Here is a 118,620-nt window from a genome sequence, read left to right on the forward strand (position 1 = left end):
TCCCAGCATGGTAGCACACGCCTGTAACCCCAGCTACTCGGGAAGCTGAGGCCTGTAATCCCAGCTACTCGGGAAGCTAAGGCAGGAGAATCATTTTAACCTAGGAGGCAGAGGATGCAGTGAGCCGAGATCACGCCATTGCACTCCAGCCTGGGCAACAAGAGCAAAATTCCAACTCAAGAAAAAAAAAAGAAAAAAGAAAGAAGCATAGATAGATAGATAGATAGATAGATAGATAGATAGATAGATGATAGATAGATAGAGATAGGCATAGGCATAGATAGATAGAGAGAGAGGGAGAGAGAGAGACATGGCTAATGTAAGTGAAAGGTTCCAGGTGTTCATCATACTCTTCTTTCAACTCATTCATAGATTTGAAACTTTTTGAAATTAAAATTGAAGTAGGAGAATGCTCTGGCTTCAGCTCAAACCATTTAAGTCAAAATCTCTAGGGGTGGGCCCAAGTTTCTTTTATAGTATTTCTCCAGAAGTGTTTACTGTGCATCCAGGGTTTAGAACTACTGGCCTACCTGATTCATGATGATGTCTGGGCCCTCAGAACCTGCCTCAGCCCCCAAGGACCCTGAAAATAAGTCTCTTAATGGTCACAGGGGCATCTAAGTCTCCAGCAGGCCCTTGCAGCCCTGATTCAGTAGCCCAGGCTGAGGAGGAGAGAGTAAAGAGTTTTCATAGAAGTGTCTGCTTAGCATAGGAAGCCTGACGGCTTTTAGGTCCTTCTGGCTTCCTCCTGCCAGGCCTCTCCCTTCTCAGAGGCCCCTCTGAGACAACCCTTATTCTGCCCCTTCAGGCTGCCTCTGAAAACCTCAGGCCTCTCTTCCTCCTCCCGTGTTCATAAGGCCTCCAGCAAGGGACCTTGCATGGCACACCCTCAATAAATGAATGCCAGGTGAGCCGAGGTGGGCTCACTCACACTGTGCCTCTCACTGTCACCCTCAGGGGGGAGGAGGAAAAGCCCATATCAAACATGGGCAAAGGGTTTTACTTTGTCCAAAAAAAAAAAAAAAAAAAAGCAGAAGCTGAAGGTCAAAGAAGCAAAGAGAGTGGGAAGGAAGAGAGTCTTTTACAAAGTACAGAGTCATGGCACCTCACACTGGACCCTTGCTAGGTGTAGGTGCTGTGGCAGCACTGAATCTGTGTTATCTCATAAAATCAACAGCCTAGCCTTATGGGGTGGGTCATACTGTCATTGTCACTTCACACCATGTGTCCCCAGCATCACACAGCTGGAACCTCAGCAGTCTGGGACCAAAGCCCACACCTCTAGCCATGGTGCTAAACTGCCTACGTAAGACTTAGGGAGGAGAAGGAAAGCAAGAGCCAATATTGATGAGGCACCTACTAAGATGATCTTGTTGAATTCTCTCTGCAGCCCTGTGAAGTCAATCTTATCTTCTTTGATGAAGCTGAGCAAATGGACTCTGAGATAAAGTAATTCCATTCCATCGTGTTGAACAAGCCTAAAAGGTATTACGATCTGCATTGTCTTCTGTATGAATGGCAATCTTTGGAGTTGTGCAACCCAGGATCAAGAGTGACTTGCCCAGGGCTATGCTGCCAGTAAGGGATGGTCTCTGGATTTGGAAGCGAGGTCTCTCAGACTTTGGCCTCCCTGGAAAAGCCCTGCTGTCCCCTCACCCCCACCACCTCAAGTGTTCTGTTACCAGACATCTCTCTGCAGAGATCAGAACCTCCCTTCTGCAGGGAGAAGTGAGTTTTCCACTGTGCTGCCCTCAAGGAGGCGTCAGAACCCTGAGCTCTTCTAGACAGACCTCAGCTGTTGAACATGTGAAGAACATGCCTTTCCGCAGATGATGAGGTGGGGTGTAGGGGATGAGAAAGCAGAGGCAGAAAAGTATGAGGCATGCCCCCCACAACTCAGCAGACTGTGGGGTAGTGGCACTCATAGCTAGGATGACCAGCTCATCCCAGTTTTCTCAGGACTTTCCTCATTTTAGCACTGAAAGTCCCACATCCTGGGACAACCTTCAATCCCAGTCAAGGGAGATGGTTAATGTCTTGGACAGCTTGAGCCACCATAACGAAATCCCATAGATGGAATAAAACAACAGACAAATTTCTTTCTCACAGTTTTCCAATATCAAGGTGCCGGCCAATTTGGTTTCTGTTGAATGCTCTCTCCCTGGCTTGTAGAAAGCATCTTCATAGCATGTGCTCATGTGGCCTTTCCCTGGTGTGTGCACATGGAGAATGAGTAAGAAAAAGAGGGAGAACAAGAGACAGGGAGAAAGAGAGAGTGCCCTCACAAGAATGCTCCCCGACGTCTCTTCTTAAAGGACATTAATCTTGTCATGGGGGCCCCACCCTCATGACTTCATCTAACCCTAAATACCTCCAAAAGACTATCTCCAGATACAGCTACATTGGGGTTTCAACATTTGGATTTTGGGTAAACACAGTTCAGTCCACAGCAATTGAATACCCTACTTGCAGCCAAATCCCTCTTCTCAACCCCTGGTCCCTGAGATGCCCAAGGGGAGAAGGCTATCTATTCTTCCAGAAACCCACTCAGCCACAACAGCTAGTAGATGAATACCTCACACTGGAGTTTCTGGTTTTTGCCTAAGGCCTAAGGAACTCTAAGTGGTGCCTGGCTTTCGTATCCAAGGCACAGTCTCCTAAGAGTGGGCTGGGTAGGGAGGGTGACCCTCAGAACTCCTAGTTGCTATGGATAAGGTTCTGAGAGACTCCACATCTGTACGCAAAGTCACACCCAAATGCTTCTTTTGTGGGCCTTTCCAGATGCCCCAGTCAAGAGGGAGAAAAGGCAAGGAGGCTGTGCATAGACCAGGACTAGAATCCTGGCTAACACTCACGGCCTGTATAACTTCCCCGTGCCTCAGCTTTCTTTCCTGTAAAATGGGGATGCATTATAAGGGTTAGAATAAAATGAGTTTCAAGTGTTTGGCACCTAGTAATTGTTTAGTAAATTGTAATATCTTTATTTCTCTCCTGCCTACCTTGCATTCCCTCCATTCCCCCTCCCCTACCTTTCCCATTTTTTCATTCATTCAACAAGTATTTATTGAATAACTACTATGCTGTAGTCACTGGGGATGCAGGAGTAAATAAAACAGTTTCTCCCTCCAAGAAACTTACATCATGGCCTGAAAAATCTAAAGGAAAAATAGATATGAAAATAAATATGAAAGTGACATTATGTGATGGTTAACTTTAGGTGTCAACTTGACTGGGCTAAGGGATGCCCAGATCTTTGGTAAAACAGGCTTTGTGGGTATGTCTGTGAGGGTGTTCTGGAAGAGATTAGCATTTGAATTGGTAGCCTAAGTAAAGAAGATCCGACCTCACCAATCTGGGCAGGTATCACCCAATCCCTTGAGAGCCTGGATAGAGCAAAAAGGTGGAGGAAGAGCAATTTCCCTCCTCTCCCTGAGCTGGGACATCCATCTTCTCCTTCCTTTGAACATTAGAGCTCTTGGTCCTTGGGCCTTCAGACTCCAAAACTTACACCACCATCCTTCCTTCCCCCTGGTTTGTAGGCCCTTGGCCTCAGACCTACTGCATTTACCAGTGAATTATTATTTACCAGTGAATTATACCACTGGCTTCCCTGCGTCTCCAGCTTACAGACAGCAGATTGTGGAACTTCTCAGCCTCCAAATTGTGTGAGCCAATTCCCATGATAAATTTCCTCTTATATATACAGATGGTCCCCAACTTTCAATGGACCAGCTTACAATTTTTCAGCTTTACAATGAGTTTATAGGGGTGTAACCCCATCGTAAATCAAGGAGCATCTGGACTTACAATGGTTCAATTTTTGATTTTTCAACTTTACAAGAGGTTTATCAGGATATTAAATACATTTTGACTTACAATATTTTTGACTTACAATGGGTTTACTAGAATGTAGGCCTATTGTAAGCCAAGGAACATCTGCATCTAAATATATCCTATTGGTTCTGCTTCTCTGGAGGACCCTGACTAATACAGACTGTGATAGCAGTGGGAATGGAGGCCAGAGGAGGCAGGAGAGTGGATGAATCTGCACTGCAGCTTCATCTGCAGAAAAATGCAAAGGGATGAAAGGGATGGAAAAAGATGGAAGCCAAGGGAGAAAGAGATCAGAAACATAAATTTGGGAACCATCAGAGTCAAGATAGCCTTTAAAGCCAGAAGTAGATAAGATCAATGAAGGAGCAATGGTAGGCAGAAAGAACCTCTGAGGTCTGCAGGGCTCCAACCTTCAGAGGTTGAGGAGACAAGAAAGGACCCCTAAAAAGGGGTCACAGCTAGTGACACGACATTGAGGGAGAGGGCATCCTAGAAGTCCACACTGCAGAAGATCTGAGGGGAAATGGGAAGACAGGTCTGGAGAGAGCAGTGTGGACAGTTCCCCTACAGTGGAGTATGTGCCTGGGAGTCGGCACTATCTGATCTTTGATATTTGGGGCAAGGAGAAGCCCCAAATGGCATGGCCATGTTTGGGGTTTCTTTTATCTCTGGGTCTCCCCAACACACAGTAGGTTCTCTATCAAAATCTACTGAGTTGGCATCAGTTAGATGTCCTGTTTATGGCTGAGGCAAAGGCTGGAGATTTCCCCTGCCTCTCAGGTCCTCGCTGCAGGCCTCTGACACTCCAGGGATAGCTGGCAAGCCCACAAGGCCTCCCCGAGAGTTCTTCTCTCTCAGGAAATATCAGCACATGTGTCCAGCAGGGCCTTTGATGGCTTCACACAAGAGGAGAGTCATGTGTGCATTCCTGGCTCTCTGGACAAGAAATAAATGTTCAGGCGGAGAGGGATAACTTGGCTGAAGTGGAGGAGGGAATTGAAATCACTGAACAAAATAACAGCAACACCAATAACAACCATTTATTGATCTCCTGTTCTGTAGCAGACACTAGGCCAAATGCAGGGCATTTGTTGACATTGTCTTTCATCTCAGTCCAGTTCAGTCCATCTCCAGTTACCTGGTGAGGGAGGGGCTGCAAACCCCACCCTACAATGAGTTACCCTGCTGCCTGAGGCCACATACACAGTAGCTCTGAGGCTGGTGTTCCTCAACCACTGTGTGAAGATTTATCATTGAAGAAAGGAGAGATGGAGGTAGGAATAGCAAAAGCTAAAGACAAAGCTACCCCCAGCAGCAGCATCTCCTTCCATGACTTCAACTCCACTGACACCAGGCTGACCTGGGCTTTCCCTTTGCCTTTCCCACCATCACCTTTGCTAGCTGGTGGGACTTTCAGGCCAATGGGTTACATGTTTAGAAACAAAATTGGGTAGTGGGCTGGGGCCAGCAACCACAGAACCTTCCTCCTCCTTGCCATTGTCATTAAGTAGGCAGAGATTTCCTGACCCTGTCAGTAGCCCCGTATTAGTCCGTTTTCATGCTGCCAATAAAGACATACCCACGACTGGGTAATTTATAAAGAAAATGAGGTTTAATGGACTCACAGTTCCACGTGGCTGGGGAGGCCTCACAGTCATGGCAGAAGGCGAGAGGCACGTCTTACGTGACAGCAGGCAAGAGAGGAAGAGAGTCAAGTGAAAAGGGTTTCCCCTTATAAAATCATCAGATCTCATGAGACTTATTCACTACCATGGAACAGTATCGGGGAAACAGCCCCCATGATTCAATTATTTCCCACCGAATCCCTCCCACAACACATGGGAATTATGGGAGCTACAATTCAAGATGAGATTTGGGTGGGGACACAGCCAAACCACATCAAGCCCCTCAGCCAACATTTTCATGGTGGCAGCTGCTCATGAAGTGTAATCTAAAAGGACATAAAAAACATTCATACACACATACACAAACACACACATACATATACACACACAAACATTCATCACACACTCAAAAAATCTCTCCCACTGGCTCACCTCAGCACCTGAAATTCTGCCAATTTAAGGTCCTGTGGAGACCAGAGTAGTTGTTATGTTTATCAATACGTGTACACTCACTGCACTTCAGGGAAGCTGGAGTTTAAAGGCTGGAGGACTAGGACCAAAGAAAGAACAGTTGCGCTGGTGGAGAGAAAAGGAAGTGAGACAAGCTGAGCCTTGCCAGAGAAAAGGCAGCCAGGATAGTGCAGAAGAGGGAAAGGTGGAGGCTCCCAAAGGGATGGAAGCCAAGCATGGAAGAGGAAAAGAGTCAGGTCTTTTTCTGCTCTCCTAAGAGTTCTGGTTTGGTACCGTGGTTGGGAGTGTGAGATCAAACAACCAGGCCGGGCGCAGTGGTTCATGCCTGTAGTCCCACCAGGCAGGTCACCTGAGGTCAGGAGTTCAAGTCCAGCCTGGCCAACATGGTGAAACCCCATCTCTACTAAAAATACAAAAATTAGCCAGGTATAGTGGTGGGCACCTGTAATCCCAGCTACTTGGGAAGCTGAGGCAGGAGAATTGCTTGAACCCAGGAAGTGGAGGTTGCAGTGAGCCAAGATCACACCATTGCACCCAGCCTGGGTGACAAGAGCAAAACTCCATCTCAAAAAAAAGAAAAAAAAGAAATCAAACAACCAGGTCCCAAATCCCAGTGGTGTCACTTGCTAATTACGTGGCTTAGGAAATTACTCAATCCTCCTATCTGCATCCTTAAAATGGGAAGAACGACAGTACACATCTTGAAGGGTGATCTTGAGGCTTCAGTGAGGTAATCCATGCAAGGAGCTTAGCACAGTTCCCAGAATTGAATAAACACACAGTAAATGTTTAATATTATTATTAATATTTAACTGAAGTCTGCAGCCTGTTTCCACCATCAGCTCCTCCAGCCATGAGTTGGAGTCTGCCAAGGATTTTAGAGTTCACTGATTCTCTGGATGTGAATCATTGTAAACAGATAGATTGGTGTCTTCTGTTTGGAAACAATATCTCCCCTTCTTCCAATGGGAGAACATCTGGTGACTTCCCAGGAGATAAAAGGGTGGAGTACAAGAAAGGCCAGAAACCTGGTTCTCCCTGAGGGAGCAGAATGAGAGGAATAGGTCCCAGTGGCATATGCTGCTTTCCTTGACCTTGGCACCTGTTCCAAGCTGGCAGAGTGCAGAGGAAGGAGCACTGGGGACACAGAAATTGGTGTAACTCCTACAGACAGCAATGTGCTCATAGCTCAAAATTTTAAACGCATGTCCCCTTGACCCTAAATTTTGGTTGCTAGGATTTTTTTTTTTTTACAGACATGCCCCACATGCAAAATGATGTAAATGCAAAGTTATTCACTGCAGGATTTGTTATGACACAGAGACAGGGGAAAAAATCTAAATGTTCACACTTTACTGAATATATTATTGTCCATCCATACAATGGAATATTATGCAACAGTGGAAAACTATGAAGAAATGTCTATAAACTGATTACGAAAAGATCTCCAAGATCCATTGTTAAGTAAAACGGCAGGGTCCAGAAGAATGTAGAAAAAGTGAGAAAAAGTAATATGTATTCAATATGCACAGACTATATATTCAATATGTATAGAATAACACCAAAAGAAAACTCAAGAGATGATAATATTGGTCTCTGAAGAAGGGATCCAAGAAGCCAAAAGACAAGATAGTCACTGACTTTTCTTTCATATAGTTTGAATTTTAAAATGCTGAAGACAACTAAATTTTGTTTATAAGCACGGGACTTGGAGTCAGACAGACCCAGGTTCAAAACCCAGATCCACTGGCTATGTGATGTTGGGCAGGTCACTTCGGATCACTTTAATCTCTTTGAGCTTTGTTTCCCATTTGTAAAGCAAGGATGAGAATAATACCTATATCACAGTGTGGTTGTGAGCATTCACTGAGATGGTATTTTTAAAAATATCCTACGTGGAGACAGGCATGGTGGCTCACACCTATAATCTCAGTGACTCAAGAGGCTGAGGCAGGAGGATAGCTTAAGCCCAGGAGCTCGAGGTTGCAGTGAGCCAAGATCACACCACTGCACTCCAACATGGGCAACAGAGTGAGGCTGCTAAAATAGAAAACAAAACAAAATGGGGAGGTAGCTGCAGCAAAGATGACTTTTAATAAATTTTTGATGAATCTGCATTTATTCCCTTCTATATGCCCAGGAGAGCATTATAAGGTAAGGTTCAGGATTGCCAGTAGACGGAATAAAGAGAAATGAAAGTAAATATCTATCTTACAAGGAGTGGAGGGTGGCAGGTCCCTCGGTGCATGTGTGCTGAGGAATTCGCATCACTCACATGTGCTGAAGAGTCCATCCAGCTCACCGTTTATAATGCCAGGGTTTGCAGGGGGCAGTCCCCATCACCAGGTCATTGGATCCTCACTGAGGACCCTATGACATGAACAAGCTGGAGACTCCTGGCGCCATTTTACAGATAAGCTCTCCCAGGGAGCTGCATGATGGGCCTAATGTTATTAATCAAACAGACATGAGTGGAGAGGCAGTAGGTCAGTGTGAAGTGAGCATAGGTTCTGGGAAGAAAACAAGTTCTGGCTGGCCATTTAACTGTGCTGAGCCTCAGCTCCTGCAGCCACAAAAGGGAGATCATAACACCGACTGCAAAATGTTGTGTGAATCAGAGCTTCAGGCACTGTGACCAAGACATGGGAAAGCTCAGTCAATGGAAGCTATGATTATTTGTGTGGGATTATGATTGGAGGAAGGCAGTGTGGCTGTGTGCCCCCAAAAGTGCCTTAACCGCTCAAAAAAAGAATCTCTGCCATGAAGGAGCTCATAGTCTAATAAGGGAAAGAGACAGATCATCTCTATTCAATAAAGTTCCCCCTAAATAAAAATATGGTTTACATCAGTTAGAATGACGATCATCAAAAAGTCAGGAAATAACAGGTGCTGGAGAGGATGTGGAGAAATAGGAACACTTTTACACTGTTGGTGGGACTGTAAACTAGTTCAACCATTGTAGAAGACAATGTGGCGATTCCTCAAGAATCTAGAACTAGAAATACCATTTGACCCAGCCATCCCATTACTGGGTATATACCCAAAGGATTATAAATCATGCTGCTATAAAGACACATGCACACATATGTTTATTGCAGCACTATTCACAATAGCAAAGACTTTGAACCAACCCAAATGTCCATCAGTGATAGACTGGATTAAGAAAATGTGGCACATATACACCATGGAATACTATGCAGCCATAAAAAAGGATGAGTCCATGTCCTTTGCAGGGACATGGATGAAGCTGGAAACCATCATTCTCAGCAAACTATCACAAGGACAGAAAACCAAACACCGCATATTCTCACTCATAGGTGGGAATTGAACAATGAGAACACTTGGACACAGGAAGGGGAACATCACACACCGGGGCCTGTCATGGGGTGGGGAGCGGGGAGGGATAGCATTAGGAGATATACCTAATGTAAATGATGAGTTAATGGGTGCAGCACACCAACATGGCACATGTATACATATGTAACAAACCTGCACGTTGTGCACATGTACCCTAGAACTTAAAAGTATAATAAAAAAAAAAAGAAAATATAGTTCAAAAAAATATGGTTTACACAAGTGTATTCCTGTATATCATGGTCTCATTATAGGTGTAGCGCCAGGTGTTCCCATCAGCCATGATTAAAAATATCAAGAGGTGGGTGTCAAGGAGTGGAAGGGTGGGAAGGCCGGACGCAAAACAGAGAAGTTTGCAAAGATCCCTGCAACGATAAAGGAAGACGGGGAGGAGTCAAATGAGGCCTCCAAGGAGCTTCCTTTGCGAGGCATTGGTGAGGAGGGAGTGCAGTGAGCTGTGTATGAGAGGCTGAAGCAGGGACCTGGGCCTAGTGCACCACAGCAAGCATCTTAGGGAGGGGGCTGACAACTGCAGCCCCAGGTGTGCTGATAACATCACATGCAAGTCCTACTTTCCTACTCTATTTTTCTTGTGAACCTTAATTATTCCAGAGACTGAATCAACAAACAACCCTGAATCATAAAGTCAAAAGGCCTTCACAAAACAATGCTGATAATAGCACATTGTGAACTTACTCTGTTGGGAATGAGATCCTTCAGAACAACCCAGGAGCAGGGTACCATTTTCATCCCACCCTTCTGCAGATGAGGAAGCAGACTCAGAAAGATTCATTCATGTCTGAGGTCACACAGCCAGCCAGAGGCGAAGCCAGGATTCAAGCCAGGTCTGTCTGATGAAAACACTCCTGCTCTTCCTCACTTCACTGTAGGTTTTGAACATACTTTTTTGCTGCTGTGAAGCAAAATAAATGCAGACGTGGCAGCAGTAGTATATGAATCTATGCATGTGATAAAACGTCATAGAATTATGTACAAGGCATACTAAAAAAAATGAGTACTTGCAAAAACTGGGGAAATCCGAGGAAGATCTACGATCTAGTTAATTGCATTGTGCCAGTGTTTGTTTTCTGGTTTTGATAATGCACTGTAATTAGTCAGATGCCACCTTTAGGGCAAACTGGGAGATGAGTCTACAGAAGCTCTCTTTTTGCAATTTCTTGTAAGTCTATGCTTTTTTCAAAGTAGAAATCTGGAAAAAATACATGTAGAAATCTCCTGTTGAAAATACAAACAGGGCCAGAGTAGGACCAAGGAGACTCAACAGCTCCTGGTAAGTAAAGAACAGCACCAGGGCATTACCAGGGCAGTAGGAGCCCTCATTCCAAACGTTAAGAATTACAAAATGATACAGCTGCCCCCTTACTTACAGGACTCTCGTATAGCTTTATTTTAGGGTAACCCAAGTTTTCCAGATTCACCTGGCTACAGGGGGGCTCACGTTTACAGATATCACTCATGTTTCACCAATCTTTCCCCTCCTTGCTATGACAGAGCTTCCAGCCCACCCCAAACCTCACCCACCCAGTCATTGCTGGGGCCCTCTGGAGGTGTTTCACACAAGCCTACTGGCCAGATGCTGTAGTCTGCTGCTCATCTGCTACCCTGTCTGCAGGTACCCTCTGTGCCCAGAAATTCCAGGGTGTTGCATCAGCAGGGCCGCTGTGCCAGGCACAGAGGTGACTAGGGTCTATGCCCAAGAATGGCCTCTGGATCTTAGCAAACCCCAACCCAATTCCACTGGACTCCCCTGGCCTGAAGCTTCTCTGCATTCCACATAGAAAGTGGGTAGATGCCCGCTGAAAGTCAACCTTGATTGCCTGGCACCAAAGCAGGGCAGCACGTGTCCAACAGAGCGCTCGTGAAAACTGCTCCCAAATCCTCCACTCTGAGGTTTAGAGATGTGTGCAAGGTTTTGAAACACAAATGCAGTCACAGTAAGAGCTAACATTTACTGAGCATTTAATATGTGCCAGACCAAGCAATTCACATGGGTAAACTTGTCTAATTCTGATAGATAGGTAAGCTGCTGCCACAAAGAGACCCATCAATAATAACCCAGTGGCTGAAAGAAGATAGAAATGCAGTTCTCTCTCACATAATCTGAGGGAGTCCCCCTGGTCAGCAGCAGCTTTGCTTCAGGCAGAGTCCATGGCCCAGGTTCTTTCCATCTTGTTTCTCTGCCATCCCCCAAAATGTCCTCAGCCTCATGGTGGCAGCTGGGTCATTGCCATGCCTGTTTGCAGACCAGGAGGAGAGAGGCAGCAGGCACGAGGCATGCTGATCGCCCCACATCACTGGGCCTGTGACTCTCATACACCACTCCACTCACATTCTGCTAATGAGAACATTCTGCAGGTGAGAACTTAGTTACACAGGCTCACCTAACTGTAGGGAGCCTGGGGAGATGGGGATATGTGTGCCCGAGCAATTCTTTTACAGTGAAAGAAGAGAAAATGTGTTCTGGTGGACCATTGTCCCTCCACCACACTTCCTCACAGGTATGATCAAAGATGTTGAGAATGGTTAAGTGCTTGCCCTAGGTAAAAACTATCTGATCTGATAAATTAATTTTAACCAGTGAAGTAGAGCTGGACCCATTTCAGATAAAATATGCGTTTTGTGTGTTTTAATAGGGATCTAATGGAGATGCAAAACTTAACCCAGAAGCATAGCTCTAGCGGGAGATACGGGGTCAGGGGTTGGGCAGGGCTTTTTGAGTGGCATCATAGTCCAGGCTTTAGAACGGGGAGTCTTGAATGAGTCCAGGTCCTTCACATGGGAAAACCACTAAAAATCTCAGCCCTCAGCTCTCTCTGAGACAGAATCCAGGGTGATAATGGATGTGGCACAGCTAGCGAGCTGCAGGGGGCTGTCACATGTGGGGGGGTTATTTTTGATCTAAGGGAATCTGCACATCCCACCACCAAAACTGCCCTTTGGGAAGGTAACAGGTGACCCCGTCCAAGGTCTGGGCTGAGGATGAACAAGTTTCCAAAGGTGAGCTGCAAGGAGCTTGACAGGAGTGTGTGTGTGTACCTGTGTGCATGTTTGTGTCCGTGTGCACACATTTGTGTGCATGTGTGTATATATGTGCAAACGCACACGAGCAGCTTCAGCCAGCTGAGCAGCCAGTCATTTATTCATATGGATGACTTGATTTTTTATTGAGTTAGCAAGTACTTATTCCTTTCCAACTTGGACGCGGCAGAATGGCTCCTGCAAAGAAGGGTGGCGAGAAGAAAAAGGGCCATTCTGCCATCAACGAAGTGGTAACCCGAGAATACACCATCAACATTCACAAGCGCATCCATGGAGTGGGCTTCAAGAAGCGTGCACCTTGGGCACTCAAAGAGATTCGGAAATTTGCCATGAAGGAGATGGGAACTCCAGATGTGCGCATTGACACCAGGCTGAACAAAGCTGTCTGGGCCAAAGGAATGAGGAATGTCCCATACCGAATCCGTGTGTGGCTGTCCAGAAAACGTAATGAGGATGAAGATTCACCAAATAAGCTATATACTTTGGTTACCTATGTACCTGTTACCACTTTCAAAAATCTACAGACAGTCAGTGTGGATGAGAACTAATCGCTGATCGTCAGATAGATCAAATAAAGTTATAAAATTGCAAAAAAAAAAAAAAAGTACTTATTCAACACAGTTTTGCAAAGGCCTGCAGTAAAATGGAAGCTATACAGGAACCCTATAAGTTTTTACAACCCTGCATTCTTCAAATATTGGAATAATATAAAAGATAAGTAAGGAGTAAGAGGAAGGAAGAGCAAACACTAGAGAAGGAGGAGCCATGGGAAAGTGGGTTAGAGGAGAAGGAGGAGGGTTGGTTGTCCTTCTGGTTTCCAAGCACCAGTGGGTCCATTCACCAATGAATACAAACAACCTATCGTACAAATTATTAAACTACATCATCTGTCCTAGTCTGAGCTAATATTCACTACAATGGCTCATGTTGCTGAGTGCTTACTAAGCTCCAGGCACTACACTAAGTGTTTTATATATTCTATCTCATTTAACCCTGACTACCCTGAGGACTGGCACTATTATTGTGGCTCTGTTGTTAGCCTATTTTATGGGTGCAGAAATGAAGGCAGACAGATGTTAAGCAACTCACTCAAGGTTACACAGCTAGTAAACTGCAGACTCAGGCCTGTCTGATTCCTAACCTAACCACCATGTCTAACACTTGTTGGTCATAGGCCTCAGTCTCCTCGTTTGTGAAATGGAACCACTACATCCAGCTCTGCTTGCCCTATGGGCTGTTGCAAGGATCCACTGAGAAGTGATTGCCAAGGTGCATCGTGAACTTACGAAACCTAATGTAAAAGAATCAAACCACATTGCTCCAAGTTTTGCTAAGATGACTCTACCTTAGAATCATCTAGAGAATAAAACAGTTACTAGCAACCAAGATTAAATTAAGCCTCCTCTGTTTGGAAACAACTTTAGAGGAAGGATGTTGTTGATTTGCCTGGCAGAGAATGGTTCCCAGCCTAAGAGCTCACAGTTGTTTTTATCCCAACCGCCTTATCAGAATAGTTAGGAATCAATAATGTAGTGGCATGCTCTAAGGACTCTCAAGAAGTCCTATGGCGAGCCCCACATGCAGAAAAACTAAAAACCCCTGGTCAATAATCAGCACCAACTTGCCAGCCATTGACTGGGTCACTGTGGAAGTGGATCCTCCAGCCCCAGTCAAACCTTCAGATGACTGCTGCCTCATGGAGTCCCTGAACCAGGAACTGCTCCTGACTCCTTGAGCCACAGACACAGTGAGAGATTATAAATGACTACTGTGTGAGGCCACTAAGTTGGAGGGGTTGGTAATTTGCAATACAGCAATAGATAATTCATACAGCACCTAAGATACCTTATGAATTAAGCACAAGGTTATTGGATATTAATCAAAATTCTAGTTTTCAAGCAACAGAAACTATTCTGGTACATGTAAGCCAAAGGGGAATTTTCAGGGAGGGCGTCAGGTCTCACCAAATCCAAGAAAAGACTGAAGACTCGAGTGTAGGATCCTCTGGCAACAGAACTCCAGCTCCAGTTCAGGGAGAGGAACAGCCAGGTTTCCACATCTCCATGGCTCCAGAGAGCCACTAATCATTCCACACATCTTGATTTAGTCCGTTCAGACTGCCATAAAGAATACCAAAGACTGGGTGGCTCAAACAACAAACATTTGGTTCTCATAGTTCTGGAGGATGGGAAGTCCAAGATCAAGGTTCTGACAGATATGGTGGCAGGTGAGGGCCCTTTTCCTGGTTCTCAGACCACCTTCTTCTCATTGTATGCTCATGTGGTAAAAAGCAGAGAGAAAGGAAGCAAGCTCTCCTGTGTCTCTTCTTATAAGGGCACTAATGCCATTCATGAGGGCTCCACCTTCATGACCTAATTACCTCCCAAAGGCCCTACTTCCAAATAGCATCTTATTGAGGGTTAGGATTTGAACGTATGAATTTTGGGGGCACACAAACATTCAATCCATAGCACAACCTCAGTGTACTCACTGAGGATTCAGTGTCTGGAGTGATAGAGACATGGATCATGTTCCAGCTCCCTGGCTGCACCAAGGGTGAGAGAAAGCATCTGCCCCTTGGTATTATTTCCCTGTGAGTCAAATCCCACTAGGGAAAGATGATTCTTGAAAGCAAGTCATGGTGCTCTTAGAGAAGGGGATGGGATGCTCTGCAGCCAACATCAATAAATGTCCAGCCCAGTGGTCATTACATGGTGTTACAAAGAAGAAGGCCTTGAATAATATTGAACCAGGCTACGTGTAGGCTGTGGGCTTTATAGTCATTAATCCTCACAATAATCTTAAAAGGAGGATGATATTATCCCCATCATCCAGACAAAGAGGCAGAACCTCAGACACATTAAGTGACTTGCCAGAATCCACGGGGAAAGTGATGAAGCTGGCTTCTAAGTTCAAGTCTGTGGGATTCCAGAGTCCTTACTTGTCCCACATAACCAGGCCTCAAGGGAATGGAACCACATTCTTGCTTTGATGAAGTCAAATAAATTAAAAAGAGTTTATTAAGGGAAAGAGACAGAGACTGAAGTAAAGGATTCATCTGATCTTCTCCCAAGGAAGAATGCGCCTGAGTCATATCTGACTGGCTTGACCCATAAAGAAGAGGGTAGTCACAGGCAGAAAGGAAAGACAACACAGGCACACAGAGACAGGTGGTCTCCAGAACTCAAAACTTCCCAAGGGCTTACACCCTGTGTACTGAACATGGTCCGCTTCTGCCACCTAGCCACAGATGGTCTCCTCAGCCACAGCACAAGAAGCCCAACTGTGGTGAAAGCCTGTGGGTGGGTATGCAGCGAGCACAAGCCACATGTAAAGGCTTTCCTGGTAGATTTCCAAGATGACCAATGCCACTGAGTCCTCTTCTCTGTCATGTGCCTTCTTCATATTTATCTGAGATTCCCAGGGAAAGGATGGCCAGCTCCTCCCTTAGATTAGGGAGGGTGGGCCCCTCCCCACCCCCATCTATACTCTCTGCCCCACTAAAGAACTTTTCTATAATCCCATCTTCACCCTACTCAGCATTTGCCAAATATTATTCTTCATTTTCTAATTGTGTCTTTTCTAGTTTGTTTGGAAATGAAATCTGGTTTCACCTGAAGGTTGAGAGCTAATATGAAGCATATTCCTGTCCTTGGGCTAATATCTTTATGACATCGTGACACTAACCAGCTAGAACTGACTTAGCTTTTTGTTGGCCAGAACATCTCTGCCAACAAGAAACTAGCACAGGCTGGATTAAAGTCAGCATGAGAAAGATTACCTGAAGATAAGAAAATAAATGAAGGCCCACCATGCTTCTAAGCACATAGTAAATAGTCAAATATGTGCAGAGGAGATGCATAAACATATCTGTGTAAGGCTTTCAAAAGGATCAGGAAGACAGGTCTCACAAAAAAAGGCATTTCCAGGCTTTGTATTTTACAGACCAATATTTTTGTGTTTCGTTTTTTAATTTGGGGAGAGGAAAATCCACACAGGATTATTATCTTTTTACTTTACCAAGTAGAGACATTTTAATAAAGCTATCATCGCTTTACCATCTTTTCATAAGATAATAGGCCTGTTAACACAAGCAAAGTAAGAAGTATAATCACAGAATAAAGGACAGTCTTTCCAGGGAAAAATCATTGGCACACTGGATATGGGTCTTTGTTTTACACTATATAGTCCCTCTCTGGCTAGTTTAAGCACAAACAATATATTATGGAGCCCAGATAGATAGTTCACAAATCGCTGGAAAGGCTGTAGGGATACACTCCAAGTTGAATTCCATATTAACACCCCAAACTATGCCACGTAACTTGCCACTGAGGGAGCTGCTGCCACAGCTGCCGACCACTCTAGCTCCTCAAAATGAGCACCACCTTCGTGCCCTGTTCAGCTCCCTCCATTATTCCAAATTATCCCTCCATATTCCATATCAAAGTTCTGCATGAGTCCCAGCTGATTGGCTGAACCTAAGCATATCTAGATGCCCATCTGCCAAGGAGTCTGCGAAACGTAGTTTTAGTTTTCAGCCTCTGCAGTACAGGGAGGCACAGGGGCTGGAGAAGGTATGGAGTGAACCAATTTGCCACTGTTGGTGAGCTTTTTGTCAGACCATAGCACTTCTAAAACATGTCAAGGTCTAAGCCTGGGTTACAGAATCACATTTGGGTGTACTGGCATGAGAGCCATCCTAAGGAATGTGTGCAGTCATGCTTTATTGAGAAGACTCTGAAGGTCAGTGGTCTTACACAGGCACTTTATCAAGGTTCTGACAGATATGGTGTCTAGTGAGGGCCCTCTTCCTGGTTCTCAGACCACCATCTTCTCATTGTGTGTGCCCATGTGATAAATAGCAGACAGAAAGGAAGCAAGCTCTCCTGTGTCTCTTCTTATAAGGGTGCTAATGCCATTCATCAGGGCTCCACCTTCATGACCTAATTACCTCCTAAAGGCCCCACTTCCTAATACCATCTTATTGAGAGTTAGGATTTTAACTTATGAATTTTGGGGGCATACAAACATTCAATCCATAGCACATCCTCAGTCTACTCTCTGCCATAACCTTGATATGGCACCTACTGAGTGAATGGCTGTTCTTAAGAAGGGAATTTGCTGCCTGAGGCTACAGCATGACCACACTCTGACTGTAGTAGACATCTGTCATATTTGTGGCTTCTCATCAACTTTTGAGTAGCTTTCCCATATTTGGGGATATTATGTAATAAGTCCCATCTCCCTGATATTGAAGTCAGAGTTCGAGTCAGAGTTCAGAGCTTTCAGGTGTCTTTGCAGCTAGGACTCAGGCATGTGGTCTGAGCTCTCACAACCCAAGGCCTCCACTAGAGATTTGATTCAGAAGTGAGTAGCATAAAGAGCAGGCAGTGCATGGAGCTTCTGTTTTTGCTGGCTTGGAAGGCAGCAGAGGCCTTAGCTTTCAGAAGTGGTGGTGAGGGGCTGGGTACAATGGCTCACGCCTGTAATCCCAGCACTTTGGGAGGCCGAGGGGGGCCGATCACGAGGTCAAGACAGCGAGACCATCCTGGCCAACATGGTGAAACCGCTTCTCTACTAAAAATACAAAAAGAAATTAGCCGGGTGGTGGCGGGCGCCTGTAGTCCCAGCTACTCAGGAGGCTGAGGTAGGAGAATGGCGTGAACCCGGGAGGCGGAGCTCGCAGTGAGCCGAGATCGCACCACTGCACTCCAGCCTGGGTGACAGAGCAAGAATCCATCTCAAAAAAAAAAAAAAAAAAAGTGGTGGTGAAGTCTGGTTCCTGACTCAGAAGTAGCATCAGTGGTGGTGGCAAGAGTGGCTGCAATAAAGTCAAGTTCCTGGTGTCCAGTGCTCAGTAGCAGCAGCCATAGTAATACCAGTTTCCCTCCATGATCTAGTCCTACAGCACAATTTAGGGCATTGTTCTTGGAAACTTTACCCCAAATCTATTTCTCCGCCCTCCAAATGATTGTTTGTCCTTCAGTTTCCTTTATTAAATCCCATCTGCCTCAACTAGCCAGAGTGAATCCTGTTGTCAGCAACCAACAACCCACTTGACGTGCTAGATAAGCCAGGAACACTGACCCTGAATCTACTGCCTCTACACCAGGCTGCAGTGTGAGCCATTTCTGCAACAGAGAGTATCGGCCTGAACCTCATCTCCCATTGCCTTCTTGAGTCAGGTACAAAGAAGGATGGGAGGAAAGTGTCCTTCCTTCTGACTCCCAGCTTCCCAGGAGCTCCTATGGAACAAGAATGTTCTTCTTCATTGGATTTTTATCACCAACAATTTGTGCAGGGCTTAGCACAGAGTAGGTATTCAGCAAATGTTTGATGAATTAATAAATAAGTGAATGGTCAAGTACACTACAAAGTTATACCCAGCTGGATTCCTAACCCAGATCTGTGCTATCCATTAACAGTACCCACTAGCCACACATGGCCACTAAACAACTGAAATGTGGCTAGTGCAATTGAGGAATTGAATTTTTATTTTATTTCAGTGAACTAAAATTTAAAAACTGATACCTAATTCCATTTTTGGAAAACTTTTGGCTCAATTTGTGTATGTAAATGTACATTTTAGCTATAAATTATATAAAAGCTGAATACAGATGAAATCTTTCCAATGAAAAATTAGCATACAAATTGAGATGTGGTGTAAGTGCAAAGTATACACCAGATACTTAATATTAAAAAGAATGTAAAATATACTATTAATGTTATATTGATTACATGTGGAAATAATATTCTGAATATATTAGGTTAAATGAAGCATTAAAGTTGACTTCACCTATTTCTATTTACAATTTTTGATGTGGCTACTAGAAAGTGTAAAATTATATATGTGGCTTTCATTGAATTTCTGTTAGCACAGATCTGAACATTAGCATAAATATTGCTCAGTGGTCAAAGGGGATGCCAAGGACACATATTTCCTCTGAGCACTAAAGGCTCCAACCCCACAGACCTAGGCCCAACCTTACCCTTTCATTTCCCCAACGCCTTTTCCCAGACTCCAAATCCAGCAGGAGGAAGTGCAGACATGGGCCTCTGCAACATGTGAAAGAGCAGAAATCACAAATGCGGTGTTTTTTGGCAGGCGATTTAGGCAACTCTTCATCAGAGAAAGGGCTGGAAGTAAGGCCACAAGCAGTGATCAATTGTTCTATTTGAAGGCAATTCAAAAAGAAAAAAAAAAATCCCCAAGTGAACGTTCCTTGGGTGACCAGTGTGCAACCTCTGCACAAGTCTATGAAATCAAAGCCCCTGGGACAGCCTCTAATACGGTAGCTTCATTCCAAGGAAGAGTTTAAAGCCCAAAGAAGAGCTGTTCTAGTTAGTGTGAGTCAGGACTAAATGTTAAGTCTCGTGATGCTCACTGGGGCACACCATCTCTCAGCATTAGGTGCCAATACATAACATGCCAAATGGGTTTGATGTGAGAAAGGAAGGGTCTGCCTTATAGGAATCACTCGGCCTGCATCTACCCCAGGATTTCCAAGCCTTCCTTTGCCAGCACTGGAAACCCATTTTGAGAAATTGGAGTTGGGGCCAGAAAGCATTCTATCCCCATCACAAAAATCTCTGTGGCTTCTATTTGCAACTCCAGAAGACGTGAAACTCTTAAAATGATTTTTTTCCAGGGTAGGAAGGAACACAATGATGTCTTTGGCTAAACAGTGCCGGGCTACTGCACAGTTCAATCCTGAGCTAAGTGAAGGGGGAAAAGGCCGGGGCACTAATCTGGCATGACTGGCAGCACCCGGTGGGGTAAGGAGGACAGATGAGAAGGGTAGGAGAGGACTGGTGGGGATAGGGGAACAGGGAAGGGATGGAAGGGCCTGCTTCTGAAGGCTTGCATCTAACAGAAAAGGAAGGGAACCTCCCTGACTTACCATGCGGGACCCAGATAATTTTCATACTGGAAGCACAATCTATAAAATGCTTCCCTCCAACCCATCCCCATAGGTACAATTTTACCAAATAAAATAATTCATACTCACATCCAAATTTGCCAATCTGAGCAAAATATAGTTAGTAACAAAGGCAGGCAATTTTCATATTTTATCATTCATCGTAGAAAAAAAGCTTTAATAATTTTTAATTAAATACAGAAGAAAATTGTGTTGCCAGAGAGATTGTTTGCCTGCCTTTGAACAAATTAACACCACCTGTTTGCAAACAAAAGAATTTCCAGAATGGAGTCAAACCCTTTATTCTCTGTTCAGGACCCAGCCCATTCATGTCTTTTGTATACAGTATCTAACACATAGTAGGTACTGAATAAATATCTGCTGACTGAATGGGGTGCCTCTTTTATCCCTATCCTTTATTTCCTGACCCTAAACTGGATCTTAATCCATGGGGAAAATATCCCCACCCATCCATTCCTAGAGTAGCCCTGTCTCTTTCAACAGTCTTTGATACATAACATTGGTTTAGAGACATATGCCTGAAGGGAAAAGAGGGAGGGTTTCAGGCAGAGAAAGAAACACACAAAGACAGGGCACAGAGACTAGGCAGAAACAAAAAGATCTAAGACAGAGAGAGAGAGAGTAACTGAAACACAGGTGCAGAGAGGGAACAACTGTGGGAGACAGGGACAGAAAAACCAAGTCAGAGAAACTTAAAACGCACACCATTGGAGATAAAGAGATAAAAGGGCTGGACCAGAATGATCATCTTGAAGTTTCTACTCAGCTTTAATGCTTTATGATAGAGAAAATGGCAGAGAGAGAGGAAGACACGGCCTGAGCAGGAGGATAAAGAGACAAAGGAAGTTAGTAGAGGCAGAGGCACACAGCCAGGCGTGCCTAGCCGGGAAGCCTCGTCCTACCCCGGCCTCACACCCACGGGGCTGGGCTCCCATGCCCACTCTCGGCTCCTACCTTAAGTCCAGCCACCCTCTTCCCCCACCCGCACCTAAAGATCTCCAAACCACTCAGCAAATCAAATCCTCACTCCCCAACATCCTCCGTGATGCATTCTCGCTGCTCCAGCCCGCACTCAGCTCTTCCCCTCTCAGCTCCTAAAGCCACACCCACATCCCCTAACCACAGGGCAGGGCTGTTTTCGAGTTTCCTCTTGGCTCCTGTGAGCACATCTTGACTCCTGCAAAAGAACTGTGTGCTTGTCAGGGCTCCAGACCCTACCTCCTATATTCCAGTATTCTTCATGACACCAGCCCAATGCCCGGTCTTCCTAAGTGCTCAGTGAATACTTCAGGACCCGACCGGCCCTAAAGTGCACGCGGGGACCGTGGCCGTCCCCTGGTCAGTTTGGCAGGCTGGCCACGCTGAGGCCATCTCCTGGGCTCCCGCGCCCTCTGCCGGCCAGGAGGGGACCCACACGAGGGACAGCTCGCGGCGGGAAGGGCGCGCCTGCTGCTGGGAGGCTGGCGAGGACGCTCCGGCCTCGCGGGCGGCCCTGGCACCATCCGAGGGTTTTGGGAAGGGTAGTGGGCACAGCCAGGAACAGCTGCTGTGTCCCTCTTAGGCGCAGGGGAACAACCCCTCTCGCCCCCACACCTCCTCCAGCCCTGCCCGCTGGGCGCTCAGAGCTTCTCGTCCAGCTCCAGGCCCTGGTTATCCCGGGCGCCCCCGCGCTCGAGGCCTGGGCTGCCGCCGTGTGTCCCACCCAGGTAGTTCTGGATGGCGGAGGCGCAGTCTAGCCGCTCCATGACGGTCATGAGGTAGTGCAGCTCCTGCAGGCTGCCGTTCTGCTCCTCAAACAACTCCAGGATGGCCGCTGCGGGACTGCGCTGGCAGGACAGGAACCTGGCCCGAGGTAGAGGAGGAGGAGAAGGGGGTAGGAGCAGGGAGCGGCTCCTCCCCTGCTGCAGGCTCCCTGGGCTGCGCAGCGCAAAGTCCGTCCCTCCCCCATCCTGTAGCTTTTGTCCCTGTCCTGCTCTTGCCTGCCTTCCAGGGCACAGGAGGTGGGAAGCCCCAGGGCTTTAAAACTTGAGATTGTCCTGGCTTGGAGGCCAACTCTGACCCCTACTCCTCTCTAGGCTTCAGTTTCCTCTTATTAAGATGAGGGCTTAGATAAGAGGACCTCTAAGTTTGCTACAGCTCTGATGTTCTGTAATTGCCTTCTCTACCTCCCCCACTCCAAATACACCCCTAGCCTCCCCCTAGTCTCCCCCTAGCCTCCTAATTCCCTCCGTCCTCCCTCTCTCCTAGGCCACAACATCCTGCTCACTACTAAGGAAACAGTTGCCGTAAACCATGGCTTTTTATCACGACCCTCCCGTCCACTAAAACCTTCCAGAGTCTCTCACCTCCTAACCACCCCATGCTCCATGAGCCTTTCTGGCTCATCCAGCACCTGGCCTTTCCCTCTCTTTATGCTTTCTCTCCTTTCTCCCATCCTGAACCCCCTTAGCTCAGGCCTCTCTCTTTCTCGCCTTGCACACACTACACCCACAGCCACCTCTGCTACTCCTCAAAACAAAATGGCTGATCTCTTCCCCATCACTTCCTCCCTGAAGCCCTTTCTAGTTCAACCCTCCCAGGTGGAAGAGAACTTTTGCACCCCTCAGTTCAGACTTCTGGTCATAACGCCCACAGTTCATTATTCTTGCTTCAGCTGTTTTCTGTTTCTCTTCAATGTGTTATATACAATACTGAATTCTTACAGGAAGGCACAAGGAACACTTGCCTTTATTTTTCAAGCTCTCTGAACCCTTTACTAGTGTGTGTGCTCCTAGGCGCTGGGACCATGCCTCATTCATCTTGTATCACAGTGCTTAGCACAGTTTCCAGGGCATAATAGGTGCTTGATAAATGTTTAAATGAACGATTTAAAAATCCACCCTGTAGTTGCAGACCAGCCTGGCCAACCTGGTGAAACCCTATCTGTACTAAAAATAAAAAATTAGCTGGACATGGTGGCGCGTGCCTGTAATCCCAGCTACTCGGGAGGCTGAGGCAGGAGAATTACTTGAACCCGGGAGACGGAGGTTGCAGTGAGCCAAGATTGCGCCATTGCACTCCAGCCTGGGCGACAGAGCAAGACTCCGTCTGAAATAATGATAATAATAATAAATAAAAATCCACCCTGTTTTCAGGGTCCAGTTCTAGCCCCATCACCAGGATAAAGTCTTCCCTGACTGCTGCACTCATAGTGTAGTTTCTGGAGCTTAGCTCAGTATTCTCCTGCTTTCTGAGTTCCTTGACAGGGATCATGACTGCACTGTCACCATTATTGATAACATTTATTGAATTAACAAGTGTCAGGCACCCAGCTACATGCTTTACAAATATTATCCTATAATCTGTCTTTCTCCTCCTCAGGACATAGCATGGCAAGCACTCAACATGTACCAAATAACTTCCATGTTAATGGATTCACTGTTAAATGTTAATTGAGCACCTACTATGCACCAGGCATCATTCTAGGTACTGATGATACAGTGATTAATAGAGCTGCCCTTTTATGGGAAATAGGGTGGAGAGTAGCCGTTCTCTGACTTTTAAGTCACTCCCTTGCCTGTGATCCAGTCTGCAGAGTGTCCTGAGGAACCCATTCCAGCCCACCCTCCTCTACCATCCACAGACCTCACCCCTCTTCCTACCGGATCTTCATGCCGCAAAGCCCCAGGTGGGAGGCCAGTCTGCGCCAGTCATTGCCTGTGATGCTGTTTGGCTCCAACAACATCCGCAGCTGCTCAAAGAGCTCTGGGGGCAGCCTGAGGCAGGGAAAAGGGTGTTCTTGGAAGAAAGGGACAGACAGACCCACTCTGGTTCTCCCATATATACCCTAAATGCTGTAGTCACCCTGTGGGTGCCAGGGTAGGAACCCAACATCCCCCAGGCAGCAGCCCAAGCAACCCCCATCTCACCTATTACATGGGGGTGGCTGGGAAACAGGTGGTGGCGCTGCCCAGGATTCCTCCTCTGATGCCTGGAATCTGAGGATTTCCATATACTTGGTCTCCAAGCCCTGAGTCAACATGGGGTAGGGAACACACTTAGGGGTCACAAGGCATCCCCCTGAGTAAGAAGCTGCAGTCCTACCTCCATTTCTCATGTCTCTCCTTCAGTCTGTCACTCAGAGCCACCTTACCAGGAGATACAACCCTGCTCCACCCAGCACCGTCTACCCACTGTCTCCCTGTGACTTCAGAACCCCACCTTCAGCCTTATGTTTGCCCACTGAGCTCTTTGGGAACTGGGACATGAAGACCAAACAGAGTGCAGCCTGAGCCACCAGGGGAAGTCCTGGGTGGGGCCGTGGTGCAGTGGGAGGTCATCCAACCATAGAGACACTGATCTCAGCCATATGTGTCCCTTCCTCCATTCCAACCTTCCCTTCCTCTTCTCCAAGTGACAACAGGGTATCTGCCTGCCCTCCAGTAAGGTGCCACTATGATTCCCCAAAGACTCTCAACTCTGATTTCTTCGCATCTTCCCTTGGTGCAGCAGGAGAGGAGAGATACCTAACTCCCATCCTGCCTACTCAAGACCCTCTTCCTGGTCACTTCCCACACTGAAAATACAAAACATCAACTCTCAAATCCCACACTGAAGATACCAAACATCATCTCTCAAATGTAGACAATCAGCCTAGAAAGAAACCATATCAACTTGATGCCCCAGTTCTCTGAGTTGGGGGAAGGGGTTAAACTAGGGTTTGGTTCTTTTAGCTTCCTGCTGGATTCATCCACCGATAGACAAGGAGAGTCAGGGATGAGGGTAACTTGGAGCCCAGATGATCTGAGCCCCTCAAAGAGCTGGTATGGGGGCTCTATGGAAAATGCCATCTTTACCTATGTGATTAAGACCATAGTTACTGGGCACCAGACCCTGCACCCACTTTGCCTAGGATTTCCCCCAGGCCCTGCCCTTCCTCTGCCCCTCAGCTCCAACTCACATCCTGGAAGGTGTGCATGGTGACAATGATCTCATTGGTTAGTGCTGAACAGTCCTCATTCTCATTGGCTATAAAGAGAAGGTGACAGCGTGGCCAGTGAGTGAGGAAACAGCCTGGGGTAAGAGCAGGAGAAGGTAAGGGACTCTATAGTAAGACTTGGGAAATCTGAGGAAGCTCAGGTCCAACACTCCATTTTTCTCTCTGCAAAGATCTGTGTGGCTCCTGGCCTTTCAGGGAAGGTCTATGTGCATGGCTGCATGGGGGTCTGCAGAGCTCCAGGGTTACTGGGAGGGAAGGAGAGGAGACGGGAGGGGAAAAGAGAGGGGAGGAGGTGCACACAGGGCTCCCGGACTACCTGCTTTTCTCCGGAAGCAGAAGGAGCGGAAGGGGCACTTTCCATGCCAGATGTGGAGATGGGGCACCAGCTGGCAACTGCTGTCATCCACATTCTCCCAACCTGGTGAGTAGGCAGACAGCAGAGGGCCTCAGAGAGTGGGGCCTTAAACAAGTATTGAAGGGGGCTGTGGGGAGGCATGAGGACAGAACAAAGGCAGGAGCATCTCAAGGGGATGGGAATCCCCAGAGCCTGGGCAGGGATCCCAAGAGGGCCCTTGCACTAGAAAAGCCTTCCATCCTTTCCTGCTTCTGTGGGGTATAACCCCTCTCCTTCCCACCTCCCACCTGCCATCACCCTGTCCTAGGAGTGAGTGGCAAGGGCTCAGTAGACAGCAGAGTGGTCAAAGCGCTGGGGGCTCCATGAGGCTACTACTGGCCCAGAGGTCACAAACAGACTTGGGACCTGGTGTGGTGGCTCACGCCTGTAATCCCAACACTTTCAGAGGCCGAGACAGGCAGATTACTTGAGGTCAGGAGTTCAAGACCAGCCTGGACAACATGATGAAACCCTGTCTCTACTAAAAATACAAAAAAATTAGCCAGGCATGGTGGTGGGCACCTGTAATTGCAGCTAATCAGGAGACTGAGGCAGGAGAATAACTTGAACCCAGGAGGCGGAGGTTGCTGTGAGCCAAAATCAAGCTACTGCACTCCAGCCTGGGCAACAGAGCAAAACTCCATCTCGGGGGAAAAAAAAAAAGAGAGAGAGAGAGACTTGGGATCCCCAGATCTCCAGATGTCCAGGGGAGGCCCAGAACCCTTCATTCCTTTGGGGCTCCTGATCATCCTATCCCACAGGCCACCGCCTCCCTCACCCTCTGAGATGTACGTGAGCTTCAGGCACTGGTCGCCCCTGGCTCCATTGAAGTCGAAGAGCTGGCAGGGCCCACGCAGGCGCCCACCATGGGGCTGCTCGTTGGTCAGTGCCCACTGCAGGGCGCAGGGCGTGTTGTTGAGGAAGTAGATACGCAGCTGCAGGTGGGACTGTCCTGGCACCAGCGGTGAGCAGAATACGGCCAGCTGCAGCCATTTGCGGGCTTCGCGCCCCACAGGTGCCTCCAGCACACAGGTGTAGAGGCTGCAGAGGGAGCCAGTGGCAGGCACTAATGTGCAGGGAAGGCTAAGACACCAGCACACTGCCACCAGCCTCCTGCCACCTGAGGGGCCTCTGTGGGGCCTTCAAGGAGGTTCAGAGAACACTTGAGGGGAGCACTTAGGGAGGAACTGGTAGGTAGGGGATGAAAAGTGAGCACGTCACAGTGACTGGTGACTGAATGGGGAAGAGAGCTGGCAGGGGAGAGACGGAAAGTGGGCTCAGGGCGACCATGCTTGGGAGGGCACCCGCACATGGCCCTATTCCTGTCAATGGGTGGCAAGGAGGCTAGGAGGCAGACGACCTAGGACTCTAGAAAGACAAAGAGATGAAGGACAGAGATGGAATGGAGTCTTAGAGAACTGGTGCTAAGTTTGGGGACAGTCCTGAAAGGGGCACAGAGTAGAGAGAGATAATTTGAAAGACAGAGAGAGCTGGGGAAGACAGGTCCCTCCTAGATGGAGAGATGGTGCTGAGTCAGACACTTCCAGACAGAGACAGCAGTGGGATTTGCAGTCGTGGACATGATTGGTGTGAGAAAAACTGCTACAGACATTAGGACAGAGGGGCCAGAAAAGGTCACCAGGATAAAGGATTTGCAGACCATCTTCTGTACAGAGAGATGAAGATAAGGCAGACAGAGAAAGTGGGCAGGAAAGACAGTCCCCAGAAAGATGGGTGTGGGAAGACAGGCCAATGGCATGTGCCTACCTGAAGTGGGAGAGGTGGATCCGACATTCATCCCGGGAGGCGTGGGCCCCCGGCCGCCCCAGGGGCCTCCATACCTTGGCATCGAGCAGAGTAGTGTTGCTGCTGTAGGTGCGAGCATGGCTGGGCTGCTCGGCACAGTGTTTGAAAGTGAGAGTGCAAGGCTTCAGGAAGGAGGCCCCATGGGGGCCACATGCCACCACAGGGCTTACCAGCCCCTGGGCTCGGGACAGCGATGGGGCGTCCGACAGGTCCCACACCAGGATCAAAGACACCCGCTCCTGGCGGCCCACAGCCACAGCACCTGGCAGGGAGAGGGAGAGCTGAGATGGGCCTGGTAGGCAGGCACACCCCTGCCCCTGAAAGAGGCCAGGCCAGAGAGAAAGGAGATGGGGCAGGAGCCCAGGAGAGACATCCCCAGCAGGGCACACAGGGAGGTGGTATGAACAAGAGTAAGATGACTGTGGAGCTGACTTGTAGTGTAACCCTAAGCAAGAGACTTCCCTTTCCACCCAGGCTGCTGCTAGCCCATAGTGTGCCTTGTGTGAATTTGCAAATGGTGCTCTTCCCTCCCTTTACTGGAGAATTGTCACAGCATACTGATTCATTAGAACAAGGCACTTTACTTCCACCTGCCAGGAAGTTGTCCTAAAAGATATGTAACATGTCCATCCCTGAAGTCAATAAGGCTATACTCAAAATATAAACAATTATCAGAAGTAAAAGGTGTCTATGAACATTGCTTCCTCAGATGTGGTGACCTAACATACAGTCTGAACAACCGTATGCAGAGAAGAGAGCCAGGAGCTGTTACCTGGTGGGATGAGCAAGGAGATGCCTGTATCCTGGAGCATCAGGCAACCACCGCGGTGATCCACCTCTCGAGCCGAAAACACCAACAGTTTGTGCATCAACTGGCGGACCGTGGTCTGGCCTTGAGTGGGTGTGTGTAGCTCCTGGTAGAAGGCAACCATCTCTGGCAGTGTGGCTGGCAGGTGCTGCCTTGAGACCTCGTTTTCTGGTTGGGGGGTAGGCTGGGACACTGGTTCCTCTTGACCATTCAGTGTCCAGCAGGCCCCCAGCAGCCTTCTAGGGCAGTGCCATCGAAGGCACTGGGCCAGAAGGAGGACACTTGCCACCGGGACCCCCACCAGCAGTAGGAACTGGGAGGGTTGGAATGAACTCTCCTGGGGGCACATTCGCCTGGTCACTCAATGCTGCTGGCTCTCCTTCACCCCTGTGCCAACCAAAGCCAAAGGCCTGGTGGGGAAGAAGGGGTCAGTGTCAGGGTAAGCCCTTTTAAGTTGTGGAGGTCAAGGCTTGGCTTACACATAGCTGCAAGTTGTCTTCAGCTTCATTCCAGCGCACACTGCACACTTTAGTCACACCAATTCTTTTAACCTGTCTCTCTTACTCGAGAACCTACCCTGGCTCCCTGTGACCTAATACATCAAGGTAAACTGCTCTGAAGCAGAGTGAGCTTGGGTTTACAGTTAGAGAACATGAGTTCAAATGCCACCTTGGTCACTGTGGCTGGGTAAACTTATCACATTGATGTAAGGCAGGAGAGCCCCAAAATTGGGGCTTAGCTTGGGAGGGTTTGTGGCCTCACCTAGGCAAGAATTCAAGGGTGAGCCAGTGGTGTTAGACAGCAACTTTCACTGAAGTGGCAGAGTATAGCAGCAGCAGAGGTATGCTCCTTACAGAGCAGAGCTAACCCTAGGCAGTGTGCCCAGGGTAGCAGCTCTGGGGCATTTCTGCCATCATATTTATGTCCACTTTTAATTACATGCAGTAAGGGGTGGGTTATTCAGAAATTTCTAGAAAAAGGAGTGGTAGCTTCAGGTCACTGCCATGGAAAGCGGCAGTAACTTCCAGGCATTGCCATGGCAGTGGTAAACTGTCATGGCACTGGTGGGCATGTCTTATGGAGAGGTGCTTTTGGTGCCTCTTTCCTGTTTCAGCCAGTTTTCCATCTGGCCTGGAATCAAATCCCACCTCCTGCCTCAATATTGCTTAATGTACCTCAGTTTCCTCATCTGTCCAAATATCTACCTTGATCTACAAGTGCTGATACAAAAAAATCTATAAGTGGAAAAAGCAAGTCGCAGAGAGACAAAATATTCTGAGCTCATTAATGTGAAAAACAAAACTGCATATAAATAGATACATATTTATGGGTGCATATATGGAAATGTAAAGGTATAGAGAAAGGTCTGGAGCAGTGGTGTACAATAAAAATGTAATGTGAACTACACATGTAATTTTAAATTTCCTGATAGCCACATTAAAAAGAAGAAACAGGAGAAATTAATATTTTATTTAACCCAATATATTCAAAATGTTATTTCAACAGGTAATCAATATAAAATTATGAGATATTTTTACTTTCTTCTTTCATACCCAGTCTTTGAAATCCATGTGTAATTTATATGAACAGAACAGCTCACTTGGGACTGGCTGTATTTCAAGTGCCCAGTAGCCACGTGTACCAATGAGTCCGGTCTTAGACTGTGCAGGTCTAGAAGGACACACCCCCAAACTATTCCCATGAGTCACAACAAATTGAGAAGGTGGAAGGTGTGAACAAAAACTTTGTATTTTTTAAAATCCTTTTCTCTGTACTTTGAATTTTTCACATCAAGCATGTAGTTTGTATTAACTTTGTAATTCTTTTCTGAAGCTATTAAAAGTGGGGAAAAAGTGCCTCTTTGGGTAATGGTGAGGATGGCATAAGGTCATGTGAAAAGTATTTGTAGATGAGAAAGCAATGTCCAAATGTATGTGTTTCTTTATGCCCCTCCTTCTGCCAGAAAGGCCTAAAGGTAGCTCACAGGGATAGGCAACATATAACAAGAGTAACAAAAGCTAAAAGTAGAAGGAAAAAAAAAAAAAAAATGAAGAAGAAGACAAAAAACAAAGATGCGGGCCTACAGTGAAGCTGGAATGAGGCAGGGCAAAAGCATACACTCACCTCCTGCTCACCTGGCTACCCAGCCAGGCCACAGGCTGAGACTTCCCAGAAGCTCTTCCTGAGGCCCTCCAGAACCCACCTCCGCCTCCTCCTACTTCCCCTCTTCCAGCCCCTACAATTTCCAACACCCCTGCCCTGTAGCCTGCCCAGGCTCCCCACACCTGCTTAATTCTAGCCTCTGGCTTTTGCTCATGCTGTTTTCTGTTTCTCCACTCACTTGCTCTCCCCACTTGTTTCCTCTCCCTACGTGGACCCTCCCATTCAATAGTGCCTCCCGCTGGCGCACCGGCCTTTGACAGCCTCCAGCTCGCGAAATCTCTCTCCACAGCCATCCCACCATACTGAGTCACTCTTGATTATGTGCTGTCATGTGTGATTTTTCCCACTCAAATGAACATTTTCTAAGCACCGGCTGTGTATTGGACACTGTGGGAAGTTCAATCCTGCCAAAGATGACGTCTTATTCGGCTCTCAAGGAGCTTCTGCGGGAATGGAATTCATTGGCTTGGTAGCTGAGTTCTGTGAGGCACAACGTCCTCCTTCAGAGCCCTGGGAGGCCCCTCTGGTTGACTCACTAGAGGCTGCACCGGAAGAGCTTCCAGTATCCAGTCCTCCCCATGCCCTTCACTCGCACTACCCACCTGGAACTGAGGCTTGGCCCACCTTCTTCCTTCCAACCTCAGGACCCATGAAAACTGAAGCCCCTTCCTAGTGCCTCTTAGACCAGGGCAGAACTTCAATCCTCAGGATTGAAGACTGGGGCAGTACCTTTTTCTCCCATGTCCTCACTGAAAGCGTGAATAAGAAGCGGGGGTTGGCATTGTTCTCTTTGCCTAAAGAGCCAACCCGGCAGACAATGCACCAGCCTTTTTCAACCACGCGTCCTGGAGGGCACACAAGTGAATCAGTGAATTGGCAGTGCCCCAAAGCTGATGGGAAGGGGGTTGGAGCAGCAGGCTACCCTTGATGTCCCATTATTCCTTTTGGTTCTTTCACATTAGTAATAATTATAATTCCAACTGTAATAACAATAGCTAACATTCGCAGAGCTTTACTCAATGCCACTGTGTTAAAGCACTCTCCATGGCTTGTCTCCTCTCACCCTCACAGCAGCCTTAGGAGCAAGGTGTTATTTTTATCTCCATTTCACAGATAAGGAATCCGAGCTTTCTCCCCACAGTGAGGATGGATAGGGAACTACTAAACAAGTGAAGACAGGCAGGAAGGAGGAGCAAAGACGAACAAGGACTTCCAGAGACACCCCCTTTCTCTGTCCACCCCTTCTTTTCCCCAAGTATCTTCCTTTCCTTCTCTAGAAGAAATAAAGTTGCAAGAGAAAGAAGCAAAAATGAAGTAAAGACAAATAGAAGGACCTAAAGTTACATCCTCAGTTATGTGGTAATACCCACCCCACTACACCACACCCCCACCTACCAAGGTACCAGTGGCAGGGGATGGAATAGTTAAAGGGATGAAAGGAGAGGCCCCAGCTCGCTTACACAGCAGTAACCTTCCTGGGGCCACCAAAGACCAGAGTCCAGATCCTCAGTGAGATGCACCTCACTGGGTGGTGCAGCAGAGTCCCCTGGCTCAACCTCCGACCCTGGAGAAGTTGGCACGCACCACTCCCAAAGCCCCACTGGGCCTCTCATGGAAAGCCCACTCCTTTACCTGGCCTGAAGCAGGATAACTCCTCTAGGGCCAGCCCCAGGTCTCCCAGGCTGACGACTCTTCCAGGCTGCCCTGGCCCTCACTCCATCCTCCCTCTGGCCCCAGAATGGGGAAAGGTCCGGAGTCTTGCTGAATGGCAACTATAGCACTGCAGCCATTCAAGTGTGACTTGGAGCTTCCCAACCCCATGCCTGGACTCCTCATTACCCACTCCTCCAGTTTGTCTTGCCCCAGACCCCAGATCACCCTGGGTAGCAGGTCCCCGAAACGAGAGTCCTTTAGAATGCTGCCATCACCTGTCCCTAGGCAGTTGCATCCTCCAGCACAAAGATCCAAACTCCTGCTGCAAAGTTCTGCTCATACCCTTTAAGAAAACTCTCAACCCTTCCTCCATCTCACTGGTTCTCCCTGTGCCTCCCCAACACCTGATAGATGTCCAGTTACTGCAGAACATAACAAGTACTGGGATGGATGGTCCAAACACAAGTCATGAACGGCATTTGTTAGTATAGTAGACATTTCCACAGGACACAGAATCATCCCAGTTGTCCTCATACCCATTGGCCAAGTCCCATTTTCCTCCCCTCCTCCAGCAGAGGGTCCCTACACTCCAGCAGGCAGGCTGACCTGGCCTGGCTCCTCCACGGAGCTCCAGGTAACCCCATCACAATGCCCATCCCCTCTCCAGCTGCCCCAAGGGGATGCTCACCTTACCGTCTAGGAGCTCTTAGAGGCTGCTGGCTGGTCCAGTTCCTTCTCTGAGAAACAAGGGTCAGCCAGACTCAGTCGGCAGGCAAGTGGAGGTGGGCGGGGAATCCAGGCAGGAGTGGCCTGGCATTTCCTGGCAGAGTCCTGCCTCCCAGCTGCCTAAAGAGGGGTGAGGGAGAGTGTCCCTGTTTATTGGCGAAGTCCAGCCCAGGTAAGGGATTAGCTGAGGATCCCAGAAGTCAGTGAACTTTCCAGTCTAGGTCTGGAAGGAAGGAGGGAGGGAGGGAGGGAGACAACCTGGGTGTAGGTGCTGCACCTTGAAACCCCTCCTTACAGTGCCCTCTGCTGGTGAGTGGCTGTCTCCAGCCAGAGGCTATTATTAAAATAGCAGATAGGAGGAGGAGGGAACCTTCATCTGAGTTTCTTAAACTATAATGTGCACAACAGTCACCTGGGAGATCTTGTTAAAATGCAGGCTCTGATTCTGTAGGTCTAGTATGGGACCTGAGATTCTGCAGCTCAAAGAAGCTCCCAGCTGATGCCAATGCAACCGGTCCAAGGAGCTTAGAGAGCATCTAGTTCCACCCGCTCCCCACACAGAGAAGACAGTGGAGCCACTGAGAGGGTTAATGACTCACCAGTTGCTGGTGGACCTGAGATGTACCCATATCTTTCCTTACACAAGGTGCTTTCTACTTCCCCCACCCAAAGTTGGCAGAGACACTGCCGCTTGGGAGACAGCTGAACTTTGGGGCCATTTGCCATTCCGAGTTCTTAGAAACTCTGCCTAGGAGCGGTGGCACCACAGGAATGAAAACTCCTTGTGGAGAGGAACTTTTCCCATGTTTTCTGCTGTCTCCTCAGCTCCTGGTACAGCCTGATAGATAGAAGGTGTTCAATAAAGATGTCTTGAATGAATGAGTGAAGCAGTTGAGAGGGAAGAGGATGCATTTTGGATCCAAGTGGCCAACACTGAGCCCAGGTGAGCCACACGTTGGCTATGTAATATTGAGCAAGCTACTTAACTCCTCTGAGCCTCAATTCCCTTGTCTGTCAAATGCAGATAAGAATATCTACCTTGTGTGAGACAATAATTGTCATTATTGAGCTAATAAATGTCAAATGCCCACCACAGAGTGGGTGGTAAATAGATGGTAACCGTTATCACCAGGGTCTGGCCTCCTGCAGTTGAGGAGGCATGGTGAATGCCCCCCAGGCCCCTAGTTATCATCTCCCACAGAAAATAAGTAACTTCCTTTGCTTTTGGCTCAGTTAATAATTCTCTAGCCTCTTGTCTCTGACTGCAACGCCCTCCCCTTTGCTTCCTTCCCTGGTGGAGGTGAGAGGGCAGAATAAACCTCCCAGGGGAGCCCAGTACCCCAAAGTGCAGAGATGTAGCAAATGAATGGCTAGAGAGCGGGCAACCTGGGAAGCAGACCTCATGCCTAAAGACAAGCCAGGAAGGGGTGCTCAGAACTTTGATAGGGAAAGAAGGGAGTGGGGTAGGGGTGTTTGTTGAACAAAGCTCTGTCTGAGTCACACAGGAGGCTGGACTTTGCCAACAGACAGGGACACTCTCCCCTACCCCTCTTTAGGGCGGCTGGGAGGTAGGACTTTCTGCCAGGAAGCGCTAAGTCACTCCTCCTTGACTCCCCACCCACCTCCACTTGTCAGCTGCCTTCTTCTCTGAGTCATAAAGTCCTAGGGGTTTGTGAAAGATCTGTCAAGCTAGGGTTCTAAGCCAGGAAGGTCATGCCAACCAGGAGGCTATATCCAGGGGCTGTGTTCATGGATTATGAACTCACTTCCCAAGCTGGTGCTTGCCACTCTTGGGGACAATCCCAATTATAAGGAGGCCCTGGAGAAATTTGAAGGCTCCTACCACTCACTCCCATGGCCACAGAGCTGGTTCATGGGATGCAGAGACCACAGGCATCAACAGCATTATAACTGGGGGCTGAGCTGTCACAGGAGGGCCAGTGTCAAACCATCACCACAAGCCCTCAAACATTCCATCAAGGGGTAGCCTCCAGAGGCCAGGCACCAAGGAGGGTCTGGCAGACCAGGGGGACTCCTCCTGAGAGGAACTCTTTGGGGCCATGAAACAGCAACTTGGACTTCCCAGCCAGTGTCACCACCCTTCTCATCTGAGAAAGGCAGATCAGCTGGGAGCACCATTCCACCATCCTCCCAGCCCCACCCTCCTCCCAGCCCCACCCTCCTCTGCCTTCCACACATCGTATGTCATCAGGCCCCCTGCCTGGGAGGTGTGCTGCCAGAGATAAGGGGAGCACAGGCCTAGGAACCAGGAGGCACTGGGAGAGGCAGGTGTCAGGAGAAAACAGGATGGGGGCAGGGAGGGGCAGGGAGGGGCAGGGAGGGGGCCTCCACCACTGGACAGAAATGTAGAAAAACAGGAAGGCAGAAGATGAGCAAATTGACAATGAGGAGCACAGAAAGACAAGTAGAAATATGCACAGGTGGGCATGCTGCTCAGCTCTGTCCCAGAACCTCCAGGACCAGTGTCCCTGACCCTTGACAGAAAAGGATGGATTAGGGCCGGGCGCAGTGGCTCAGGCCTGTAATCCCAGCACTTTGGGAGGCCAAGGCAGGTGGATCACCTGAGGTCAGGAGTTCAAGACCAGCCTGACCAACATGGCAAAACCCCATCTCTACTAAAAATACAAAATTAGCCAGGCATGGTGGTGCACGCCTGTAATCCCAGCTACTAGGGAGGCTGAGACAGGAGAATCACTTGAACTTGGGAGGCAGAGGTTGCATTGAGCCTAGATTGCACCACTGCACTCCAGCCTGGACAGCAAGAGTGAAACTCGGTATCAAAAGAAAAAAAAAAAGGATGGATTAGATAAGTCAGTCCAGAACACTGAAAATAATCAGATTGTTTTCTCTCCTTCAAATCTGGTTAATCATGGGGGGAGGCTGAAATATCATGAACAAATGAGAAGAATGATATTGGTGGGGCCTTGGTGGGGCCTTGGCTGGAGGAGGGTCTGTACACTGTCCCACATGCAAATGACACGCAAAGCAACATGCCACCTTGGCAGCTTTTTAATCAAAGACCAGGCAGTCGTTTCCTTGAAAAGACAGGCCACAAGAAACCTGGACGCTTGTGCTTACATCCTGACACTCTGGAAATGGAAAGGTGGAGCAGGAAGCTCATCCCCCATGGCTCCAGGTGTAGAAGAGAGCTAAAGGTTCAGAAAAAGGAATCCACAGTGTCAACAGGCCAAGTTTGAATTTGGGCAGGATATCAGCCTGGGTGGGCCCCATGAGTGTGCCAGTCTGATATGGTGAGATAAGCCTGGGACAGATGGGCTGCCGCATTCGTGACTAGAAAAGAGTCCCCAGGAATCTCTGGCTCCTGCCTTCAGATTGTGATCTTTCCAGGTTGGTAGATCAGCTTAGGTAGAACAGTTCTCGGTGAGGGCCAGCTACATGCCTGGCTAAGCGCTGCCCACTGTGGGAGGCAGAAAAGCTGATCACCCGGGACCTGATCTCCAGGACTCAGAAGCACTTGGAGGAAGGCCTATTCACTCAGAAGCAGTTACCAGTGCTGGGCAGTGTCCTCCAAGTGCCAGAGGAGTGCTGTGGAGAAAAGAAGTCCATGGAAGCCAGGAGATGGGCAAGGTGGGGCCTGGGGTTGGAGAGAGCTCAGAGGTACAGGACTGGAGCTGGGCCAGGGAGAGAGGAAGGACCTCTGTGAGTAGACCTCCTCTGAGGGGCTCAGGCCAGGAAATGAGTCAGGTTAGGAGGCAGAGACAGACGAGGAGCCGCAGGGGAAGGCTCATCACTAGCATGTTCTCTGCCTCCCCAGATTTTGCTTCCTCAAGGTGAATGCGGCTTCAAGGGGCCATCTTTGTGCTCCTGCCCCACCTGGGGCCCATCCTGGTCTGGCTGTTCACTCGTGATCACATGTCTGGTTGGTGTGAGGGCCCGAGGATGCTGTCCTGGTGCCCATTCTACAAAGTCTTATTGCTTGTACAGACAGCCATCTACTCTGTTGTGGGGTGAGTACCTGTTTCTCACACATGGCCCTGGTACCCAATGGGGTGGGAACAAGTCCTCTATATCTGAATTACTCCCATATATTGTCCTCCAAAGGCAGACACTTTGTCTTGACTCTTATGGTGGGTCCTCCAGAAAGTAAGAAACCCTCTATGCCTGCCTGGGGTTCCAGTTAGCCCTTCTTCCACCCTCTCTAAGTCTCCCCAGCCCCTCCCCCACCTCACTGTGCCCAGCTCCTCCCACTAACTCCCTCCCTGGCCTGTACATGATGCCTAGGCCCATTTGCCCCCATTTCAGCCCACAAGGGTATCCAAGAGTCCTTATGCCAGACAGCCTCCTCCATTTGCCATGGAACCTCCTCCCATTAAATGTTTTTGCCACCATCTCTCCACAGCTACGCCTCCTACCTGGTGTGGAACGATCTGGGAGGGGGCTTGGGGTGGCCCCTGGCCCTGCCTCTTGGCCTCTATGCTGTTCAGCTCACCATCAGCTGGACTGTCCTGGTTGTCTTTTTCACAGTCCACAACCCTGGTCTGGTAAGGCACACAGTGCTCAGTAGCAGAAGTAATGTGCAAGAGGGTGAAACCACCTGGCTCCAGAAGCACATAATTCAGCAGAGCAATTGAGTGCAGGCAGGTAATGGGTGGGCAGACTTCTCTGTACTCCCATGGTGTGCACAGAGCCCCAGGGACTGAGCTCGTTGCTGGGCTGGGTACTGTAGAAAGGTGGAGGTGCTGGTTCTCGGGCAACCAGCTGACCCCCAGCCTCTATGCCCAGGCCCTGCTGCACCTGCTGCTGCTGTTTGGGCTGGTGGTGAGCACAGCACTGATCTGGCATCCCATCAACAAACTGGCTGCCCTGCTACTGCTGCCCTACCTAGCCTGGCTCACTGTGACTTCAGCCCTCACCTACCACCTGTGGAGGGACAGCCTTTATCCAGTGCACCAGCCTCAGCCCACGGAGAAGAGTGACTGAGGCCCTAGGGCACGGGAGAGGAGGGACGGCCAGGATGGGGAGGAAGAGTCTGCAAGCAGGGCTGTGGAGTTAGGGTTCACCCCAGTGGGACCACCCTCCTGGGTCCCCTGGTGCCGTTTTTCCTTAGAAATCAGAGAAATGGGAAAGAGGGGGGAAACTGATTTTACACTTAAATAATAAAATCCTATTAGTAAATCTGAAGGTATGATGTGAAGTATGTATTTGAATGCATAATATGATGCCTAGGGCGGCAGAGTGGGATAGAAGCTTCTGGACCTCTGTGTGAGTGTGTGCGTGTGAATGAATGTGTGAAGGCCCATGGGGAAGGGGCGGGCACACCAGCTCGCCTCCACTCACATGCCTCCCTACCTGGCATAAAGATTTAGCACTCAGATGTTTAATTACCTGAAAAACAAAAGGCTTTTAAAAAGTGACAAAAAAGCCAAAACAGAAAAATACACCTTAAAAAAAGGGTACTGGGGGCCAGGCATGGTGGCTCACACCTGTAATCCCAGCACTTTGGGAGGCCGAGGCGGGTGGATCATGAGGTCAGGAGTTCGAGACCAGCCTGGCCAACATGGTGAAACCCTGTCTCCAAAAATACAAAAATTAGCTGGGTGCAGTGGTGCGCACCTGTAGTCCCAGCTACTCGGGAAGCTGAGGCAGGAGAATCACTTGAACCCAGGGAAGTGGAGGTTGCAGTGGGCTGAGATCATGCCACTGCACTCCAGCCTGGGTGACAGAGTGAGACTCTATCTCAAAAAAAAAAAGGGGGATACTAATTATACATGTTAAGGTTATATAGTATATATTATACATTAATTTATATACCAGATTATGATGCAATATCTATTTATAACATATACTATGGTTGTATGATATATATGTTATGCATCTCTGATAAATAAGATTATAGACCTTTTTTGCTTTCATACATTCCTATGCTTTCCTTATTTTACATCAATTAATTACTATTAGAATAAGGCAAAGACGATTGAAAAAAAGAGACTAAGCCTCAGGGTGCTGACAAGTGAATTCATAGGAGCTTCTTGTTTAGCCTTCTGTCTTGCTTCTCTTTTTCTAAACCTTCTTAGTGGCTTTTTAATTTTTGTCTCCTCCCTTCTCTGATTTTCTTCTGTCCTTGTTTCAAAGCCCTGATGGTGGCAAGGAGTGACCGCCCCTGAGTAAGCCTCCTCAAATCTTTAACAAGGTCAGCTGGAAGGCCCAGACACCTTGCAGTAGGGGGTCTCCACCTGCTGCATGATGGGATCACCAGAAGTGTTTAAAAATCCTCATCAGCCTCTGCAGGGAGGAGGCCTGGGCATCAATGTTTTTAACACTTCCCAAGACCTCCTCAGGTGCAGCCAAAGCTGTACCACAGCTGTTTGGAGCTTTTTAAAAAAATGCGTATTCCTCGGACCCCACTCATAACCCATAAATGAGAACGTTGCAGGTAGGCTCCTGGCATCTTTAGATTTAAAACCTCCTGAGCACTTCTGTCAGCTGCTAGCTAGTTTGAGTGCTTTGGGCACAGATCATTTATCAGGGCCCATTTAGCCTTGACAATCTGAGGTTTTGTGAGCTGAGTTTTAGAGCTGAAACAAACTGTGTGCTCTCAGGTGAGAAGCCAGCAAGGCGGCATAATTTGAGAAGGGGAGTGGGTCTTTCCAGAGCTCACCCAAGAGAGGGAGTCTGCAGCCTCCCCTCCTCCACCAAGGGCATGCTAAGCCCCGTGGGTCAGGTCACAGGCACCCCAGGAGGACACACACAGTGTCCCACCCACCTTTGTATCTCCAGACCCAGGGCAGAGCAGAGCACAGAGTAGGTGCTTGTACGTTTTTATTTGTTGATTAATTGAATAAATAAATGAACACATTGTCATACTTTAAAAACAAATGCTGACCAGCACCCTGCTGCCACCCCTACCCCCACCCCTACTCTGGAACAACTGAAAAAAGAATGGAAAGGCTTTAATCACTTTGGAAACTCCTGGTTCTAATGTGCAGCCAAACTGAGACGCACTGCTGCAGGGCATTGCTTCTCAAAGTGTGCCCCAGAGACCTCCTGAGACACTTGTTGGGACTCCAGACCCATGAAATCAGATCATCTTGGGGAGCGAGAGCAATAGGGTATGGTGATTTGCAGTTCTGGCCATGGAGTCAGACCAACCTGGGGTTGGATACTGACTCTGTTATCTATTAACTGGTAACCTGGTGCAACTTTTAGCTACAAATACTGATGCACAGAGGATAGGCTTGGAACCCACAATATATGGGTTCTTACCCAGCTCTACTACCATTGTGTGATCTTGGCAAGTGGGCACCCCAGACGTTATCTTCCATTATTATGATCATCTCATAATAATATATGCATTGTAATATTTGCTACCAATTTTATTCATTACCAGCTAATTCTAGAAGTTAGGTGGAACCTCCAAGAAGATGTATGATGCCTAGGGTATTACTTTGACCTCCCCAAGGCAAGCTGGAGCCACTAACCCACGCCTCTAGCTTAGGACTTAGCCCTAGAAGAAAGCTTAATTTGGGCAGTGTCCCAAGCCCTGAGCTGGCATGACTGCCTGATACAGCATGAGCCAAGCTAAAGAGATTTTTGGCCATGTGCAGAAACTCAGCATGAAAGGGCAGAATCCCAACTCCAAACTCTTATCCTCTGACTCCAAAGTTGTCCTTAAAATCCTCCTCTGCCCCAGCTCCTTGGTTCCTGGGTGAGGGGAGCCTCTAATCGCACAGTCTCCAACCTCCCTGGGACTCTTGTCTTTCCCCTTACCCCACTTCCCAGTTCAGAGCCCAGCCTAGTGGACACCTGCCTTTGGCCCTCCTCGCTTGTTACTTAAGAGCTGTGCCTAAATAGACTTGGAGCTGCCTCTTCTCTTTGCAAGTGTATCCCAAGCTTCCACCATTCAAATTATGTGCACATTTTTGTTCTGAGGCAGTATTTTTCCATTTGCCTCTGATTTGGTGAGTCGGAGACAGACAAGATCATAAGGCTCTGCAGATCTCCCATCCAGCAGCTGGAGAGGCACTGGGTAAAATAGCAGACCCAGGAGGTGGCATATCTCATTCTATTGTATCCTAGTTCATCCTTTCCTCTTCTAAACCTTCACTCTTCCTCACTTTGCCAATTTCTGCAGAATGGAAACACAGGGAGGCTAGGTGAGATGGCAGACTGGTAGATGTATGTCCAGTGGACAAAGGTTGGTCAGCTGGGCTAGGAACAGGGCAGAGTGCAGGATGTATTTATTCTGCACATCTCTGGCCCCTCCTACCTACAGGCAGGTAGAGCTGCTGCGTAGGAGATGCCTGGAGGCCCCTGAATGTTGTCAGTCCTGGGCCAGGGCTCCAAAATCTCTTTTCTTTTGTGAATGGCCACTATCTGCTCTGTCTCTTGGGGTTCCCCTGTACCCCAAGCCCAGTTTCAGAGTCTTCCCAGAGGTCCCATTTCTTGTAGTTCCAGAAAACAAGCACACAATCCTTTTAAGGATTTTACTGCTGATTCTCATTAGCAGCTTACAGGGTATTCAGTCCAAAGCCCAACTTTGCTGAGAACTCCCTCAGATCTCGACCTTCCTCTTGTATCCTCAAGTAGAGCCCAACAAAACATTTACCTGCCTCCCAGACTCCTTCTCCCCCCACCCCCAAATGTCGAGGACACTCCATACATTTAGGCTCTTCTTCTGGTATGGAAGCCAGGGGAAGCCATCCCTGGTCACACCAGGGCCTTGATCATGTTCATCAGGGCCTCATTTGTCCCTTTCCAAGGTCGCCCAGCCCACACAGGGATTATCCACTAAGAGAAGCACCAGAAAATCCCCCTAGTGCCCACTTACACCTACTCCAACACATTTCTCATTTTAAGGGCTGAAATTCCCCTCTCAAGTTGATTGTAGTTTGTCACCTCTTCCCAGTAGGTTCTTTGGCCTTGCAAACAACCCTTCAAAGAGGAATACTATTAGTCACCTTAATGTACATGATCCTTATCAGATCACTTTCTTCAAAGACTGAAAGTGCCAGCCGTGGGAGCCGGGAGGTGCCAGGAGTAGCCACTGGAATGGAAACCATGGTGACCAAGACTAAAGTCCCAGGAGTCACCATTTTACCCAGGGTGGTGTGTCCCACATGGCAAAGCAAGCATTGTGTCCTGTACAGAAGACTGTAAACTCTGTCCTGCCCTGTGATTCTGGTGCCTTCTCCAATCCCAGCCTCAGACTCTGGGAGACCCTTGGCCCTCTCCCCTCTTCACTGGCCAAGGCTGCTAAAAGCCCTGGACACCTCGCGTTTATATCAACAGAGCAGTTGCTAGAGGAAGCAGCCTCCTGCCCTCCAGAGGGGTGTCTGGTGCCTGAGGCCTGTTGTTTGTGTACCTTGTCTCAGTAGTGACCAGAGGGGCAGGCACGCCTGGGCTGCGTCTCTGGGGCAACGTACTGTTGGGGTCCCAGCTGTCCCTGCACATAAAGCACCGACTCCATCAATGCACCCCTGAGGTATCCTCTTTCAGGGAGTGAGAATTTAAACCTTCCTTTGGTGAGGCTTCTATTTTCCACCAGCCCCGCTCCTGGCCTCTTTGCTCCCTTCCCAATGAGGGCAGCTCCACATCCAGCCAAGATCCAAGGAACAACCATGCCTGACCCTGTCCTCTCCTTCTCAGCCACCTCCTAGAATCTCTGAATGTTTTCTGAAATGACCGTGGGAAACAGGACAGGGAGAGGCATGCTGCAGCGTATCCCAGGCCTAACCCAGCTCCTTTCAGCCACTGCCATCCCAACAGAAGGGGGCAAGGGCCTGCAGAGACAGGCTGGGAGGATTCCAATTTTGGTTTCCATCCCCAGATACTAGCTGTCTGGTGTCTCTTTACCTGTACCCCCAACACACAGATACACACACACACAACCCTCACGTACCAATTACTTCCTAGAGTCTGTTCTTCCTGCAAGAACTCCTTCTCAGCCTCTTCAACTCCCACTGGTCTCTGTCCTTCCCTTCTCCCAGAGCTGGGCCTTATGGGTGCTGGCAGCAGTTGAGACTGAATGGTGAAGGAGGTAAAACATGACTCTGGAAGCACATGGCTCTGCCCTCTCTAGCTGCATCACCTTGGGCAAGTCACTTAACCTCTCTGGTCTCAATTTCCTCACCAGAAAAATTAGGATAATAATAGTACCTACCCCAAACATCCTTGTGAGGAATAAATGAGTTAACCTACATAATATTTTAGAGCAATGTCAGGCCAGCAGCAAGGACTGTGTTAATGTCAGCTCTCCTTGTTACTAAATTCCAGGGAATATGACACAGTAGGAGAAGCATGGAACTTGGGAGCTGACAGATATGGGTTCACATCCCAGCACCCCACTGACTCCATGTGTGACCTTGAATGAAATACCTTACTGCCTAGTATCCTCCTGTGCAGGAGGGGGACTACTAATAGAACCTTACCCAACAGGGTTAACATTGGGTGTGGGGTGTGCCAGCCCTGACGAGTATAGAGGCAGCTGTAGGGAGAGGAGTCAAGCTCCTGGCATCTGATCCCCCAGATTAGTTGCTGCACTCTGGGATGAGCAGAGTAAACTGGTCTGACTTGGAAAGAAGAGCCAGAGACCAGCCAGGAATTCAGGCCCCCAGGAGGTGCCATAAATAGCCAGAGCAGATCAGACGGCCTCCAGGGATGGCAGGCTGGGAGACGGGGAAGGCTCAAAGGAGCAGTGAAAAAGGAAGCTGTCAGTCATCAGTCTGGGGGCAGACCCAGGGCCCTCTCCCAAAGGTCAAAGGGAAAACTGTCTATAAGTAAGATAGAAGAAAGGGGTCAACTCTTAAGGACCAGCCTGAGACCACCTGCGCACCATTCACTCTGAGTTGTTGGGAGAGGCAGGAAATTCTCACCATGCTGTTCACCTGTGGTCTTCACAAGCCCACTCTGTGCCCTATTTTCTGCCCTTTGACCATTTGGAAATAGAAATTAATAGCACAGCCTGTGTCACAGACGGGAAAACGGAGGCTCAGAGATGTCAAGTGATTTGTCCAAGATCACACAGTGAATCAGGGGCTAAGACGGGGATATGAACATAGAATATTTTTTGCCTCCTAATCCAGGGTTATACATGACAGCCAAAATAGAAGGCCCTGTCCTCAGGGAGGAAGTCTTTCTTGCAGGGGAACAGTGAACTGGAAGGATCCATCCTCCTTGCTTTCCTCCCCAAGACATTTTACGCTTCCTCTGTTGATCCAGGCATATCACCATAGCTGGGCCTGGGAAGTGTGAGAGGGATGCACATTTATAATGCTTCAGAGATGTTTCATCAAAGGTAGCTGTGCGCAGCCCTGGGAATACGCTGAACTTGAACTTGGGCTCTGAAGACCTGAACTCAAAGCCCATGTGATCTTATACAAATCACTTCACCTTTCTCAGCCACAAGTCCCTAACTTGCAAAATGAGGCCCATAATTCACATCCATGTGAGACTGGTTTAAGGACCAAATGAGATAATGCATGCTTGAATGCTTGATTAATGCCCCAAATATGATAAAAGCTGGGAGCCCCCGGTGAGGCAGCACCTTATTTATCTCTGTACTCTTGGTATTTACCACAGCACGTGGAACATAAGAACCTCTGATAAATGTTGACTGAACAAGAAAATGAAGTAAACTCTTTACATTTAAATGTGGTATGTTTGTGTGATAACAACATTCTTTGCAGTTTATCAGCTGCCACTGTCTTTTTATTGTGGACACAGGCACTATTATCTCTACTCTGTGCTTTATTCCCCCGGAAAAATGTTTGAAAAAATAAGAACCGGATAAAAATGCTTTCAGTGGCCGGGCGCGGTGGCTCATGCCACCCAGCACTTTGGGAGGCCGAGGCAGGCGGACCACGAGGTCAGGAGATGGAGACCATCCTGGCCAACACGGTGAAACCCTGTCTCTACTAAAATTACAAAAATTAGCCAGGCATGGTGGCACGTGCCAGTAGTCCCAGCTACTTTGGAGGCTGAGGCAGGAGAATCGGTTGAACTCAGGAGGCGGAGGTTGCAGTGAGCCAAGATCATGCCCCTGCACTCCAGTCTGGCGACAGAGTGAGACTCCATCTCAAAAAAAAAATTATAATAATAATCCTTTTAGTAGTAAATCCAAAAGGTAGGGGACCATATAATTTATTGTCCACAGCAGGACACCTTTGGGAGTAAAGGGGTGCTAATTAGTAATTATGTCTGGACAACAGGAAGAAACCATGACTGGCAAACCAAAATGCTGGGCATCACACTAACAGAGCACTCTGCCGCTCAGACTCTCTGGAGGAGGGAGCCCTAAATCTTCCAAGCCATCTTGACTCCTCTTCTCTAGTCAGACCCTCCAAAGGGTGCCCTACCCTCTCATCCCCACCAGCCAAACCCATTTGGAGCTGTTTTCAGATCCGTTCCCCAGTGTTCTTAGGTTCCTCATTTTCAACCTACAAGTGACCCTGACCCCTTCCTTCTGCTTCCCTGAGAATGGCCTAGAGTGTTTGCACTGCTCCAAACACAAAGACTTTTGCCCCTGCTAAGTACCCATCATGCGAGCTGCAAAAATCATCCAGCCATCCTCTGCTGCTATTCTGGCTCAGGGTCTTTTCTAGGGGCCGCCATCATCTCTCTCTGGCCTCAGCAGGCTTCTCACTGGTCCCCTGCCTCTGCTCTTCCCAAGTGCTCAGACCACCTGTCTCATCTGTTCAGAGACAATGGCTTCCCACCTCACTCTGAGAAAAAGCAAGGTACTTATGACAGCCCATAAGGCCCCAGCCCCTTTTACCCTTGTTATCTCTCTGGCTTAATCTCTTAGAACTCTCCAGTCACCCAGATGTATGTCCTCACTAGTTCCTCAAACACCCCAGGAATGCTCCCTTCTCAGAGCCTTTGCTCACATTGTTCCCTTCCTTGGAACGCTTTCCTCTTAGATAACCAAATGATTAGTTCCCTTGCCTCCTTCACATCTTCTTCAACTGTCTCCTTTTCAAAGTCCTTCACCCTGGCCATCCTATAAGGATGTAACCCCACCTCTTAGCACTTCCTGTTTCCATTTCCTGTCTTTTCTCCTTGGCACTTATCAACACCAAATAGACCATGTATTTTACTTACGTTATTTGTTGTTCAGTCCCTCAAGCTCCACAAATCGTCACAGCAGGGATTTTCATTTGCTTTGTTCTTTTGCCATATTCCCAGTACCTGAAACAGCACCTAGCATAGAGTAGATGCTCAATAAATATTTGTTAAGAAGAATAAAAGACTGACTGTGAAAGCACATAGCACGGAGGTTGAATATTTGGCCTGAAGTACAAAGGCCTGCATTTTAATCCCGGCTCTGCACACTTCTGTGAGTCTGAGTTTACCTGTAACTTGGGATAATACACAACGCCTCCCACGGCTGTGGCAAGCATACATCTGATTTCATTGAAACCCCTAAACCCACTGCCTGGCCTATTTCGAAATCTCTGAGCTAAGTAAATGGCAGCTATTGTTACTCAGGGAGGCTCCTGATCGATTTGACATTACATTATGGCTTCGTAACAGGCAAATCAGCACCCACCGCTTTTGAGTCACAACTCACACACTTACTCCCCAAATTGTCAGTTTTGATCCCACCTCTTCCTGGACCCCTCCTTTCCTGAACCCACATTCCCCCAAAGCAAATGGCCTGGGTCTTTTTGCAGTCATCCCCTTTCAACACACATCTCCTCCTGCTTAAATCTCAGAAGGCCACCCTCCTAAATCTCAAGATGCCTGCCTTGGGGCCACTTCCACACTCTCCCCCAGTGGAGCTAGGGAATTTGGGTGGGAAACAAAGGGGAGAACATAAGGTGAGCTGAGAGGGAGAGGGAGAGGAGAGCAGGCCAAGCCATACCCACCTGCCAGGTTCCTGTCTTTGCCTACTGATAAATAGGGGACACTAATGGCCAGATTTTCCATTCCCCCACCCCAGCACCCGCCGTCACTCAATTATAAAAAGATAGAGAGAGCCTGGAGGAGGGGCAGGAGGCCTTGGCTATAAAGCCTGTGGCTAAGTGGGGAAAGCACGAAGCCTGCTGGGTCCTTTTCCCGTCATCCCCAGCCAGATTTAGCTGCTGACAGCTGCTTGGGACTCTGCTGCCAGGGCCTGGCCCAGATCTGCCTGCCTCTCCTCTCTCTCAGTGACTCCTGAGCCACAGACCCTCCATGGCCCAGAAGGAAGAGGCTGCTGCGGCCACTGAGGCTGCCTCCCAGAATGGGGAGGATCTGGAGAACCTGGATGACCCTGAGAAGCTGAAAGAGCTGATTGAGCTGCCGCCCTTTGAGATTGTCACAGGGTAAGCCTCAGATGTGGGCCAGGGTTCTGCTCCCTAGAAGAGTGCAGGCTTGGGGTAGGCTGTGGAAATTCAGGATGGTTACATTAGGTGTCAGGGCCAGCTACAACCCTGCAGCAGTGAGAGTGCACCAGTGGGCCCGGCAGGGGTGGTAGGGGACCCAGCGGCAAATTCTCATGGCTTCTCAGGGTGACACCTTGGGCTGTCTAATCAGGGAGAGGTAGGAGGAGCTCCTTGGAGGCAAGAGCCCAGGGAATAAAACCACCCTTCAGGCCTCCTGGTATTGGGACAGCCACCTGCCTCTCTGGGTAGAAGCTTAGTCCCAGGGAGTTTGGTGAGGACAGAAGATGAAACTGGCACATCTATATGTGGCTCCGGTCAAAGCACCCCTTCCCCTCAACTTCTCTGTTCCTGAGTGGGTCTCTCCGCTAGCCATAGGCCTCTAGCCCTTTCTTTAGAGCTTCTTCCTGGAGTAGATGCTCCCAAGACAGGAAAAATAGATCCATCCTTTCCCAAGACTCAGAAGCAGCTTTTTTCTTATTAAATCTTTTGAGTCTCCTCAGGGGCTGTCCCACAGAGAAACAGAGAAATTACATGCAGATAACGCAGCCCAGGAGCTTATGGACACAGGAGCTGTTCTAGCATGCTCAGGCATTGCCTGGAGGAACTGGGACCCAATGAAAAGGGTCTACAGACTGCAAGGAGGGGGCTGTGTGCAGGGTACCTCTGTCTTATCCAGATTATGCCATCTCCAGGAATAAAACTAAGTAGTCTTCTTCCTCTTCCCTTTCTATTCCTGTAGTGGAAGACCCTTCTAAATCCTGAGCAAAGAATAAAAAGAGAATCTATGAGGCCATATTTCCTCCCTGAACCAAACGTTTCCTTCATGGGGTCTCCAGGAATGCCCACAGGCAGGGTGGGTGCGAGACTAAGAGAAATTTCAGGAAGAAAGGAGGCATGATGCTTTCAAGGGGGAAAGGAAGCCCTGAGTGGCAATTTGGACTTGATATTTCAAGCTTGACAAGTGATTTTCCCGTCAGCCACAGTTTTTGCACTTATAACATGAAGATCTATAGTAGTAAGGTCCCTTCCAGCTCAGATGTTTTCTGATTTCCAAGAGAACCTAAGGGAAAATGCACCCTATTTCCTGAGGCAAGAGTAGCCCCTGAATTTCCATTTGCCCATGCCTACCCAACTAATCTCGCCCTCATCCTAGGATTAAGGGAGCAGCTGGGCACAGATTAATATAGACACAGGGAAAGCCTAAGGCAGCCTGGCCGGGAGAGTCCTCAATTCCAGTGGCTTTCTTATGGAAGGAGAGCCTTTTTCTAACACCTCAGCATCTGGTATACGCTATCCTTAGTCATACACACACGCGTGTGCACACTACACTCTGTGTGGCATTCCAACACAGAGGCAGGGTAGGTCAAGAACAGAATTAGACTATGTTTGTTCAGCTGAACTTGCTTTGGGGGTCCCAGAGTAATGGATCCTGAAGGGTTAAGTCCACTGATACAACTTACATTTGTCCAGGGCTTTATAATCACAACATAGTTTCATGAACATGAGACCATTCAACACTCAGCACAAAGGTAGGAGAGGGAGATATATTATTGCCACTTTACAGAGGGGGAAACCGAGACTCAGAGAGATTGAATGGTATGTCCAAAACCACAGAACTGGTAGGTGGCACATCTTCTTACTCCCAGCAAAGTATCCTTTCTACTGGTCTCTTATTCATTCTGGATCCTAGGTTTCCCAGAGCTCCACGTTATCTCCATCTGGGAGGTAGTGAGGACCCAAGGCTCAGAAAAAGAGGCACAGAAGGGGCAACGTTCTGAGCATTCTGTGAACAGTTCAGGTGGGAGGCAGTGCCCTGAGTGTTTCCTGGCCACAAGTAACAGCTGTAAAGAGCTGTCTCCTGGGCCCCTCTGGGTAAACAGATGGCTTAAAATAGCCCAGAGGTGCAGTTGGGTCTGTACAGGGAGAGGGTGAGGGAATAGCTTTCCTCTCTTTCCCTCTTGAGATGCATTCCCCCCAGGACTTCCTCCTGGAGTCAAGGGGGTCAGCAAAGCAGCTCCTTTTCTAGCCTGGTCTCCTATAGGGAAGATCTTTAGTGCTCCTTATATTTGGGCCAAAAACTAGCAGAAGAGCAGGTGGCTTTTCCGGAAACAGTCCGACATGAGGAGGGTAGCTGGTAGGAAGGAGAGATGCCCAGCTCATAGCGATTCTGGTTGAATAGGGCATTCAGGATAGAAAGCGGAACTGAGCACATTAACAAAATAACATGGTAGAATGTTCTGGAAAAGGGCCTAAGCCTGCCGTAGAGTGCTGAAGCCAGCTCCTGTTGGTTCACAAGTCTCTTCCCAACTCTGCATTCAGTGATATCACCTCAGGAGCTTGAAATCTCTGTAATGGGAGTACTTACCTTATGGAAATCAGCAAACTTTAGAAATCGGGGATTCTTCCTTCTATCAGAGAGCTGAGTGTTACACTTATCAGCACACCATTGAAAACCAGAAACCTCTGAAAGTGAGAGGAAGAGCAGTGGGAAAGGGATCAGGTTTGGTAATGCTTAAGACGGAGCTCTGAAGGATACAATTTGAGGCCTGGAGAAGGCATCATATGTATCATACATCAATTTCCTTTTTCTTTTTTGGAGATGGGGTCTTGCTTCTTGCTCTGTTGCCCAGGTTGGAGTGCAGTGGTGCAGGTGCAATCACAGCTCACTGTTGTCGCAACCTCCCGGGCTCAGGTGATCCTCCTGCCTCAGCCTCCTGAGTAGCTAAGACTACAGGTGCATGCCACCACGCCCAGCTAATCTTTGTATTTTTATAGAGATGGGTTCTGACTGTGTTGCCCAGGCTGCTCTCAAACTCCTGGCTTCAAGCAATCCTCATGCCTCAGCCTCCCAAAGTGCTGGGACTACAGGCGTGGGCCACTGTGCCCAGACTAGCTTTGAGTGTCTACTGTTGTCCAAAACCTTAGAAGTTGGATTACTCACTCTTTCAGGTGAGGAAACTAAACCTCAGAGGGATTAAGTCATACGGCCAAAGCTTGTTGATGGAGTAGGATGTGAACCCCAGGACTGTCTGACTCCAAATCATCACACTGCATCCAAAAAACCAGAGAGGATTCTTTTTATATTTACTGAATAAGAGTTGTTCATTTACTGCCTGTTTCCCCTGTTAGTATTTAACCTCTATGAGGACAGCACTTTGTCTTTTTCACTGCTTTATCCTTAGCACCTAGCTCCTGATAGGTACTCAATATGTATTTGTTGAATAAATGAATGACCTAATGAATAAAAACCTTTTGGGTGGTTCTTAGGATCTCTGTCAGACAAGATAGGGAATGAACTGGGGGAGGGTTTCTTGAGGACAGCAGCTCAGGGTGTATGACGATCCAGCAGCACTAGGCTTAGGTAAGAATTTCCCTGGCTCATGCCAGCTTCTGGACACAGCACGTTTTAGCGGAGCTCTGGGGCACGAGAGCTGGTTGTCTCCCCAGCTTTCCAACCCAGTGAGAAGTGACTGTGGCTTTTTTGCCTGGCAGCACCCTTGATGTGAGCTTGGCTTTGTCTCTAGTTATGTTGTGTATGTTTTTACAGAAAGCAGAACCTCCTATCCCAGGGATTATTATGGAACAAAGATAAACGACACACACAGTGATTCTTCTTCCAACCACTTCTTTAGCTACCAGTAGTTTACTCTAGCCATGTAAGGAACACAGAGAGGCAGTGTCCAGAGGAGAAGGGTGAGATAAGGAGTGAGGGGACTTCGACACCAGTTAACACCAGCCACAGCCCTTTATCCTCACCCTGGCCTCTGGAGCACACTGGGTGGTGTGTCATCAAGAAGAGAAGGCGGCCCACTGACTCTGGCCAACCTGCCTTCCACAGAGGGTTGGGGGCAGGTCAAAGCTCAGGTGTGAAGACCATGCCTACCAGGGAAAACAGGCAAGTTCAGGGCTTCCCTTGGGCAAAATCCCATCCAGTCCCACAATCTGGAGTTCCCTTCTCAGCTCTAGGGAGTCAGGCTGCTAGAACCCTCTGCTCCTGCTCTTACTACTCTTTCTGATTATGCCCACTCCTTGGTATCTGAAAAGTGGTCTGAAAGCAGAAGGCCAATGAAACCAGCAATCCTCCCTCTTTCACGCCAGTCATCAAAAGGTCTAGTGAGGGAAAGCTGAAACAAGTCAACACATGATTACCTATGAGTAGATTTTTCCACTCATGGATTATTCTGGAGCAAATATTTAATCTCAGTCCAGCTTCAACTGCCCTCTGGGTTGCTTCCTTTCACAGTATAGATTTATGCTTAGAAAATTCAAACGTTTTGAACGTGAACCTGAGAAAAATATATTACATTTACCCACATCCCTTCTCCCTCCATCAAGCAGATTATCTTCCCAATTTTTTTTCTAGATATTTGGACTCTCTGTTTCCTCCCAAGTGAATTGAAATGCCCAGTAGCCTGGGTCTAAGCAGATGAAGGGTGACTGGCCTTGTTTGCAGAAAGTATGAGGAAATGGTGCTTAACAAGGTGCTATCAGAGGCTGGGGAGAGGGAATAGAAATCAGGCTGTAGGTTTCTATGCATGAGGAAGTGACTGGATCAGGGAAAGAAATCTACTACCAGCATCTCTCTCCTGACCACCACACACCACCACCACCCCACCACCACCACACACAGACACACACACACACCCCTTTACCAGTAAAATATTTTCTGGGTTAAATGTAAAGGGCTATAGTTAAATATGATACTTAGGCCTATCATGCTACTTAAAAAAAACTGCTGGTGATGATTTAACAAGTTAGGTGTCATTATTTCCTTCCTTCCACTAGTGGGCATAATAGTGTTAATTTATTCTGTGAGTCTACAAAATTGCCCAAGATGGCCATGTTGTCTAGCTCCCTGGAGAAATTCCAGACCTCTACTACCTCTGTTCTCCTCGTTTCCCCCCAGGACCTAGCTATTTCGGTCTGTGAGAGGCCTAAAGAATCTCATCTGACCTTTTTGCTCCTTCTAGAAGACCAAGAAACCCACTCACAAATCAAGCAAGTTTAGTCTCTGAGCAAGCCCAAGGGAACGACTAGGAACCAAACCTTCCCTGCCTTTCCTTTGCTCCTTGAAATCACTTCTTTTCCTGAGGCATCTAGTCCAGAAGGCCCTGCTGAGGGACAGAGTAGATTCTAGGGCTGCTGGCCAGAGGGGTTGGAAACCGGTATTTATAGAGAGATGACCTTTCTTCCTCTCCCTTGGGTTTCAGGTTTCTTTGGGTCTTCTCCTCTTGCCTAGGGAAGAGGAGGAGGGGAAAATGTCAGAGCTTAAGAAGGGCAGAAAGAAACAGTCACCTCACAACCACCAAAGCCAATTTGCAATTGCATGCTGGGCCAAATTCACACTGGCCTAAATTCATACTTCCAGCTGAGCTATAGGGAGCTCCAGAAGGAAAAGAGGGACCACACGGCAGCTACTGTTTAAGCTTCCAAGCTATTTGAGTAGCCATGAATATTTGCCAGGGTTCCACCTGATAATCCATCATATAGGTGGCCCTGGATTAGACTTGGGGAGGGGGGCAAAAGGCCTTGAAGAGCAAGTTTGGGCAGGAAAGGTAAGCTCTGTGCTTCTCCAAAGCAAAAAGCCACTCCAGGAAGTGAAGGGACCATTTGGCAACTGGTAAAGTTGAGGAGTGGTCTGGTGGGGTGAGTACCTTTAGGGAGCACTCACTATAAGTGAACACCTAACAGGGACTGAGAAGACGAGCAGGGAAACATCAGGCGATCCATTCTCCTAAAATGTTAAGTAAACAATAAACACTTCCAACTAGGGACAGAGGGGCTTAGAGAGCTAAGTATAGTACCTGAAGGAATCCTGGGGCTGGGTTCTCAAACACATCCATCTCCACAGTGGAAAATGAACCTGACAGCAAGGGACATGGAAACTTGGGTGGATACATTTTGGTGATGGGTGGGGGTGAGGGAATTCTTCAGGGAAATAAGTCAAGTTTACTCATATCTTTGGCATCTGCTGCTCATCCCTAGGCAGCCAAGGCCCTGGGATACCAGGGATTCCCCTGCAGCCCAGGGAGTCCGTTGACTTCTTTGGGGAAAGAGAAGAGGTGGAGACAGGCAATAGTAGAATTAATGGTGCCATAGGTATCTCTTGGGGCAGCCAGAGAGATTACATTTTTAAAAAGGAAAACATTGAATCTTTCTAGCTGGTACTCATCTCCTCCTCTCTTGACATTTTTCATCTCTCCTATTAAAACTTCATTTTCTTTGGACTTCAAACTTGAACAAATCTTGCCTATTTTAGAAAAACACACACATACACATAAAAGTAAAAACAATCTTCAACTCTGATATCTTCTCTGGCCCCTCTCTTTTTTCTTCTCCTTGTTATTACCAAAATTTTCAAAATTCCTGGACTTTTCCTGCTTTCATTTCCTAACCATCCATCTCCTCCTCAAAGGCACCCATATAATTCATCACCAAGTCTAGTGTCCTAAGACACCTACTAGACTTGTTCAATTTGAGGCTTTTCCTCAGCTTCACACTATCTGCATATTGCCATGACCGTAATCTTGCATGGACATCACTTTTATTGTTTTCCTTCTCAAGAACCTGTAACAATTCTCTACTGCCTCCCCAATCAAGGCTAAACTTTCGAGAACCTTCATAATACTTCCTCTACTGTACCTATCCAATTTTAGCAGTCTTATAATGTTCTCAGCTGTTTTATTTACATCTTCTCTGTCCAGCTGCAATCTAGTTGCTAAATTATAAGCATCTGGAGGGCAGAGACCAAGTCCTTTAAGATTTGGAGGTGATTCAATACTAAATACAGGCTTAATTATCCCAAGATACCCTTGAGTAGTCTGTCCTCACAGATTAAAATTCTTGGACACTTACCATGTGACAATCCCTTTACCTGAAAGTAAACAGACTTGAGAAGTAGTCACTTGAGAAGGAGAGCATGTTATTGCAAGTTTTAGGCCATTTCATGCCAAGATGCAATTTACATGAGTTACAAGGGAGAGAAAAGAAAGCATAAAATGCTCTGCAAAATCTTTGTTTTGTTCTGTCATGAGAAATTTTATATGCTTGCTACTTACCTGGCCACTTATTGGAATCATCCAGAGAGCTTTTTAAAAATACTGATGCTTGGACCACCTCTCCACATGTTCTGATTTAATTGGTCTGGCATGATGCCCAGGCATTGACATTCTCAGTCTTCTAGGTGATTCTAAAGTATAGGCAAGTTAAAGATTCAATGATTTAGAAACGTAGGGGTATGTTGTGCTGGAAGAGTGATGGTGGAGACAATGTCCCAGTAGAGTGACCAAAATGCACACCTCAATCCAAATTCTCCTCTCCTTCAGATAAACCCTTCTGAATTTTTTAATGCTTTTTTTTTTTTTGTCACTGATGTTACCACAGACAAGACCTATTTATATTAAGAGTGAATGCATTTCTGAAATACTGATCTGGAAGAGCTACCTACTCTAGGCTGGTTCTAGAAACAAGAACTCATCATTCTTTCCTGTCCTTTTGTCTCCTTGACCTACAGAGAACGGCTGCCTGCCAACTTCTTTAAATTCCAGTTCCGGAATGTGGAGTACAGTTCCGGGAGGAACAAGACCTTCCTCTGCTATGTGGTTGAAGCACAGGGCAAGGGGGGCCAAGTGCAGGCATCTCGGGGATACCTAGAGGATGAGCATGCGGCTGCCCATGCAGAGGAAGCTTTCTTCAACACCATCCTGCCAGCCTTCGACCCAGCCCTGCGATACAATGTCACCTGGTATGTGTCCTCCAGCCCCTGTGCAGCGTGTGCTGACCGCATTATCAAAACCCTTAGCAAGACCAAGAACCTGCGTCTGCTCATTCTGGTGGGTCGACTCTTCATGTGGGAGGAGCCGGAGATCCAGGATGCTCTGAAGAAGCTGAAGGAGGCTGGCTGTAAACTGCGCATCATGAAGCCCCAGGACTTCGAATACGTCTGGCAGAATTTTGTGGAGCAAGAAGAGGGTGAATCCAAGGCCTTTCAGCCCTGGGAGGACATTCAGGAGAACTTCCTATACTATGAGGAGAAGTTGGCAGACATCCTGAAGTAGGGCAACTGGGCTTTGCCTCACGTGAGTTTTCCTGGTGCCATGGCACCATAACGTTATCATGTTAACTCCAGTAGAAGGTGTGAGGTCAGGTAGAATGTGTGATATGACTGATTTTCCTTTGGAAGGGTTTCATTTCTCTGCTTTTGACTGGTTGCAAAAATAGTTTAGAACATGCCTCTTTCCTCTGAATCCCTCTCTGAACTTTTCCCTCCCACACTTTTGTATCAAAGTGACTTTCCCCTAACTTAGAATACTCAAGGTTGACAGGAATCCTAAAACTTTCATGAGGCAAGATGACCTTCTTCGGTAAGATTTAGATGGTGCAAGCACCTGCTACTGAACCACAGCAGAGAAGACACTGAAATCCTGAGTATGCCCCTGTGTACATGTCAGGGATTACTAATTCTAGACACCTTCTAGATGCCCTGCTCCCATATCCACTGGCAATCTTACCATTCCATTTTTCTCTAATGAATGTTTTTTAGTCCTTCAGGGCCAATTTTTTCACTTATGGTAATTTTTAAATTCCCCAAATGGACTGGTATTTAACTTTTTTTAAGCCAGACCTGCTTTCATGTTTTCAAACAAATGGCTTACACTTTGAAGGAGACCAATAATTGCTGTGTGAAAATATAATACGGGAACATTTTCCTTATGTTGAGAAGACCTCAGTAGAATTCATGAAGGATGTCAAATGCAGGAATGGGGATAATATAGCAACAAGCTAGTCCATGCAGGAATATTTAAAGAGTTAAAAAGACATGTGTAAATCAGGCAGCAGCTCAGAAGTAACCTCTTACAGATATCAAGAGGTGATAGGAGAAAGATTAGCTATTTAAGCAAATAATTAGGACACAATTAAGGCCAATTTGGCCTCTTGCTGAGGGTAAATTAAACTCTAACAGAAACAGGCCAATTACCCTCAGGAAAGAGGGCTAAAGGATCCTTTACTATCTTTTTTGCATTTAGTCTAATCGAGTTTGCGCCTACAGAAATGCTATGACTAAGCCCCCTTTGCAAGGCCCCAGTTACTGATCAAAATCTTCCAGTAATAGAGGAGGGGTACTCACGACACTCTTACCCAACTTTAATCCTGCAACAACTCACATATTACTAAAACATGAGAACAACAAGCTTCCATGAAGATAATTTACTTCTGGTCTTTCTCACTCCTAACACCCTTAAGAGAAGATGTTGCTTCATAGACACGCTTAGGAAATATCAATGTTTCAGAGCTTGATGTTGGCAGGTGTTTTCTATTAGACATGCACATGGGCACCTGATCATTCTCAAGCTGAGCATTTGCCAACCCATGAAGATACAACTTTCAGCCATTTCTTTTAAAAAGCAGGACCCAGTCACTGAAGTCAGTGAGCCTATGATAGGGTATACTGTGTGGTACTCTGCTCATATAAAATAAGACACTTGATAGTGGTGAACAGTAGTCAAAACAGATTTCTGAGGTTGCCCTCTGAGAATATAAAATTTAACTTTTAAAATCTCTTGAAGATTTTGTTAGTGTATGTACTATCACTGTAATTATAAACCCAACATAGATCCTACAGACTAACTGGCAGCTTAAAATTTAACCCCAGTATACTTTCCTTTCAAACATCTTTCAGAGTCAAGGGCCCAGGTGCCTAATTAGCAAGTCCTTACGGCTTTTTTTTTTTTTTTTCTTCAGTGATTTCAAATATAACTGTATTATCTGGACCCATTAACATGCTTCCCTTCCCCTGTCTTCTATTTGAATTGCTCATGTTTGTGAAGGAAAAGGTTAAGATATACCAAGTTAAAAAAAACAAAACTGGCATGAGATAAGAGCTGTAATCTAAAAGCCCAAAAGAACAACCCTGCTTAATTAAAATAATCTTGAGAAATGAGCATTTGTTAAATAAAGTGTCTTATTTTACATACTTCTTATTTCATCTTTTGTTTTTTTTAAAAAAATGACAAAATAGTATTTAATCCTATATTTAGTCAAAAGACCAGAGTTAAACCAGATCTCTTCTGGGGCTTTTTCTGTGTAAACCACATCAAAACATGAACAAAAGACTGGCTTCTGATTTAGTCAATCCTGGTACATTTACCCAATCCTGGAAAGGAAACTATGGAGGAGAAATCCAGGGACTTGTTGGGAAGTGCACACAGAAACCTTAGTTCAAAAAGAAACTAGTCATTGTTGGGGGCCAGCAGGGCTCTCAGTAACACATTTTCTTTGTTTTACCAAGGTCTTCCTGCTGCCACCAAGAGACAGCAATGACATGTACAGCCATCTGGGACATGCCTGTCTTCCTAATACCATTTGGAGCTGGACAACATTTGACACCAACCAATCATACTGGACAAGGCCCTTAGAGGACTTGAAATATACTTCTCACGCTGTAGTTTATTTAGGCTGTGCCTGTCTCTCTAATGCTGCTCTTGGGAAGGACGAAAGTGACCTGCAAAGAGAGAAATGCAACCATACATGGGCTCCAGTCAACTATGGGACTGAAGGTCCTAATTGCTCACCCAAGGGGGCTGCTTAACACAAACAGCCTCAGACCCAAGGTTTAGATTTCTGAAATATGCATTTTATGTTAAGTTGGGTATTTTTTTTAAAAAAGAAAAACAGCAACATTAATAAAAGAAGTGGTGTGTTTTTCCCGTGGCCAGATGTTTAAGAAACTTGAACTTCTGGAAGTTGCCACAGACAAGTGAGCTAGTCCCAGACACAGGGACACTCCAGGCTATGAACCAAACCATGGTTAAACCAGGACTTGCCTAGACAATGCAGAATAACTCTCCCATACAGACTTCTTACGAAAATCAAATGAGGGCCTTTCCCTTCTCTGAAGGCAAGTAATAGGGCAGAAGATGGAACAAAAAGCATGAGAAATCTAAGGTAGCCACATCCCAAATGCCAGTTAATAAGCAACTAGCTTCTTTATTAAAGAGGAGCGGGTGAAAAATAGTAGTTTAATGTTCAGATATACAATCATTTAAAAGTATTCAATACATGGTATTTGATGGTAATGGCAGAATGATGTCAAGTCTCTTTTTTTTTTTTTTTTAAAGGTTTGAGTCCTATGTGGAAGCAAAAAGTCACAGGTGAATTTCCAGGTGTTTGCCAAACTCTAACTAGGTTTCCAGGAATAATGTATTCACTCTGATTACCAGGACATGCCTCCTTTCCCCAGGCTTCAAGTGTGATAAGTCGTCGGAATTTGACCCAAGACTACTATTGGCAAATGACAAAGTGCTTTATCACATTCCTGCCAAGTCCCAGAATTCCACTTACAGCCAATCCTGGATGAGACTAGGTTTTGTTTAAAGAATCAAGGCTCAAACGCCAAGAAAAAAAAAATAATAATAAGAACCATAATCTCTTTAAAAGTAAAGGAAGCCTAGAAAATCCATGTTTTGACTTGTGTTAAGGTTTACAGATGGTACTCAATTTACAATGATTTGTCTTGCAATTTTTTGACTTTACAACGGTGCAAAAGCCATACACATTCAGTACACCCTTCAACTGAACTCAACTTAAGATGGAGTTACCCAGCCATAGACCTAACATAAGTTGAGGAGCATCTGTGATTGCAGAGTTAAGCAAAATATTTTAAATTTCTTTAAGTTTCTTATCCCCCACTCTCATTTTCAATTTTGTGTATTTAGACAATCTCTCCTTCCTTTTTCCCTTCAACTTTATGTGGACAAAAGCAATGCTTCAAGAAAAGCTTCAATCTAAAAGTTTGATAATGAACTTGACCCTCCACTGCCCCTACCCCAACAACATGAAGAACTTGTCTGTTCCACCTAGAAATACAAAAGTGAAATACTTTTTTGAAACTGTTGCCTCTTATCAGGCTGATATGTGATAAGAACACCGTCTAAAGTACAAAGATTATATTTAACCAGTACTTTCCTGGTGTTTTAACCAGCCCCTTCTAAAATACAGTTGTTCTTTCATACTCGGGAAAGCAGCAAGTCCTGTGACAGATCCAAAGTCACTCTAGGGAGAAAATCAATAGCAAGTCTGGCTGTTTTAACTCTCAACACCACTGCAAGGGAAAACAAGAAAATGTCTAGTTTCCCGAATAGCTCTCATACTGAACCATTGGCTAAATCCATGAACTTTATTTTCCTACCATGACCACAATAGAGGACTAGTCCTTGCAGCTTCGGAAGAAAAGAGGACTAATATTTAGACCCCAGCTGGCTGCACATCCAAATCTTCTATGGAGGTTAAAAACACAAAAGTGGCCATCCCACTCCACCACCCATTTTTTTTTTTTTTAATTGAGATAGGGTCTTGCTCTGTTGCCCACACTGGGGTACAGTGGCACAATCACCGCTCAATGCAACTTCAACCTCCCGGGCTCAAGCCATCCTCCCGCCTCAACCTCTAGAGTAGCTGGAACTACAGGCCTGCACCACCACACCCAGCTAATTTTTAATTTCTTTTTTTTTGTAGAGACAGGGTCTCGCTATGTTACCCAGGTTGGTCTCAAACTCCTGGGCTCAAATCATCCTCCAGTCTCAGCCTCTCAAAGTGCTGAGAGGACAGGTGTGAGAATTTTTTGAGAGGAAGTGGCCTTTATTTTTTTAAAGAAGACTCATAAGGATTTTTGAGAATCACTGATTTATTGGGTCACTACTCTGTGCTAAGTACTCTGCCAGGCATTTAACATATATTATTTCACTTGTTCTCATGATTAAATTCAGGCAGGTTCAATCACAGAAACCATGCAGTGGACAAAAGAGAGAAAAAGTTCACCATGAGGAGAGTCTAAAAACCTGCCTTTTGACTTGTCTATTTTTATCTCTTATTTCTCACTTTGCTTCTCCTCCCACTTGGACCCTTTGTCTGACTGTTTGAAATTAAGTTGCAGGTGAACCCTCCATTACCCATGCCCAGAACAAACAGACATAAGCACAGAACCTCACTAACTCCCCAAATTTTTATTTTTCCATTTTTATCACCACAAATTTCTTGGTAACAATGTAGAATTTAATTTTGTAATTAAAACAAAAACTCTCCCCTAGGAGGAATCTGATGACATAAGGATAACACCAAGTTATGTGCACAAACGACAAAAAATGCCAAACTAACTGGAATGATCATCCATACTGAAATTTCTCTTAAAAAGCAGAGAAGGAGAACCAATGCTGCCACCTAGTGGCCAGCCAAACAAATCATGTAGCATACTGGAGAAAAAGGTCATAGTCCGGACAATCTGGTTTCCCTGCCTATTATCAAGCCACCTACTCCTTACTTTTCCGCAAAAAAACACAACAGCATATCTTAAGCGACCCCTCCTCCACAGTCATAGTCCAAATACTTGAATACAGCAACCAAAGTCTGTCTTGTTAAACACACTACTTCTCATGAAACTTTCCTCTGCCTATTTTAACGTAGGTTTGCCCAGTCTTATGGCCCAGTAGAGATGACACAGGAGAACACGGAAACATCCAAAATGTTCACTGGTTCAGAGTGTGTACACAGTAATTTTGATGTCTGTTGCCTCAAATACCTCCTCGATCATCGCAGATACATTTTCCCATTGCAGACGATCAAGACCACATCCAATCCTGAAAAAGACAAAATATCTCCATTGATGGTAATGAAAGTATCTAGGAAACTGCTCCTCTCTTTTAAGCTATATCCACTCAAAGCATAAAAACAAATAATCTAGTCTGACACCCTTATGGACAACCATGGTAGGACTTTGGAAGTCAATTCTTGTTGTGAGTCACCGAAGACCATTCCTAGACAGCTCTAACATCCAAAAACTATCACTTCTGTTTGCCTAATAAGATACTACTTTCCAACTATTTCATGCTACATTTAGAAATGTATAACTGTCATGACATGAGAGACTCATTATCCCTCTATGACTACTGACTAAAATTGGCTGTGGATGGATGGGGAAAGGTTGGTATTTTAAAAATGCACGTATGGTAACAGAATGTTAACGAAAATAAGAAGAGGAATGAGGTACAGGATTTGCAAAAAAGAAAGTCAAGATGGAATGCTGGGAAATGGTGAGATGGTTGCAATCCAGGAGTAAGGTCTTTGCAACACCCTGGTAAGAATAAACTCAGTCCATAAAACTCTACTACTTGGCACCTTCCAAGATGTTACTCTAGTGATCCTCAACACGCCTAGGGAAAAAAGAGACCTAAAATTGGTAATTTCATGTCATAATGTGATAACTAAGTCCATAAGGAATTGTGATTTGAAAAAAAATAGTTTCTGATATGTATGTACACCATAAATATGTCAAAGACCAGTGTAAAATAAGGGACATTCGAGGCCATATTCAAAGTAAAGCGGGGCTCAAGATAAAACTGCATGTATGCTCAGCATTGACTCAAAACTACCAGGGTGACAGGAAGAAAAGAGGTGAGGCCCATTTCCTGAAAAGAAAGCAAAGGGACTACTGAACCCTCAATGTCATTCCCTAGATTCCCAATAGCTAAGGTCTAAGAAGCTACATCAGGGACAGATCCTTTGGCTATTACCCATACTGACCAAAACAAGCACGCGGTATAAAAGGGAATGATAATTTACAACTTTCTTGACACAAAGTAATAGGTCTGGGAGATGGGACGTGGTCCAAGAGAGAAACCACCATTGCTCAGTCTTGATTCTTTAGCTTACATTGCTTCAGGAATAAAGGCCAAGCTTCAAGCAGAGGGTGCTGAGAATTCAACAAATATGGCTGAATGACAATGGTCGCTCTCTGCTAAGCAGGCTGAGGCAGATGTATATTTCAAGGTAATTGCCCTGATTCATTCAACTCAAGCTAGAAAATGGCTGTGCCTTGGCCTAAGGCCAGACAACTGGTTCACTGGTGGTTTTACAAAATTTTGACTTTTGTCTACCTTTAAATCTTAAGTTGTTGGTCGTTGGGTAAGACAGTAAACCCCACCAATCAATTAAATCTCCATTTAGGGCCATGGATTTCCTTGCCTGGGCATGGAGAGGTCGGTGACTCCATTCTTCAGACAATGAGACTTCATTGCCTCTAAACTCTTCTGTAAGTTTTCATAAGTTGGCTTGTGCGAAGCCCTTTTCTTTGTAATCTGAACACAAAGGATTCAAACTTTCATCATCCCAAAATGATAGCCAAAGAAAAGTCATCACATTCCCCCAACATCCTGATAATTAAAAGAGTAAGCACATTTTTATAGAATTAGTCTAGAGCAAGGATGACAAATGTCATATTGCCCTTTCCACACTGTTATGGGAGACCTTCAAGAAAATCCACTAAATAGAGGCTGAGAAACCCAGACTCTGCCACGCAGCAATCTTTCCTTTTCCTAGGAAACCCATGAGATTAGCAGGTGATGCCTATTGTCAATATTTTTAAGCAAGGTAAGTGAAGTCTCTGTGCCACTTCCAAGAGATAAGCTGCATATCTGTAACAGGGAAGAAAGCATACCACCTGAAAATTCCCTGCTAAAAGCCTCTACTTATTTAGAAACTGTGCTTGCTTGCTTTTTTTCTCTCTATATAAAACAACAGAAAAAACTGGTAGGGTCCCAAAGTAAAACCACTGGAAGCCACATAAGCTTTAAGGACAGAATTCAAAGGGGCTAGGACATCTCCCCACTCAGTTTGTCATCCAGATCAGGCCTGTAGTGGGTTAGCTGTAAGTTACCCACCACCACCACTAAGGAAGCCACACCCTTTCAGGGACCAAATGCCATCCTGGACTGTTGAAGAACCCCACATTCAGGCAGTAGTTAGGAGAGGAGCTAGGTATTATTTGGGACTGCACTTATTATTTTTTGTTTTTATTCACCCCCTTGCTATCAGTGTGATATTTGACATGGAATAAGAGAAAAGCTCCTTTGGGAAATCTGTCTCGAGACATTATTGTTTTATCTCACTCTGCCTAGGAAATATAGTATGGCAGGCATTCCTAACTTTTGCAAGTCTTAGAACAGGCCTATGGTAAATGACACACGACTTTCCCACAGAGCTGGGATGCAGCCTCACATTTCTTTCCAACCCAGTGCTCCAAGTAGCCGCCATCACTGGACTGGAGTTGTCATAAGATAGGAAGCTTTTTGACATTCTTAGTTGTCTAGAATAGAACATCATGATCAACACAAATGCAGTGCAGCCCATCTGTTCATAAATCCTTAAAATGTATTAAGAATTGGCCCTGAAAAAAAAAGGAATTGGCCCCATCTTACCAAGTAATATATATATCGCCCATCTCTCTTCAGAACAGCCACTTCTCCAGATTTCTTTTCTAAGAAAAAGTTATTTAATAGTAGAAATGAAAAAGAAAACCAAACACTGATCTCTAAAGATTTTAAAATCTTTACAGATCTGAGTTTACCTCAGAACTAGAAATAATTTTCAACACTAAAGAAGGGAATAGGGAAGACCTATTGTCTCCCACAAACGCTTTGCTTTTTATCAGCATTCCCAAATACTATATTCCTTAACTTACAGCTTTCTTACAGTCATGTTTCCTCACAAGCCATCTTTTGTCCCGCTACTACTTTTAAATATACCCTCATTTGTCCACAAACTTTCTCTATTGCCTTGAAATTGTTTTATAGTGTGTAGTTTACTTGCCAAATGTGTATTTACTCAATAATTATCTTTTTACATACAAAGAGCTGTATAAGGCATTATGAAGAATACAGATATATAAAAAAGGAATTAATTATTACAGAGTTTTCAATCCAGAGAAGATATCATCATTACAAATAACTATAATACAAAGCAGTAAGAATTGCTTTTGTCTAAGGCTAAGAATCACTGGGGACACTGATTTTGTTAAGCCTGGAACGTGGTCTGAGAAACTGCTTCAGAAGATTTACATAGGACTCTAGTGCACATTTCTGGTTTAAAGTGGCCCGTAGAAAGTGATGGGAGGGGTCTGTAAGGAAGAAGATGTTTCTAAATTCCTCTTTGAAGAAAAAGCAGAATATTGGTAAGTAAAGGATCTTGAATGCCAACCTATAGACTAAGCATCTCAGAGTTATTTCAAGTTTCAGAGAAGTACAGTAATATTGTCAAGAAAGTTTTATGATACAAGAGGAAGAGATTAAAAACCTTCACAGGAGTTGGGTTTTGATATGGTAAAGGTCCAAACTAGAGGCCATTCTTGGGGAGGAAAATCTAAAAACATTTGGTTCTTAGGAATCTCCTCTTTACACGCATATTTTATTAAAGTGTAACAGATTAAAAGGCGCTCTAGCCAGGGCAAACCAGGTAAGTGGTTTCCAAAACTCACGTTGATTTAAAAGTTCTTGCACCCCTCCAAATTTCTTCTTAAAGAGGACAGCTATCCCAGCGCCCATGCGACAATCCTCACTGATACAGTGGGCTAAAGAGTCTGTTTTCGGGCATGCAAAAAGGTCTCCTTTCACATAAGTGATCTAAAAAATGTGCAAAGGAAAAGACAATGTTTTATTAGATACAGTAAAATACTAAGCTACTTTTCTGTATTTTGTGTTTCCCACGACACCTCTCCCGGCACCCCTTCCTGCCATCTGATTTAAAGCCAAACTAATTACAGCATGTGTAAAAGGAAAGTAATGGATGATCCCTGCCTAGAATTTTGAGCCTTTTTTAAGTAAATCAGCTAGAGAGAAAAAAAGATAATTCAATGATTAATTTAATTAAAAAGTGTTTATGCTTTTGACCTCCATCATTACGAATTTCAGTTCACCAATAAGTGAATAGTTGTTACGCACTCTGCTTCCTTCTGGATCTTCATTAAGGCTGCTGGCCATGATACTGAGTCGCTATTTCCAGAATTTAAGTGTTTCTTCAGCTATAAGAAGGGAAAAGGAAGTAAAAATGCTTAGGCAGCCTTAGTATATAATATTCTGATTGCCCTGTACACCCACTTAATAGGATTTTTTCCCCAACGTTTATCGATGAATGTGAGTTTGTTCGGCCCCTGGGACGTAATACAAAACTCTTCTGGGGCAAAAAAGAGGAAGAATACTAAGGTTCGGTCGGAGGCTGCCTCGACCCGCTCTCCTTTCGCGCTTTCCTGGCGCGCCCCACTCCGTCAGCGGAAGCAATGCCCATTCCCAAGACACGCCTCCTCCTTTCTCCAGGGCCACTCCCGAGCAAGGCCGATTTAGGACGGTCTCCTTTTCTCTGCACGAAGCAAAAGTATTTCCCCAATGGGTTTGGCTTAGAAGAAAACAGAAGGGACTTGGCCACAGTCCCGTTAAGCCGCAACCATTGAGTGTACAGGGTACTGGCGTGCTGAGCCCCAGGCGTGGGGAAAGGAAGGCGGCCTCTCAAGGAACGTTCACCCCCCACTTTTTTGGGGGGTGCGTGGGAGAAGGAAAGAGTCTATTGAAGCCTCCCATTCTCTGTATCCTACCCTAGGGCGGGTCAGCGAGGACGCAGAGTCTGTCCTGGGGTCCTATGGGAAGGTGCGGGGAGGCTCGCTCAAAGCCCCAACGTACCCAAGTCACCCTTCACCTGGAAAGGAGTCGGTTGTTTGGAGGTCCCCGCCCCCGCGGGGAAGGGCTCCGGATCCGACCCTGGTAGGTGGGGAGCAGCGGACCAGCCCAAACGCGGAGCCAATCCCGCCAAAGCCCTTAATTGCACGCATCTAAGATGGCCGCCCCCGCCCGGTAGCGGGGCGGAAACAAGCCCTTCTAGCTTGCTAGCCGAGCCCACACTCTTTGGCGAAGGCCGCCGAACTTCCGGCAGTAAATTCCGTGGTTTCCCGCCGCCGCCCGCGCATGCGTAACGAAACTGCCCCAACGAGTCGGGAAAAGTGGCGCTTGCGCATTAGCCGCAGGGGGGGTGTCCCAGTGGCCACTTGGAAAGGGGTGGGCAGCTGGCAAAGGGGCTAGTTAGCGCCTGCGTAGTACTAAGCTCAAGGCAGCGCTTTGAGTTGAAGGGGCTGGCGCGTCTGGAAGGCGCCTGCGTATTCCTTCGACTGGGGGTGGTGTCAAATCGGGAAGGTGGGCGTGGCTGCAGGGAACGCCTGCGCGTTGCTCCTCCAAAGGGGTGGGGCGATCCCAGAACTGGAGTTAGTGGGCGTGGTCTCAGAGGCGCCTGCGCGGAGGCGGTTGGAGGGAGGCCCGATTCCCCTTTGTTCGGGTTCGCCATTTTGCTAGGCAGCGGCAGTGGCGGCGGCAGCGGCGGCTGGAGCCTCTGATTGGGTTTCGGAGTCCGGTACTGGAGCCAATCAGCGCGGGCAGCGAACCGGGGGAGCGAGGCACGGTGAGTGTGAGGAGCCAATATCCAGCGGCCCAGAGCCGGCCCCAGCGCCCCGATTGGCGGGTCTCGCTGACCACTCAGGAGAGGCCCAGGCGCCCGTCGAGCCCGGGGAGTCGAGCTGAGCCTAGCCGAGCCGGGCGGCCAGCGGCCCCGGCCTGGGGCCTGCGAGCGCCTCGGGGCACTCCCGGCCGAGGCCTGCAGGGGCCGCCCCGCGCGGGGATGGCGCCCCGGGGAGCAGGCACCTCGGGGCTCCGACCCTCGCAGGGTGCCAGGGTCAGTTGGGAATGCGTCCCCGTTCCCTGACTCTTAGGCCCAGGTTCTCAGGCCCCAGGCCTGGGGCCACGAATGGCCCTACACTAGGGGACACATGCGCGCCCTGGGCCTCGGCGATTTCCTCCTGGTCGTTCTGGCCGCAAACTTAAACCTGCTCTTGCACTCTCCACTCTTCACTCTCCGCCCTTGGGACAGGAAGCCTCCCCGGGGCCCGCGCCCCCCGCCCCCCGCTCCCCGCTCCCAGCGAGCCGGGTCTGTCTATCTGCAGCCCCTCTAGGTCGGGAGGGAGGCCTGGGGAGGGTGCGCGCCGCGGCCGCGGGGTCCCGAGTGCGGCTGGCAACGGGGCTGGCCCGCCCTAGCCTCGGAGCCCTACGGTCCCGCCCCCGCTGTCTTCCTGGTGGGGAGAGGGGGCCGTTAGTTTGCCCACTCCCCCAGCTCCGCCGCGCCCCTCCTCCCAGCCCGCTCCGCCCGGGTCTCCGGCCCGGCGCCGTTACCACCCCTTTTGGCTCGTCATTTCCTCTCTTCCCCGCCCCGTTCGCAGTGGCAGGACCGCACACCTCCGTCTTGGAGCCCAACCAAGCGGTCTCCCTTTCTTGTCCGGGCTGTAAGACCAGTCCATTCGGTGCCTGGAACCTCACTCTTAGAAGATTGATACCCTTGCGCATTCTTCTTCCCGGAGGCTGCACAACTTGCTGTTCATATTACTAATCTTATCCACTGCTCATTTTGTGAAATCTCCCTCCCTTGGGAATGTAGTACAGTTTTGGGTTTTTTTTTTTCCTTCGTTTTTGTTTTCGCCTTTCTATGTTACTTTGTGTCAGGCTTGACCCAGTCCACTCATCTCTTGGTTTATGTTTTTCTGATACACTTTCAAATCCTGTGTTAACGTTTTCTCAGCAGATGTTTAGAAACTAACAGTGTTGTGGGGTTTTCCTTAGGGCGAGAGGTTGCTGTTGGCAACCAATTATCCAGCAGTTAGTATATGCCAGGTATAATCCGTGTGTTAGGGAGGGAGTATGTAGAGGTCAGTAAGAACTGTGCCTACCTGATGGAAATTGACAGGTGAACAGGTAGTTAATACTTAACGGTTAATGCTATAAAGGGGCCAAGTTCTGTGCTGTGAAGTATCCATACGTGAGCTAGCCTCCGTGAAAGGCTTATCACCGCCGCACTTTTGACTGGCCTTGAAGAATGATGGTAATTCTTCCACAGGAAAGATGGAAGAGCATTGCTCGAAGAGAAGAAAAGCATGTGCGGAGGAATCAAATTACACTGAGGCAGGAAGATGGGATAGGGAAGAGGGCAGTAGTAGTGATAGTTTAGGGGGGAAAGCCCAGTTGGTAAAATACTTGTATGTCTTGCTAAGGAATATTTTGGAAACAGTTACTATTTTGTGTGGAGGTTCAAGTAGAAGGGATCTAGAGCTATATTTTTTCCTAAGATTGAAAAAACGAGTTTCTGACTTGTTTATGGGTTCTGCCCCGTGACAGTGGCTGAGTTCTTTGGGGAGGAAGAGGAGATTTTTGTCTTAGGACTCTGAAAATTATTTTTACTCATGTGAATCATCTAGTGCATTCCCTGGCACATAAAGGTCTTAAGTATCTGGTGCCCATTTCTAAATTCACATTTAATGTTATACAACTAGTAGGTTTCAGAAAACTCGTATTCCAGTGCTCTTGCATTACTAAAACTTCGGGGACAGGTTTTATTTTCACTTTTTAGGATGAGGTTTTCATTGTTGCTTAAGTCATTTTCTTAATTCATTTGATTGTCACGTTATCCGCATTAGCAGATGAGATGATAGAGCTTAAATAGTCTAAAAAACATGTATATTTGCCTTTAGAACGTTTTTTTGTTTGTTTGTTTTTGGATACAGGGCTTTCCTTTGTCGTCCAGGCTGCAGTACAGTGGCGCAATCATAGCTCACTAACCTAGAACTCCTGGGCTCAAGCCATCCTCCCGTCTTGGTCTCCCAAAACGTTGGGATTACAGGCATGAGCCACTGCGTCCTGACCTGAAATAGATGTTTTAACCTTAGTATTTAAAAATAGGTATGTTCTGGTCACTTCAAAATCACTAAATACTTTTGCTTGGCATCTTTCTAAAAGGCATTATAATCTGGTAACTTTTTTGCTAAATACCTTTCAAGCTTCCACCAGTCTGCAGAAGAATTTCTTTGTCTGACATTTCGAAAGAAAGTAGTGTGGTGCCAAGCTTTTCGTCCCGTTTAGTCCACTGTTCACATGCTGAAATATTTCTGTTCTTGTTTTTATGCTCTCTTGATTTGTAGTACTTCACCTTCCTCCACATCATCACATGTGGAGAAAGCTAAATCTTTCTCACACTTAAGACCAGTTCATCCTGCAGGCCTCTGATAGCAAAGAAAAAAAAAGTTCAAATAGTTCCTTTTTTTTTTTAAGCCTTGTTGATTTATCCCCAGCTGGAACAAATCTCTGTCCTCCAAATTCCCATATCACTTTATCTCTTAGGATTCCAGTATAGGTTTTTACTCCATTACTAAACTTAAAGACTCTTTAAAGTTAGAATCTTCGTCAGAGATTTCTTTTTATTTTTAAAACCTTCAGAACAGTGTCTGGCACATGGTATATAATTAGTGGAGAGAAGTGCATTAGAAAGCTCCAATCCAGAAATCTGTAGGATGATGGGGAAGCTGGACAGCCCTTTGTTGTAGTCTAGTCTTTCATCAAACGTGTTTCAGGACCCACTTGTTGAGTTGTGGAAGAAATTGAGTGAGCCAATGCTGGGAATTTTTAAATAATAGAATAGAAAATATTTGCCAGGCATGATGATGGCTCACGACTGTAATCCCAGCACTTTGGGAGGCCGAAGTGGGAGAATCCTTTGAGCTCAGGAGTTTGAGACCAGCCTGGGTAGCATAGGGAGACCACCTCTCTTAAAAGAAAAAAAAGAATAGAAAATACCAAAGTGCATCTTGTGTTGTATAAGGGTAAATACTGTTTCATGAAACTTTCATTTCAGTTATGTGCTTATACATGTGTGCACTGAGTTGTGATAATGAAATGTGTTTCTTACTAAGGGTTGTGGTCAAAAAAGTTAAAAAGCTACTGTTCTAGGCTTTGCCTGGTAGTGATTATCAACTGTGATAATCCTATGGCTTTTCATATGCTTACACTAGTTGGGTTTCTGAAGGTTTTAGCTTTGGAGTGTGTGTAGGTCCACATAGCATGGATTCCTAGTAAGTGGTTGGCTAAATCTCAGCTTTTGCACCTTGGAATAGTGGGTTAAAGAGAATTGCACTGAGAAGAGAATGCACTAGGAAGAGAATTTTCATGCTAGCCAGAATAAACACTCTTATTTGTTTCTCTGTCTTTGAGGAAAAACCATTCAAAACTTTGTGTTAAGAGCAAGAGCTAGACAGACTAAATCTGGCTTAGTTTGTCATAATCTTGGGCAAAGAGGCACTTTGGGAAAGACTATCGAATTGTATTGCAGTCTTGCTAACTGAAGCTTACAGTAGTAGGAACATACGACTTTACTGAAACCAGTTGCTTATAACATTAACTATTAACAGTATCAATATCATGATACAGGCTAAATCACTCTGTCATTAATGTGAGAGAGAATTGCTGCTAGATTTGAAGCTGCTCTTCAAATCTTGATACTCTTCAAAGTATAGATTTAAATATTGCTAAATTGGTTCATTTGTATTACCAGAATAAACTAGTTAAGAAGAAAATCTGTACGTTACATATATTAGTCATTATCATGTGCTTCAAGTTATATTTTAGTCTTGTAAAGATGTAAACTTCTGGATATTAGTCAAGGAAAAAATATCATATAAGAAGGAAATTTGGAGTTGGGGAGGCGTTGAAACCTAAAAGACATTCCTTTCATGATCCTTATTTTTTAAAATCAATTTATTGAGAGATACTTTAGATACAAAGTATAATAATTTTAAGTGTGTATTTTGATAAGTTTTGACAAATTTGTACACCTGTGCAACCGCTACCACAATGAAGATATAAAACATTTTCATCACCCTACAATGTTCTAAGGCTCCATGCCAGTCAACCTCCCTCTTTCCTGTCTCCTGTATTCTCCACTCCCAAGGAACCACTGATCTATTTTCTGTCTCTAGATTACTAATGTCTTTTGGAGATTTTATATAATGGAATCATATATATTCTTTTACATCATAACCTTAATTTTATTAGTTTACAGATATAAATGTATTGTGTGTATTAGAGACAAAATAGAATTTAGGGAAGCCTGTTAGTGTCCCTAACAGACTCACAGTCTGGCTGAAAACCTGATTTTCTATTCTATACCCAGAATCTCTGAGGAGCAGACTTAGTCAACCAATTCCAAAGAGACTGGTGTAAAAATCAGAAAACCGGTTGGTCATGTTGCTGATTATATTTGCTCCCTGTTGGCCAATCTATATGTAAATCCAAATTATAGCTAGAAATTTACCTAGTGAGCATTCCATTAGATCAAGGGCAGTGCTTTGGAGAACCATATGGCCACAAGTCCTCTTGCTGTGATGACATAGCCTGTTACTTATGGCTCATAGATTCTCATGTTGTATCCATTTTGGTTATGAGTAATGGGGTTGATTAATTTTTATTTTGATTAAATTTTGTTATATTTTTCCCAACATTCCAACATTCATTTGGGAAATAAGAATTTCCCAAAATTCTTATTCTGAAAATAAGAATTTTCAAGTGTGCAGTGAAATCAAAGGAATTTGAAAATAAATACCTGTATACCTGCCAGTTAGGGTCTATTAACATCTTACTATAATTGCCTTACCAGATATTTCTCCACCCATTCATCCATTTTTTTGATGCATTTCAAAGTAAATTTTAGGTATCAATACACTTCTTTCTAAGTACTTGGACATATAGTTGCACATATTTTGGTTTCTTCTTTCACACTGTATTGAGACACCTTGCAAATGATTAATTCCACCAGCATGTGTGGATTTATGGAGAGTGGTACTGTACTTTGCCATGATAATGAGCAGCTCAGTTAGGTCATGTCATTTTATTATTCAGATGTTGGAATTTATGAGGGCCTAGTGAAAAATCGGAGAGAAAGACCTATCTACATTTTTGTTTATATATCTGTCTCCCTCCCATATTTCCAAGATGAATTACCCATTGCTAACTTATATCATTTTAATTTTTTAATGAAGTCTTTATTAAAGGTTCTCAGATATCATTCAGTTTATCTAATTGTATCCTTATTTTTAAAAGTGGATCTTCAACTCTTAAAGTCTATGAGAAGGGTAAATTTTGCCTACCATATGTAGTGGACCTGAGTAACATGTTTGGTGGGAAGCAATTATGTGTTACAACTTAAAGAAGCTTTATTCTCTAAAGTATATGTGCAAACCTGAAAATCAGTGTTAGGTACGCCTTGTATCAAAGTGATGTAGCTTAATGAGTATCTCTTAGGTGCAAGTATTGCTCTGACAGTATTGAAAGGTAAGGTTGCCAGTATACTAAAAGCATTTTAGAAACGTGAAAATAGCATTATGTTGTTATGATTGTGCCATGTAATCCTAGTTAAAAATGATACTGAATATAAGCATTTCCTATTCTCCTATCCTCTTTTCTTGCAAATAAAGTACAGTGATAAATGATCCAGGTTGATTGTCTGGTAAGGCCTTTATTGACAATCTCACTTTAGTTTCTTTCCCCACCTTTCTAATAGGAGTGTACCTCACAGCCTTCTAGGATCTCCAGAGTGGACAGGAATCTCATTTGGAGGGACCATGGAGCAGTATACAGCAAACAGCAATAGTTCGACAGAGCAGATTGTTGTCCAGGCAGGACAGATTCAGCAGCAGGTATGGAAGCAAAACTGCTTTAAACATACAGCAATGAAACTGATAACAGCACCACTCAATTGGTTGGTCTATTGCCCTGGGGAATTATTTGAAAGATACCAGATCTTGTGAGATATTGGGTCTGATGACTTGTGCTGAAATGCCATGTCTAGCCCATGACCACTTAGAATCTACTCTTCATGGGTGCCTGGGGTTATAGTAAATTGCCTCTTTTATCTCATTGTAAGTAAAAACATCTAGTCTGGTTTTCAGATGGAAATTTGGACTTTAAAATTTTTCTGGATTCTATTTGGTCTTTTTCTCTTCTTGTTTGAGGTAACTTGTGATTTAGTAAGGTTTTGTCCACAACAGACAAACCAACATAGCTTCCAATAAATCTTCTGTTCTTTGATTTGGTCTGCCACATTTTTTATTCAGAAAAGCTCTGGTTTAACATTAGGATAATATTTAGACAGCCATTCTTATGGATAAGACATACTAGAAAGGAATTCCCTGCTGCTGGTTTATTCCTAATTAATAAATTGCTTTCTTGAATTTATACACAGGTTACATTTTCTGATGCTTTATGCTTGGGTTTATTATAGTAAAACTTCACTTTTTTCCCACCCCTAGAAGAAAAAAATTTATTATGTTTCTATTTGACCTTAGGCCAAGACTGATATTTTGGAAATATTTTGTTTTCAAAATGGAATTTAGCTAATATAGAAAAGTAGTAGGGAAGGCAAAGGAAGTATTGATGATGAGTTTTTCCCATCTAATGATCAAAGACAAACTCCCTTGATAGCTTTCCCTTCCATACAGCTGCTGTGGCTCTGGCAGTTTCCTTCAACTGCCTTTTTAGAGGAAGGGATTCCACAAAGGGCCCTCCATTCAGACGAGTGCCCTGGAGGGTGGCTTTTTATTCTTTCAGAATTTGCCATTAGTGGATGTAAAAATAAGGTTGAATCATTGAAAACATGGCTCTTAAAGCAGTCCAGACAGGTAGAAATAATCTTAGTTTTGAAGCTGGGCATGGTGCTGCTTGCCTGTAATCCCAGCTACTCTGGAGGCTGAGACGGGAAGATTGGCTTAAGCCCAGGAATTCAAGACCAGCCTGGGCAAAACAGCAAGACCCCATCTCAAAATAAGTACATAAATAAAGTTTAAAAAAAAAGAATCTTAGTTTTGGGACATGAGAGCATTGATGTCATGAAGATGATTTCGGTTCATAGTGAGTAATTACTCCTCCTTTCTTGGTGATTGCATTTAAGCCCAGAATTTTTTATGGTAGTTTCAGGGCTATTAAAACCTAATCATTTTTTTCTTGTGAACTCATCTGAGGAGATAAAAAGGGCATTAAATAATTATGTAAGTAGAAGTATCAGATTCCTGTTTCTGGAGGGAAAGATTGCATTACAAATCTTTGTGTTAATGATGACAACTGTTTTGAGTTTTTGAGTCAAATTTTGAGGTCCACTCTGGAGACAAAGGGCTAATATCTGTAATCCTACTACCTTCAACAAAACAGCTTCAATATAGGGAGTCTGTACATTTTGAAAGTCCTTCAGGCTTCCCTCTCTCTCCTCCAAGAGGTAAGGTGATCTCATGTCTTGAACTACACATTTCCTTCCTGACATATTTCAAGCTCTTCCTGTTCCTGTTCTCAGCAGCAGGGTGGTGTCACTGCTGTGCAGTTGCAGACTGAGGCCCAGGTGGCATCCGCCTCAGGCCAGCAAGTCCAGACCCTCCAGGTAGTGGTACCCTCTCTGATTCTCTGTGAGCACTGCATGAACTTCTCCTCTCCTCATGTCTGGTGCTGTTTGTGTTAGGATCTCCAGTAGGAATGGCAAAGTCAGTTGCATGTCTTTGATGCTGCTAACTTGTCTTTGAGGCTTATAAGATGCCAGTTTCCTAATATTTCATGCCAAGTCATATAGAGACCCCGTATCAACTTTCTGAGGATTGGATTTGACTAGCGTGTTTCTTTGAGAATGCCTGGAAAAGAAATGGTATAAGTGACAGGAAGAAATTCTTATAAGTGACGTTAGAATTTATTCAGGACTCGGCCGGGCGCGGTGGCTCACGCCTGTAATCCCAGCACTTCGGGAGGCCGAGGCGGGCAGATCACGAATTCAGGAGATGGAGACCATCCTGGCGAACACGGTGAAACCCCGTCTTTACTAAAAATACAAAAAAATTAGCCGGGCATGGTGGCAGGCGCCTGTAGTCCCAGCTACTCGGGAGGCTGGAGCAGGAGAATGGCGTGAACCTGGGGGGCAGAGCTTGCAGTGAGCAGAGATTGCACCACTGCACTCCAGCCTGGGTGACAGAGCGAGACTCTGTCTCAAAAAAAAAAAGAATTTATTCAGGGCTCACACTCTGATCCAATTCATTGCATGGTAAAAATTTTGTGTATTTGTGTTATAATGGAGAAGGAAATATATACATATATAGACAAACATAAACTAGGCTAGGCTGTGCTTTATTTTTATTCAAGGGGCAACTCAACTGAAAAATAATCATTGCACTTGGCAAGGTTTATCTAAGCACTGAATCTTGTTAATTTCTTGTTAACTGCTATTGTTTCCACTACCTTTCCTGGGGGAATAGTGACCTGTCTTATTACTAGATCTGCAAAGATTACCCCAGATACCTCTTGGTTAGGCAGAAGCAGGATATGCTTTCTGTAAGTCTTAGGTGTTAAAGCCACTGTGATAATTCTTGGTTAATCAATACAGTTCTTTAGCATCGTGTATGGCTAAGTTAAGTATCCTAAATTGGGTTCTAATTTGGCCAGTTCCTATAAGAAATAGGAGTAGGAGCAGTCGTCTACTCTGTGTATGTAGGTTACTTTTATTAAAATGACTCTATTTTTGAGAAATTGGCAAGATTTGGGTACCCTACTTTTTCCCTCCATTGAATTAGAAATGATTCAAAGTAGAATCTAGAATGTAGAACTGGCATCTCACTTTACTGCTAGTGCTGCTAAGCATCCTGCAGATAACTACCTCTTATTGTCATCACTTCACTTTATCCTTTCAATCCCACCCCTACCCCTGCCACCAATAGTGTTTGGTAATGATGTACAGCCAACTTTGAACATAAATTAAGCTGAAACAAACTGAGCTTGTAGGCACTCCGAAACTGTGTTCAAATCTCACAGTCCAACAGCTTGTTAATGTTTTTCATGCTTGCTTCATCTTACTCATATATAAAACAGTATTTTGGATTGTCATTAACCCCTTGTGGAATAGGAATGTAATATGCTCTTAACTGTATGGCTTCTTGTTTGATGCATGTGTCTTTGTAACATTTTTCTGTTGTAAATACAGTGAGCTCTTTGGAGTCTCAAATCATTTATCATGTGCACAAATAGCACATCAATTGGGAAGGAAATTAAGATGATGAATAGATAGAAAATTATTAATAGCTGTAACTTAAAACTTGTGCTTCCTACTTACATAGATTTTATTTAAAAGAAGTGGAAACACTTTATGGAAATAATAGAAACCTTTCCTCTAGGGATCTGATTATTTTGGGAGAATTTTAAATAGTTATTTTGGTTATTCATGCTATATGTATTCTGAGAAATCTTTCTTGATACAGAATATGCAAGCATTTGGTGTAGCAAAGGGAAATTGATTTGGAATGGGGAAATAAGGGAAAGAGGTAACGTGAGAGAGTCAGGCTGTAAAGTCCTTAAAAAAGTAAAGTAAAGGTTCTCAATGGACAGTTTAACAAAACTTAGGATTTCAATGTTCCTGGTGATTCTAATACATTAGTGGTGGTGGCGGTGGTGGTGGTGGTGATTGTAGGAGGACCTTACTATCTAACCTACTCATCTAGGACAGAATGATCTTTTAACTAATTGCTGTTACTTGCACATACTTTCATTAAGTGTGAATATTTCAGTCATGAATATTCTGTTCTAAGTAATTTCTGTCAAAGATAGAGTCTGAAAATGAAAATTTTGAACTATTCCATGGATCATTCCAGTTTACTTCTAAAGCACTTTTAAAGTGCTCCCAGAAAGCATTCTATTAGGTATTTTTGTATTGGGACTTAAGATGTGACAGAGCACTTGTAGTGACCTGGCTCTTACAGTAGTCTGTTTACTCATAGGAGCTTGAAATTTGTACACTTGACTGCTCTGTGTAATTTCAGTATTTATTGTTGCTTCTGATAAAGCTAAAATAACCAGGTGGATATTATAGAGGCCAGTGTGAGGAATTCCACCATGGAGACTGCAAACTGACCAGAAAGTATTTTTAAGAAATCTTTAGTAGTGAGTTTAAACAACAAACATATCTAGAATTCACAGAGTGAAATGAGCAGGGTAAAGGTATACATTTGACATTTCATTTTAGCTTGAGAGACTGTAGGGAGAAAAGGGTCATCCTCTACATAAGCTTCCAGAGCTGCTTGCTACCCAGCCTCCTAGAGTCATTGCTGGGTACAGTTTGATTTACCTTCTTCACTTTATTTAGAATTTATACTCAATCACCATCACCACCATCACCTTTCCCTCTCATTGCCTTCTCTCCAGCCTTCACTACAGACCATTCCTGGATTGGTTTAAACAGGCAACTAACCTTGCCATTATGATTAAATGTTTGTCATGGATTTAGCCCCTGTTTGGTGACAAATGCCATATATCTATTGAGACTTCTCAAAGACTCTGGATATTCTCCATTATGTCTGACCTTAAAGTATTGAGCTGGGCATTTAGTAACAGGAATCATAGATATTTAAAGATAACTTGAGGACTTAAGACATATGTTTTCTTAGTCTTTTCTACCTTTTCCTTTTCTAGCAAGGCAGCAGAATAGTTCCAGTGACTGTCTTTTGGTAAAAACCATTTTGTCTTATGTTATTTCATTGTTCTTATTTTATTTCATTCTAGGTCCAAGGGCAGCCATTAATGGTGCAGGTCAGTGGAGGCCAGCTAATCACATCAACTGGCCAACCCATCATGGTCCAGGCTGTCCCTGGTGGACAAGGTCAAACCATCATGCAGGTACCTGTTTCTGGAACACAGGGTTTACAGCAGGTGAGTAATATTTAAAAATGTTGAGCAGTATATCAGAGGAGAGGTTTCAAAGAATAGATTATTACAACCTGTTTGATAATTGATATTGCATTTAACTGCTTCCTAACCCACATTTTGCATTCAGTTGATTTTCTGCCTTTATAGTACCAGTGATATAAACTAGAACTGTGCAGAAATTGGACAGCTCCAGTAATGACTAAGATATTAGGCATGATCTTGAATTGCTGTAAAGTATATAAAGAGGTTAGAATCTAGTTTATAGTTTATTTTATTTAAAAAGAAACAAAAATGAATATTTAGAAAGTTAGAAAAATAACAAAATGAGCAAAAAGTGGGTCCAAATTAATTAAGTAGAAAACTGACGTATAGAAAGGATAAATAAAATCTAGATTGTTTAAGCAGACCAATAAAACAGGTAAATCCAGTTGAAAGACTGATTGAGAGACAGAAAACAAAAGTAAGCAAAGATGTAGAAGAGATTAAAGGAAGGCCAGGCGCAGTGGCTCATGCCTGTAATCCCAGCACTTGGGGAGGCCGAGGCAGGTGGATCACTTGAGGCCAGGAGTTCAAGACCAGCCTGGCCAACGTGACAAAACCCCATCTCTACTAAAAATACAAAAATTAGCCAGGCGTGGTGGCACACGCCTGTAATCCCAGCTATTTGGGGGGTTGAGGCATGAGATATCTTGAACCCAGGAGGTAGAGGTTGCAGTAAGCCAAGATTGTGCCACTGCACTCCAGGCTGGGCACCAGAGCAAGACTCTGTCTCAGAAAAAAAAAGAAGAGATTAACAGAAATATGTATAAATGTTACATATAACTCTGGGGTATCATATTTTAAAATTAGATATTTCTCATCGAGATGGCAAAAAAAACAAAAAGAGTAATTATATCCACTGCTAGGATGGATATGGAGAAAAAGAATTAATCATTATTTTTGGTAATTTCAAACTGTGGAGTTATTTTGGAAAGGCACCTCACTATCTGTTAAATACAATGAACATTTGAGCTAGCAGTCCCACTTCTGAGAATCTGTCCTATAGGAAGAAAAGCATCAATAGTAGGGAGAAATTACAAAGACACTTTTCATAGCATTGTACTAGCAAAAAATAAAATTGCAATCTGAGTGTCCATTAATAAGAATAAGGAAATGGTTGGAATAAATCATAATATATTCATAGGGAATACTGCATCATCATTAAAAGACATGAACTGTTGACTTGGGGTGGGTTAATATTGAAATATTTTTAGTGGAAATAATTTGCAGAGAAATAGTGTATGATCTCATCTTTGTAATTCATAACCAACCCCCCATGAGTATATGTTTATAGTCATGGAAAAGGGAGTATGAGAGAACTATTAGTTACTCTACCTAAATGTTTATATTGTTTCAACAGTTACAGCAGTCATATTAATGTCTTAGTTTTCTGGAGGAATTTAAGTTGAAAAAAGCAGCCATGATCCCACTGCTCATAAATCAAACTTGTACTTTTTGTGTATTCTTTTGTGTTTTATGCATAATTTTTGGGCATAATTGTACCATGCATGTGGGGTTGTGTTTTCATTTTTTTTTTTAATTATTTCATAACGTTCAGTCAACTTGATGAATCAGAATTTCTAATTTATGAAATATAGTTAAGGATTTTGGTTTTCATTTGCCTTTGTAGGTAAACATTTGGGCACGATAGTTTTATTTTTCAACTGAATTCGCAGGATAATTTCTTTGGATTGGGGATTGCTTGGGTAAAGGGTAAGAGCATATTTGAGCCCATTGGCATATTTTTGCCAAGATAGAATTGTACTTGGGATTAAAAATAGTTTTCACATTTCTCTTTGCATAAATATATGAGGCTTTAAATATCTTTTCAGCATGTGCTTTCCTTGATTCCCATTGCTATATCCTTTCTGTTCTTCTCTCTTTGCTTCCTCTCCAGTCCCCCTTGCTGCGCCTTCTCCACTGCTGAGTAGAGACAATGTGGTATAGTTAGGAACAGCATACTGTGAGTGTAGTGGTCCAGCTTTCATTACCAGGTCTGCCATTAAATAAGATTCTGATCTCGACCAAGTCATTTAATTGTCGGTTTGCTCATCCAAAAATAAAATTTATATGAGATGATATCTAGGGTTCATTCTAGCTCTAAATTCTGTGATTTTTATGGGGTTTTATTTTGCTATAAGGAACCTTCAAAGAGTTATTTCCCTGCTTCCAAGTAGGGCTATAACTAACCAAGCTGAAAAAAATATATTCTGTTACGTAAATAAAGTTCTGTAGGTGAGATTCCATAGCCTCCCTTACAATGCTTAAGGCTTTAATCTCCTTTGTATAGGAGTTTTTTTTTTTTTTTCTCAGTAGTGTTCTTTGAGTAGCCATTTTTTAAAGAAGACTACTTCTTAACCTTTTTTGAATTGTATTCTCTATTTTAGAATCCTAGTAAAGCTTGCACCCTCTAAGAAAAAGTACAGATGTCCAGTCTCATGAAAAATTCTGTATATAATTTTAGACTAAAATCCTTGGCCTGAGAAAGACACTGGAACCAGAGAGAGGGCCAAGAAATATAAGAATATTGGAAGTTGTCATATAATAAAAGTGGTATAAACATATCAGTGAAGAAATGGCTGAAGAATGATACAGAAAAGAAACTGACTTCCAATTCATACTGTATTTTAAAAAATATTTGCTAGGTGGATTAAAGATCTAAATGTAGAAAAGTAAACTTGGAAAATTCAAAAGAAAATATAAGAGAATTTTTATGCTATAGAGAAGGATATTTTTAAAAACAAATTGACTAAAACATAATATGCATTGAAATACATCAAAAGTAAACAAGGTGAAAACTTGGAAAAGATATTTTTAATACATATAACTGAGTTTGTATTCAGAATATGTATAAATAACTTTTATGTATTTATACAAAAATAGAAAAATGGGCAAAGAATATGAATAGATAGAAGAGGAAATCCTAACAGCCAATATAAACTTAGAAATGAAGTTGGTTCATATAACCAGATAAATTTGTTTACTTATTTATTTGCCAATACTTTCTGAATGCCAATTATGAGCTAAGTATTTGGAAAAAATAATTAAGAAAACCTAGGCAATCTATCCCCTAACAAAGTAGGATCCGTGAATGTCTCTAAGACATGGAACCCATTGACCTGTTTTTTTCACCTTCCTTGCATCAGTAGTCCTTTTTCCTATCAGCTGGTAGACTTTGTGATAACTTAAGGTTCTAGGCATGTTCTTCTTTCCAGACCAAGATGGTCCCAAGTTGAAATTATGGATGGAAAGTGACCTGGCTATAAAAATCTATCTTTCTGAAAGTATCCTCCTTCCAGACTGCCATCTCTGTTGAAGCAATGCTCATATAAAAAAAGTTTGTTGATGGAATTAATGGTCAAAGAAGTAAAGAGAAGGTTACTTAGTACTAGCCATGTATTCTGGCTTTTAAGTTTGGGAGGTATTCTTGAATATAAAATACTAGACATTTTGAGCTCTATGGGGCTCTCCTCACTGCTTTCTCTTTTGCACTTAAAAAAAAAAATGTGTCCACTAGTTATATGAAAATAGGATTTTGTACACCCAACATTTAAAGGGTTGTATTGCAGTTTTTTAGTTCCAAATTTTAGAGAAATATTTTTCAAGCTTCTTGTCAGGTTTCTGATAACACTCCTAAAAAAGTGGCTATAGCCATTAAAAAAAGAAAGAAGATAGATTTGGATAGCACACGATCCCTTGCTTTCCATAATTGCTTTATAAGGTTTAGCTATCCAATCCTAGGACCAAATAGGAGATACAAATTAAATCAACAAAAATTTGACAAACATTAATGACAGTAGTGAGTATTGGTGAAGTTATTGGAAACTAATAGGAGAAATATAATCTGTCACATTGCCTTAATTATCTATTACCATATAACAAATTATCCTAGAAGTTAGCGGCTTAAAACAACAAACATTTGGCCGGTGCGGTGGCTCACGCCTGTAATCCCAGCACTTTGGGAGGCCAAGGCAGGTGGATCACAAGGTCAGGAGATCGAGACCATCCTGGTTAACACAGTGAAACCCCGTCTCTACTAAAAAGACAAAAAAAAAATTAGCCAGGCGTGGTAGCGGACGCCTGTAGTCCCAGCTACTCGGGAGGCTGAGGCAGGAGAATGGCATGAACCCGGGAGGTGGAGCTTGCAGTGAGCCGAGATCACACCACTGCACTCCAGCCTGAGCCACAGAGCAACACTCCATCTCCAAAAAAAAAAAAAAATTATTTTATAGTTTCTGTGAGTTAGGAATCCTGACACACAGCTGTGTTGGATTCTTTCAAGGTCCTCTCAAGGCCCTTATCAAGGTGTTGTCCTGGGCTGCAGTCACATTTGACTAGGGTAGAATACATTTTGGGTTTTTTCTTTGTTTGTTTTTTTGAGGCAGTTACTCGCTCTGTTGCCCAGACTGGAGTGCAGTGGTGCGGATCTTGGCTCACTGCAACCTCTGCCTCCCAGGCTCAAATGATCCTCCCACCTCAGTTCCCCAAGTAGCTGGGACCACAGGCATGTCCTACCATGCCTGAATAATTTTTGTATTTTTCAGTAGATACAGGGTTTTGCCATGTTGCCCAGGCTGGTCTCTAACTCCTGACCTAATCTGCTCGCCTCAGCCTCCTAAAGTGCTGGGATTACGGGCATAAGCCATTGTGCCCGGCTGTCAGCATTTTTAATATATATAGTATTTCCTCTGTAAAAAAGTACTTCATCATTCACCAAAATGGCAAGATTAAAAAATAATAATAAAGCACTTCAGAGTGTATTTTATTTTTTTATTTTTTTGAGATGGAATCTCACTCTGTCACCCAGGCTGGAGTGCAGTGGCGTGATCTCTGCTCACTGCAACCTCCGCCTCCGGTTCAAGTGATTCTCCGGCCTCAGTCTCCCAAGTAGCTGGGATTACAGGCGTGCACCACCATGCCCGGCTAATTTTTGTGTTTTTAGTAGAGACAGGGTTTCACCATGTTGGCCAGGCTGGTCTCGAACTCCTGACCTCAAGTGATCCACCCACCTCGGCCTCCCAAAGTGCAAGGATTACAGGCGTGAGCCACCACACCCAGCCCAGAGTGTATTTTAAATATGCATGCTTTTCAATATATATAATCATACCACTGCTATCTTTCATAAAAACTGACATTGATTTATTAATATCAGGTATCCAGACAGTGTCAAAATTCCCTATTTGTTTCATAAATGGAAAATAAGTTGTGTCTACTTCATAATGGAGGGCAGAGCAGGACTTCTTTTTTCCTCTTCAGAACATTTTCTGCTTTCTAGAGAAATGTGGATAACTCTCAGGGACCAAAGGAGACCAGTGTCAGTAGAGTACAATCCTTTTTTTATGTTCTTTTCTGCAGATACAGTTGGTCCCACCTGGACAGATCCAGATCCAGGGTGGACAGGCTGTGCAGGTGCAGGGCCAGCAGGGCCAGACCCAGCAGATCATCATCCAGCAGCCCCAGACGGCCGTCACTGCTGGCCAGACTCAGGTAATTCCACTAGCTCTGTCACACAGGAGCAAAACTGATTTGGAAGAGTCGGATAACTGAGTCAGATATTTCATGTATAGCATGTATAGTAGAAAAGGGGATGAAAACCATAAAAAAATATATTTTTGGCTGGGCGCGGTGGCTCACGCCTGTAATCCCAGCACTTTGAGAGGCCGAGGCAAGCTGATCACAAGGTCAAGAGATCAAGAACATCCTGGCCAACATGGTGAAACCCCGTCAAAATACAAAAATTAGCTGGGCATGGTGGCACATGCCTGTAATCCCAGCTACTCAGGAGGCTGAGGCAGGAGAATCGCTTGAACCCAGGAGGCGGAGGTTGCAGTGAGCCGAGATTACGCCACTGCACTCCAGCCTGGCGACAGAGTGAGACTCTGTCTCAAAAAAATAATTTTTTTTTTTAAGGATTACATCGTTCTTTGTTAGTATCTTTGGGATCTATTGAATTGTGTCGTTACTTATTTCCTCCAGACACAGCAGCAGATTGCTGTCCAGGGACAGCAAGTGGCACAGACTGCTGAAGGGCAGACCATCGTCTATCAGCCAGTTAATGCAGATGGCACCATTCTTCAGCAAGGTAAGTGTACCCATAAGCTTCCCTAGGACTTTTTGTGGCAACTTTTTTGTCCCTTAGACAACTGACATCTTTAGAATTTGAGTGGTGAGCTTGACACCACATATTTTTTGGACAAAAAAAAAAAGATTTCCTCTAGCTCTCCATTGATTGTTGGTTTCTTGTCACCATCCGTGACCAACAGTGATTCCATGTGTAGCAGTTTCTACAGTGGTTGCTAATCTAGGGATTGTGTAAGCTTTTAGGGAAGAAGTCTTTCTAAACAGAAGATTAGAAATAGGGAGTTTACTGGTAAAGAGAGAAATAGATCAAAAATCAAGTTGGCTTTAGAGTGCTATTGCTGCTTATGTTTTTTTCTGGGTCATTTCATTACTTTAAATGACTATTATGTATACAGCACTTTTACTAAGAAGAGTTCTCAAAGAGCCTCTAGTCTAGTAAGAGAGACATGTGAACAAATAAATACAATGCAGGGCCCTCATGGAAGTATGTTCTAGGAATAGATAACATAAATAATAGAGAGATCTGTTCGGTGTGGGAGGAGGAGTGCAGAAACTGAACTTGAAGGCTTTTGGAAGCACCTGTTAGTCAAATAGTTAAATCAAAAAAGGACATCTTTGTTAGATTCCATGACTTTGTGATTGCAAATTTGCAATATACAGGATCCAGAGAGTGCACTAACTGTGTGCTCTTGTATTACTCCGGGGAGGCCCTGAACTGGATTGAGCCCAGGCAAGAGTTCAAACAGAATGGTGAACAAATCCTCATGTGCTGCTGTTGATAGTCTGGGGACTTGGAATGCTTGGTTTAATTTTAAGTTTTAATACAACTGACTCATTGTCAGTGTGAGATAAACAAAGTATAAGTTTTAAAATCTCTGTCCTGAAGCAGATTGCTCATATGTACAAGAGCGGTAGGTATAGCTATAGTCAGACTGACCTGTAGAAGAGGAGGCCTCCAAACCTTTTCACCTTTTGAAAACTGCTAAGGATAGAGTTACTCAAAACTGGGACCTAGACGTTAATAGAATTTCAAAGACTGTGATTACTTAGATTATATATAGCACACCAGAGTGGGAGAGTACTTTTTCTCCCCTTGTGTTTTTCAGTGTGTTTTGCCAGGATCAGTGAGTGTGTACCAGATAGAAGAGGGACTAACTATGTTCCCTTCTTTCTGTTCTGTGTGCCTGTTTTTTGTTTGTTTTATGTTTTGTTTTCTTAAAGTTACAGTCCCTGTTTCAGGCATGATCACTATCCCAGCAGCCAGTTTGGCAGGAGCACAGATTGTTCAAACAGGAGCCAATACCAACACAACCAGCAGTGGGCAAGGGACTGTCACTGTGACACTACCAGTGGCCGGCAATGTGGTCAATTCAGGAGGAATGGTCATGGTAAGAAAATGTATTTTTCAGCTTTGTCTTCGAAATTTTCTTGAACATGCAACTTGATGCCTCCTAAAATTTATTATGTTGACCTCTTGGGATTGAGATCGATCCTTAAGGCACTGTCGCTAATCTACTTTGACAATAACATTATGACAAACCATAATTCATTCTGAGCACCTACTGTGTGCCAGGGACTATTCACCAGGGACTATTCTAGATGCTGGAGATAAAGCAATGGATAAATAGTGATTTTATGCAATTCTTTTCAGAATTCAAATAATGAAGGGAATTATATACTAATCTTTGAGAAGTGGAAAGTAGTATTGCCCATGATGGACAAAATAAGAAATAAGCTAAGAATTAGAAAGATTGTAATTGATAGAGAAACCAAAAAAAAGTGTGATGTAAATGTATTGGGAAGATAGGAAGATTTGGGTGGTGTGAGTGAAAGCTAAATCTTCATATGTCAAAATAGGATGTTAAAATGCATAAATTAAGAATGAGTAACAGAAGTCTGCACAGAGGTGGAGGAAGCTATGAAAAGAAACAGAACCAAGCCTGGCTCAGTGGCATGCACCTGTAGTCCTAGCTACTTGGGAGGCTAATCCAGGAGGATGGCTTAAGTCCAGGAGTTTGAGCTCAGCCTGGGCAACGTAGAGAGACCTCGTTTCTATGAATTGAATGAAAAATAAATAATTTTTATAGAAGATTCAATATAGTTATTCAAAGCGGTTGTATTTGGGAAAGAGCTGTGGGGTACAGGACTCTGTTACTTGTTTTCACGTACATTTAGTACAGTGTTTTGGTGTTTTTTAAGAAAAATTAGGATTGAGTTATAAGTTAACTATTAAATTATTTTTCTAAATATAGGCATTTAGTAGCACTTAGTCTATCTATTTTTGTGCTGTTTTTTTGTCTTATGACTACTGTTCCTGACCATTAGATGGCAGCAGAAATATCTAGAGCCATGGGTGGACATGAATTAGGGCATGGTTATATAGTTTCTCAGAGTGGCACCTGAACCTCCTATGACACAGTCATCTGGGGTGTTTGTTTAAAGTGCAGATCTTTAGTATAAATTTCTCCAGGGATCCACATTTACCCAAGTACCCTATAAAAACTACTTTTTGTGGCATTTACAAAAAAATAGATGAAGAGGAACCAAGAAACTGTTTCTATGTCCATACTTCACGCCATCAATAAGCTCTGGTTTCCTGTTCACACAGATGGTTCCTGGGGCTGGCTCTGTGCCTGCTATCCAAAGAATCCCTCTACCTGGAGCAGAGATGCTTGAAGAAGAGCCTCTCTACGTGAATGCCAAACAATACCACCGTATTCTTAAGAGGAGGCAAGCCCGAGCTAAACTAGAGGCAGAAGGGAAAATTCCAAAGGAGAGAAGGGTATGTATAACATTGGGAAGGATATAGGAGAGGAGAATAGCAGGGTTCTACTTTTGAAATTATCTTTTATATGGCTTGTTTTCTCACGTACCTTCCAAACAATTGACGTTAGATACTTGTTGTCTCTTTTGTAAGAGTTAGCATTTGTTATTACTATATGCAGCTGCAGTTATAACAACAAAAACAAACAGTGGCTTAAATAAGATGTTATTCCTTTTCATACATAAAAGTAGTCCAAAGATAAATTATCCTGGACTGGTAGCACATTTTCACAGTTCTCAAGACCTGTTTCACTGCTTTAATATTGCTAGTGTGCTGTTCATGGTCCAAGATTCCTGTTTAGGCTCCAGCCTAGGAAGAAAGGGAACAAGAAAGGTACCCTTTCTTTTTTTTTTTTCTGAGACTGAGTCTTGCTCTGTCATCCAGGCCGGAGTGCAGTGGCACAATCTCAGCTCACTGCAACCTCCACCTTCCATGTTCAAGTGATTCTCCTGCCTCAGCCTCCCGAGTAGCTGGGATTACAGGTGTGCGCCACCACGCCCAGCTTATTTTTGTATTTTTAGTAGAGACAGGGTTTCACCATGTTGGCCAGGCTGGTCTCGAACTCCTGACCTCAGGTGAACCACCTGCCTCGGCCTCCCAAAGTGCCAGGATTATAGGCGTGAGCCACCGTACCCGGCCAGGTACCCTTTCTTTCAAGGAGACTTTGAAGAAGTTGTGTACCTTTCACTAGCCAGAATTTAGTTACCTGATCACACCTAACATGCAGATAAGGCTAGGAAAGTCCAGCCAGTTGTGGTGGCAAATGCCTGTAGTCCTACTTGGAAGGCTGAGGCAGGAGGATCACATGAGCCCCGGAATTCAAGGCTGCAGTGATTCATGATCATGCCACTGCAGTCCAGCAGCAAGGGTGTCAGAGTGGGACCCCGTTTCTAGAAAATAATAATAATAAACTTTAATGCTAGGGAAGTCTTTTTACTGAACACTCATTTGCTCAAATGAAATTTGGCCTGTTATTAAAGCAGAGGAAAGGGTATATATTGTGAAGTATAGGTGGTAGTCTGTTATTTTTTTTAAAAAATTCATACTGTAAGCATTCACATTCTTACAGTAGTTATATATGGTTAGCTATATTACTTACTAGGTGTTTTCTCCAAAGCTTTCATCGTCATTCTGAATCATAATTGTCCCTTGTGGCTTTGATCCCAGCTGTCTGAAACTTTGGAGAATGGAATTTGTGCAGTAGATAACTGTGCTGGTTCTGGATAGTATTAATAGTTAAATGGCTTTATTTCTCGTTTTAGAAATACCTGCATGAGTCTCGGCACCGTCATGCCATGGCACGGAAGCGTGGTGAAGGTGGACGATTTTTCTCTCCAAAGGAAAAGGATAGTCCCCATATGCAGGTAGGAAGACATATACATTTTATTCTTCTTTATTACCTTGTATTGACTTGAGTTGAAGCCTTCAGCAGTGTCCTCTTGCTATTTTCATACTCTGGGACTACTCACATTCTCTAAATTGGATGCAATCTTATGTCTCTTTAGATTGTCTTTTATCTTAAAATCACTAGGCCAGACTTGGTGGCTCATGCCTGTAATCCCAACACTTTGGGAGGCTGAGGTGGGAAGCCCAGAATTTCAAGACTAGCCTGGGCAACATGGCAAAACTCCATGTCTACAAAAAAATACAAAAACTAGCCAGGCCTGGTGATGCATGCCTGTAGTCCCAGCTACTTGGAGGGTTGAGATGCTCTTCGTCTTTGTCACTTATTACTATTCATTCTTTCTTGAAAATCACACTTTTCTTAATTTTCAAGGAACAAGTTTTATTTTTATTGAACAAGTTTTATTACCCCATCACATATATAATTTGAATGTTTACTTTTTTCCCTTCTAACTGATGTGAGCCTGGTCTAATCCTCTCTTCTTTGGCTTAGATTTATAAAATAGCTGCTTAATTTGGTTTCCCTTCTTCCACTTTTGTCCGCCTCTAGCCTACTCTCCACATCCTAGTGTGATCTTTTTAAAATGTTTATCCTATCAAGTCCCTGTTCTGCTCAAGCTCCTTCAACCCCTACCCTTTCCCATTGGCGCTTGGACTGACATCCAAAGTGCTTACTGCTATGCCCAGCAAAGCCTTACACGCTGCAGCTCCTGTCTACCTCTAACTGCATTTCTACTTCTTGGTCTCTATGCTGCTGTTTACTGTTCATTGGTCTATTTCCTGCCATGGGTCTTTGTCCTTAGAACTTTCAGTCTGTATGCCCTTTACTCTATCTTTTTCATGGCTATCTCCCTATCTGTTAGGTCTGGGTTTAATTAAATACCCTATCTAGAATAGATCTCTTCTCTCAGTATGTTCTTACAACATCTTTTCTTTTTTTTGGAGGCAGTGGTGTGATTATGGCTCACTTTAGTCTTGACCTTCCAGCTCAAGTGATCCTCCCACTTTAGGCTCCCGAGTAGCTGGGACTATAGCCACGCACCACCATGCCCAGCTAATTTTTAAATTTTTTGTAGAAATGGAGTCTCACTTTGTTGCCCAGGCTGGTCTCAAACTCCTAGGCTCAAGCGATCCTCTCGCCTTGGCCTCCCAAAGTGCTAGGATTACAGGCACACACCATTGCACTTGGCCCTTTTCTTTACAGTGTAATAATATTTAAGTTGTTGAATTTTTCAAGATTGTTTCCTTCACTAGACTATAAGTTGTATAGAGGGTAGAGGATTGTTTTGTTTTCTGTTATATTTATTGGACTTAATTCTATTTAAGTAAGTTGTATTTAAGTACTGACTTAGATGTATTTGTTGGGTTTAGTATCTAGTTCTGAACCAAGTAATCAGTGTTTCTTGAATTAATAGATTCCTCCCATTTGCTGATACTCCATTCTATATTAACATCACATTCCACTTGCACTATTGCAATATCCATCAAATTAATCTCCAGTCTCCTCTAATTGGCCTTATATAGTACTGCCAGATGGTTAAAGTGTTTTTTTTAACCTGCCAGTCCCCAGGTCAAGGATACATGCTATTAATAGTTCTTCATTTCTTAACTGCATCAAATCTCAAACTATTTCTGTATAACATCTAAGCAACTTTGCCTTATCACCCCTCTCAACAATCAAACTAGGTTTCCTCGGTGTCCCCACACATGAACACTAACAACTCTTTTCAGTGCTATTAGTCCTCACCTGTAGTGTGAGAGCCCCTCCTTTCTCATTGCTATTCATTCATACAGTGTATGAATGTGGGCCTGACAGCTATTGTGCCAGGAGGGCATTGTGCCAGGAACTCTCGTCATTCTGTGTGCTAACAGTATGATCTTGGTCAATTCAACCTCTTTTATTTTTATCTGTAAAGTGGAATACTGTTGATACTTCACAGCAATGTTGTAGGGATTTCATTCAGTAATCCACATTAGGCATCTATGTAGCACCATACCTAGTGCATGGTGAGTTCAGTAAATGCTAGTTGTTTTTGCTCATTGTTCAAGACCCAGTTCCAGTCTTCCATCTCCAGAAGTCTTTCAGCTTTTTCTCAGATCCTGCCTCCCAAGGCTTCATAGCCTTGGTATGGGGGAACTAAAGGTGGTTCTTGCGGAGTGTTGCAAAAAGCTTCCAAGGATTTATCCTTGTGTTAACACTGTAGGTCTTAAAGTGAGAAACAGCATATAGAGTTTAGTGGAAAGAAGATTAAATGGGAGTCAGGAGATTTGGGAGTTAGCCCTTGCTGGGCTCCTAACTTTCTGACCCTGACCCTAGTCCACGCAAATCACTTTACCCATCTGGCCTTCAGATTTATCTGTAAAATGAGTACATTAAAGTGTATAGATTATAATGATTCTTTCCAGCCCTGCTAAGTACTCAGTATTTAAATGATAATCAAAAAACAGTGACAAAAATACAGCATGACATGGTTTCTCTGGGTCTTTTCCTTAGACACCTGAATCTGAATACTCTTAACCCTTAAGTATAGAGAACAACATAAGGTTCTTAGGAAAGAGATACACTAACAGCCCTGCAGTGTTTCACCATGGAGTACAGGCCAGACTTTAAATTCTTTTAAGAATAAGGTTTATTGTCTCTTCTTTCCTAATGGGGCTACACTTTAAGCCATGTATGCAGACTTAAGATGTATTACAAGCCTTTGATTTACTTGGTAAAGTTATGTGTATTCTCTTGGGGATAAGTAGTGAGAGCCATGAGTTGGGGATAAGTAGTGAGAGCCATGAGCCTGTTGCTTTTGCAAAGGACTTTAATCATCGTGTCATCTTTGTCTCTAGGATCCAAACCAAGCCGATGAAGAAGCAATGACACAGATCATCCGAGTGTCCTAACCCCAGGCCATGTGATGGAGCTGATCAAGGTCATGTTTCTTACTGTTCCAGGAAATTGATCAACTCTTCCAATGGGACATTGATGATCACATTCTGCCCTTTTCTACAGGACAGAAACCACTTAGTTTTTAATAAGTGGCTCAGTATTACAATTGCAGCGATGCCTGGAAAATTGAAGTTGCAAGCCTTTGTCTTACTCTTTCAGTCAGGACCTATTTCAGACTGTTGATGACATCGACATTTCATGGATTCGGATGATGCAAGGAGACACATGCCACCCCAGCAGTACACAAAGCACTTACGTTGACTGGTGAAGTCAGCCAGCCATCTCAGCAGGGAAGAACAACCTTCTCAACCAAAACTGCAATCAGGAAAGCAGCAGCCCACTCCTTCCCATGGAATCTAGACAGCATTTATCCCTCTGGTGGGGGAATCTCACACTGACTAACTGAATGGACGCTTTGTATTCAGAGATGGCTTCCAGTCAAGGAAGTTCTATCTTGTGATATGGAAACAATAAATTCCTGAGATACATTCTTCCAATCTGTGGTAATAATAATAATTCCTCTCTGCCCAGATGGTAGGTTGATATTTCTGGACTCTAGCCAAGAAAAAGCTAATTCTGGGGATAGAATGATAAAAGACTCAAGCACTAAAAATATACGTTGCCGAATCTCTTTTTCTAGCTTTGAAAAGTTGTGGCCTGCTTGTCCCTCTGTTGACTGGTCATCTAGACCATCGTACTTGCTGTGGCTACTTCTAAGACAATGTAGAAGGTTATTAAACCTTGAAACTGCCTTTCCCAAGTAGAGAACAAGACTATTCAACAACTTCTTTGCTGAAGCACTGAGGAGATTTGTAGTACTCCTAAAGGGAGAGCCAAACTAGAGATTTTCAATCATAGACTTTGTGACAGCATTTGGGGACTGAAAAATTCATGTGTTTCAGCCTAGGGGGAGAGAGTGGGGGAGAGGGAGAGAGAGAGAGAGAGCATGTACACCCATATGTTATCATACAGCGTGATTCTCCAGTGGATGGATACCTGGAATGGATCATTAAGATGAAGAGAGTAATTCACATTTACGCTAGAACCTTTAACAAGCACTGAAAGGAAGAAGCCTGAGATTTGGTCCTTGACAATTTCTGGAAAGCACTGATCAGTCATGCTGTCCTGGACAGAGTCCAAGTTACCCACTAAAGCTTGAGGTGGATGTTGGCTTCACTCCTGCAGCACAGTGCTGGCCCTAGAAAGCGAGCATTTTCATTCTTCCAATGGCAGCTGATTCTTTGGTGCCAGTTTTCATGTTTTCTCCATAGGCCTTGTGCAGAAAGGTTTTCTCATTGCATCCATACTGTGAGAATAAACTGCAGACTGAAAGAAACATGCCTACAGGGTCAGGAACTGGGCTACTGTTCCCAGAATGGGTTGTGCCTCAGAAATCTATTTCTCTTTTAGATGTTGAACCCTGAGAGAACTAAGATGATATTTCAGAAGAGTTGGCTGCCTTCTCTGGAAACAAGGAAAACCCAGTAATTCTGAGGAACATTGGGGGTTAAATACCAAGAATAAAAATTGGTTCTTCTTTGACTTCAGCTTAACTGTATTAAGACAGAAATTAAGCCCTCTAAAAACACCACAAAGAGAGATGGTTGTAATGATAGAAATAGAGGTACAGAGCTATGCAAAGGAAACAGGAAGTGAAATATTCGTAGTCCCAGGATCTGGTAATCTGTCCTGGCTTCCAGATGTCAAAGGACTGATCCTTTGGTAAGCTCACTAGAAACTTCTGGCTCTACAAGAGTTTGGGATATTAATGTTATTAGTAAGTCCCAAGTTTTCCAGAGAATAGATTACTAACAATGAGGAATTTATATTCCTTGGTTAATTTAGGAGTCTAAGATGCAGAGTTCAGAAAGAAATTACTCAGACCTAACTTTGAGTGCTTAAACCGCCAACAGTTAGAAGATGTTATTTATTTGTGTCTGTAAGTTTGTACATAGTAATGCCAGCCTTGTTGCTGAATTTTTTATGTGGGGGGAGATGAGTTTGAATTTTGTTTGAAATGCTTCAGTTGTCATTTTGTCATTGCATTTCAAATAGCTCATGACCCTTTTCTTGTGGTCACTTTAGCACACCATAGTAGCCCACAAAGTGGGGGCAGGGTATTGACGTTTGGATTTTTTCTTTGATACTAGTTGTTTTATTCATTTTTATTTGTGACTGTAGTGATGACTTTACAGATGGAGAAAGAGTGAATGGATGAATGAATAATTGGTTTAATGCCTAGTTATGCAACTTGAGTGCTTTTTTTTTTTTTGCAGGATAATTTTAAGTGTATATATTTTAACTGCACTGGTACATTGAACATGTCATTGTCGATGCCACTGGACCAACAGAGCATTTTGTGGTTATAGGGTGCCTGGTAATAATGTCTTGATTTTTCTTTGGGATTCAACTATATCGAAGGTTTTTCCCCCAGCAGTATGGGGGTGTACAGGTGATTGATCATTAATGTCATTGCAATTGTTATTTTTTAAAATAAATTTATAAAAATAACCGAAAAGTAATGTGACTTTTGAGGAATCTGCAACTCCTGGGTTCTAGTTTGTGTTTCCAGTGTTGAAATTGTGATCTCCCCCGACAAGACTTGTCTGCATGGACAGTGTCTCTGTAAACAGTGTCAAACTTGTAATGTCTGGGCCTCTTAGCTTTATCTCCCCTTAATTTCTTCCCTTTTGGCCCTTCCACCCTGTTGAGATATTTTCTGTCACCTGCAGGCTGATCATACATTTGATGCTACTACTGAAAGTGTTTATCAAAATGTGATGAAGTAATTCCATGAGGAAAATTAGCCCTTATCACAAAAACAGCCTTGATTAAGTATTGTAGAATTTCAGGTAGTGAAGATGTACTTTTCACGTTTTGTTAGATTTTGTTTTGGCAGAAGACCAAAACAAAAGTACTTTTCTGATTGTTAAAAATCCACAGCATGCTCACCTTGTTACTGTTTCACCTTACGGTCGCTGGGAATCTAAGCAACAAAGACTAGAAGCCTCCGATATGCCATTATCAACACACAAGAGACAAACAGCCCGAGGAAGCATTCATGATGAGAGCAGTAGACCTGCCCTGGCAGATAAGAGAGGAGAAACTCTTCACAATGAAGGAAAAGGACTGACAGTATTTGATAGCTTTAGTCAAACTGTGCTTGAGTTTGGCTTAGATTTATGCCAGTGGAACCTGTCCTTACCAAATTCAGAGATGACCCAAGATTCTACTCTGTAGTATGGGGGAAAGACCTCTCGATATTTATCTCACACCAACGGCTTTATCGTAGGAGTGTCTTCACCTCCCCCGTTTCCAGTAGAAAAGACAGCTTTGCTCCTTTGAAAGCGCGGACCGCCGCACTTCCAGCCCCTTCTCCCCGCGGAAGTCGGCCCCGCCAAGGCTGGGGGAAGGTGGTGGGGCGGTGACTGCAGCCGCTTCCGATTGGCGTTGTCCCAAGGAATCCTGCGCGGATTGGTCGGCGGCAGGGCCCCCAACAGAGCCTGCGATGCGGATTGGTCGGCGGCAGGGCCCCCAACAGAGCCTGCGATGCGGATTGGCTGCTATGCAGCTGGACCCTGTTTCCGGTACCTAGGCGGGCAGCCATGGTGACCGGCGAGCGGGATACGACGCCGCTTCTGTGGCCTGTGGAGGCCCGCTTGGCGGCGCTGCTTCCCGACCTACTGGTCTTTCGGAAGCCCCAGGGATCGGAACCCGAGGTTGCCACGGCCCAGGGCGTCCTCCTAGGCGTCCATGTGACGGGTGAAGGCGACGGCCGGCACTTTAGTCTCCTGGCCTGCGGGAGAGGCGGCCGTTGGGTCTAAGCCCCTGGAGGCCTCGACGGTTACAGGCCTAACCTCCCGCGAGCTAAGGCACAGTTTAACTTCGTGCCGCGGGTTCCGCAGGAAACTTTGAGTATCTTCGTTTTAGCGTGGGAGGACATCTTTTGGGATGAACCGGCTCAGCCCTTGAGCTCACCTCAAAGATGATGAAATCGAAACTCAGAGGAAAGGATTTTTACAGGACCACGCGGCGGGCTTTGAACCCGTTTTTCCCAACCCCGAGCATTTTCTAATATGCGTTCTGTTTCAATTATTTTATTCGTTCAGTTAATTCATTCTTGGCGTCGTGTAAGTATATGCCCGCCGTTGTTCTGGCCGTAGCTATCTAGCAGCCACTCCGCAAGTCGTTCATTTAACAAATACTTACTCTGTGTCAGGGATATGAAGATGGGTAATACCAGGTGCCTGTCCTCACTGTGTGAGTGGTTCTCTAGCCAGACATGAGGAGGGATCCTATTGTTTCCCATAGCCAGGCAGCCTAAGAGAGTAGGGGAAAGAGCTGGCTCCAGATGAAAAGGGCACCATCTCCAGCTCTTGGAAGCAGAGAGGGTGGTCCTTTGGATTCCCAATGGCAGCGGCAACCAACCTGGCCCTTAGTAGTTTCTAAGTTACACCATGTTAATGGATAAAGGAATTACTCAGCTTGAAGGGATCTGTTTCCTTTACACTGGCCTGATGTGTGGGGAGAAAGGGGCCAAAAAGTTTAGGATTTGGAGTTAACATCGTAATTTCTGCTTTGTTGGTCAGGGTTTACAGCATTAATGGACAGGTTCAGCCTGACCTGCATAGTCGGAACGTGACATGGACAAACTGGCCCACATCTTCAGTTATTACATTAGTGACATCGTGGAGCGTGAGTGATCATTGTAGGGTAACAAGGTATGGTGCTGGGCTCCTGGGGGTTTATAAAAGAAGGGGGCCAGAAGTACTTTAAAACAGGTACCAAAGGGTCATTCCTTTAGCATCATTCATCTTTGGTTTCTTCAAGTTGCCACTGAAAAGCTAGAACTTTGCCTATTATCTACCATTCTACCCGGTCTCACATTCTATTGACTCATTGTTCAAAGGGGGGACAGGAGGAGCTAATTTACTTTGCACATTTGTATTTTATTTCAAAATAAAGTATTCTCTTCTAACAATAATGTATCTCAAGTGTGTATTCAGACAAAATTTATAAAACATCTTTTTATTATTATATTTTGATCCTGTGAGGAAGGAATAGGTGTTTTCTTATTTTCTGCCATGTATTAAGCTTTTAGCTATTTGCCAGATATCCAGTATCTGGAAAAAACTCATTTGTACAGTACCCATGTTTTGAGTACCTACTCTGTGACATGGACTGTAATAGGTGCAGGCAGGGCAAGAACCCACTCTTGAACTTTTTAGTTAGGCCTACCCAACAGAAATTACTCTGACCTTATACCTTTTAGTACTTACGTAACATTCTCATCCTTTACTGACAGTGCCCTGTATGCTTCCGTCCATCATTCTGAGATTCACCAGAATAATTACTTTGAGGCATCTCCGTTAGGAATTTGATTATTCGACTTACCTCTTATCCTTAAGGAACACATATGGAAGGTCGTTTGCTTTTTCTCATAGGTTTGGATGAAGGGGAAGATAAAAATTCTATATCATGTATGTACTCTAATACCAGCAACTTCTGGGTACTAGAAATACAGGGGAAAGTAAGACAGAGTACCCTCGTGGAGTTTCCATTTTAGTGGGACAGACAATAAATAAACACAATAATTGTAGCTTATACATTCTATCAAAGAAATAAACATAGTATAGTGGTAAAAACACACACACACACAAAATAATTTTAGGGTAGGGGAGTATATGAGACAGGGTGGTCATAGGAGGCTCCTCTGAGGAGGTATTATTTAAGCTGACACATGAAGGATGAGGGGAACAGCTTGTGAAGAACTAGGGGTAAAGCATTTCAGACAGAATACCAAGTGCAAAGGTCCTGAGACAGGAGAAAGCTCGGCATGCTCTAGGAGCTAAAAGAAGGCCAGTGCAGGCCAAAACATAGCTCGCCAGGGTGAAGAGTGGTTTGAGGCAAGGTTGGGGGATGGTAGCTATGAGACCACCAAGCTCTGTAGTGCATAGTGAAGAGTTGGAATTATATATTTCTGCATAAAGGAAAACTGTGGAAAGGTCTAGCAGGGGAGTAATATGATCTGATTAACACTTTAAAGCTGATTTTGGCTACCTTGTGGAGATTGAATGCTGGTGGAGAGTGAATTTAAGAATAGAAGCTGGAAGAGGCAATTGTCCTGGAAAGATGATGGAGATTTGGTCTAGAGCAGTGGTTCTCAACCTCAGCTGTGGTTGCCTGAGGAGCTTTTTAATTGTTTTTCCTTTTTTCTATTTTTTTTTGGTAAGAGACTGGGGTCTCAATATGTTGCCAAGTTTGTCTTGAACTCTAGAGCTTAAAATGTTCTTCTGCCTCAACCTCTCAAATAGCTGGGACTGCAGGTACCATACCACCTTGTCTAACTAAAAATCTTAATGCCTAAGCTTCACCCCAGGCCATTTAAATCAGAATTTCTTGAGGTTGGCCCAGGAATAAGATGTTTTAAAGTTTCATAGGCAATTCCAATGTGCAGTCAAGACTGAAGATTGTTGGTGTAGAGGTATGGCAGGGGAGCTGCGTGGGGTAGATTAACCTGAAATATATCTTGCAGGTTCAACAGATGGGAGTTGCTAATACATTGAATTTCAGTGGGAAGTGGTGAGAAAAAGGACTCAGTTTTTTGGCTTTCATAAATGAATTGATCGTGTCATTTACCAAGACAGGAAAGACTGAACATTGAGAAAGAAAATCGAGTTCTGTTTTGAGTATGTTGAGTTTGAGATGCCAATAAGTCATTCAAGTGGAGAATGACTCCATTCAAGTGGAGAATCCAGCTATGATTGAGCCTGGAGCTCAGAGAAGAGATCGCTGTTAGAGATGAAAACGTGAGTTGATGGCATAAAGTGGGACTTAAAGTTAAGAACCGATTGAGTTCATGTTGAGAGAGCATAAATAAAGAGAAAGAGCCTTTGGCTGAGGCTTGAGGAACTCCAGGGGAGGATTATGATAACGGAGAAAGAACCTGAAAAAGAAACTACAAACAGCCAGTGAGGTAGGATATTGTGGTGTTCCTGAAGCCAAAGGAGAGGTAGCGTCTCTAGAAGAAAGCTGCAGCTAGCTGGGTTGAAAATGACAGCTGTCAAGTACAGTGAGGTCAGAGAAGTATTGAATTTAGCAAGATTAATACTGTTGATGACCTTGATAATTTGAAGTGGTGGAGGTAGAAGTCAGAGTGGAGTAAGCTGAGAAAAAGAATGGCAGAGAAAACATTTAAGAGGAAGAGTAAATGGGAGATGAGGAAAATATATATAGCCAACTTTTTTGAGATTTGGGGGTTTTGTTTGTTGTGAATGTAGCAGGAAAAAAAATGGAGCTAATAGGCAGAAGAGAAGGTAGAACCAAGAATATGTGGGTTATTTTTGTGTGTTTTGGTTTTGTTTTTTAAGCTATTGATGAGAATATTTCAGTAGAGAGATTAGGAATGGTGTGAAGGTCTTGAGAAGGTAAAAGGGGATAAGATTCCTATCACGAATGGGGTGGCTTTGGAGACAGCAGGAATTCTTCCATTTTAGAAATGATATATGTAGGTGCAGATAGATTTGGGGAGAAAATGAAAAGAAGGAAGAAGGAGCCTGAGTCTTGGAGTGAGCAAATGGACAAGAATGACGTCAGGATAAACTCAGTAGGCCATTCTTTTGACCGTATATGATTCTGCCCTCATCTGGTTTATATCTGATTTTGACTCATTTTCCTCTCTCTTCCTTACTTGATTTCAGATGTTCTCTGTTTTGGAGGGGATATCCTAAATATCACAGGTATTTTTTTAGTTTTTCTGAATACTTAAAAGACTGTGAGTGAGGAGGACTATATTTAGGTGGAATTCAGCATATTGGTTTATTCAGCATTGTTTGATTAATAGGTACTGGACCCTGGGGATACAAAGATGAGGAAGACATAGTCTGTGCCTCAAAGGATCCCCCAGTCTAATGGAAAAGCTTTGCCCAAATTAAACTCTCAGATGCTTTGCATTTTTGTTTAGATTGAAGGACAGCAAAATAAGTGCCAGTAAAGCATTCTTGAGAAAACTAATGAGAAACTTGGTCATTAATAGCAGAAGCAAGCATGAGATGGGGAGGAGTCAAGCATGTCCTATCTGGAGAACTCAGGATCACTAACAGCTGTATGTCCCGGAGTTGGCCTGTCTTCTTATTTAAACATAATAAAACCAGCCATCAAATTAGATACGAACTTGAACCCACATTTTATGAATCTTTTGCTAGTACCTCTTCTCCTCTGTTAGTATACTGGTGGAAGGAAGATTACCAAAAATATCCTTAGGATCATTTAAATTTCTACCTAGTTATGTTTTTATTTACTGAATGATTTTGAGGATCTGAAGCAGTATTTTAACCTAGCATAATGTATACAGCCAAGAAACCTTGCGTGATAACTTACTTGATATCCACACTGGGTCAAGTTGATCTTCTGCATTACTGGGACTTTGCCCTGGACCAAGTAAGTCTAGATATTTGGTCCCCATCAGCCTATCCTGTGTGTCTGCAGGGAACACGCTCCTGGCACTCTGGAGAGTAGAACAAAATCAACTGAGTGACATCATTACCTTGGTGGCAAAATGCAGTCTGGAGATACAGGAGAAATTTGGGATCTATCATACCAGAGAAGGCCAGGACCTGCAGTTAAAGATAGGTAGTACCTCCTAAAAGAGTGATCCAGTTGGGCAAGGGGGAACCCACTATAAAAACCTCAAAAGATAAATGATAAACTGGGAAAAAATATTTGCAATTCATATAGACAAAGGGTGAATTGCTCTACTAGGGAAAGAGCACTTAGAAATCAAGAAAACAATAGTACTCTTAAGAGAAAAATGGACAAAGGACATGAGTAAATTGTATATAGACAAGGAAGTGCATGTCTTTTAACACGTAAAAAGATGATCAACATTCATAATAAGAAAAATGCCAATTGGAAGTACACTGACTACCTGTCTTACCTATAGATAGGCAAAACCTCAGATGCTGGACAGTGTACTCTGGTGAGTCTGAGGAATGAGCTTTTTCTTACTGTGAGTGAACAACGGTATAAGGGTGATTTGGCAATCTTTATTTATTTTTATTGTCTTTATTGTATTTTTTATGTCAACAAAAACTAAACCATATAAAAATATATATTAAAAAGTCTTGTTTTCACTTACATACCATCTATACTATTTACTCTTACAAGTGCATTTATTCCTTAACCTAGCAATCCTTCTGGACATTTATCCTATAGGTATACGTGCACACATCTGAAATGTTGCATGTGCAAGGTTATTGATTGTAATATGGTTTGTAATTTTAAAACATTGAAAACTATTTATAGGAGACTGGTTAAATAAATAATATGTATACTCAATAAGATTACCTGCAACTTTAAAAAAATAAGATGTCTTGATATGGCAGTATCTCCAAGATATAGTTAAGTGAAAAAAAGTAAGTTACAAAACAGCGTGTTTAGTACACTACCATTTGTGTAAGGAGGAAAATAAGAATTTTTCTTATTTGTTTATATCTTTTTTTTTTTTTTTGAGATGGAGTCTTGCTCTGTCACCCAGGCTGGAGTGCAGTGGCGCCATCTCAGCTCACTGCAAGCTCCACCTCCCGGGTTCACACCATTCTCCTGCCTCAGCCTCCTGAGTAGCTGGGACTACAGATGCCTGCCACCACGCCTGGCTAATTTTTTTGTATTTTTAGTAGAGACGGGGTTTCACCGTGTTAGCCAGGATGTTCTTGATCTCCTGACCTCGTGTTCCACCCCCCTCGGCCTCCCAAAATGCTGGAATTACAGACTTGAGCCACCACACCCAGCCTATTTGTTTATATCTTGTATAAAGAAATACTGGAAAAAATATATAAGAAACTAATAAAATTACTAATATCAGGAAAATAGTAAAGATGGTCATGTAGGTAGAAGCAAGATTTTAAAATATATATTCTTTCGTATAGTTTAGTTTTTGAACTATGTTATTGCTTGACAGAATCAAAAATATAATACAATATAATAAAAATTAAAAAGCTACATACAGAGGCCAAAGTTTCACCAATGGCAGAGTCAGGATTGGAGGGGAAGCTCAATATACAAAGCTCCTTCACAAGGCTTCAAAAACCTCCTTAAGGGCAAAAGTTGGCTCCAGCTATTCTTTTATGTTTTGAGGAGCACTGGTAAAGAATTATATTCTGTCTTATATGGCATCTCTTTTGTCCTGCCATCTTTTTTGTTTCTTTTGGTTTTTGTTGTATTAAGGATAATTGATACTATACATTGGCATATTTATACACTTTTGAAACCATCACCACAATAAAGATAGTGAACATACTTATCACTCAAAAAGTCTCCTTGTGCCCCTTTGTACATTCTTCTTCCACTACTCTCCTTCACCATCTCCAGACAGACAAAATGTCCATCTCCAGGTGTATTATATAAGAGAAGGAAATCTGGGGGAATAATTTTTTTTTTTTTGAGATGGAGTCTCACTCTGTTGTCCAGGCTGGCATGCAGTGGCACGGTCTTGGCTCACTGCGACCTCCGCCTCCAGGGTTCAAGTGATTCTTCTGCCTAAGCCTCCTGAGTAGCTGGGATTATAGGCATGCACCACCACGCCTGGCTAATTTTTTTTTTGTATTTTTAGTAGAGACAGGGTTTCACCATGTTGGTCAGGCTAGTCTTGAACTCCCAACCTCAGGTCATCTGCCCGTCTCAGCCTCCCAAAGTGCTGGGATTACAGGCATGAGCCACCATGCCTGGCCATAAGATATTATTTTTAAAGGTTAGCTCACCTAAGACTTCCACAGCTGAGGGCAGTAACAAGATTGGCATGATGCACAGAGCTATGTGGGGATTCCAGACCCCTCCTGTTACATAGTTTCCCAGTTGAATTTGACTCTTCTCCATTTATCTCATTTTTTTCTGGATAGGTCTGTCTGCAGGTCGGATTTCCCAGGTTATTGTTGGAGATGAGCGGCAGCAATACCTCTTGGTGATTGGGCAGGATGTAGATGATGTCCAGTTAGCTCAGCGTTTGGCTCAGGCGAATGAAATTGTCCTATCCTGGAAGTGCTGGATGCTCTGCGAGCAGTATATGTTTGAAGTGGAAATCATGAGGGAGGATGAAGCTGTGAAGGTAGGAGGCTAGCTTCCTCTATTCCCATTCTGAAAAGGCCTTCCTAGTACACAGGGCAATGCTCTGGTAGTGTTCACATATTGCCTGGCCAAACCAATGACCATTGGAACTCAATTTAGGAGGGAGGCTGGGAATATTCTCCTATGAAGATAGATGAGGTAGAACAGTGAGGCTGAGGAGATAAAAGGCAAACAAGGGCAATAGAATCCTCAGCCTTTCTTGTGTGGGGGCACAGAATTAAGCAGTTTCCTTTCTGTAGTTAAGAGAGATGCGGATCATTGACCCATTTGATTTTGATGAGCATTTTGACAAGTGCCTTAATTATCTACCACATTACCGTACAAGTGCTGGTAAGTTACTTTGTCCTTTCTACCTAAGCCCCAAATTTTAAACATTAATTTTCCACACGGCCAGGGACATTTTGTTTTTCTTTTCTCAGAGACTCTAAGAACTGCACTGGAATTGGATCCACACTCTGAACTCTTGACCAAAAGCTGCAGAAGCACATAATGAAAAACCTTTTGAAGAATGTTATTTCCTAGTTCTTGAATCCTCATAGAGTCTCTCTCTCTCTCTCTCTGTGTGTGTGTGTGTGTGTGTGTGTGTGCACATGCATAAACAGGTGTACAATTATAAGTGACAACTTTTTTGTATTTATCCAGTTAATCTCCAGCAACCCATCGTAATTCCAGCAGATTTACCCATCTGTGCCAACGTAATACTGTGATGAACATATCTTAAACCTTTAGTTAGATTTCTCAGTCCTAGAAAGTAGAAGCCATATTTGTTTTTTAGTTTGTTCTTTAACAATTTAGTACACTGTAAGAAGGGTATAGAGTGTATGTTTGGTAAATATAAGTTGACTGATTGTATATATATGAATATATGTGAATTCCTTAGTAAGAGATGTAATGACTAATGGATGTGTCAAATTAACTCTTAGAGAGTAAATCTTGACAGATTTCATCAGTGAATTCTGCCTAAAGTCAGTTTTAATTCCAAGTTCATTGGTTTGTATATCTTCTATACTGAATTTTCTTTTAAGTTTTTGCTGAGACCCATAAGTTATTTTCTCATACATACCGTGAAATACATAATTAAACATGCCTCAACATGACGTTGATAGTTGAACATACAGGTAGGTAACTCAATGCGTCTTTATAGATTGATGAAGGCCAGCCTATAGAGTATGTATCTGAATTCCGTACGGTGACTCTGGTTTTGGTCAGCCTAGAGTTCCACAAGACAGCGTGGATGTTGCATTTGTGTCATCTTATCCAGGAGGCTGCCTTATACATCTCCACAATCATTGAGAAACGGGGTGGCCAGCTGAGTGGGATCTTTATGTTTGAGAAAGTAAGTACGAGGGAACTTGACCCATCAGCATTAAAGGTGAGTGAGGAGTCTTGTACAACCAGTTGATCTCCCACATAATGCAAGTGCAAGTCAAATTCCCTGCTACTTATTTTGTAACAAGCTATATTACATTAAAACTTCAACTAATGTTAATTAAGGAATGGGATGTTCTTTTTTTTTTTTTTGAGGCGGAGTCTCGCTCTGTTGCCCAGGCTGGAGTGCAGCGGCGCAATCTCGGCTCACTGCAAGCTCCGCCTCCCGCATTCACGCCATTCTCCTGCCTCAGCCTCCCGAGTAGCTGGGGACTACAGGCGCCTGCCACCACGCCCGGCTAATTTTTATTTTTGGATTTTTAGTGGAGACGGAGTTTCACCATGTTAGCCAGGATGATCTCGATCTCCTGACCTCGTGATCTGCTGTCTTGGCTTCCCAAAGTGCTGGGATTACAGGCATGAGCCACCGCCCCCGGCCGGGATGTTCTTGTTAATTTAATTTTCAGGGTTACTGAGGGTTACTCTCCATGTCATTTTTTATTGAATTCTTATTGAAGAATCCTTGTGAAAGCATAAAGAATGTTTTTCTGGTTCTATTAGTAAAGTAAATGTAGTCAGGTCTTTCTCAGATAATTAAAGATCTTGAAAAAAAGCAGAATCTTCACACTTGACATTATAGGTGAAGAAAATGTGGGCAGATAGACTTTAGCTCAAGATATATACTAGAAATTAAATTTTTGAAAAGTTCTTGATAGCAATTTTTCTTGTGTTTTAAATTTCAGTTCTTTGAATAGTTAAATCAAGATTTTTTTAAATGTCTATGTTGCTGCCCAGGCACGGTGGCTCACGCCTGTAATCCCAGCACTTTGGGAGGCTGAGGCAGGCAGCTCACAAGGTCAGGATATCGAGACCATCCTGGCTAACACGGTGAAACCCCGTCTCTACTAAAAATACAAAAAAATTAGCCAGGCATGGTGGCGGGTGCCTGTATTCCCAGCTACTTGGGAGGCTGAGGCAGGAGAATGGCATGAACCCAGATGGCAGAGCTTGCAGTGAGCTGAGATCGCGCCACTGCACTCCAGCCTGGGCGGCAGAGTGAGACTCCATCTCAAAAAAAAAAAAAAAAAGTGTATGTTGCTGTGGCCCAGCGTTTCCATTTTATGAATCATGTAGAATCCTATATTTCCAACAGAAGAGTGTTCAAGGATAGGGTCTGGGTTCATTCGGGGGAGCTGGTTTAGTTTAGGCAAGCCATATTCCTTTCCCAGGTAAGTGTCTCATTTCTTTGTTTGTCATCTATCCCAGGGCTGCATGTTCCTCTGTGTTTTCGGCCTTCCTGGTGATAAGAAGCCAGACGAGTGTGCACATGCCCTGGAGAGCTCCTTCAGCATCTTCAGCTTCTGCTGGGAGAATCTTGCTAAGACCAAGTGAGGAGGAAGGTGGGGCAGAGAGGAGCTTCTCAGGCCACAGGGGCTCTTCAGGCAGGGTAGGAGGCAGTAACAAGTGGCAGGGATTCAAGTAGTCCAGAATCTGCCTAACACGGAGGGAACATGCTAAGGAAAGTGAGCAAACAAGATCTATTAAGAAATCACTAGATACAGATCTCTGTACTGGATACCCAGGGGAAATAAAGATACATTCCCATTCAGCGGGTCAGGAAAAGGGGAGAAACAGAACAAACATACCAAGATTCGAGAATACTGCAAGGGAACAAGCAAATGTGTAAATTAATATGATGCAAATAACACGCCTGTGGAGAGGATGCAGAATAAAAGCAGCCTGTCTACAAGAGAGTATGAGAGAAGTTATGGAGAAATTACCTAGATAGAAAGGAACCACAGCTGGTTAGCACTGTCTTGGCTTTCATTCTGGGTCTTTCCCAGATCTTATTGCTTTTTCTGGACCTTACACTGAACTGATCTCCCTCTTCCACATCCACCCCTCACCCAACCACCTTTCACAAAACCTAACCCAGATGAAGTTATAGAAAAATCTATTTTCCCACTAGTTGCACTATGATAAAGTTTGTTGGAAGTTTTCAATTGACTTTTTAAAATAGAAAGCTATGGAGAAAGTGTATACATGAATGAATTTTAAAAATAGTTACTTCCAATGTTAACATCGAATCAGATTGGTTTGCTTGCCATAACTTATTCAAAATGGATAAAAATTATATCAAACATGTGCATAGTACTTTAGCATTTATAGAATACTTTAGTATATGCTATCAATGTGAAAATTTATATCCCTCTTTATTTTTTACTTTTTTTTAGAGACAGAGTCTTGCTCTGTTTCCCAGGCTAAAGTTCCATGGCACAATCACAGCTCACTGCATCCTCAACCTCATCCTTCCAACTAGCTCAGACTACAAGCACACGCCCCACACTGGGCTATTTTTTTTTTATTTTTAGTAGAGACAAGGTCTTGCTGTGTTGCCCAGGCTGCTTTCGAACTCCTGAGCTCAAGCGATCCTCCCACCTCAGCCTCCCAAAGTGCTGGAATTATAGGTGTGAGCCACCATGCCCAGCTCCTCTTTTATACATGAGGAAATTAAGGTCACAGAAGAGAAGTTACTAGCATATAACAGAGCTTGTAATGAAACCCAGATCTTCAGTCTTCAAATCCTGTGTTGTTTCATTACTTATCCCCCACCTGCCTCTTATAAAATGCAAATGCTCCCCCAAAAGAATAGAATATGCTATTAATGTGATATAATTATAGATACACACTCATAGAATGTTACTATTGGAAAGGAATTTAGAGATTATCTGATCCAAGCCTTATTTTAGAGATAAGAAAGATGCTACAGTTGCTTAATAGATACTCAGACCCTTTGACCAAGGCAAATACATGTTAACACTTCTTTCAGGTTTGGTGGGATCTGCAGATACTCCTACATCCTACCTCCCAATCTTACCTCCAGGGTGGATGTGCTGGGCAGTATTAGTCAGGGTTCTCTTAGAGGGACAGAACTAATATATATATATATGTATATATAATTATATATATTATATAGAACTAATATATATGTAATATATATTATATATAAATATATATAATATATATATATATATGTAAAGGGGAGTTTATTAAGTATTAACTTACATGACCACAAGGCCCCACAATAGGCTGCCTATAAGTTGAGGAGCAAGGAGAGCCAGTCCAAGTGCCAAAACTGAAGAACTTGGAGTTCGATGTTTGAGGGCAGGAAGCATCCACCATGGGAAAAAGATGCAGTCTGGAAGGCTAGGCCTGTCTCGCTCATTTCACATTTTTCTGCCTGCTTTATATTCACTGGCAGCTGATTAGATTGTGCCCACCAGATTAAAGGTGGATCTGCCTTCCCCAGCCCACTGACTCAAATGTTAATCTCTTTTGGCAACACCCTCACAGAAACACGCAGGATTAATACTTTGAATCCTTCAATCCAATCAAGTTGACACTCAGTATTAACCATCACATGGGCCGTCCCTTCCAGTGCTGGTCTGTTCTGTTCTTGAAGTTTGTATTGACCTATGGCCTTCAAGGTCCCACCCTTGGCCCTTACGCTTAAAAGAGTCATTTCTTTGTCCTTTAGAGACTGTCTTACAATGCCCTTAAGAATGCCTTCTGTCACTCTTAGGCTGTAACTTGGTCATTTCCATCTTGTTTAGTTTAGAATATAATAGATGTTAAGAACTAGATGGGGTATTAGAGTTCATCAAATTTGACCTCTTTAAAGAAACTAAGATCCAGAAAGGTTATGCTGGTAAGCCAAACAGATGTCAAAGCCTCAAAGCTAGGTTTCAAGGTCAGTGATTTTTTTCCTCGAAGATAATTACTAATTCAATATCTCCCAAAGTGTGTTTGGTAGAATGTTATTAGTCCCTTAATATGCTCATGAAAAAAGAAAAGATTTTCATCGCCAAATATGTTTGGGAAGTGATGCAAATTATATTTCCTTCTTCAAGGTTCACAATGAACATTAACATATCAAAGGTTTTGAGTAGTGCTATGGGAAAGAAATTTGTTATATTTAGTTTTAGTCAGCATTTCCCAAATTTACCTGGTCATCAAACACTTTTCTCCAGAAAGACCTATAAACATCCAGAGGAACTAATGTTCTAAGGAAGATATTTTTGGAAAATGCTGAGCAGATGCTAAAGCTTCAGAGGTACCTACTTGGCCTCGGTAGCAGATACCATTGCTCATTTCTCTCTGCATGACATCAGCTTTCAGACCCAAAACTACTTTCCATGTCTTCTTTTTCAAAGACCCTGTTCACCTTGAGATATCCTCTGAATTCCTCTTTCTAATCTGAGAAATAGCTCCAGCTTTTAGCTCATTTAGAGGAAAGATGATTCCCTGAGTATTTCTTCAGGATATTTTTGAGACATAGGGAGTGCAGTCTCAGAATAGCATTATTATGGTTTTTCAGTACCAGAAATACTTTATATACAATTACATATATCAGATAAAGAGTACATTCTTTATCAATGCAGAAAAGTTTTAAAGGAAAGAAGGAATATGGATTGCCGAGAAAAACATGGAGGAATTATAAAGTATAATATAAAGAAATAAGAAATAACTAAGTGATAAAAGTATTATTTGTTCATTATTGACTTGTTAATAGCTGAATTTCTGGCATGCATAAATGCGTTCATTCAACAAGCATTCCTTGAACACAGTTATGAGCCAGGCACTGTGCTAGGTGCTATGGGCATAAAGAGAAATAAGATTTTACCAGTTCAGCTAAGTAAACAACTAACTTTAATACAATGAAATTAAAGTGCAGAAATAAAATGCTACAAGAGTTACAACAACGTGCTATGGGAAGAAATGGTTAATTCTCCACAGAGGTACCAAAGAAATCTTGACTATAAAGATGACTTTTGAGACAGGTTGAGAAGAAAAGTAGTTCAGCAAATGGAGAAGGTGGGAAAGGGTATTTAGGCAGAGGAAGCATCATGAAATATTAAAAGATTTTCAGTCTTGCTCTTCATATGGCAGCAGAACTGACAGCATGGTCTTGTCTTAAGTGTCTCTTTTTTTCACCCTGGGGGCAGTGAGCTGAGTGAATGAATGGTAAGAGACTTTTTGTTTTTTTTTTTTTTGAGATGGAGTCTCACTCTTGCTCAGGCTGGAGTGCAGTGGCACAATCTTGGCTCACTGCAACTTCTGCCTCCCGGGTTCAAGCGATTCTCCTGCCTCAGAATCCCTCAACTGGGATTACAGGCACACACCACCATGCCCACTAATTTTTGTATTTTTAGTAGAGATGGGGTTTCACCATGTTGGCCAGGGTGGACTCTTGAACTCCTGACCTCAGGTGATCCGCCCACCTCAGCCTCCCAAAGTGCTAGGATTACAGGCATGAGCCACGGCACCCAGCCAAGAGCCCTTAATCCTGTCCTTTGAGGAAGACAAATAATTTTGATGGCTTAGGAGATAATAGTGTTAACATGATTGCTACTTCTCATGTTGTCTGAACCGCTGAAAATTGTTTATAGATTTAATGTGAGACTATGCCTCATTGCATAATCTTTCTCCACCTACATATCTTGTTACCTGTCACATGAAATTGTCATGTCAGTGAGTAAATCTACTTATTTTTTTATGTATGAGTTGCTCCTTGCCACCTTTAGGCTTTTGCCTCACCTAGAACAGTATATGCCCTCTTTTAAAATAATTCATATGTCTAATACTCTTCCATCCCTAGAGAGGTAAGACTACTTCTCCCATTACCTCTCTCTAATCCAAACACCTCTGTTCACATCTGTGCTCTAGCCATCTTGAAGTACTTAGTTTTGCATGACCACACAAGGCATCTCAAAGCCTTTACCTTTTCGCACCAGACAGTACCACTCCCCCTCTTTAGCAGTTTCTTCAACTTTCAAGGTCCGACCACATGTCCTCTCCTTTAAGAATACTCTATCTACTCTTCAGTGTGAATTAGTGCATCTGTTCTGTTTGCTCTGCTAATGTGCTATATCAATCTCTAATATGGAGTATTTGTCTTGCTGACATATGTAAGTATCTCTTCACCTCCCTCAAACCTACCACCCTCCTCCCCAAACTTAACTTCTCTAGGGCAGGATATTTTAAACATCCAGCCAAGTACTCAGTACTATGCACACTTCTCAGTGCTTAGTGAATGAAATGAATGTATGTATGCATTAATGAATTTTTAAAATATTACTTATTAAAAAAATTTGTTCCAAATGTTAATTTACTTCAGAAAGCCTTCTGTCTGCAGTCCTGACATTCTGATTTCTCCTTAACTGTGACATTCTAGCATTATTTGATCTATTAATCCTGTATTGATATCTCTTTATCTACTTTCATTTTTCAGTTTTATCTGAGGCAACATGGTATAGTAGAAATAATATCAGTCTAGGAGGCAAGAGGCCTGGATTCTCATTCTGACTTACTGTTCGTTTTTGCTATGTAACTCTGGGAAAATTAATTAACCCCTTCAATTTTTTTTTCTCAAATGGTTTTTAAATATTTGCCTTACCACAGATGTAAAATTTTTTTTTTTTTTTTGAGATGGAGTCTTGCTCTGTCGCCCAGACTGGAGTGCAGTGGCACAATTTCCACTCGCTGCAAGGTCCGCCTCCTGGGTTCATGCCATTCTCCTGCCTCAGCCTCCCGAGTAGCTGGGACTACAGGTGCCCACCACCACGCCCGGCTAATTTTTTGTATTTTTAGTAGAGACGGGGTTTCACAGTGTTAGCCAGGATGGTCTCAATCTCCTGACCTTGTGATCCACCCACCTCAGCCTCCCAAAGTGCTGGGATTACAGGCGTGAGCCACCGCGCCTGGCCCAGATGTAAAATTTTTAAAAATCTTTTACTGGCCAGGTGTGGTGGCTCATACCTGTAATCCCAGTGCTTTGGGAGGCCAAGATGGGTGTATTGCTTGAGCCAAGGAGTTTGAGACCAGTCTGGACAACATAATGAAACTCCATCTCTCTCAAAAAAAAAAAAAATTAGTTGGATGTGGTGGTGTGTGCCTGTAGTCTCAGGTACTTGGGAGGCTGAGGTGGGAGGATCGCTTGAGCCCAGGAAACGGAGGTTGCAGTGAACTGAGATCGCACCAATGTGCTCCAGCCTGGGTGATAGAGCAAGACCCTGTCTCAAAAGAAAAAAAAAGAAAGAAAATCTTTTACTAATAACCCCCAACTAAAACTAAAACTCCTGAATTAGGGGAACCATTCTGTTTCTTTTGGTTCTCTCCCTAATATTCAGTACTTTGTACCCCTCATGTTATATAGACTGAGAGCAACCTCTGGCCTTTTCCATTCTAAGCTCTAAAACTAGACTTCTGGATCTAGGGAGTGGCAGATCTAGTGCCTGACTTGGAGGCTTCTGACTGTATTATCCATTGTTGCTTTTCTGATCCCTAGACTTGTTTCCATCAGTATCACTAATGGACCAGTATTCTCTGGCGTGGTTGGAGCAGTAGCAAGACACGAATATACAGGTAGAATAGGACATTGGACTGTTATCTTTGTGACTTAAGGGAGGAAGGTGGAAGACATGGTCCAAAATTCTCCACTTGTCTTTCTGACACAGTTATTGGCCCAAAAGTGAGTCTTGCGGCCAGAATGATAACTGCTTATCCAGGTTTGGTGTCCTGTGATGAGGTAACATATCTAAGATACATGCTACCTGCTTGCAACTTCAAGAAACTCCCAGAGAAAATGATGAAAAACATCTCCAACCCAGGGAAGATATATGAATATCTTGGCCACAAAAGATGTATGTGAGTATCATTGTGTGATAGTTTCATTCTCATCTCTTACAGAACAATAAGTTTTTGATTACATGAAATTGGAAAAAAAAGATGCTGCTAGTATGGGCATGCTGGAATAAGACACACAAAAGGAGTGTTTAGTGTCTGAGAGATTTAGCTTTTATGTTTAGCTCTTAGCTAGTTCTTCAGTGAACATCCTTTTCTCCGAAAGGAAGAGAATAGCAATAGGTCACTAACCCAGATCTTCTTTGTTCTTTTTTTCTTTGTGTACTTCACCATTCATTTACTTCCCCGAGCCTGGAACAATCAATAATATTCCCTCTTTACTCCCTCTCCCCCAAAATTTTTAGTTTTTAAAAACCTTTTTATTCAGAACTCTGTACCTCCTTAATTATCTGAAAGTATTTGCTTATGAAGACAGCTGTTCCTAATCTATTTTTAACAGATACATTTCACTTTGTTCTTTTTCCCAGAATGTTTGGAAAAAGACATTTGGCAAGAAAGAGAAACAAAAATCACCCTTTGTTAGGTATGTTTTCTTTTGTGACTTAAATCATATTTGTTTCAGCTATAGACAGCTAAATGTGATTTAAAAAATAAAACAGTGCAAAACTAAATGCTTTTAAGCTTTATTAAAAAATAGAGAGCAACCTTCTTAGTGAAATTATGTTCACTTTGAAGAGGATTTACTATTTCTTTTCCATGTCAAATATTCAAATTTCAGGTGAAGTCCTATAACTGCCTGAGAAACACCAACATTTAGTAATAATCTTTGTAAGTCAGGTTTAGCTATTGAGATCAGACCAGCTTATTGTGGGTCATCTTTAGAGAAAAATTCATCATCCTTAGAATAGTGAAAATAGCACCAAGACTGTTGTCACCCACACTATATATTAGCACCAAGACTGTTGTCACCCACACTATATATTCCCTATCTTTGTATTTATTTTAGTCTATACTTACTAGTCCATTACTTTTACATAGTAGTGACAGATTTTGAAGACTAAATTGTTATTAAGAAAATTTTTACAAAAAGCTAAGGGACACCCGTGTCCACAAGGTGCCTAATTTTTCTGAATGTTACTACTTAGGCTCTGGAATAAGCCCTAAAGACCAGCATATATTAGCTCAGAATTGATTTTCTGGAAAGAGATATGAAGCCCCATCAATGAATGAGATTCTTCTGGGAATTCTGGAGGAAAAAAGCCATTCTGAGAGTTAGATTTGCAAATTGATTCAAATCAATAGAGTATCTACCAAAAAGCCTGGAACAATCAATAATGTTGATTATTGATATCCAGGAGTGTTAGGTGCTCCCTGTCTCTCTACAGACCGGAAGAAAGAATTGGAAGCCTTCCAAATGGCACAGCAAGGGTGTTTGCACCAGAAGAAGGGACAAGCAGTTCTGTATGAAGGTGGAAAAGGCTGTGGAAAAGCCAGCTGTTGGCTGAAATAAACTTCCTGGCACAGAAGGAAGGGCATAGGTAAAGACTCCTGCTTTCTGACTTGGTCAGAGCCTACTTCTCTTGGGACCTCTTTCTCTTGTTTGTGAGACTCTTGTGTCATTAGATTCAGCATTCTTGGACTGGTGAAGTGAGTAACCTACGTGTTGTACAGGGGACTCCTGATGACCATAGTAATATTCACCAGGGTGTTGCCATTGATGCTGAAGGAAGTAGATTCCAAGCAGTGCTTCTATGCCATCCAGACCCTCATGGCCATCTTCTTTGAGATTGATACATGCCCAGCCTATTACCGGCAAGAGTGCCTACAAAGACAGCTTCGTGGGATAGTGGAAGAACAACTTCACTGCCTTTTTAATGACCTCTTATTTGTGTAGGTAATGAAGGCAGTGGCTTTCTGAATTGGGTTACTGTTATATTTTGTGGATAGTCAGACCTAGGATTGTTTTCTAATCTAATAAGCTGAGGATATACATATACATATATGGTAGGACCAAGATTTGAAATTCTTTCGACACCAAAACTCAGGCTTTCTCCTTTTGAGGAGAGTGAATTCTAATATTGAACCTGACACTTAGTAGTTTTATGTCCTAGAGCAAATCACTTAGCCTCTCTGAGTCATAGCTTTTTCATCTGTGAAATAACAATTATATTACTGTATGTTTTCATGTGAATTTTAAAGGAGATGGTATATGAGAGATTGCATTGTATATTTTAAAGTACTAAATACATTAAGGTGGCCCTCACCAGTGGCATATCCCCAGGAATTATATCCATGTGTTCTTGAGTTGGTTACAATTTCTTTATTTTTTAACCCTACCTTCCTGTTCCCTTACCACAGAATATATCATTTGAAACCAGCATCTGGATCTCAAAAGCCTTCAGAGGTCTAGGGTTTATGGGGTTTCCAGTAGTGAACAAGCTAAAAATTCACTGGTACACAATTTGTTTTATTTATCCTCTGTCACTTCTCCTAATCTACCCACCCTGCAGAGTATTTTGGAATGGAACACTAAGATCTGTCTAATCCCTCAACATATCCCTCTCTTAAGATAGGCCTTGCTTGGGACTCTAAACCCTTGCCTACGTAGATTAGCAGTCATCTCACTTTGGCTCTCAGGTTCCTGGTAGTTCATGTGCCTCAGCCTAGCACAGGAAACAATGTTATGTGATGTGCGTTGCATCTTGTTCTGACAAGTCTCATGTACAGATTCATCCTGGTATACTTGGAATAACTGGGGTACTGGAGCTGCCCAAACTGTCATTGCTAAGTTCAACCTGTCATTTACTCCTTAGTCATAACCCTTTAAGGGTTTTACTAGAGTCTGGTATGGAAAGGAGATAGATATCTGTCTCCAACCTTTCATGAGTTTTCTATCTCATCCTTTGAACTATATATTAATGTTGGATTGGCCCTTGTAACTCTGTGCTCAATCTTGCAGAAACCCATTCTCAGTAAAAATAGAATTATCTTGTGTTCCCTTTGGAGAACCTGCATGTTTTTATTAGATTTTCATTTTAAATGCTAACATGTAATAATTTTCCTGGTCCATTTCCTTTGTCCTTCAAAGTTTCGCACATGGATGATGTGGCCAGACAAAAGAAAGTTAAAGCGTGTTTTATTAAAGTACTTCAGGAGGTGGGTACTTTCACTACATGTCACTAACTCTTAATATATGGAGATAGTTTATGTTTATTTTAATCTGTCCACATCACACTTTGATTCAGGCGTTTCTTGGCCTGCCTATTTGCTGATATCTTCATTGTTATTTTCTACTTTTAAGCTTGGATTCATCCTACAACACGGCATGGCATACAAGAAAAGATCTTTGCTCTTCCAGATCCTGTTTCTAAATAAAATTTTAGTAGTTTAATTTAAAATAGTAGTTTCTAAATGCAGTTATATAGCTATTTTACCTAGTATTTGTTAAAAATGCAGATACGCATGTTCTAACCTAGGATTATGGAATCAAAAATCTGTATGAGCAGAAACTGATGTAACCATTCTGGAAAACAATCTAAAAGCAACTAGTCAAATTTTAATAACTTGTATCCTCTAGACCCAGCAATTCCTCTCCTGGGTATATATCTCAACAAGTATGTGTGTGGAGGCCAGGGAGGTATGGGCATGAATGCATGCATGAACATGATGGAATGAAATGCGCAATTTAGAAATAGGGGAATATATGAAAACATAGTGATATGAAATGATCTTAAAAACAGTCCTGGTTAGAAGAGAGGGAGAAGTAATGAGATCTGTAATACAGTTGCATTTACATAAAAACAATTACTTGACAAAACAACAATGCGTGTTTTATAAGAACACCATAGAAACAAAGAACTATGCAATAAACACATTAGAATGGTCACTTGAGGCAGTGGAGAGTAGAGTAGGAGTTCCGAATGTGATTAAAAGTAAATAGATTTTTAAAGTCTGTTTGAGTGGGGCCTGGTAATTGGGAGTGCTGGCAAGCACTCCCAGGTGATTCCGATGCATAGCCTGGTTTAGAAATTGCTGTTTTAAGGTATTATGAGTTCCCACACAAATGAAGCTTTTGCCAGAATGAAATATTTGAAAGCTTCAAGTTTGATTTGGAGAATATTTTGATGCTTATTTCATGTTTCAGGTAGAATATTTTCTTGTCCACAGAAACCCAGTACTTTTTTTAGGAACTAGATTTTATATTTATAAGGTAAAATATTACCTGGATTTAGAATACACTTTACTCCGAAAACTCTAGCCTGTGTTAACATTTTATTTAAATTATTGATGGAAAATTCATGGTGGATTTGAAAATCAGGTGATTTCATTTCTAATCAGAGGTCGTTATTGTTTGTTTGCTGTTCTTTCCAGGCAGTGAGGGAAACACCACTAATTTTCCTCATTGATGAGTCCCAGTATATGGATGCAGCTTCCTGGGAGTTTTTGGAAACATTGCTCTCCAGTATGCCCATCATCATGGTGATTACGTTGACCCCTATCTTCACCCTGTGTGGCTGGGCCGAGCAGTTCCTGCAGAGCCCTCAAGCTATCCTTATGCCTATTTCGAAGTTGGCAACAACCTTGCTGTTGAGAATGGCATGTTGGGAACTAGGGGTGGTGAGCATCGCCCAAGAGCTGCAGATGTGAGTGACTAGGACTAACTGAGCACTTCATTAAGGGAGGAACCAGTGCCGTAATATAAATGAGAAGGCACAGGTCTTACTGGAGTTGGGGGAGAGAATGGCATTAGTAACCATGATGAGGCCCCGAGACTAGATTTAAGGGAGACAGTCTTCTTGTAATCAAGTAAGGGGCTGCCTCCCTGGGCTATCCACCCAGGTTTTCACAAGACAATTAGGACTTGGGTGGCTTCAGTTATATGTGATAAGGCCCCTTTCTGCCAGACCCTTTAGCAAGGGGATGTTAGTTCCTTTCAACATCAATAAAAGAAAAATAGTTGAGAAAGAAAAGTTATTGCCAAGATGCATTTCAAGGCCAATCAGAAATTACTTTTTTACATTTCTGTGCCTCTGTCCCCTCTGTTAGTGTATGTCATGAAGAGCTGACTTTAACAAAAGAAGATTCCTCAGAATGAAGTACTGTTACACTTGGCTCCCCTAAAGTGGTCATCTCTAATGTGCAATCCCTTACTTACCTCCCTGCAGCTACCTTCACAGGTGCTTTGGAAACCCCCTTTATTGTGAGGTCCTATGCCAGGACCTTCTCTCTAAGGACGTGTTGCTCTTTCATGACCTACAAAAGGAGGAAGAGGAAAACAGCAAGTGGGAAACCCTCTCAGGTAAGCTTAGCTTCCCAGAGTTCTACCCTGGTCCAGCTGCTGAAGTTCATTCTCCAACGTGACATTACTTAGCCTTTACAAGGTACATACCTTTTCCTTGCTAACATTGTAGGCCACACTAGGCCTTCCCAGATAAGCACACTGTACAAATCTTATACAATTAGAGTGAAAATACTCAAGATTTGCCTCAGATAACTTAATCCAATCAATCTACAATAGTTCCTTTTATAAGCAGCCCAAGAGGTGGGGCTAGGAAATTAGGATTTATAAACATGAAAGTCCAGAAAAAAGAATTGTACACTATTGATGAGAAGGATGACTTGAGGATTTGGATGGGGGATGGGAGAAGGGAGGAAATTAGGAGAGGAATAAAGTGTAGAAGTATATATAAAAGCAGAAAGGCATCCCAGAGCTGTGATGTAATAGAAGCAAGAGCTGTTATAAGGTGAACAGGAATAGTGATTAGTTGTAAGATACCGATTGGTACAGAGAATGTTGTTAGTTTATAAGAGAAAATTAGAGAACAGGCAGACAGGTGGGGTAAAACACTTTAAACCATGGTACACTCCAGTCATCTTCATCCTTTAGGTTTTTTTTTTTTTTGACTAAATTATTATATTTTTGTGCCTTTAAAACTACAGTCACTGAGAATGGTGCTTTCCTCAGTCATAGCCTGTTTTCTTTATAGCCAATGCCATGAAATCCATAATGTATAGTATTTCTCCTGCCAACTCTGAAGAAGGCCAGGAACTTTATGTCTGCACAGTCAAGGATGATGTGAACTTGGATACAGTACTTCTCCCACCCTTTTTGAAAAGTAAGTCCCTTGAAGACTTCAAGTGAACCAATTACAGATATCGTTGCAATTAGTGATTTGGTGAGTAGTTGAGTATAGGTCTCTCATTATCATTCTGGCTTCATTTCTTCTAAAAAAGAAATCTACCTTCTAGAAATAAGTTCTGGCATTGCCTGAAGAGCTCTTTGAAGACTTGTAATGCTACTTGAGTAAGGTTTTACTTAAGCGAGCTTATTGTTCTCTTTGGGGCTGACTGATGACCTGGCAAAGTTTTCCAATTATTTAATACAAAATAGGTCGTGAGTTTCCCTTTGTGCATATTCTTGTTCCAGAGTAGACAGTAAGCAAAGGAGATGATGTTGCTAAGATTTAAGAAAATCCATGGTGTTAGCGAAGATACAATGTTATGCACATAGCAAGAGTTTAATAAAAAAAGAATGCAAAGTAGAATGACTGATGCCATAAGGAATAATGAAGCTATCAGAATCAGGTAGGCATAGTTGGAGAGGGGGTGTTCTTCTTAGAAATGAATGTTTCTTATTTTAATATTTTATTCAAGTGTTTGGTGGGCAAGGTACTAATACTAAGCCCTCTTGAGGAATATTGTAATGAACAGCATACCTTCAAGTAAAGTATGGTCTTGTTGAGAAAATAAGACACACACATGAAACAGCAGTTCAGGACACCATGGTAGTTAAAGGCCAGGGCTCTAGAGTCAGAAAACCCTGGGCACCATGGGCTCCTGCACTAACTGACTATGGAACTTTGAATAAGTTAGTCAACTTCTCACTCATCAGTCAAATGAGGATAATAATAGTCCCTACCTCATGGGGCTAGTTGAGGATTAAATTAAATAAATTATGGCACATAATAAATATTCCATGACTGTTAGCTATTATATTATAAGCTCTTTACTCTGGAGGTTTTAGGTTCAACTAGACAGTTTACACTGATAGAACTATGATAGACCATACTTAGCAATGGCTTTTCTTACTCAGAAGGAAATACAGGATGCTAACAGGATGGCAGCAGGTACTTTTCTTCAGTGAGAGTTTTCACAGGAGTTTACATAGCACTCCAGGGGCTATTCTCTGGAACCTCAAGTAATAGCTCAGCTGTGGGGAATGAAACCATGACTCATGGGTGCTTAGAGGCCTCATGGACCAACTAAAGGCCATATCTCTTATAATGGCCCAAACAGGCATCACTTTCAGGCTCTGCAAGAGGTGTGACCTTTTACAAGAATTATTATACCCAAGGAAGCCCAAATCTGTGGCTTTCCACCAGTTCATTCCATTTTCCCAGTCCAAATTCAGTTTCCCAAGCAGAGGTTATTCTTAGCATAAGCAAAGATGTTTGGCTAAGTGGAGAAGGGAGGATTGAGGTGGGAGCAGTAGACAGGGGTAGATGAAATTGATGGATTTTGGCAGAAATAGCAGTAAGCCAACTGGATCAACTGAGCCCAGAGGAACAGTTGCTGGTCAAGTGTGCTGCAATCATTGTTCACTCCTTCCATATAGATTTGCTGCAGCACCTCCTGCCTGGCTGGGA

At 43.9% G+C, this 118,620-nt stretch overlaps 7 protein-coding genes and 1 long non-coding RNA gene across 29 annotated transcripts in view; 6 read left to right on the forward strand and 2 right to left on the reverse strand.

Moving 5' to 3' along the window:
* The window catches only part of LOC129059930 (uncharacterized), a 13,026-nt gene extending 9,893 nt beyond the window's left edge, over positions 1-3,133 (forward strand). The window contains exon 2 of the long non-coding RNA XR_008526158.2: positions 1,391-3,133. This is a non-coding gene — a long non-coding RNA (uncharacterized LOC129059930). The remainder of the gene's footprint in view (positions 1-1,390) is intronic.
* A 9,345-nt stretch (positions 3,134-12,478) lies between these two features.
* On the forward strand, positions 12,479-12,956 carry LOC100444723 (large ribosomal subunit protein eL31). Its single transcript, XM_002816858.6, has one exon. It carries the CDS (start codon positions 12,515-12,517, stop codon positions 12,890-12,892), a length of 378 nt encoding a protein of 125 aa, XP_002816904.3. The 5' UTR covers positions 12,479-12,514; the 3' UTR covers positions 12,893-12,956.
* A 6,539-nt stretch (positions 12,957-19,495) lies between these two features.
* UNC5CL (unc-5 family C-terminal like) lies at positions 19,496-32,832 on the reverse strand. The gene is made up of 9 exons (XM_002816857.6): positions 32,775-32,832; positions 28,235-28,680; positions 27,424-27,724; positions 26,435-26,697; positions 25,579-25,680; positions 25,224-25,291; positions 24,193-24,293; positions 23,926-24,039; positions 19,496-22,126 (listed from the first exon to the last, which is right to left on the reverse strand). Exons 2-9 carry the CDS (start codon positions 28,617-28,619, stop codon positions 21,904-21,906), a joined length of 1,557 nt encoding a protein of 518 aa, XP_002816903.1. The 5' UTR covers positions 28,620-28,680; positions 32,775-32,832; the 3' UTR covers positions 19,496-21,903.
* Positions 32,833-36,102: 3,270 nt separating this feature from the next.
* On the forward strand, positions 36,103-37,975 carry TSPO2 (translocator protein 2). 2 transcript variants are annotated; one of them, XM_002816860.5, is made up of 4 exons: positions 36,103-36,421; positions 36,609-36,801; positions 37,194-37,335; positions 37,577-37,975. In XM_002816860.5, exons 2-4 carry the CDS (start codon positions 36,629-36,631, stop codon positions 37,772-37,774), a joined length of 513 nt encoding a protein of 170 aa, XP_002816906.2. In that variant the 5' UTR covers positions 36,103-36,421; positions 36,609-36,628; the 3' UTR covers positions 37,775-37,975. The 2 variants fall into 2 exon arrangements, with proteins under 2 accessions (XP_002816906.2, XP_009240117.2); XM_009241842.3 differs by having other exon boundaries at positions 36,361-36,451.
* An 8,922-nt stretch (positions 37,976-46,897) lies between these two features.
* APOBEC2 (apolipoprotein B mRNA editing enzyme catalytic subunit 2) lies at positions 46,898-58,236 on the forward strand. Its single transcript, NM_001131936.1, is given in 3 exon segments — positions 46,898-47,097; positions 54,671-55,235; positions 57,446-58,236. Coding segments are annotated over 2 exon segments (675 nt in total). The 5' UTR covers positions 46,898-46,966; the 3' UTR covers positions 55,215-55,235; positions 57,446-58,236.
* A 1,903-nt stretch (positions 58,237-60,139) lies between these two features.
* OARD1 (O-acyl-ADP-ribose deacylase 1) lies at positions 60,140-66,113 on the reverse strand. Of its 8 annotated transcripts, none has more exons than XM_024248122.2 (6): positions 65,671-66,029; positions 64,923-65,002; positions 64,460-64,604; positions 63,405-63,463; positions 62,173-62,285; positions 60,140-60,788 (listed from the first exon to the last, which is right to left on the reverse strand). In XM_024248122.2, the coding sequence occupies exons 2-6, from the start codon at positions 64,959-64,961 to the stop codon at positions 60,686-60,688; spliced, it is 459 nt and encodes a 152-aa protein (XP_024103890.1). In that variant the 5' UTR covers positions 64,962-65,002; positions 65,671-66,029; the 3' UTR covers positions 60,140-60,685. The 8 variants fall into 8 exon arrangements, with proteins under 8 accessions (XP_024103890.1, XP_024103888.1, XP_024103889.1 ...); XM_024248120.2 differs by having other exon boundaries at positions 65,655-66,029; XM_024248121.2 differs by having other exon boundaries at positions 65,570-66,029.
* Positions 66,114-66,298: 185 nt separating this feature from the next.
* On the forward strand, positions 66,299-93,352 carry NFYA (nuclear transcription factor Y subunit alpha). 14 transcript variants are annotated; one of them, XM_002816863.5, is made up of 10 exons: positions 66,299-66,423; positions 72,394-72,529; positions 74,176-74,262; positions 77,412-77,558; positions 82,950-83,081; positions 83,571-83,676; positions 84,897-85,063; positions 86,284-86,457; positions 87,762-87,863; positions 90,742-93,352. In XM_002816863.5, exons 2-10 carry the CDS (start codon positions 72,455-72,457, stop codon positions 90,793-90,795), a joined length of 1,044 nt encoding a protein of 347 aa, XP_002816909.1. In that variant the 5' UTR covers positions 66,299-66,423; positions 72,394-72,454; the 3' UTR covers positions 90,796-93,352. The 14 variants fall into 14 exon arrangements, with proteins under 14 accessions (XP_002816909.1, XP_024103897.1, XP_024103896.1 ...); XM_024248129.3 differs by having other exon boundaries at positions 84,915-85,063; XM_024248128.3 differs by having other exon boundaries at positions 74,179-74,262.
* Positions 93,353-94,927: 1,575 nt separating this feature from the next.
* Positions 94,928-112,553, forward strand: LOC129059931 (adenylate cyclase type 10-like). Its single transcript, XM_063724776.1, has 11 exons — positions 94,928-95,562; positions 97,489-97,650; positions 98,542-98,580; positions 98,805-98,945; positions 99,329-99,472; positions 101,737-101,942; positions 104,597-104,718; positions 110,679-110,755; positions 110,848-111,037; positions 111,502-111,557; positions 112,360-112,553. Exons 4-11 carry the CDS (start codon positions 98,888-98,890, stop codon positions 112,482-112,484), a joined length of 978 nt encoding a protein of 325 aa, XP_063580846.1. The 5' UTR covers positions 94,928-95,562; positions 97,489-97,650; positions 98,542-98,580; positions 98,805-98,887; the 3' UTR covers positions 112,485-112,553.
* The last annotated feature ends 6,067 nt before the right edge of the window (positions 112,554-118,620 follow it).

The sequence above is a fragment of the Pongo abelii genome, chromosome 5 (assembly GCF_028885655.2).
Source record: "Pongo abelii isolate AG06213 chromosome 5, NHGRI_mPonAbe1-v2.0_pri, whole genome shotgun sequence".
NCBI classification, from domain to species: domain Eukaryota; kingdom Metazoa; phylum Chordata; class Mammalia; order Primates; family Hominidae; genus Pongo; species Pongo abelii.

What these genes read in the sequence shown, in the direction of transcription:
- LOC129059931 (XM_063724776.1), top strand. Translation starts at nt 98,888, where the DNA reads ATGAGATGGGGAGGAGTCAAGCATGTCCTATCTGGAGAACTCAGGATC. An exon ending in GGGAGGATGAAGCTGTGAAG is followed by an intron (nt 101,943 to 104,596) that starts GTAGGAGGCTAG and finishes CATCTATCCCAG; the next exon opens with GGCTGCATGTTCCTCTGTGT. An exon ending in AGCAAGACACGAATATACAG is followed by an intron (nt 110,756 to 110,847) that starts GTAGAATAGGAC and finishes TTTCTGACACAG; the next exon opens with TTATTGGCCCAAAAGTGAGT.
- LOC100444723 (XM_002816858.6), top strand. Translation starts at nt 12,515, where the DNA reads ATGGCTCCTGCAAAGAAGGGTGGCGAGAAGAAAAAGGGCCATTCTGCC.
- NFYA (XM_002816863.5), top strand. Translation starts at nt 72,455, where the DNA reads ATGGAGCAGTATACAGCAAACAGCAATAGTTCGACAGAGCAGATTGTT. An exon ending in TCACTGCTGGCCAGACTCAG is followed by an intron (nt 83,082 to 83,570) that starts GTAATTCCACTA and finishes TATTTCCTCCAG; the next exon opens with ACACAGCAGCAGATTGCTGT. An exon ending in ATTCAGGAGGAATGGTCATG is followed by an intron (nt 85,064 to 86,283) that starts GTAAGAAAATGT and finishes CTGTTCACACAG; the next exon opens with ATGGTTCCTGGGGCTGGCTC.
- TSPO2 (XM_002816860.5), top strand. Translation starts at nt 36,629, where the DNA reads ATGCGGCTTCAAGGGGCCATCTTTGTGCTCCTGCCCCACCTGGGGCCC. An exon ending in GCCATCTACTCTGTTGTGGG is followed by an intron (nt 36,802 to 37,193) that starts GTGAGTACCTGT and finishes ATCTCTCCACAG; the next exon opens with CTACGCCTCCTACCTGGTGT. An exon ending in CAGTCCACAACCCTGGTCTG is followed by an intron (nt 37,336 to 37,576) that starts GTAAGGCACACA and finishes CTCTATGCCCAG; the next exon opens with GCCCTGCTGCACCTGCTGCT.
- UNC5CL (XM_002816857.6), bottom strand. Translation starts at nt 28,619, where the DNA reads ATGTGCCCCCAGGAGAGTTCATTCCAACCCTCCCAGTTCCTACTGCTG. An exon ending in CCATGCACACCTTCCAGGAT is followed by an intron (nt 24,294 to 25,223) that starts GTGAGTTGGAGC and finishes ATGTTGACTCAG; the next exon opens with GGCTTGGAGACCAAGTATAT. An exon ending in CAGCCACCCCCATGTAATAG is followed by an intron (nt 24,040 to 24,192) that starts GTGAGATGGGGG and finishes TCCCTGCCTCAG; the next exon opens with GCTGCCCCCAGAGCTCTTTG.
- OARD1 (XM_024248122.2), bottom strand. Translation starts at nt 64,961, where the DNA reads ATGGCCAGCAGCCTTAATGAAGATCCAGAAGGAAGCAGA. An exon ending in AAGATCCAGAAGGAAGCAGA is followed by an intron (nt 64,605 to 64,922) that starts GTGCGTAACAAC and finishes CACATTTTTTAG; the next exon opens with ATCACTTATGTGAAAGGAGA. An exon ending in ACCGACCTCTCCATGCCCAG is followed by an intron (nt 60,789 to 62,172) that starts GCAAGGAAATCC and finishes TGTCTTTTTCAG; the next exon opens with GATTGGATGTGGTCTTGATC.